Source organism: Furipterus horrens, unplaced genomic scaffold (genome assembly GCF_987537825.1).
Source record: "Furipterus horrens unplaced genomic scaffold, mFurHor1.1.pri manual_scaffold_1, whole genome shotgun sequence".
Classification (NCBI taxonomy): Eukaryota; Metazoa; Chordata; class Mammalia; order Chiroptera; family Furipteridae; genus Furipterus; species Furipterus horrens.
Window position 1 is genome coordinate 206,417,506 of NW_028327171.1, and position 144,179 is coordinate 206,561,684.

Sequence of the window (144,179 nt, forward strand, 5' to 3'; positions counted from 1 at the left end):
CTCCAGAAAACACTGGGCACTGGTGTAAGTTCACGCAGCGGTACAACAATTCATTACATTTAGGTATTTCTTGCTTGATTATAAAGCATCATTTTTAAAACATTTTAATTGATGATATATATAAAAGAGGATATAAATGAATAGCTGGGTGAATTATTAAAAATTGGAGGCATTCTTGCAATAACCACCCATGTCTAAATATGAGACATTACCAACTTTCTAGGAAGACCCCTTATACACTATCACTTGTTTATTTTCTCCAATTTTGTTTACTTGAAAAACTTCAAACCTTCAAAAATAAATTGATACAATACACACCCGCACAACTTTTAGCTAGATTCATTCATTGTTAATATTTAGCCACGTTTGTTTGCTCTTGAGCCCCAACCCTACCCTCTCTACTGTTTAACCAGTTGAGAACCACTCTTAAAAATTTCATGTGTGTTCTAAAAGCAGGACATTCTCTTATGTAACCAACCTACCATTATTACAATAAATTAAATGTTGATTCAGTGGCATCATCTAATATCGAGGCCATATGTAACCTTCCCCATTATCCCCCAAATTCCCTTCGTAGTTTTCTATCCATTCCGGATTTAGAGTTTCTGTATTACTGAATTATTCTGTATTACTGTATTAGTCAGCAGTCTCTTAGTGTTCTCTATTCTGTAACTGTCTCAGCACCATTTCTGCCTTCAGCACATTGAAAACAAAACATAATGTCTTACAGAATGTCCCAGAACTGAGTTTGGAAACTTGGTCTCCTGACTTTGTTCCTTTCTATTTGTGTTTATTTCTAGTCCTGAGGGTGGCTATTTCAGATGCCACAGGCAAAACCAGCTACATAATTTGGGGGACCCATGCACATGAAAATTCAGGACCTCTTTTTTGAAAAACAGGGGGAAAGTACTGTCTAAGACACTAAAATCCAACACTTGTATTTTTGAGAAAATTTTATTACGATGAAACACTAGAGGGACAGCAGTAATTCATGATTAATGACATAAGCTTACAAACTGCAAAAAAAGTCACATTTTATAAAATTAATAACAATACTAATAAAGTTGATACTTTATTAATAATAATACTAATATGATATGTTGATTGATTATAAAATTGTTTTGACTCTTTTCTGCTTATTAATTTACTAAATCCATCAAATTTTTACTTTTAGCAACTTTATTTTTAAGCAATATAATTGAAAGCAACCATTCTTGGTGAATGAAAGCAAATTATATTTGACCATTTCTAACTCTGAGTAGGATCTTTATTTATACTAAAGCAACTGTTCCTGTAGACATTAAGAGAATCTTCTAGGTTGTGACAATATTGGGATACATTTTTGATGTTATTTTGAAATATACCTTAGTACATTTAAAGCTGATGATTCTTAAGAAACAATTTTCCAAGAAGGTTTAATTCCATACAAATCAGTTTTGTGTCTGAATTTAATTTTAAGAGTAAATTTATACAGTGGAATCTTAATGTTTTTTCTGACATTTTCCGTACCTTGTGGAGGTCATAGAGGAGACCGAAAGCAGCTTCACGGTGGTTTGTATATAATTCCAGTGCCTGTTTACGCATTATGTCACCCTGTCTTCAACAACAAAGAAACATTGGTCTTCAAACTGCTTTCCTGTTCATAGTTGGCTAATCCAACACTTCATATAAAAGTAGTATTCTTTTCTATCAAGTGTAATTGTTTTTTCATTTAAATCCTTGTTTTTAAACCTGCGGATTTTTGCTTTGCAATGGTGCAGCAGTTTTTAAACCCAAAGATTCAAAGGCTGAAGAATTCTGATCTCCCCTTGCTGTCCTTTATTGCAATATCCATGGGCACACTATTGTTTAGTCATAATTTACTGACAAAGTATACTGCCCGGGCACCCATAGTCCCTGCCCTCATTGCATGTAATCAAAATGGCTGTCTGTGTATTCTGTCACTCGCTTGGGGACCTTTGGTGCCCTGGTCCACCCCAGGCATGGGCACGGGGCAGCCAGGCCAACTGCACAGTGTATAGGCTGCTTTCCACCCTCTGTTCCCGTTCATCTGAGCCCTAGCATGCTGCTCACAGGTGTGTCTCCTCTTCTCACATACATGCTCCACGTGTCCCATCACACTTCACTTACAGAACACACACTCAAAGGTAAAATGATTGGAAATTCCAAGACTGAACAGCAGAGCATGAAACCCAACCGGGCTTCTTGTGAGGGAGGAGCCCTGTGACTGCCCAGGTCACATACCCGTGAAGCTGGCTGGCCCGAGGGACCGTTCAGAAACTGTCCTTAGCAGATCAGGGCAAGTGAATATGTGCACACACTCATGTCTACACCAGGGTCCATGGCAACCTGGAGCATTAGCAGCTCGTGGGAAGATACCCGCATCTGAGGAGCCCCTGCAGATCGCCACCTAAGGCAGGGGTTCCCACACGCAGTGTGCACCAGAATCACTGCAGGGGGTTAAAGTCCAGGTGGCTGGCCCTAACCCGAGAGCTTCTGGCCTATTGGGTCTGGGAGGGTACATGAATTTGCATTTCCATCACTTCCTAGGTGATGTTAATGCTGCTGATACAGTAACTGCACTTTGAGAACCTCGGTCACGGGACACAGTGGCAACATTGGTTGACAGCCCATTTTTGGCAGGAATGGGCAAAACAAATCTATATTTTATGTGAAATTATCTTTTTCTCAGAAAAAATATTTACTTGAAAGTTTTCAAACACCAAATAAAATGTATTGTAGGTAGAATTTGACCTATGGGGGTTCTTAGTTTATAACTCTCTCACCAAGAAATTATGTTAAAGTAGATGGAGGTAACACTCAAGGCCTCAATGTTTAAAAGTCTAGTAGGAAATTGGTCAGGAGTATGATTTTTAAAAAGCCATAACCAATGGAAGTAGACTGCCTTATTCTTTTAGATAAAACTATTATTTTTCTCTGGACTCTAAAAAGAAGCAAAAATGATAAGAAAATGAATGGATATCTTTAGACTCACATTATTAATTAAAACAAAAACACAGCTCACAAACCAGGTAATGAACACTGTGGGTAAGAGCTAGGAGGCAAAATAGAAATATTATGTCTTGTTCACATGATGCCATGTCTCTCCAACACCTTCATTTTCTTTCCTTCCAACCCCTCAAACTTCCCCTTTTCACAAATACTGTACAATTGGCAGTGGAAATTCAATATTCAACAGTTACAATTAGGATAGGGAAAAAGAAATGAAGTCATCTTTTTTATAAAGTGAAAAACTACAGCTGATTTCATTTTACTTAGCAGCAATTAAAACACATTTGTGAATTTATAAATATTTTGCAGCGTGGTTCTGCAAGTGTTTCTAATTTGAGCAATGACAGGTGTTTGTTGTTTAAAATAAATAGCAATCCTGGGGTCTTTTACTTAGGATTCAAAATATGTCACTGTGGAAGAACGAAATTGAATGCCAGCTAAATTTTTATCGGAAACAGGTAGCAACGTGCTGTGCTGAGTTAGCGCCGACATGTCAGAGCAGCACGTGAAGAAGCACCTACTACGGGCCAGGGGATCTTTAATATACCTGGGTTTAACCTTCAGAATAAAGCTGAGATCTAGGGCACAGTAGCCCTGTGTTATGGATGAGGAACCTGAGCTCAGAAAGGCTACATGACTTACCCAAGGTCACAATGCCAGGGAACAGCAGAGAAGGAATTGGAACACAAACCTTACCCATCAGGGTGGTTGCTGGTGATAATAGTGGTCTTGGCCAACCACAGCCCAATGGACTATAATGGCAAGAGCCGTCATGGAAGAGCCAGGTCAGTCTTCCATACAGCCTAGGGGCAGGGGGAGCTGCAGCTTCAAGTGAACAATCATTGAAATGTCTTCCTGTGTTTGTGCTTAGGGGACAATGGCAAGATTAAATCCTAGACTCTGAAGTCAGACTATTTGTATTCAAATCCTATCTGTGTCACTTAGCAGTTTGAACTCTGGCAAGTTGCTTGGCTGTTCAATGCCTCAGTCCTCACCCCCACCCCCACCCCCGCCACCTTGTCCCTTGGTGAGGATGGGAATGGCACCGGTGCCATAGGACTGCACTGAGATTAAATTAAATGATAAAGATAATTCACTGCGCGCCCTGCGTGGCACATTGGAAATGCTCAACCTTTGGTACCATCATCTTGTTTAATTTTAGGGGATCTTTGGAAGCACCCTCACCCCTAGATATCTACACAAGACCCACATCTGAAGCCACAAGCAAAAAGTAATCTTGAAGATCACTGTCTTCTGCTCTTCTTTTCAGTGTCGGTTCAGTCATTTCTCCCAGGAAACTTTCCCAAACACCTCATACACATTTGCCTACTTTCTGGTTATTGGATTGTACGCCACGTTCAAGTAGATTATATTATACTATGTAACAATGTTTATTTATCTGATTTTTGCCGTACTTAGTCTGTGTGCTCTCTGAAGGCAGACTTCTTTCTGTCTCCCCACCTTTGGGTGTATCTAGGAGTGCTGGCTCTTGCCCTAACATGCTGGCCCAGGGTCCTGCCCTGCAAAGCAACACCTCTACCTGCAAAGCATTTCTGGGAATTTCCAACAGTGTCGCTACATCTGGCAGTCACCGTGGCTCTGGGAGGTCTTATGGATACACCTGCCCTTGGCTATGGGTGTCAATTTCCCAGTCCACTATGGTTATCATCTGCCAGCTACTGTTGAAACACATAAGTAGCAAAATTGAGCAGTGTTTTGTGAATACATGGGGAAGAATCTTTCTCTTTCTGTCTGCATTTTTATTTGTTCTGGGATTCCCCAAAGTAGTAGAAGAGCAGGAATGATGGGAAATAAGAGTGGCCCACCTTAGGTGAAGGCAATACAGGGTGTATTGTCTGCAGAGAATTAAAAATAATAATAATACCGACTAAACATTGACATGCTTGTTACTATCACTATGCACTGGTAATTCTAACAATGATAAACTGCTCCCAGAAAAATTATCTTTAGTTGGTCTAAGTTCTAAGTACCTGTGGTAGTGATGAATGAGTTCTAATAAGAACAAAACATTAGTAATAATAATACAGGCTTCATGTTAGCAAGTGTTAATAAAAATAGTATTCTACAAGTTCATTCAGAGAACTCCCAGTTATAGAGTCAGTTTCAAAACACACAAACTCAGCTACATAATTTCATTTAAAGAATAAAAAATTGTTTGGAATCAGTAAAGCTCACTTTGGGTGCAGTTTTTGTCTTCAATTCCCCAAATACTACATATTCCTGCCTTTAAACAGTAGGTTCAAAATAATGACAGCATAATGACTGTAAACACGAAAAGATAGAACTTGGGTTCCATGCGGTCACTTGGACTTTTCATGTTTGAAATTTTTAAAAAATGAAATAGAGTGCACATGGTGAGTTTTGTTTGGTAGGTGCAAATTTCAGTCCATATACTCATTTTCTATATTTTAATTAAAGAACAAATCAAGAAAAGAATAACTATAATAGAAATTATTATTTTTACCTGATTATTACTGAAAATAATTTGGGTGAGTGGTGGAGTATTAAAAAGAGATCTGTGGCAGGTGTCAAATATATTAGGTACTCCATGACAACTCATGCTCCCCGGCCATGATACCTTACAAAGGGTGACCTTTCAGATATTACTGAAAACCAGAAGTCCATTTAACAGAATATATACAGAAATCCATCTCACTAAAAATAAAAATACAAAATATATGATATTACTAAAATCTAGACCAGAGGCAACAAAGTCCAAGCTGGAGACAGAAGTCAAAACCCTTGTTTTTAGGTCAATCTTATCCCACTCCCCGCCCTTTTCCATTCCCAAGATTTCTCAAAGGCTCTAAGGAGCCTGCCCCGCAGGTTCTCCCACTTGCTCAGATTTGTAGGCACACTGCCATTCGCCTCTTCATGCAGCGTGGACTCAAGCTGGGACCCTCCACCTTGGTAGCCAGGTCAAGCACGGAGCTCAGACAGAGCAGATAGACAATAAATGTGTTAAATGGATTCTTGAAAGAATGGAATGTATGAAATTAAGTCACACCAGTGTGAGGGCATCTAATCAGATCTAGTTTCCTCCTTGCTGGACCAGGAAAGGGAAAGGAGAATGGGTGGGTGTCAGAGAGGTAGAGGCAGGGACAAGGCTGGGCTAGTCCCGTTGCCCAGTTCAGTTCCCTTCTCAGCCTAACCTGCCTGATGCCTGTGTGAGGTCGTGTTTCAAGAGCTGCTGCTCTGCCAAGTACTGAAGTTGAGCAACCAACAAGGAGAGTCCCTTTATTGCTGTTTTTCTGTTTCCATAGCACTTTGGGTTTCATGCTTTGTAACCATTAATTATTTATTCCGTCAGGCACTCTGGAGAGATTTAGCAGACTAGGAAACACGCGGAGCAAGATTGAGTGCCTTGCGGGGTCTACAGAGCACTTCAGTGAGAGGGAGGATGGCTGACTGGCTCAGTGCCTTCCACTCCTGCCTCCGGTCCCCACGGCCCTTCCCTCAGCCCGTTCTGCTAGAGATGAAGAAGCACCGCCTGGCTTCCAAAAATTGAATTCTCTCACTGCGCTTAATCATCATTGAAGATGTTCAGGAACAAGGATTTTAGCCTTTCGAGACTAATTTAGGAGAAGATAAGGAAAAAGAAGCAGCTAAGTATAAAATGTTCAGTCTTGACTCAGTCTTTGCTTTCTGATCAAGTGGTGACCAGGATTAAAGCAAGATTTCATTGGCCTCACTATTCTGAGCCCTAAGGATGTTTGACACTTTGATCGAGTAATAGGGCGGGCGGTGAGTACTCAGCCAACAAGAATTTGAGTAAGACTTCCAGAGCTCCGTGGAGACTGCCAGCAGTCTTTGTTAGGACTGTGACACCACCCACTGCCTCCAGGGTGTCTCCTGCCACCCTCTCACCACCCTCGGGGGGACTCCGGGAGACCAACAAGCTCCTGATAAGATCCCCTCTCCTACAGCCTTGTCCCCACCCACCTGACCCCTACAAACTCACAAAGAACAATTCTAAGTAAAGGCTATGAGCAGAGATTATTATGGTCCTTCATCTGAAAGGCCTCCCTGGCTACTCCAATGAGGCTTTACATTCTCTGCGTACCTCAGCCACTTCCAGAAGATGGTGACTAGTCCTGGGGCCACAACAACTTGTGAGGAACTCGTGACACGTAGTCCAGCTGTGTCTTAAGGAAGAAAGGCATATGGTTTTGGTAAGAAGTTAACAGTCTCTGCCACACTCAAATCCCATGCTCGTTCTGATAGCCACTATAACGTGACAATGTCCCTGTGCCTGTGTTAGCAAGGAAAGGGTGGCAGATGGAGGAGCAAGTATGATTATGAGTTGGTTCCATAAATAGATGTTTTGTAGCTTTTTAAGGTAAAATGGCAAAACCACATTGTCTACTTCCAAATGGTTTTCATGGGATTTGTTTGTTTGTTTGTTTGTTTGCTTGTTTAATTGTTTATTGGCTGACACAACCACTGGGTACACATATTCATTCCATCATATGTCTAAAAATAAATTTTGTAGGTCGTTCTGTACGTAAACATGCAGTCGCAGGCCAAATATGTTCTTTCCATCTTTAAAACCTGGATGGATAGAAGGCTCACTTGGGCTTTATTTGGGAAGTATCTAGAAAAGGAATCCAATCTTCCCCTTCATTTATGAAACAACAATGTCCAAAGACAGCAAACACAAGTTAATCTCCACCAATCATCCTGCACATTCAGGAGTTGAGCACCCTGAAAGTCTCACGCAGATATTTCTTATACTTCCTGGGCTAGTAGAATCTGATGTGTGCTCAGTACACCCCTGCTCCACTGTTCCAACATTTTACCGAGGTACCTGGCCATTGACTATTGGCAAGAGGCCCATGTTGCTTCATTGTGCTCAGTTCTCCACCAGTGACTGCTCTAAACCCCAGGAATGTCAAAGCTGCACTACGGTCTATAGCATCTATTTTCAATCTCTTTCATCTCATGGCACCCATAAACTAATTACTAAAATCCTGTGGCACACCAAAAAATATGGCTTTTGCCAAGCTCATAAAAAGAATAGATATAATTTTGATTCATTCACACTAGATGGCTCTTATTGTATTGGCTGTTGTCATTTGTTTTTTTATTTAATAATTTAATGGAAAAGAGGATAGTGTTCCTAACTAAATAGTCAGGTGATACTTGTTTTAAAAATTCTTGTGGCATACCAGTTGACAATCACTGGTCTATAGCACTGTTTGGACCCTGACTCATGAATGTTTCACAAACACATATTCTTTACTTTCTGGCTAGTCCACTTGTGATAGATTATAATATTGTTCAGGGAGCATTTACTTACTCCCTCATATGTCATGACAGGAGAATATGTCCCCAACCACTGATGTTGTTCTTAGCCATGTGACTTGCTTTGATTTGACCTCATGGTTGGTGGAATGTACTCCCCTAGTCTTGCCCTGGAGCTTAACCACATAACTTATTTTTGCCTAAAGGATATTAATGTATATGATCTATGCTGAGGTCTGAAATGTGTGTAGCATTTTAAGGTGGTTTGTATATGAATTTTATGTGGCAATATCCAACTTACATTCTCCTCTCTGGCCTCAAAGCCAGTCCCTCAGGCTAAGCCACTGGGGTAGACACTATTCTATCCTTTTTAATGTTTATCCACCCCCTCTGTCCCCTTCTGACACTTCAAGACCAAACCAATCAAAATGAAACAAGGACCTGAATATACCTTGGGAACTCAACTTGGATATCTAGGTACATTTGACTAATAGTGACCTACCCATGTTCTTCATGAGTCAGCCTATAGAATTTCTTTGAAAAATATGGTGTTTGGAAATAAAACTTCAAAATAAGTTTTACTACCACTTTAAAGATGCAGCCTTAACATTTTTTCTTAGGGAGACGTTTAGTAAAGTTTTCTCTGTGTAATTAAGCTCTCATGAATCATAGGTCTTTCACATAAATGAACTTACCCCACAGGGTTAGTGTTATCTTTGCTGACAAATATTTTACAAAGGAGGCATTTGTTTCAAAAATAAACATTTAATTTGGATGAATTTTAATAGCCACAGTGCTTGGTTCTGATGAAAATGTTTACCAGCAGCATTTCAGCTTTGGAACCATTTGTTCCTATTATTTTGACAGAAACAAAATTTGGTTCGTTGTTGTTTGGGATGCAAAATGGTTTTATAAGCATTTCAGCTTTATGTTCAGGCAGGCGGTCACAATAATTCTCCAAATAAATGGGAGCCACCATGTTTTTATTCATTACTTCAATATGTAAAGTTTAACCGGTGAAAGGATTAGCAAAGCATGCATCATAAAAACTTTCAAGTAAATTGCAACAAGTTAGTAAACTGTAAATATCTGAGCAATCTTTTCTTCCTTTAAAAATTTGTACAGTAAAGGAATGCAAAATCAAAAGAGAAAAGTGTGTTGTCTTATTTATAATGTGCAACAGTAACTATTATTGAATTCAGCAGACCTATATTGTGCCTTATGAGTTATACATGAGGTGGAAAAGTGGAGTAAATTTCATGCCAACATATTAAGCAAGATGAAGGAGACTTCTATCATTACATCAGTTTTTAATCATCAAAATTGAAAATAAGAGAAAACAACTTCTGAAGGAGCCCATGGTCAATCAGCTGGATAAACTAAAGTCATTCTGTCAACTAACATTGATTGGAATTTAGCAGGATGAAATTGACTTTGCTCCAACTCCACCCACTTCACAAACTAATTAAAAAAGCACATCAGCAACATCTTCAATCAGCTCAGAAAGATAAGTGGGCTTCAAAGCAATCAACTACAGAACTTTCAAGAATGGCAATGAATCCTCACAGAAAGTTACTCAGATCAATCTGAAGAACAAAAACATCAAAGCCAGGTCCTTGATTTGGGGATACCTTGTTGAAGAATGTGACTGACTTCTAAGAAGAAAAACCACCCACCAGCGGGTCATATGGAAGCATCCAAGGTCTCACTCATCTTCAGTCAACCTAAACTCCCATCATGCAAGAGCAACAACAATGCTTGGATCTGAAGGGCTTGAAGGGTCACTGGGCAAATCATTTAAAATGTCCAGAAATGTACAAGCTCTATAAGCCTTAAATGGAATAGAAGATTATTAGATTACCGTTTGCATGAACACTGGCTGGGAGTCAGTAAAAGACCTGGCATTGTGAGTGCATCCTTCTCTTTACCATCCATCATTTTTGAATAGAGAAATGAATAAAAGAAGCATGGATGAGACAAGATTTTTTTCTTCTTCTTCCTATGTGTTTCCATTCTCAAAGGAGTGGAATTCTAATTTCTTAAGAAAAGATATTTAACTATTCCAAGCTCTGTCCTATTCACAATCTTAGGTAAAAGATCCAGGATGAATCTGAACATATAAATGTCTTTTCTTTAACTCTTGGACAAAAAAAAAAAATTTAAGAAGAAGGAAGAAAAAAAGAAAGAAAAGACACAGGATGACATAGGAGACTACGCATGCCTAATACAGTGTTAAATTTTCAGCTTGACGTTATTGATCTTTAGTGATAGCCATTGTTTCTCTGTCACCCTCTCTCTTGCCCTCCCTCCCTCCCTCCCGATATCTCTATTTCTATCTCTCTTTTTCTATCCTCAGTGTCTTTTTTACGGTCCAAGTCTTTATTCAGAATTATTGTTATTTTTATACACATGAAAATATGTTTAAATCCGTAAACAATAATAGACTTCCATAAAATACCTTGACTCGGTGATTATGGGGTGACATAGGGGAATAATTGGGATGGATTAGGTAATAAGAACCAGTCTGAGTGCTTTGGAACAGAAGCCATGTATCAACTAGCAAGAAAGTACTTCAATATTGTAATGATGGTTACTGCCATACCAGGGCATTTCTGCTAAATATCAGTAATGATTCTCTTTTCTGTATTTGTGTATAAACATTCTTACAATGACATTTATACCTAGGAACCAAGAGATTTAAAGCATACATTGTATTTTCGAGCTGAAAGATATCAGAGATTAGGAAGCCCAAGTCCTCGTTTTAGAATAAAGAGTCAGGAGCGACATCCTGATGCTCACAAAGCTCTTTGTGGCAGAGCGCAGGCTAGATCTAACATCTTCTAAACTGTACAATATTCTTTTCCAACAGCACCAAGGATAGAGTGCCTATTACACTAAGTAGATTCTCTATCACATTGGTCTACAGATAGGAGAAAATCAATTTCAGGCTATTGACCAGAGAATTAAAAGTCTTACTTAAGATGTGAAATGTTACTAGTTCTCATGAAGACATGAATTTCCCTTCCATCCCATTTCTCCATCAAAGCAGTTGGAGAGATAACATAATAATGGGTTTTCTATACTAAAAATAAAAATAAAAAGAGAAGAAGAAGAATTGTTGAAATGAATGGAAAGCAATCTTTTCACAGGTCTGCTTTGTAGGGTTGCACAGGAAATTAACCAATGAGACACAAGCCCCTCTCTAGTTCAATTTCCCTCCTTCAGGAGGCCTGATGTTATTATAGGACGAACTTCATCTGTGGTGGCAGCCGGATGTGGCACAAATCTCAGCACAGCCATCTTACAAGCCGTTAAAACTTGAGCAAGTGCTTAATCTATTTAATTCTCAGCTTTATAGCTATAGCAGTAAAATTGGGGTAGTAATACGTGCAACCTGGTTGTGGTGGAAATTAAGTAAGATAAGTCACCAACTTCACCTGCCTGTGGCTACAACATAACGCTGCATTTTCTTTTCACGTCCAGACTATTGTGATCTGAATTCTTCCCAGCTAACTCCTGGCAAATTGCCTCCTCAAAGTTTTCTGGACATTTCCCAGCATCCTGCTGCCCATGTAGTCCTCGGATCTTCTGTGCTGCTGACAAGTTTCATGATAGCACTCCTCTTTTGGGTAGTTATTTTTAACTATGGGGTCCTACTGTCTCCTTCCTGGTCTTATGATGAGCTTATTGCTCAACCCCATTTCCCACATCACACCTGGGAAAGGATGCAGGAGAATGTGGTTTACCTCAGCTTAACTGAAGTTAAGGGTTGTAGGGAACAACTCACAACTGCTACCATCCCACATGCCCAGATTCTGCCTTAGATCTCCTGGGTAGATCAACACCCATCCTATCTACCTTCCAGCCTGCCTCCTTATGCAAGGGTTGGCTGGTTTTGACCACTCCCATGCCTAGAGTCAGGACCACCTTCACTTCTCCACCTGGAACCCCATAAAACAAAAATGGCCTCTCCACCAATCCTATGGTCAGCTCCTGTCCAGCCCTAGAACTTCCCTCTCTCAGGATGATTGACAGGGATTAACCTTTCACCCAAGACAAAATCACCACCTATTGCAAATAGTGTGACCCAGTGGCTCTAACATGACATTGACAAGAGTGATCAGGATATTTCCCAAAACCTGAGCCTGTCATGATTAATCTTAACACCATATGTAATACAACAGTAACTTAGTTTAATTTACTAAGATGGACATTTTTATTTTTGTTTCTTAATTTCCAAAGTACTTTTTTCATAATGGAATACAGAAACATGACAAAGTATACATTATTCCAGTCACGGTTTGTTCTTATATTCTGATTTCCTGTGAGCAAGGCTCAATCACATACACACACACACATATACACACAAACAGAGGATCTAATTTTTTTTTAATGGGAGAGATATAATAACTTGACATTAAAAAAGAAGTGTCTTGCAAACCCATAAGTGATAGGGTTTCAGCTTAAAAAAAAAAAAACTTTAGCCTCCAATCTACCATAGTACATAGTAGTGTTTGTGTCTATTGTTGCTTATAATTGGGATTAGTAAGATTCAGCACTAATTTGTAGTATCCAAACATCATCAATGGAGATCAGATACTAAATCTTAGGTGATAGTTCTCAGGAAAAAGAAAAGCAAAATATGGCTAAGGTTGTAGGACATGAAGATAAATGATTCCCATTCCTTAAGTGTCTATTCCCGTGCACCTGGTCATTTATGCCAAATATTTACTTTCACACAACACCCTTAAATATTAGACATCATCCTCATTTTACTTATGAGGGGAGCATGAAATATGCCTAAGATGACCAAGACAAAAAAATGGCAAAACTGGAATTCATGATACCAAAATCAATGATTTTTCTTATATTCCTAAACATGTTCTTTTGTCTAATACCTGGTAATGAGGATGGTGACACTGAAAATGAGAAAAATGAAAAAAAAGATGACAACGAGTTTTATAATGGTTCATATATTTAGTATGAGACTATGTGCTAAGGGTAATGACAGAGTATTTCTGCTTTCCTTGAATTTCAATGCAGTAAGAACAAATTACAGAAATTCATTCATTCATTCATTCAAGTAATTTAACAAGCATTGTTTGGGCAGTTACCATGTGGCAGATGTGGTATGAGACATAAAGGTATACACAATAAAACATTTTTTAAAATTCTAACATCTCTAAGATTCTATCGATCTTTGAATTTATTGTGAGGGGGATCCAACAAAAAAATCAGTACATAGTTTGTGCTACTAAAAGCACTCTAAGCAAGGTAGGCAGAGCGTGATGTGAGGAGTCACCAGCTCAGACTAGGAAAATGAAGAAGATCTCCATGAGACACTGATTCAGGATCTTGAATCATTAACTAGGTGAACACAGTCTATAGAAAGAAGAAAGAGAATAGGGAAAGCACTGACTCATGAAAAGGCTTGGTGCATTTGGAAAACTGGAAGTAGGTCTTTTTGAAACTTGGACAAGTAACCTTTGTACTATCTGGTTTAGTTTCTTCATGTGTGAATGAGATATAATAAAACTACCTCTTTATAGAGATGAATGATTTAAAATTTGGTGAATTTAAACTTAGCATAGTTCTTAGACATTGGTAAAGGTTCAGTAAGCGTTAGCTCTTGCTATCATGGACAACATTGCAGGCCATGTTAAATATGCTTTTAGTTAATAGTAATAGAATGTCATCTGGGTTAACTGACTTAACAATAAAGGAGACTTTTGGACTTATGATACACAAAGTCAGGAGATAGACCTCACACGCAGTTCAACTGGAGGACTGTCAACAGAAAACCAGTAAGTTTCTAATAACCAACTCTGTGGGTAGGAGGAGGAGAAAGAAGAAAAAAATAAGAAAAAGGAGAAAAAGAAGAAGAAAAAGATATGTTTGCAAATTTCTATGGTTATAAATACTACCACCATGGCCAGGTTCTAGCTACCAACATGATGTTGTTAATCAGCTCACAAGATTCCTGAAAATGTAAGTCTGCTCTCATGAGCTGGTTGATACGGGCTGCCTCCAGTACTTCCTTTGAGATTCTCTTTACCTACGTGTGTCACTTTCACCTTAAGGATGACTTTTCTCATTATCCCAGGATGGCTACCAGAGGAAATGATGCTTTTTGTTCATGTGGAAATAAGGTAGAGTTGCTTTATGTTCATGTGGAAATACGGTAGTGTAAGATCGATATCTACAGTATGGAAAAGATGCCTCAAGTTTCTTACTGGACCTCCTATGAACCAGCCGTTGTGTGTCAAGGGTTTACTCTCATTCAGACCCATCAGGGTAACTGCAGTTGGGCATGGGTCAGTCTCACTCAAATGGCATAAAGAGAGAACATGGGTCCTCAATTAAAATCTATTAGTGCTATTAGGAAGAGAACCAAGGGAGGCAGAATGCTGGGTGAGCTACCAACAAAAACTCAAGACACAGCCTGGAGAGTTTATAATTTATTGGGAGGATGATGCAAAGATACTGGGGAGGCAAATCATTGTAAAATTAGTTTTCTGATATCAAATACCACAAATCCTTATTTTAAAAGCAAGCACTGTGTCTAGCATCATGGCAATTACATCAGGGAAAAGTATATATTATGTTAGCTCAGGTTTTAACTTCAGATATTTAACAAATAACTAGGACCTAAATTATAAAGAGGAAATTCATGAGGGTTTTCTCATTTTACAAATGATCATTTGTTTTGATTCCTAAGTTCTTGGTCATTTTGAGGGAGGAAATAAAGATGAACTCAATTAAACCTTAACTGAATGGTAAATGGGGTGATGATTCTATTATGTCATTGACTAGATAATGCATAAGCAAGAAGAAACTACAGGGCAATTAACCCCCTGAGAGATCCTAATATTTCAATAACTCATAGAAATAAATTCTGAGCAATTTAAGAGAATAAGGACTCTATTAATTGTAATGTTCTCTTGCCTACATAAAAAAAAAATGAGCACATGTGTCTTCTTGCCTTTTTCTATCAAGTATTTCTTGAACTCTTTTGCAACTTTTCAGCCCCTCATGTTTGCTTCTGGCTGATTTTAAATTATGCTAATTGGAAGAGGGAAAAATGCTGGTAATGGAATAAAATGGAATGCTATTTCTTATAGCATCTGGTGCAATCTGAGCCATTTAAAAGTGCATCTTATGGAATAGAGATCTGAATAAGCAATGCCAGTCTGATTACAAACAACATGGGTCTCATTAGAAAACGTCAATCTGATTGCTAGGCAGTGATACACTGCAGATTACTAGGCCATAATTGCCTCTTACATATTATGTGTATAATACATAGTTTCTCTGGGTGTATGTTAAAGCTACTTTCTCTCATGACTGTATTTTCCAGCTCTACACAAGGCAATGTCTATGTTCTCCTAAGTTGATTTTAACTAGGTCCTTAGGTCCTAATTCTAGTTTCTACTAAGTATTCATCAAGCTTTCTACAGCAATGTTGTAAACAAAGAATTATGTCTACAGAGATTGCCAGAAACAAGATATGCCAGGGGTCTATTACCCATTCAACTGTGAGCAGTAGATGGCTCAAGGCACTTCCTCCAAAGGGGAAGGGTAAAATAACTGAGGCCAAAGCCCACAATATTGCTGCAAGTCTTAATTAGGTTGTTGATGGAAGTGTGCTGTGCATGGTTTTTATTGTCAAAATCCATTTCATTCTTTACTAGGAGCGGAGGAATTCAGACATCTTAGCCCAGGTCATGACTTTGACTCATACATTTCAGTCCATGATTTAAACCTCCTGTCAGGGCTCTGATATCAGGACTTGATATTCATACTCCCAGTAGTATAATCTCTCCAACCCATTCTCCCCACCTCCGTGTTCAATCCTTAACCAGTACTAAAGCCACTAGAGCACCAGGGAGAAAATGAAAATCTCCAAGCAACTGCACACCTAGAAAAGTGGAGTAAGCCCTCACTTAACATCATCGATTGGTTTTTGGACACTGTGATTTTGAGTGAAATGGCATATAAAAAAACCAATGTCATCGTAGGCTAACTGATATAAACCAGAGTTAAGTTCCTGCGGCATAGTTCTGGTTACAAAAACATCACCAAACTTCTAAATAAAGACCCAAAGCACTTCTAATATTAAACATTGAAATAAATATGAACTATACATACATTACAGAAAGATGAGACTAGGACTTCCAGCCAAGATGGAGGCATAGACAGACATGCTGCATCTCCCTTCACAACTGAGAAGGAATGCAGCTACCTCAAAACTAGAAACAATCAGAAATTCCAGCAAATCAAGCTGTATGGGAGTTCAACAAAGATATAAAGAAGAAATACTCATCTAGACAGGTAGGTGGGGTGGAGCCCAGGTGGAGTGGACATGGTGTGGCGGGGGCAGCAGCGGCGGCAGGGGCAGGCTGGCGAAAAGTGTAGTCACATGTTTTAAAAAGTCAGGAGGGACACCTGGGGAGTATTCCCAGCTCCTCACCAGACTTCGCAGCTCATGGTCCCAGCACTGGGAAAAATCAAGCCTCATTGCTTTTGACTGTTCAGACCAGTGGGGGCTGAGGTGGAGGCAGAAACTGCCAGTCTCTCAGCAGAGTCCACTTGTTTAAAGTGTCCCCACAGTCCTAGAACATCCGCAGACCCATCCACTCTGGGAATGATAGCCAGGACAACAACTAGAGAGGCACCAGTCCAGTGTGGAAGTGGGAGAGGTGCCTGGAAAAGGGGCGAGTGCCGGGCAAGTGACAGTGTTCCTTCTCAGACCCCTCCCCCACATACAGAGCCAATATGTGGTGAAACAGGTCACCCTATACTGACAAATCCCTAAGGCTCCACCCCTTACAACATAAAAGGAGTGACAGCTCTACTTAAGACACAGAGGCAAACACACACAGGAGACTTCCAGTCAAGATGGAGGCCTAGACTGACATGTTCTGTCTCCCTCCATGGCTGGAAATGAGTACAACTACCACAAAACCAGAAATAACCAGAACTTCCAGAAAATAAATGGAAGTCCAGTATATCAAGTTACAAACAAGTGGTGCTCATCTGGATGAGTAGGAGGGAAGAAGCCAGGGCAGAGAGGTCAAGCTGTGCTGGCAGCAGCAGCAGCGGTGACAGCAGCAGGACGGTGATAAGCACAGACACTCGTATTTAAGGGGAGGTGAGAAGCACCTGGAGAGCACCCCCAGTTGCAGACCAGACCTGTCAGCTTGCGATTCCAATGCCAGGGAAAGCAGACCCCCATTGTCTTGGACTGTGAGGCCTGGAGGGGGTGGGGACAGAGGAGGAGGCTCTTGGTCTCTCAGCAGAGAGTGAGTGGCAGGAATCCATCTTGGACCCCCACCCCCACAGAAAATGTTATAGCGTTCTGAGAAAGGTCTTCCGGTAGTGACGAGTGCACAGGGCTCCGCCCCCTATAGCATAGGAGGTATGACAGCCCCACCCAGGAAGCAAAGATAAACACAAAACTATTAGAATGGAACAGATCACATTAGAGATCCCGGTGATGTAGCTGACCAGACAGCTAATATCTAATCTAATGGAGTAAAAGATAGGAAATCTTTCTGAGGCATAGTTCAGAGCTTTGGTTATAAAAATGCTCACAGACCTAATAGCAGATCTTAAACAAGACAGGGAAGGAAGGAAGGCTAGTCCTGTTGAAATGAACAAAAATGCATATGAAACTAGTGGTGAGGGCAAAAATACCAGGGATCAGATCAACAAATTGGAACATAGGAAAACAACGAACAGTCAACCAGTGCAGAAAGAGGAAACGAGAAAACGAGGAGAGACTCAGAAACCTATGGAATAGCTATAAGCAGGCCAACATCCAAATCATAGGGTTGCCAGAAGGTGAAGAAGAAGAACAAGAAACTGAAAAATTATGTGAAAAAATAATGAAGCAGAACTTTCCTAACTTGGGGAAGAAAATAGACTTATAGGTCTAGGAAGCACAGAGAGTTCCAAAAACACTGGACCCAGGGAGAACCACATCAAGACACATTATAATCAAAATGTAAAAAATGAAGGATAAAGAGGTAATCTTAAAAGCAGCAAGAGAGAAGAGGAGAATTACTTACAAAGAGGTGCCTATAACACTATCAGCTGATTTCTCAAAAGAAACTCTGCGGGCAAGAAGGGACTGGCAAGAAATATTCAAAGTAATGAAAATCAAAAACCTACAGCCATGAATACTCTATCCAGTGAAGCTGTCATTCAGAATAGAAGGACAGAGAAAGTGCTTCCAGGACAAAGTAAAACTGAAGGAGTTCATCAGATACAAACCACTGTTAAATGAAATGTTAAAGGGACTTGTTGAGGAGAAAGAGGATCAAAACTAGGAACATTAAAATGAAAACTGTATCACAACAACCAACAACAGAAGCTAGGGAATCAAAACAAAGACAAACTAAGTAGGCAACAAGAGTGGGAAAAGAACTATAGGTATGGGGAACATTATGCGGGGAGGTCAGGAGGGAGGGGGAAGAGGGAGAGGGAGTGAGATGGTACAGGAATTAAGAAGCATAGTAGGAGGGAGTGGAGTAGACAGGAAGATGTTGAGAATAACTATATGCACAACCAATGGGCATGGACTAAGGGGGGAGGGGACAACTGGTGGGAGGGGAACAAAGGGAAAAGAAATTGGGATAACTGTAACAGCATAATTAATAAAGCATTTTTTAAAAAAGAAAGATATGTTAAAAAAAAAAAAAAAAGTAAAATAATGACATTTCAATCTGCTTATTCCAGTTCAGGGTCTAAGGTGGCCAGATCCTATCCTGGAAGCTCAGGGCTCAAGACAGGCCCAAAGAGGACACCCTTCTATCTCAGGGCTACTTACACACACACACACACACACACACACACACACACTCACTGAGACTGGGACAATTTAGACTCACAATTCACCTCAGGGGCACATTTTTGGGATGTAGTAGGAAACCTGAGTCCCCAGAGAAAATCCATGCAGACCTGGGAAGATCGTGCAAACTCCTTACAGTCCAGAATCAATTTTCTTTCTTATCAATGCTATGATAAAATGACATCAAACAAGGACCTGCTGTACTTAAAATATGCTTTGGGGTGTGGAGGTAGGTACATTGTGGCTGGGATTCAGGAACTTCAGCTAAAAGTTGTGCAACATAGGATTCATCTGTTTGCCTCTGTCTCCTTCCGTTTTCTCATTTGAAATGCCAAAAATAGATGTCCAAAATGTGTTTCAGAGAACTTTCATTCCATGGATACATTAAAAGAATTCTATCTTCTAGCGTATTTGGAAAATGCTAGGTTAGACTGGTGAAATTGGTTTCTTTACTACAGGGCTTCTCAAGAGCCTTTAAGGTACCAATGTGCTGTAGTGGAATGCATCATTGTTCTCCAGTCTTATGTGGCCAGGGGACCCACCTGACCACAACCTACCATCCACTGACTAACACTCATTAACATCTTATCAACCTAATGTTTTACCTAATACCTACTCTATGGTGTTGCATTTGGACAGTATTCCTCATTCACATGGCCTAAGTGGCCCATGTAAACATCTGTGTTTGCAACTCCTGCTTTCCATAGATTTGACTGCATTGTATTCTCAGAAGACCCTGACAAAGTAGGGAATCCTTACTCTCATTTTAAAGATGAGTAGACTGTTTCAGAGGGGTTAAGTGATTTGCCCGGGGACACACAGGTAGTGAGTATTTGAGGCAGGGTTCACATTAAGTCTGCACATTGTTACATCATATTCAACCTCTACTTCAGTTCATTTTCCTCTTGTCTTGGGATCCATCTTTTGTTTCATTTCGTTGACTAGCCTTTTTGTCACAGGCTGTGTTCAATATGAGGAATGGCATTTGAGAAGTGCTGTCTGTCCATGGCTTTTCTGCTTAGAACACAAAAATGATAATAAAAGAAAATCACTATTTCTGCACTCTGTGTTGATATCAGATGGTGATATCTTAGAAATAATACATTACACTCTGTTTTTAGAGAAAAATAGACTTTGGAAATCACATCTCACAAAGCACAATGTGTAAGATGAATATTGTACTTACGTTATAGTTTGTATCACTAGGGCTTAACATAAATAATCAACCAGACAAATCGGTCAAAAGTAAGCCATCTGGAAACCAAATATGCACGTGGTGCTTAGGGAAGAATGGACTGGCATATCTATCTGCTGACCATAGCTTGTAGCATTGTCATCAAACTGGAACAGTGACCTCAGGAGACTGGATTGCCCTCCCCACTGTGGCAGGCATCATTCAGTGCGTTGAGGCCCTGAATAGAGCAATAGGAGAAGAAGGAGTAATTATCTCATTTTTAGCTTCTGTAATGAATTACTCCATATTGTTTTTAACATGGTAAAGGTTTATTTCTAGCTCACATCACAGCCCGATAAAAGGCCAGAGTATCTTCTGGCATCTTTCCAAACAGTGACTCAGGGATCCAGGGTCCTTCCGTCCTGTGAGGCTTCCATGTTGAGCATGTGGCCTCTAAGTCCAACACATGAAAGGAAGAGAAAGCAGATGATTATATTCTTTATGGCCAGTGTAGGAAAGAGCTTGCATTTCTACCTCCTTTATTGCATTGGCCAGAGCCTGATCACATGTGCCTAACCTAAAGGTTTGGAGGCTGGGAAATGTAGTCTTGTGTGCACAGGAAGAGAACTAAAAGTGTTGAACAGCTAGCCTGTCTCTACCACAAATACAGGAGAACCATGCACCTAGGAGAGGTCAGGGATAGCTTTCTATAGAAGCTGAATGCAGCCCCAGGCTTTGTTTCCTGCATCACTGCTGAGCTGGGACAGCTCATCTTCTACTGCACTGGGACTGCAGATTATGCCATTGGCTCAGTTAGTTCTCAGATTTTTGGACTTGGACTGATTTACACCACTGGGTTTCCTGGGTCTCCAGCTTGCACATTGTGATACTTCTCAGCTCCGGAATTGCATAACTGCCTAAGTCAATTTCTCATAAAAAGTCTCTCTCTATATATATCTGTGTATATAGATATATATATATATATATATATCTATATACACACACAGAGGTATAGATAAATTTCCTATTAGTTTTATTTTTCAGGAGAATCCTAATACAGTTGATTCTATCCTTCCTAAACAAGTAGGGGAAAACATGCCAAGTATGGTCTTTTTCAAATCATGAATACGGTCTCAATTACTCTATATATTAAAATAGTTGATTCTAGAGAAATGTTTAAGGAATAACCAGACATATCCAGATTCTTTTAATTTCAAGGCCCTCTTGGTAACACTGAACAGCATGTCCCCACCCTCTAAATCTAAATGCTCTTAAGGGCTTAAGTTAATACATTATTATAAGTCTTGAACCACATTTTCAATTAATAGGGGGTTAGTCAATTGCTAGTTTATTTAATGAGGAGAGCATTCATCACAAGAACATTCATCCTTCAGACTGTGGCCCTTAATATTTTTGTATAGCAGACCAATTTGGAACTTAATGACATTTCTGATCTGATCTTTCTCCCCATCAAAACACACACATATAATTATTAGCATTTGTACCACGTTTTGGGGACTCTTGGATCCCTTGGAGTTCCAAATGTACCCTCAAGAATCCAAGGGTCTAAGGATCCAGATTAAAAGAGGTAGTTGGTCACCTAGATCAATAGCAGATGTTTGAGAGGTGTAGACCTGGGGATATCAGAGAAGACAGCTTATATCATCAAAAAGGCTCCTGAGAATAACTACCTTTTGTTGATTTCTGGTTACATGTTAGACACTGTACTAATATTTTAACATAATCTTTTATTATTGTTTATGCAATTAGAGCTGTCACAATTTTTCCCCCTTTGCCCCATCCACCCTACCCTACAATCAATCCTGACACCATTGTTCGTGTCCACGGGTCATTCATATACATTCTTTATCTAATCCCTTCACCTTCTTTCAAACAGTCCCCGTCTCCTCACTCTCCTCTTACATCTGTCAGTCTGTTCCATGTTTCTGGGCCTCTGATTCTATTTTGCTCATTAGTTATTTTTGTTTATTAGATTCCAGTTACAAGTGAGGTCATATGGTATTTGTCTTTATAAAAGCTCTTGGCATTATAGTCACCACTATACAAACAGGGAAAGGGGCACAGGAAAGTTAAGAAACTTGCCCAGGCCACATGATCAGTGAGAAGTGGAGCCTGAATTCCATCCAAAGTTCAGTCCTATTACAAGGGGACATGGGAGCTCACAGAATCTAAGTCAGGTTTGCTACTGTGTTCTTCTCAAGGGCGAGGACCATTTAGAAGTCAATGACGTTTCTCCTTTAAATAAGTATCTTTAGTCAGATTAAGATTTTGTGTTTTCACCAAATGAAAAGCAAGAACTAATTAATTTAGAACCACCACATCTATGGCAGAAATTATTGAAGAGACTAGATTCCAGGTTTGAATATGGCAACTACTTTATTGTTTTCAAATGCAAACTCTTTGCATTTAGTTTGCTATTTTACAATTTTACAAACTAGGTATAAAAGCCATAAATAAATGACATAAGTTATGTGTACCTAAGTTTTATGAAGGGAAGAAAAATACCTTGACAAATTAAAACAAAATAGAAAATCTATGTCTAACTAAAGAGATTGCTCAAATTTTGGAACATGTATGAACGAATCTATGTTCAGTTAATTTCTTTTGAAGTATGAACTAAATTATAATATGCCTTATACATTCTAATTTTAACCACAGTCCTTGCATATTCCAACATACTTGGAGTGATAAAAAATAATAAATACACTCTTCAGTGTGTATCAATGCTTGGTGTTGTTTGGAGAATGTTAAATAAGTGAAAATATTGCTTCTAGAACTTTTTTTTACTGGTCAGAATTTAAGTGTCTTCAGACAAATATTGAGGCTATAAGCATGTATGGATTAATACACATATCCTTCACAGATTGAATACAAGAGGTCTCAAAACACACACCCCAGCCCTGTAGTGAGCACAGCCTTTCTTTAAGGTAACCTTTTAAAACACACCAGAACATTTTATTCATAGTACTCTTAAAAATAATTTGGGGCCAGTGGACACATGGTGAAGCTACTTGATTTGGCGTGGGGAATCAGTTTAATGCTTGCTAATGGTAGATCTGAGCTCACTAGGCCTGCACTCACTCGTGGGGCTAGACCCAGGCCCTGAATCTGGCCTCCCACCCTTACCTGTATAGGCAAGGTGACCTGCTCAGAGATTCAACCTCATTTCTTTAAACATATTTTTCAGGCATCAATGCATAGGCACATCCCATTAAAAATATATTAAAGTCCCCAAAAAGGGGTGACTTAACTTTGTCACTCTGGCATAGTTATGAGAATACAATGCCATACACCCTGACAGAATGCAATAAATATTTATTGATGATTTTTTTTTTACTTATTCAACAACATAGGGTTCAGAATCTTTTGTTTCCCATTTTTCCCTGATTTGATGTTATAGCTTATTTAAATGGCCACAGTTTCTGTAACCATAGCTTAGAATAAGCAAGGCAGCCACTCAGATTATGAAACATGGCAGTATGTTGGCTGGAGTTTGGTATATAAATTATATCAAAACAGAATCTTCACACAGTGGACCTCAGATTCTAGAAGGCTGATGTACTTTTGTGGGCCATTGGAGTTAGCTCTATATTAATAACTGTAGAACTTTCCACGTCACTGGGAACCTGATATTGCTTGTGGCCGTTTAATCCCAACTATGCTAACCTGACATGTATTTTTCTGTGACATTGGGAAACAAAGTATTAATCCAGGACACATCCTCTCAAAGCTGACACACGTCTACGTTCATCTCCGAAAGTATATGAATTGCATATATTTGTTTGCATTCATCAAGTCCATTTATGCAGGAAAACAAAGGCTACTTGTATTCCATTTGGGGTTACTAGACAAATGCCATCCCCTTGTCTCTCTCTCCATCCAGGAACTGGTGATTCAGATGAGGCGTTCAATCAGAATTTGTGACTTTGATGATGGATTGTCACTTAAATGGGTTTATATTCTAAAGTTACTCCACCACTAAGGTGAACACGCTTCTGCCCAAAGCTGTATTATTACTTATTAAAGTTAGTGTGGCAGCTACAAAATACAATATAAATACAGGACATTTAACATTTCCAGGTTGTCTGTCTAAGGGGATGGACATGGTCTCCAGGCCCACTATCTCGTGTGGCTCTTCAGCTCAGAACTGGTGGAAAACCAGAACTCTCCAGGTGTAGCATTCTACAACATTCACAGGCAGTTCTAAGCATGAGGTTACACATGCGCACACACATACACACATACACACACTCACACCTATGTACACACATCAAAACAGATAGTCAGCTCATATTTAGTCTAGGAAAAAAATATATTTATATCACTGCAATGGCACACCCTGGGTAAAATGTTACTTCAGCAAATGCATATCATAGGCAGCTCGTAAGAACTGGCTTCATTTTGCCTGGTGGCACCTGACCTGGTGTCCATAGTAAAACGTGTAGCCTTTGGTCACTTGCTGCCACACCAATGCAGCAGTGACGTACAGCAATGAGATATGGAAATACATATAAATAAAACCACAAAGAGTCCAGGAACAAGGGTTCCGCAGAGCTGGCACTGTGAGGAGACAGTACATTCCTCAGTGCGGCCGGAGAACAGGTGCTGAGCCTTGAAGGGTTGCTGTTTCTTTCACTGGAAAGGAGATTTGAAAGTCATGCATTTATTCTCTGCAGGCGTTGGGTGCTGTTTCATCTGTGTCTTTGCTCCAGAACTGGCACAGGAGAAGCAGAAGAAACACATTTAGAAGAAAGCAAGGAGGGTGTGTTCTGTTTTCTTCTGTGGGCTTTGTAATGAACAGGAAGGGCTGTGAGGCCAAGATAGCAGAGTCCACTCCCTGTAGAGAAAAGAACAAGGCATTAGGCAAAACATCAGCTGATACTGCCAGCCAGTTATCAACCAATACTGCAAGGAATTATATAGGTCATAGAAGTTGGTAGGGCTCAATAAGAAGCAGTCCAGAAGGAGATCGTGAATTCTTATTTCCTCTTCTGAAAAATGACAGCTATAACCATCAGAAAATGATGTATATTCACAGCTTAATTATAACCACTCCGACGAGATATGATTATAATTCCCATGACACGGATGAAGACATTGAAGCATAGATAGGCTAAGCTACCTGCTTGCGGTCATAAATGCTCTAGTGGCAAAACTGGGATAAGGACCCCACATAGACTGAGTCTATAGCTATGTGCAAACAGCCTCACTTTGAAGGGAAAATTCTGACTGGTTATGGTTCAGTTGTGCAAGATGAGAAGGACTCGGAATGGATGGAAGGCAAACGGTACGGCTGTAAAAGCCGGGATACTAGCATCCAGTCGGTCCAAGATGGGAAAACGTATATCTTGGGAACATACAGGATGGATCAAAAGTAGGTTTATAGTTGTGGGTATGCAAAACAGAGTCTATTCTCATATTATTTATTAATTATTGTATTATTTTCCATATGAACAACTGTACACTTGCTTTTGCCCTGCCCCATATTTGGAAACATACCAATCCTCTAATAGTCAATAATATGATTGAAAAAATGCAAACTAAGAAGCTAAAAGTATTGGGTGTTTCTCTTAAAAAGAAAGTTACTTCTAATGAATGACATTATCTAATTAATAGAAGAGCCATGCAATCTGCATGGGACAGGCAGAGAGCGGGAACCTGGGGTCATGAGCATAGCAAGGGTTTTGGCACCACATTGAGAGTGGTCTTGGGGGTTCAAGCCCACCAAGAACGAATCTGCCACAGATGCCCCATCCGTCTAGAGTTGAACAAGGCTGGCACAATGCTCTTCATTCATCAAGTAATCAACTCAAGCCAAAAGAAACAATTTCTCTTCTTTTGTGAATATTGCTTCTTGGACTATATCTCCCACCCCCGTGACCATGCTTGGCAGTTGATGGCCTCAAGTATAGAGAAGGATTGTCTGTGTCTTCACAGACCATTTTATTAAACCATCTATTTATTTGCTTGTATATGTATGTGTTTATTGTGTAAGAAAGATAAATAAAATTTAGTTTCTTTAAGGTAGATGAGCATTATTTAAACTTCTAGAAATTACGGTAGTCTATTTGGAAAGAGAAATAAAGCTGTTTCATAAAACACTATAGAAATTATAGAAATCAGATAGAAATTACTTCATAAGCAATTAAAAATTATAAATCGGGGTAAGGGTGTAACTACGAAGGTCTTTAAGAAGCCACTTGTCAACATCATTCATTTTGACAGTCAAGCAAAAAAGAAAAAAAGGGATCAGATCTGTATATTCCCACTGTTTCTTCTTGGAAATCAGTAAGTCTATCAAATGTAGTTTTGAAACCTGAACGTGCAAAGATTTCATCAGGCAGGCATGTATTTACATGAAAGAAAAGTAGAACATGAATGTGACCTTAAGACTCTGATGCAGTACAACCAACACCATATGGATACGCAGACATTTTGAAGGTGGTGATCTTTTGCTACTAGAAATTCCATTCTTAGAACAGAAAGAGTAGTTTCAAAAACAAATGTGCTAACAAGAAAAATAGAACCAGAGACATGGAAACATGGAACAGATTGATAGCTGTAGGAGGGGAGGTGGCGGGGGAGGGGGGAAGGTAGGAGAAGGGACTAGTCAAAGAACCATATGAATGTTGCATGAACATGGACAACGGAGAAGGAATTGACTATGGGCTAGAGGGGTGGGCTGGGCGAAGAGGGGCAAAAGGGAAAACATTGGGATAGCTATAATAGAATAAACAATAAAAATATTTAAAATGAAAATAAAAAAACAAAAAAGTAAAAAAATATTTTCTTATAAAACAAACAAAAATAAAAAACAAATGTGTCTACTTTCAGTTTTCCAAACTCTTCCTCCCAACACCTAGATGCCAATATGTATTATATACATATGTTTGTAATATTTGGGGACTAAGAGTATGTGAACGGGATTGGATGTTTGAAGTGAGAAGTGTGGGAACGCAAAAGTTTATGTCTACTTAATGCCAGAATAAGAGTGGAGAAAAATAAACCTTCTTTCTCTTTTGAATTCAGGCCATTCCTTTGTCGTGGGGAAATGCTGGAACAGAGACCAGACAAAGCATGTGGTCTATGTGGGATCGCTGGTAAACAATGTGACTTTCATTGTGACTAAATAAACAAAGCATTGCTCCTTTGAGTCCGTCATGAAGACATCAAAGTGTCATTAGTATCCTGTTCCTTTCATTGCAATGGAGTCTTCCTTGTGCACTTCACTCACTCAATTATAAAAATAACAAACTTCATGAATTTCAAGGCTGAATAATACAGGAGTAATTTGATAGGTCTACCACTTATTGTACAGATACACATTTACCCGTAAACACTCATAAATCCATATAAAGTGAAGAAGCTTCACCTGCATGGTCCCCTACCACTGACCTTCATTTCACCTCACTCTGGCGTGTTGCAATAAAACATTTGGATTCACAAGGGAAAGACAGATGACAACTCTTGGGACACCGTGGAGGAAGAGTCCACGCTTATGTAAAGCTCAGTATGTCCTACATAAGAGTATTTCCTATAGACTCACAAGTCCATGTGTTAGGAAAGGAGTCATTATTAAAGTATCATTATCTCTAGTTTATAGGTGAAGGAGCTGAGTTGGAAAGAAACATGGAGAGCATTCCCCAATGTCAACATCTCAGTTGGCTTCATAATCCATAGCTGTCTAGATGCCAGAGTCTGGCTCCACGCCCTGGGTAATACTGCAACATGGCTATTGTCTTCACATTGCTCTTCTAAAATATGTTACCTCACGGAAGTCATGACATTAACACGCTTACTGCTACTGGATGTTATTTTAGACACTCAGAAAAGCCTTCACTGGCTTTCGCATTGGCGTGCACTCTAACTCCTGCATGTGCTAAAATGAAGATTCAGAAGGCAACCTCTAAATGAAAACTTCATATTCCACCTTTCTTTCAATTCCCACCTGATTATTTCATTTAAAGAGATACCTATTGAGAAGTAACAAAATGACATGAGCATAGGATATTTTAGAATCAACCCTCTCTTGTTTAAAATGTTCTATTTTGAATACGTTCAATGTTTAGAAAAATACTTCAAGTCTTAAGTTGTTGAATTTGTGAAAGCAAAACTTCTAATTATTCAACATAAGCAAGGTAACATTTTCTTTCTACTTATAGGATAATGCCACAATGTCATCTTATTTGAATTAGTCTGTGAAGATTGAATATAAAATAATCCACAGCTTTTCTTAAAGAAAAAATAAAATTATAAACATTTTTTAAAAAGCAAAAACAAACAAACAAACAAAAAGAACACCCGATATACATTTGCCAACTTTTATTGTGAATACCCAGAACCCTCAGACCTCAGCAAAAGTGGTGATGAAACAGAAATTGTTGAAGCAATTTAAAAAATAAATGTCACACGCCTTCTAAACAGAAAAGCTTTTATAACTCATGTTGCAAAGGTTTTTACTAAACTGTCATGATTTGAGAGCTTCAAATTTAATATTCTTTGCTCTATAAGAAATAGCTTTCATGATAAAGCCAAGGGGGGGAAAGGTCATTAAAATCAGCCAAGTTGTTGCTTAAAAATGATAAAAGTGGAAGTTAAAACCAGTTTAAATCAGTCGAGTCAAAAAAGTTAGGCATGAACAAAGCCATTTACTTTACATATTCCAAGAAGAAAATTTCAGGATTAAAATAGAAGCATCTTAAGAGTAAAGGGCTTTCTGGATGAAATACATGTGTTTTAGTGGGTCACTTTCTGATAATGAGGAAATTGAGGTGAGTTCCAGGTCTCACCACTGACATGTCGGTAAATCCTCCCTGGCTCACCCTGTTTGGTAGGAGGGCTACTAAAGCAGGACATAAAATGAGTCTAACAGAAAGGATTCTCACCTAAAGCAAACTCTCTAAAGAATGGGTCATGTGCCTGACCCAACAGGTTCAAGGTTACTACCTGATACCCAGAAGATGCTTAATAAATATTTGTGTCATGCAGGGTACCAAAGGGCCAGAAGAACCTTGATTAAGAGAAAGCACGGTCAATAGGGTCCATCCTCTGGAACCTGATTGAGTTTGGCTCTTAGTTTACTTGTCCTGTAAGAATAATAGGGAATCCATACAGGTTTTGGTCTCCTCTCCCATTGTTGAGAGAACTGAAATATTGCAAGAATCCCAAACTACCAGATAGACATGGAAAAAAAAAGAAAAAATCACTGCTCAGTGTTTCAAATAAGATCAACTTTCAAAAACCGATAAACAGTGTTTCCATTGGAAAAAGATCCATTGCTGGTTCTTTTTAACTTACCTTGGAGATTTGGGTCTGCTTCTTTAAAGAAGGGAAGTGTGAAAGTTCCCTATTCAAGATTGTCCCAGTCCACTATCTGTAAGATAGTTACAGTAAGCTGGTAGAGTCCCCCAAATAAGACTTTGTACGGCACAGCCTCCGGCCCAAAGAAAAAGACCTCATTTGTCCAGTTACAGGGGGGTGTATGGTGCTTGGGAATTTTTATTGTTTTGAAATCCACTGTCCTTTACTTTTCATCCCTCATGTGATCACCATCCACCCGGTGGCCTGAGTATCGAAGGAGCAACACTGATGAGCCACATGGTTTTCACCTAGGTTTCTCCCCCTAGTGTGAACCAAGCCTTAAAGGCTACAAGTGAGTCCTTCAAAAATGTTCCTGGGCACGGTCTTCATTCCAGTGAAAGAAGGAGGACTGTAATTGATGCCACAAACAAAATACTACGGTTGTAATTCCCAGTGGAGAGAGGACCAGGATGTCTCAGAGAAGCTCAGTGTCTGGCAGCAAACATGGCACCACAGCTCAGAGGCGGCGTCCTATTTGTACAGGTACATGTATTTTACAAACTGGTGATGGATGAAGTACTTCTGAGAAACGATTTGTTCCAGGTCGAGTTCAAATGCCGGTGGTCATTTCGGTAAGCCCCAGTTTCCAGCAGTCTGTACACCAAGCAACACTGCAGATAGTTTTGTTTTATTGTTTTATTTTTATTTTTATCTCAGAGGGCAAAGACGAAGTAAAAAAAGTGCAGTTCTTCAATTAAAGTGCATGGATGAGGTAAACTAATTTCAAGAGTTCTGAGTTTATTCAGTACTGGCTCAGACAGGAACCATCCTGCCGTGTATCTGCTGCATTTGGGTTCTCATCGCCTGGACGCTGCTCAAAATCTTATTCTGGTGTGTGACAGCTGTGATCCCGATCCGTGCCAGGTCACTATACGGAAAGGGAGGAAAAGGAGGGGGGGTAATGTTATGAGGGCTGAGGATCTCTTTTCTGGGTTTCATGCAGACACACATGAATCAGCCACAATTCATACAGCACAACAAGACAGGTTTATTAAAATGCTTAATTAAGCAATTTAATGCAACAATGTAGGTGCTTTATAAAGGCTGTGTAAAATTATACTCAATCAAAATGAAAGGCATTCCAGTTTTTTTTTGTTTTTTTTTTTTATAATGGGTAAGATGAGTATGCAGCTCAAAGCAAAAAAAAAAAAAAAAAAAAAAAAAAAGGGAAAATACTATTAAATCTAGATTTACCCTTTCGTGTTACATCGCTGAGTACTTACTCCTGGTTCATGTGCACTACAGCCTCTAGTGTGGTATAACCAGCAGCCGTGAAATTGTCCTTATATCGGTCCATTTTAATGGCCTGGAGCCAATCACCCACTGATACCACTGCAGAGAATTCAGGGGAGCTTGGATCCAACAAGGCAGTATTAGGTCTGGAAATGAGGAAGTGTAGACAGAGCCATCAGTGAGACAGCAGGACTTAGATGTCAGGTTGCCTGAGACAGACAAGGGGAACTGAAACACCAAGGAAAGCTTCTAAAGCATATATCAATCACCCTATTCTTAATTTCATCTGTTGCATGTGAATCTCATAGTATGTTAATGATCGTAGCAGGTCTTTTAACATCCTAGCTTGGGGTAAAGATTGGGGGTGCCCTTGTGGCTAAAGTTGATTCAGTCTTTGCGGAAAAAGTCCGGTCCCTGCCAGGCATTGAATATTACAGACTTTGGTTCAGCAGCTATGGAAACCCTAGCGAAGTATGAGTAAGGAAAACTGTGAGCTTCAACCCACCAGACTTGACGGAGGGAGAAAGCAGCAAGAGTTTGAGTCCAGCGTGTTTCCAGCCAAGTTTGCAGGCAGTCTCAGTGCATTCGAACAAACCTGAGACAGCAGGGAGTTAATCCCCTTTAATCAACCCATGCCTGACCAGCACGCGTGCCAAGACTGGAAGGAAGAATGGCCACTTTGATCACTGTTTAGACTGTAGAATGTGCTTCTGTATTCCTTTGCTGGGGCTCCTAACTAATCATTTCAGCTAAATCTGAGCACATTTTATTAACTTATTTATTAGTTTATGCATTTCTCAGGACAGGTGTTATATATTAGGTCATTGTTAGGAGCGACTATAGTTCAAGGTAGGAATTCTGCCATTCTTTATAATATTGATATATAATAAATCATTTATTAATGAAAAGTAGTTAGTAACAGACTCATAAGTCATCGTCATGAAAATATCTAATATCACAGGGTAGAGCTTTACAATGTATTCTATACTACCCTTATTATAATTACCTATACAACCACACTGCTGCTTAAATTATATTTTCCTAATGTTCTGTTTTCTCTAGAAATTATGAAATGAAGTTTATCTTGACATTTTGATATGACTTTCACCCTGATACTATGTTGCTTGAACACAAATGATTAAATCAGAAGTATATTAATACTGAATTTTCAAATAAAAAAAGTTATTTTCTTTTAAAAGCAAAATTAAGTCAATATAATGCTTTGATTTTTTTTTCTACATAACAGGATTAATCCAATTCCATTTTTGTTTTAGTTTTTATTTAAGTTATTTTCATTTGCATTACTTTTTATGTAAATATTTTAACAGACTTGTTTTATCAATTAGTTTTGCACCCACATAACAGCTTGCCTTTGTGACCTTTCTTTTATGTCCGTTATTTCAATTATACCCAATTTTCTAAGTAAAATTCTGCAGGTTTTTATGGCAAGAATAGCCAAGATTTAATTCCTCCCCCACTTTAGAGTCAATGGCAAATATTACCACATGGAATTTAAGACATTAATGTTGACTATTTACCAATTCAAATATTCACTATTAAACAAGGAACAACAGTTTGCATTTACTTCTAACTTTAAACCAAGGACATTAATAGGCAACATGTAAACTCTAGGTATCTGAGAAAGCCAAGATGACCTTAGTATGAAACTATTCTCAACTCCATATCAATTAACTCTAAGGAATAAGCTCAAGCTTGTTCTGGAAGTCTTTGGGCTCTTTGTAGGAACCCCGTGACACTGGCCCTGGGACCCTCAGATACAACACATGGGATCTTGAGCTGGAGATGAAGAAGGTGGAGGTTTACGCTGGGCAAGAAGAAGCCAGCTGCATGGAAACCTGGCTTGAGAGCCCTCAGTTTTCACCCTTTCAGTGAATGGAATAACAGAAACCAACCCAGAAACACGAGATGTTTTCTTTGTAGGTTACATAGCTACCAAGCGGCAGGAGTAACATGTGAATTCAGCCCGATGTTATCTGCAGATGCGCTGGACTATTAAGCCCTTTGTATAGTGGCCAAGGAATCTGAAAGCCTAAAAGGGAACAGAAGGTACTTCTGCTGTTTGCTCCAAATTCTTTTTATCATGCATTATAATAAGTGTGATCCTTTTGTGTGCAATCTTGAGTCTAGACTTTGAGGAGAAAGTCTAGAGGAGAACATCTCAGTTCCGGCCAAGACGGGAAGGGTTTGCGTAGATGGGAAAAACATCCTCCTATTTTTAACACAAGGCTATGATGAAAGAGATGCCTTTGAGAACTGCGGATTTGGAGATGAGTCGATGCTTCACCTCAAGCAGGTCTAAATGGCCTGGCCTTACTGTGCCTGTCCCCTTAAATCATTTGACTGATAAGGGTGGTCTACACCTTTTTCAAAGCCGCTGGAATCTAGGTCTTCTGAACCTTAAACCAGTAAAGCTCAGCTTCGCTGAAGAAAACTTCCTGCTGCACTATAGATCTTGAAGTATCTTTATCTTCTTTCTGGACTGATACACTTCATTCTGCTCTTCCCAACAAAGTAACGACAACTTCCGCAGGGGGTTCAACCACTTTAGTTTTTAAAACCCTTCCTGAACACTCATCTGCGTGCTTTACAACTTCATCCGTTTCTGTCTTGATCCAGTTTTCTGCTACTCTTGAATGACTCAGAAAAGAGAAACTTTAAGAACTGAAGCCTAATGTATCTCTTGAGACAATCGATACTTCCTAAGTCAACTTAAAATTGCAGTGCATAAAAAACCATCCTCTAATCCTTACATTTTTACAAACCCAACGTCTTTTCCCTTTCAAAATATAGCATCCAGTAACCTGAATATCTTTCAAAAGTACATTTTATCCCTCTTCCAGGTCCAGCATCATGAAATAAGCACTTTAGTAATTTCATTGCTATTTTTTTTTTTTCAAAAGAATTTTTTGTTTTTCTTACTATTCCTTGAGGCCTGACAGGTATTTGGCTCTTCAAAATGGTGAAAAGAGCTTCCATAATTAAATACTCCAATAACTAAGAAACCACCCAGGCTGCAGCGAGCTGCGAAGTGACCTCGGACTAAAAGGCAGGAATTAACACGAGTCGCCTTGGCCTGCCATCTCTGAGGCGCTCTGTCATCCATCACCATTAAGTAAGCATGGCTCACCTGGAGCTCTCGGTCCCTGTCCTCTTCAAGCTGCTGGGGTTGCGAATGAGTTTGTCCAGCATGTTGACAATCTGCCCGAATTTAGGCCTGTCGCTCCTCTCCTTCTGCCAGCAGTCTAGCATCAGCTGGTGGAGTGCAATGGGGCAGTCCATTGGAGGGGGGAGCCGATAGCCTTCCTCAATGGCTTTAATCACCTATTGAAGAAAGCAGAGTATGTTAAGCTGCCAGGCAAGCTGTTGTCAGTGGTTCATCATCCTGATCAGCAAGTTCCCTGCACATTAAGCTGCCAGTAAGCGTGAACATGGGAACTTCTCCAATTTCTTCACAGAAGCCAAGCTGGGCCTGCGTTATCACTGGCAATAGGGTAGGGAAACCAGCTGTTGCTATGAGGTGTTCTCAGATGGCAAGCCATGCCAACCTGAGGCTCTCAAAGTGAAGATGCATCCGTGGTCCAGTGATTAGAACCCAATCAGATCAACAACATGGTGTTGGCCTGACCCTCAGAAATCACAAGGCAACAACCTTCCCCATTCTGCTACTCACGATCTGCTCGGTCTCTTAGTAAAAGAAGACCATGATCCTGTTAATGGCCTTCTTTAGGAAGCATTAATAGTTGACTCCAAAATGGACATCCCTTTACATCATTTTCCACCTCTGTCTTCTTGCTCAGACAACTAATGGGTCAATACTGAGACCACCTTCCAAACCTCTCAATCCAGAAGACACTGCCAACCTCTGAAATGCACACTCCTCGGTCTTTCTAGATGCCCAGCCATTCCTACTTTTGGGAGACCAAAATACACCAATATGCCAATTCTGTATCTCTTTCTTTGTCTCAGTTGGCTGTCATTTGACTTCATTAAGGATGTTACGTTACTAAGTAGATTTAAAAAAGTAATAGCAAAAACATCTTAAATGTTCTTTTAAGGCATTTATATTTTAAACGGGACTGCGACACATCTAAGGGACAAAGTTCAAATGGTAGGTGACAATTATCTTACTACCCAGAGTGGTCTCCCTGCCTAAGAAGACAAAAATAAATCATTCAACAATCTTTCTTCTAATTCTGGTTTTTCTAATCTGTCTTCACAGGTATTACAATATGTTTCTTATTGACTTTTCTCTACCCCCCCACCCCCCTTTCTTCATGGCATAAATCCCAGTAATGCAATACGGCATGACTCATGCCAAATTTAAAGAGGGGAATTACTTCATAATTTCTTAGCTACTCATAAACTTTGTTTATGGGTATCCTATGAGATTCTGGAGGTGCTTTTGCTTGTTCGGGGATTTTTTAAAGTTTTATTTGTTTTCAATCAGTCTATTCCCACCCCCATGAAAACTGTAGTTGCTGGCAAAACAACCAGCATTGGATTCACCTATTTACTGCTGAACAATTGGCCTTCAACACAAAATGGTCAGTACAGTTGGGTCCCGTTTCTGTGTGCCATTATGACTTCTTGGCTTTTTAACCAGCACACTGTTTAAGCTGAACATCTATCTTGTGATTTATTAAGCTCTCTGGCCCTTTTTGTCCCTTGTATTTTTGCCAACATCCTGTTGTATCGGTATTAATTTACTTTTCCTTCTAAAGTGACTTCTATATGCTACCTTACTGAGCATGATTCTAATTATTTCTGGTAATCACATTAGGTCAGCTTGATCCCCTCACTTTCTTTTATCTTTCCAGGTGCAGGGTGTTGCCTCCAAACTTGATGAAAACATTTTATATTGAATTGATGACAATGCAAGCCACATTGGGCTAATGCCGGAATAACACAATTTGTTATAAACCCTCAGACTGCTTGATTCTCTTTCATTAGCTCCCTACCCACTGCCAGCCTGGAAGATGGCTATGGGTTCACAAAACATATTTTCTCAGTTTTCTGTTGAATGGTATTTTTTGGGGGGGGGGTGGGGGCGCAGAGGATTAAAACCAACAAAAATCTTGATAAGTTTGACATATTTTCAACAGTGACTTTGACTTATTCACTGTATGCCAAATGAACTCTATTCATGAAAGTAATTCTCCAGTTACATTTCCTATTGATTCCTGTTCTACACAGAATCCAACACCAAGACAGATATGCATGAATACTAGATCAATATTATTTGTGGGAGAGAAATGTTTCAGAGGTTTTTTTAATGGATAAAGGCAGACAACTGAAAATTTAAGACAACCAAAATGATTTTAATATGATATAGAAACTATCAAAACTACAGGTCTGAAAATATCTAGGTCAGGGAAACTAGCAAAATCTTTAGATACTCTGCTATTATAAGCATTTGACCATGACTTTCACCTAAAACAAAGGAAAGTTTAAACTTAAAGTAATTAAATAAGTGAATACACACATTACTTGCTCATTCAGGTTATTGTCCTTGTCCCTTGGAAAGTCTCTAACCCAAAATCAAATGTTGCTACAAAAAGGTACTTGAAGGTGTCTGCTTAGCACAAGAAATGCTAGATTGCACACCATTCATGTCTATAGTCTTTTCCAGCTTGTAATTATCTATCAGCCACGCTAGCTGCTATCTTCATTCCCATCTGCTATGAACCTTACTTTACAATTTACAAAAAATCCAGTGTCAACATGACCATTCCTTTTAATCTGGTTAGAAAATTCTTTTTGCCCCACTAGACATGGAGTTCAAATTAGCTTCTCTATGGCTCTGACCGTTCTTTTATTGATAACGATACAAGCATGTTGTTTCTTAAGTACACCTGGTTCTTCACTGAATTGTCAAGGCTTCGCAAGTCCTTGTGTTTCAGGACATGGCAGATGGTCAAGAAATGTTCCACATCTCAGAGAATTTTTTAAAAGATGATATTTTCCTGAAATATAATATAAACTGAATATACCTGCATTTGCAGACATTCCATGCTAATAATCTACCATATATATATATATATATATATATATATATATATATATATAAAATTTTTAAAAGTTCAAAGACTGTACATTTCATTGTGATCTGATTTCTAACTCTTCCAGAACTAAAACCTTTCCAGAATTAGCTAATAAATGTTCTAGGAAGACCCTCCAGTCTAGGGTCCCCTCACCACCTTCTTACTGGAGATGTTTGTAATTAAATTCTATTACTCTGGAATCTTATTAGTGTCATTATTGAATGCTTTTCTGAAATTGCAGGCATTGTGGATACTCCCTTACGAAGTAGTCCAGATGGTACATTTAGAGGGATGTGCATAATTTACAAAGGGTCATTTAGTGAAGCTTTATTTTAGAGTCCTCCAGGGGCAAGCTCTAATTACAACTCTGTCAGCTTTAAAATATTCACTAGTTTTCTTCCAATAAACATTTCATGTCAATTTTATCACATGTGAAATGTGTGTTTTTCATATAACCTTGCATTTTCTGAAAAGTCACAGTTTAATTTTATTTCAGGATGAATTTGAAAGTTATCCAAGTTAAAATATTGTTCCATGTCACTAATCTATGTGTGTACCTAAACCTACCTGCCTATTGAATCTACCTTCCACGCTAAAACGTTCAGGCTACATCATTCTGGTCCCTGAAATCCACCACCATCAGGTTTAACTATATTAGTAGACACATTTGTATTAAGAATCCTGAGTTTAATGTATCATTTCAAGCTCAGCACACTCTCCATCATACACTAATGTGAAACTTCCTGAACCTCAATCCAAAAGCATATATTGCAGAACACAGTGACTCACATCTTGATTGGACATATCCCAATAGGGTCTCTCTCCATACGACATCACTTCCCACATAACGATTCCGTAGCTCCATACATCACTTGCTGATGTGAATTTACGATAGGCAATTGCTTCTGGCGCAGTCCACCGGATAGGAATCTTGCCACCCTATGAACATCCGAGCCATAAGTTATTCCCTAAAGCGATGTGCCACTTTAGTTTCTGACTATTGTTACTGTTTGCCAAGCAGGACAAAAGCACTCCTGAGACAGCTCTCCAAAGAATAACAGGAGACCTGTTTATTTTAACTAAAGTCTTTCAGGGAGAAACAGTTCTCCTTAGATGTTTTCTTTTTGTCATAGGGAAGTGAACAAGCAATCTGCTTAATTATTTTTTAAAAGCCTACCTATTATCTAAGCTCTTAAGGCATTATTGTGAAAGAGCAGAATTCTCCAGTTTTACAAGATAGATGTGTTTGCCATGGTCTATCAATGGAGGTGCAGCTGATATTCATTTTGACTTCTGGTTAAATTGTGTTACCCAGCAGCACAAAGGTATGAGAAACACGCCCAACATAACTAGAAGATAACACACTAAAATAGACTCTTGGAGGAAGCCAAGTAATGGCAGATGCTAGAGACATTATTGATTTTAATAAAGTGAAAAAAAAAAAAAAAAACACTTATGAACACACACACACACCCCTGAAGAATTGGTAAAGCAACTGGCTACTACCCAGGAAAAGTTTATAATGCTTTCCCCCCTCAAATGTCTTTTGTTTCATTGAGTTTCAATTTTTTTTACGGTTCCATGTGAGGAAATTAATTCAACTTGAATTCGGACCCTAAAGCTGTTCAAGAGGAGATCATTTAAAAGTTTGCTTTGTTAGGGCTACTACACAGGGTAATATATTGTACTGGAAATTGCACTGGTTCACTGTAATTTACTCCAAAAACCCAGTGTATCACATTTATGCATGTTACATACAGGACACTTGTGCTGCCTCTGCCTTTTTTAAGTATGTGGCTAAGGTTTTATCTACATAAATGTATCATTCAAGAAGGTTCCTTTAACTTTTCTCTTTCTAATTATCAGGACAAAATAAAAAGATCTTCAGCATTCATAAAGATGTATTCTTTCCTAAATAGAAGCACTGGAAGTTCAAGAGGATATGTGTATGAATTAAAACTAGAGCCAAAGAAACTGAACACTACAAGACAAACAGACAAACAAATATCCAGTGCTTAGGATTGCAGATGCAAAATGGTAAGCATTAACTGACTAGAACTGTCTGTTTCATGTTGATTTTAACACTGTCAGCCCTAATGGCCAATAACTTTTATGATCCTGTGTTTATTCCATTAGTATCTTATATTCTGATGGTCCAGCTAAGATAGCATAGCCATTAACTGGATACTGATAACTCTTAACTGTGCCCTAATCCTGGCTTATCTACCAGCAGTAAAATGAAGGCCATTAGATACTGGAAAACCTAGCATAGAGTAAATGTTTTATAAATCTTGTATACATACTCTCATGAGTCGGAAGCCAACCAACTAGAAACATTGCTTTGTCTTGTTTAAAATAAGATCACTTTTAATAATAAAAGAGAACCAAATAGAAAATCTAAAACAAATAGAAAAGAAGGAAGGAAAGAAAGGAGGGAGGGAGGGATGGGGAGATAGAGGGAGGCAGGGAGGGAAAGGAAGAAAAATTAACTATTAAAAAAATACAGTAAGTGGAGCTCCACTTTGTGGCTTTGTAAAGTGATCACACACACACAAGCTGTTTCAAAATCCCTCTCTAGAAGACATGGTTCACAAATGGGTGCATGGATATGAAGAGATTCTGAAGGGTGAGGAAACTTGTAAAATCACCAAGAGCGTAAGCAACAAAAATAAGAGAGGAAGAGTTTCAGAGTGAAAGCCCAGAGGTTGCAAATCCTCCTTACCCTTGTGGTGTAAGCTGCTTCTGGATCATCCTCAAGCACTCGGGACATGCCAAAATCAGACACTTTGCAGACCAAGTTGCTATTTACCAGAATGTTCCGTGCAGCCAGATCTCGATGCACATAGCTCATATCAGATAAATATTTCATCCCAGACCCAATGCCACGAAGCATGCCCACCAGCTGAATGACTGTAAATCTGCCATCATTCTTCTGCATGCAAAAGGAAGGAGGAACAATCTCATTAGCATTAGGCCAAATTAATTTTCACCAGGCTTTTGTATTACTTGGATCTTTTTTGATATCTGTCTCTGGTATGCAACCAAACTCAACACTATTTCCGGGACTTTTTGACCAAAGTCAATAATTCACTAATAAAATGACTATATCCAAGAAGCTGGGTTTGCTTCCGGTGATAGCTGGAGATTATCCAACTGTAATGAATCTATGGTTCAAACAGTCCCATGATACAAGAATAAGTCAAATACTACCCTCATTGAACATGGATTATTTAATAGTCTTTTAAAATCACATCATTCTCTATTTCTCCTTTTCTTCCTTTGCCCCATTAAAAAATAGCATCAAATAGAATGGATGCAAAGAGTCTATTGAGAGTTTTCTAAATACCAACATTCTTAGGTTTAATATAAGATAGTCACATACCCTGAGGAATGCGTCCAGAGAACCATTCTCCATGTACTCTGTTATGATCATCACTGGTTTACCTAGAGTTTTCAGAAAGAAAAACACAAACCCTTGATGAGCATTGCAGTTAATGAGATCAAAATGGGCCGTGCACAATTTTACTGCCAAGACACCTGTCTGGTGCGATCTAATTTAATTAAAACAAGCCAAGCTTATGCCTCAGCTGTGGGAAGCTAGGAATGAAATATTAAAAAGATGAGTAGGTTTAACTTCCATCTGGAAGGTTAACCCTTTGCGTGGCTCGTTGACAAGGTCTTTAACCAAAGTGGCCTGTGGTATCTAGGGAGCACATGAATGAATAATTGCTCTCTCAAGTAAAAGGGGAAGAAGATAAATGGCAGGCCTGTTTAAAGGTGGAAAAAAAAAAAGTCTTTAGGATAATTAATTTATTTTGTCCCCAGAAGAACCACTTGCGTGATGCTCAAGCAATCAATGGACGCAGAAAGTTTTTAACCTATTTGGAGAAACCCAAGTTCAGGAAGTGGTGCTTATGATGGGTACCTCATTGCTCAGACCCGTCTTAAAGCTCAAGCATGCAAAACATTAACTTCTCTCCTTATCTTGCTCAGAGATAAGGGGCTGTATCCTTTCTTTTCCCCTTTCCTTTCAATAAACAAATGTATCCTATCTGTTTCCTTAAGCCATCCTCAGCAGCAGCAATAAAGTCACAGGAAAGGTTCATTAAATTATTCCCTCCTAGACGACAATTTTAATTCAGTGCTAGAACATTCTTGTTCCTCACTCCACCTTATTTATTTTTTGGCAAAAAAATCAAAATGATTTTAAGGTTTGGGGAAAGAGGGGGAAACACCACTTTTATTTCACTTCAGTTTTCTTTCTGAGGACCTTAGGAAATAAGAACCATTCTTTAGTTTCTTAATCGCTGGCAGTGGACTCAAGGTCTGAAATTCCTTTTTTCTAAAGGGGATTTGGGCGGTGGGGGGAGGGGGGCACGCGTGAGGGGGAGGGTGGGGTGTAAATTCTCAATATTTTACTAAGGGAAGGTTTAGAGCACAGAGAACATAAAAGATTCCCTGGGAGGAAAATAAAATGTCCGCTTGATAATAAATCAAAAAGAGTCACACTTTCATTGCTGTTAATTGTGGACTCTTTGGACTTAGGGAAAACCGGCTGGGATATGTCACTGCTAAGCCCCACCCACTAGAATTATTCTAAACTCATCCGTTTCCCACCAAGAACCTCTATCAAAATAGACTCTCCTGTGGTGTGGGGGGACGCATGTCTTTGTTTCAGAGGCAAACGTTTAAAATTCAACAAAGTACAATTTACCGATTTGGTTTTCGATGGTGTTTTTGGTGTCCTGTCTAAGAAATCCTTCCAAAGCAACAGTTTTGGATAAGAAACCAACACCATGGAGACTTTATTTTTGAGCGAGGAATGAAAGCTGGCAGAATAAGCAGCAACCTCGGTGTAGACCACAGGAGGCGCGAGACCGCCTCCCGTCTCCGCCCCTGGCCGCGGAGAGTGGTCCCTGTACACCCTCCATCCACGCAACCAGGAAGGAGCTCTTGGTTCTTAGATTCGTTCGCCCTCCACATCTGGGACCACAGTCTTCCAGACAGAGAACAAACGCATCTAAATGAGTCTTAATTAACCTGCCTCCATCAAAAGATACTTTGTCAACTCCTGAGGAAGGGTGGCTTTCTTGGCGGTGCATTAACACCTACTTCCATTTCACCAGCCCCTCTGGAGAAGAGAGTAGAGGATCCAAAAGACGGGCGGGGGTTGTGGGGGGAGTGGAGAGAATTTATAGTCTCCTTGTCCATTTAAAAAGTTACTCAAGTAACTGCTGGTAATGAATTCACACTCTTCCAGTCCACCTTTGCACCCTCACACCTCCCGAGCCCGAGTGTTGGCACCATCTTCACAATTTTTCTGCATTCCTTTTTCTCCTTATTAACAGTACCCATTTGTCAGACTCTTTATGAGCTCTACAAGAGAAATAAAGATGAATGTCTCCAGAAGCGAAGGGGCTTATAAAATGGGCCTAAGCTGGGCTCGCGGAGGGAGGCGGTTCCTCTTCTGGAACAGGTTGGGGACACAGTGGGCAGCGAAGAGAGAGGGGGAGGGGACAGTTCCTCCGGTGGAAATTTTAAATCTTTGTAATTCAGTGACATCTGCATTATGCAAATGCACCCAGTCGTTTATAATAGTCACAGCTGTAATAGCTGTAGGTTTTAGAGGCGCGGTGGGACTTTCGCACAAAGATCCCCTTTTTCCTCTCTCTTCTACAGAGGTGCTGTGAAAATCACTGTCTGTGGCAGGAAAAATACCCCAAGCTGAACAGAGCCTCCTTTTGAGAAACTGGACCTGCAGAAGTATTTAAACAGAATGTTATCTTTTAATTAAAGTAGTGAAGGACTCAGGGCAGCCCCCAAAGCCACAGGCAACAGAAAAATATCCTGTCTGTAAAACTAATCTTAAAAAGCAAATAGAGCTATTCTATGCTAATTATAGCCTTCACCTTAGGTGGGAAAATTATATATCCTTCACACTCAAGGTCCCTTTCTGAAGGATTCTGAAGATGGGGCAAGATGTACTTCTTACGAAATAGTAACACCAGTTAACACTTAGATTTCTTTTTTAACATGCCAACCATTATGCTAAGTATGCTAAATAATTCACCCAAAATAACCCTGGAAGGCAGGTTCTATTTTTACTCCCTTTTACAGATGAGGAAACTGAAATATGTGAGCAACTAGTCAAGGACACATGCTTAACTAGCAGTCTAGTTGGTGTGTCTGTCTTTGGCCTCGAGGCCCAATGAAGGTTCGCAGTGTGGTCACGGGAACTGCCCGTACCTCTGGCTTACCTTAGAGCCTGAAATTTGAACGCACGGACCTTACCCCACCTGCTGAATCGAGCCTCTGTGGATGAGGTTCAGGAAACTGTTTTGACACTTTTCCAGGATTCTGATGTATGTTTTAGTTTGGGGACCTCCAAACTCGTGTATACTGTACTTTCATTTTAGTGACCTCGTTTTCTCTTCTTAAAGGCTTTACATCTTGTGCTCTATCTACTTCCCCCTCTGCCCCAGGTCTGATGTCCAGAGTTAACCTACACTCCCTTCTTCCCTTCACCTACTGGAGCAACCCCTCCCTACCGCTGTCTGAAGATGCATTTCACAGGCACCTCAAATCAAATAAGAGGCACCTTAGCTTCCTGGAGACATAGCCCCGGGCTTACAAGATCCTTGACTTGTAGGAACTGTAGGAGGTACTAAGGCTCCTGGAACAGAGCCACCTTCAGTAATAAGCATTTCAGGGGCATTGTCCACATGGCATTTTGTACGTTGGTCTTAGCCAGCCTTCCCAATGCATTCAGGGTTTGCTTTGTAAAACACATCTGTTGAGCTGTGTTGTATTTTAACTGAAGCGTGGTTCACAGGCTCAGGGAACACTAATGGACTAAAAAAAGGAAAGTTCAACCAGGTGTTACTGGACCTGGGCGCTGAACTGCAGCCGCCATAAATCAGGTAGAGCAGACAAGCAAATCCCCCGATCTAATAAAGATTCCCAAGATCCCCTCCCTGCATCTGGAACAGAAGCCTCCAGCGCAAGGTGTGGTGAGATTTTGTTATGTTTTATGTAAAAAGTACTTAAAATTTATTTTGCTTACCATCTGCTTGCGCCTACCCTGTGACAATCAGTTGGGTCTAGCAAAGATTTGAAAGATGGCGAGGCATATCAAAAACCTGCAATATTAATTTCCCTAAAACCTCACACAAGCTGCCTTGGAAAGAGTGGTATCAGCCTAAGCCATAGACCCCATTTAGAGCTGACTACAAGATTAATGACATGTCCTGAACTGATTTCCTCCTATTAGCAATCAGTGGGTCTGCTCCATCTGTCATTTCCCTGGAAAGAAAATGTGTGTTTAATTTGCCAGTAACTTCTAACTTGGCTTTGTAAAGGGAGTGACCCGCATACATTTGGTGACAACGCCTTCCAAGTGAATTATATTCGGGTGGTCAAACTGTCCCATGATGCTGGCCTCACTCAGGAAGTCTCTCCTCTGTTTGTCTGTATAACCAGCTTTCAGCGTCTTAATGGCCACACAGATCTCTCTCTTGCCAGGCACTTTGAGACGCCCACTGCAAACTTCACCGAATTCACCTTTGGGAGAGAAAAAGAATTGACTATGGACCAGAAACACATTCAAGATGAAAGAGTAATAGCAAACATTTGTTGACTGCTTATTACATGCCAAACACCATGATGGCGTTTTACATAGAGCAAGGAAATCTCATGTACTGTACAGATATTTACATATATACATGTACACACAATACACTCATACACATTTATGTAATCATATATGGAGATTTAATATCCACAAATAAAGTGGGTTTATTAGACAGATGCTCAGACACTTACCAACTCCTATGACTTTCTCAATCTTAATGCAGGATGCGTCGATTTCTTTGGCAAATTCTCGAACTGCTTGGTTGGGATCTTCGTATGTAAAGGGATCCACATAAGTTCTAACACCTGAGTAATAAACACACGCTAGGATGACCAAACACTTCTCAGGAACCACTAATAAACTGAAGTTGTCTCAGTCTAAAAATACTTGTCACAGGAAATTTTTCTTAAGAATGAGAAAATACTTAGCGGAGACAGGCCAAAATGTTTAAATTCTTGCTCTGGTTTTCCTTAGTGGGTAAACAAAGGACTGTGAGCTATTGAAGAGGTTGCAGATCTACTGACTTCATGGCATATCTTCATACTTCAAGGACAATTCATGGAAAAACAACTCATCCAAGGGAAAAAATGAAGAAGGAAATCTGTAATGTGTTAGCTGAATATTGCTCTCCTGATCAGTTGTTCATGAACTACCCACCTCCCTCAGCTTTCCTCCTTTATGGAAGAAAATAAAAGCTCTCTTTTTCAACTGCCTTGTCTACATGGTGCCACCTTTTGCTCAATATCTGGACCAATTAACATGTGGCCAACAATTACAAAACTGAGATTAAACTTAGATTAACCCTTTGAGTGCCACGCATAATTTGAAATTTGGATCAACATGAGAAAAATTTATATCAATATATAACCTGAAGTACAAAAAGAGAACAAACATAAAATACAAATTATTCCATTGTTATTTACATTTATAGCCATCGAAAAAAGAGTTGCTGGGAGCGACGCTGGCACTCAAGGGGTTAAAATGGACAAGAAGAATAAAATCTGCCTATTGACTTGCGAACATAGCCTCTGTATTGGATCTCTACCTCTATTCTGTTTGGGGAGAAAGTAAAGACATTGAAATTCGCCTGGAAGCTTTAGTAGACAGAAATGTAGCCTAAGGGTGGATGGTGTGAAGACCAGGAAGCGTGATCCAGCCATACCCCATAATCACTTGCAAACTAATTTCCGAATGTGACTCCTGAGCAGCCCAGAGATGCACCAGTCATTACTAGGAACTTTCTGCTGGTATTCACACCTCTCCTTTCCCTGCCTGAGCTCCTGGGGTGTTGGGGCATGGCTCAACCCCTTGGATGTTTCAGGCCTGTCAGTCTTGTCCTCATCACACCCCCCCACACAAAAAAATTACAGCGTTTTTGTCTTTAAAAATACATACGCCATGCAAATTCAAAAGAATGGTTTCAGAAAGGAAGCAAGGTGAACAAATAAAGATTAGTCAGGCACTCCATGACCTTTATCTCTTTAGATGCTCTACCCAAGAAAATCTTTCTCATCTTTCTCAAGATTATTCTTCCTACCCCTAGCTTCTCTCTTCCTTTTACCTCCCTGTGCTGTCTACCAGGCTACCTACTAGCCACGTGTTGCTATTTAAATGTAAATTAGCTAAACTTCAATAAAATTTGAAATTTACCCCCTTCCTCACACTAGCTGCCTTCCAGTAGTACAGGCAGCTGCTGGCTCATGTATTGGGCAGTGCAGAGGTAGACCCCTGGGCCATCAGCTCAGCAATGTCTGTTGAACAGTGTTCCTGGGGAGTTATCAACCTCTGTCCACTGAGGCTTCTCTCTTACTCAAGTCATCCTAGAGCCGATGCTTCACATTTATTCTTTGACCTCATTTAGACCCAGAGAACCAGAGTCCATTAAGGAAATATTGAAGATCCTAAATTCTACTTATTTTGGTAGGCATAGCAATTAAATTTCAATTTCTTATTTCTTCTCTCCAGAAATTTTACCTTTTAATATGAAAAAAACAAAATTGTTATCTGTTAAATCTTGCCCCCCAGTTACAAAAAGAAGCCAGCTAGACTAATACCTTCTCAGGATGGAAGAAGAAAGAAAGAAAGGAAGGAAGGAAGGAAGGAAGGAAGGAAGGAAGGAAGGAAGGAAGGAAGGAAGGAAGGAAGGAAGGAAGGGAGAAAGAGAGAAAGAGAGAGAGAGAAAGAGAGAGAGAGAGAGAGAGAAAGAGAGAGAGAGAGAGAGAGAAAGAAAGAAAGAGAGAAAGAGAGAAAGAAAGAGAGAAAGAGAGAAAGAAAGAAGGAAAGAAAGAAAGAGAGAAAGAAAGAAAGAGAGAGAGAAGAAAAGAAGGAAAGAAGGAAAAAAAGAATCTAAAGGAATTCCCCAATCCCCATCTTTAATCTCATTTTCAAAAGTCCCCAATCACCTATTTCAGTTTGATAACTGGAAGTACATTATTTGGATAATTCCATAAAAGGAATATAATACGAATAGCCACATGAATAGTATTTAGACATTTCTAATCTGAAAACAGAAGACATGCTCTAAAACTGAAATTACTTTTAATCTAGTTTTTTGTACCTTGATTCAAATGTTTTTCTTCATCTGCTTCTTGCTTGGCTTTACTGTATTTACTCCGTCTATGAAAAAATTTTTAAAAAGAAAATTATTTTTAAAATCTGAAAACCATCAGATAAGTTTCTGCTACCATAATATAAGTCTGCCAGAAACACTAGTGCAATTTCACAGATGAGAAAACTGTGGTTTACGGGAGGTGAACTAACAAGCCAAGTGACTTGTCACCTTGGCAGTGAAGAACGGTTCCAAGCACATGCAGTCAGAGTCCCTGCTCTTAACTCCTGTATTAAATGGAGGTAATAAAGCAAATATTTTATAATATAATTATAATTTCACATCCCCAAAAGAAATGTATATTATTGAAAATAGATCATAAATTTATCGGCTAATTTTCCCACATATATTCTAGATTAAAATCAGTTTCCACGAGTGAATGCTGCATAAATCAAGTGGCAATAATGTTGAGTATTTGATAGGTACCTCATTATTATATTATATGATATTCTTAAGACAATGGTTTTATGGTTACTGGTTTCAGCTGCTGCATACAAAATCCTCAATTATTAATGGAAATGTCAAGGGTAAATATTTGCTTTGTACTGGATTACATTCCTCAAGAGTTTGTAGAAAACTTGAAAAAAATGAAAATAAGTTTTCATTTGTAGTCTAATTCTTTTTCAAAAAAATGGTATATGGTCTTGCAGTTGGCACTCATTCTGCTCCCAGTATCCTCTAGGAGTGAGATCTGGCTTTGCCATAGTCTTAGGAATTAGAAATCTTGACTTTATATAAATATTGAACCAGTAATCTTAATACATTATATATGTATGTATGTATATATATGTATATGCATGTATGTGTGTATAAAATATCAGGTGAGTGAATCAGAAAAGCAGCCCTGGCTGGTGTGGCTCAGTGGACTGAGCACCAGCCTGAAGACTGAAAGGTCACCAGTTCAAATACCGGTTAGGGACATGTCCGGGTTGTGCGCCAGGTCTGCACTTGGGGGCACGTGAGAGGTTACTTCTCTATGTTTCTCTCACGTAAGTTTCTCTCCCTCTCTTTCTTCCTCCTTTCCCCTCTCTCTAAAAAAAAAAAAATCATAAAATCTTTGTAAAAAATCAGCTCAGTTGGTATTACATCTCTCTAAACTTTGGCAAGATGAAACCAAATTAGTGGATACGATGTGTACATTTGTTTCTGTCAAAAATGTCAAGTTGACATTGGAGTTTATAATCATCTTGTATTTTCTCAGGGATTTACAGAGGAGAACAGTCGAGAGAACGGAGGTTCTGAGATGACAGACTATTCCTTGAAGGTCAGTGTGGTACTGTCGGAATGTGGTGACTGAATGCCGACAGCGGACAAGTAGAGAAAGGTCGCTGATCACGTAAGGAGAGAAAACAGCGAACGTGAAGGAGCCACGCAGAGCAGCGAGGAGAGAGCCCCCCCCCCCCCGCCCCCCAGCCCCGTGTTCCAAGCTCCTCCCCCACATTCCTCGCTCCCTTCATTGTCAGCGAGGCAGGAGCCTGCCCCACACAGATGTTCCTCTGTGTCTGTAATTCCCTGGCAAATAATAACACCTTGCACTTTTACACTGCGTTTAACTTTTCAAAGTGCTCTCCTCACATGTATTATCTCCTCCCCTAACTGTTTGCAAAGCAGGAAGCAGCTTAGTAAACAGAGATCCAGTTACTGGAGTTAACTGGTGTAATTCAGTCCCAAATAACTGCTTGCCTTTTTCCTTTGCGTTTAACTTTTTGAACAACCTCCGCGTCTATTATTTCATTGCATACTTCACAACAACCTTATGAAAGCCATCGGGCAGACAGACACACACGCAGTCCTCACTGTACAGAAGAGGGAACGGGGGCAGCCAGAGAGTGATTCACTCACGTCCCTCTCGGCAAGTCCCAGAGCGTGTCTGTCCTGATCCAGACACACGCCACACACCTCTCACTGGGGACATGAAGTTATATGATGGAAGGAGAGTTAATTATCAGTGATTTTACATTTGGTATCAGTTACTCCAGGTATATTGTATTCTACTGTGCTCTCAAAATCCACTGCTTCATCAAAGGACATTAACAAGTTTAAATACCCTGCAACCACACTTTCCTAAGAAGGATGTGGTCCCCTCCAAACCTCCCCCACCCTTTCCCTTTTAAAGGAAATGTAAGTGTTAAGTCGGGGACTATGAAAACAACATTTTACATCAGGGAAACTCCTGGCAAGTCCCAAGGGTGTGATAGGGCCCTGCCAGCCTGAGAGATTGTATCTTATCAGAGCTCCTAAAAGCATTATCTAAAATTACAAGTGTATCTTTTAAACCACTTTAGATCTCCAATACTGATTTGAATTTCTTTCCTTTAAAAAGGGGGATAAAGCAGGAGAGGTTTGATACCAACTTTAAATTGTCACTGAGTTCATAACGACTCTGGTATGCACCAAGAGAAACAAGCGGCTTCAAGCTGCCCAGGGGTGGAATTATCTGTTTTATATCAAGCACATTCATTAAATATGTGCAAAGCCCGAGGAAATGCAAAATGGCAGGGATCATTAATTATAAGGCTGACGTGTCCATCCCTTCCTCAGACTTCTAAACATAGAGGAGGAATTAAATTAGAGGCAAAGGTATATCTTTAAGGAAACTTCTTACTTTGGAGTGTGGCTTGGAGGAGAGGACCCTTCGAGAGTACAGGGAATGCTGAGAAAGGAACACTAGAATTATTGTTCAAAGGCTAATTGTAGCCTATTAGCTTTTTAATAATACCTTGAAAACTAAAATGCCTCAGTCCTACTCTACCTTTGTCACCTGATGACCCTTTCTCCTTGTCTCAGGGCAGGACAAAGTGGCCTTTATAGTCCCAAGAAAGAAAGCCCAGTGAAGCGTCTCATTGGGTCACCCAGCCTGGAGGAAAGCACACAGCCTAAAGATGTGCTAACTCAGTATTGACATCCAAGGCAGATCACCTGAATGGCAGAAGGAAACCTTTGTTGAAGATTTTCTAATTACTGAGATGTGGGCAAGCTGATTGAAAAAGGGCAGGGGGGGGGGCGTGGGGGGGGGCGTAGTGAATGCTCCAGAAGGAAACATGGAATCTTTCATCTGCAGGTGAAACTTTGAAAGCCTATGAGCTAAGCCCTCTCTCTGTCAAAGGGAGGCATAATAAGGGTTTTAAGGGACATTGTTGGGGAACAGTGGGAGCCCCAGCCATGTCCTCCCAAACAATGTGCTGTTCTGGCTACCTTGAGGATCCTCAAGACAACAAACCAAATAGCAGAGGGGAAGGGGACAGGGGCCCAGCAGAACCCTGCTTTTATTAAAATACTAACTTCCCTGACCAAGTGGATGGGAAGCAATTTATTCAGCTAAAGTGAAGATGAAAGAAGATAAAGCAAGGTAATACGTAGCTCAGCTCCAGGAGGACCCTTTCCAGCATTCAATGGCATCACCCGTGAGAAGTCATAGAAGTCATCCTTTTCCCCCACTGCCTTAAGCTACCATTGTTCTTGCACCAAATGATGGCTAAATGTTCTTCATGAGCAACATTTTAAAATGGTTGAAATTGTGCCATTTGATTGCACAAAGTTTGTTTAGAAATGTTCCGGCAGTACCATCTGCCCCCTCATGTACATGGCTTCATCAGAGCTAATTTAGGCTGCCATTTAAGTGTACTCGTTCTTATGTGATCATAATATTCCAATGAGGACACTAGAGAAAGGCAGATACAGACTGAATGGTAACATTTTAGCATTACGTGAACAGTTATCTTCCAAGTGGAAAATCTTCACCTTCCTAAGAAGAAAAAACCAACTTGCAATATCTAACTTTATAGTATGCATTGGACTTGCACATGAATTCACAGGTTGCAAATATTACCAACATCACTGAGCAGACTCTTAAAATTTTGGTCCGATGGAACTGTTGACATTAACTTTTGATGTAGGTCAAAATTTTCAGTTACGAAGACATTAAAATAATTTATCTGTGCCAGGATTGGAAATCAGATGAGATGAACCCCTGTCTTGATCAGGCAACTAACTAGCTGTGCTGTGTGCCTTTGGCTTAGTTCATTATTTAACCTCCTTTCTAGTCCTCAAGTTTCTAATATACAAGAAGCCAGTGTTAGAGATTCTGCAGTTTTTTAAACCGGAAACAGTGGTGAAGCTCCTTCACAAATTTTGTCATACACTTCATTTTTCTCTTAAAGTCAATTTGTTTCTTCTTCTTAATTCAGGCAAAAGGAGTACTTTATAACCCTAACATAAATGGAAAGCCAGTATCACTAACAATCATCAAAGGCGAGTATCAAAGCAGCCTATGCCTGGTTATCAACCAATACTTGTCTCTGATTACCAACTGTCCCTTAGAAAGGAGAGAGTCATCTTGTGTTCTAGTCATTTCTTAGAATGGTTTTACATACTTAAACAATAAAGTACAATTTGAGGAAGACACACTAGCCTAAAGCAACCTGAATTAATACTATTTGAAATCATTAATATAAAGGGGGGAGTGTCAGAGAAAGTTAATATATTTGATCATTAGTCCTGGACGTTATGACCTTATCATTGAATTGTATTATGCTAGTATGAATAGTTTTTTCAAATGTCACTTCAAAAGGCAATAACGTTGTTCCATGGTAGAGCGTACAAATATGCACCTGTAGGAAAATGGGGAAATGATGCTGCCTGCTAAGAGAATGTGCATATGTGGTTTGCAATACAATTTCCAAGGACAGCATCCATGGGTACAAGAGTTCCACCTTGAACAGCCCACTTAGCAAGTATAATTGTCTTCTCCAAAAAGCTGACAGAATCTTAAAATATCACTTGAGCGATGAGGATGACACTGATCAAAGATGCCTATATAAAATGTCAGTTAATTTGCTTGACACAATGTGGGTGGTAAAAACATACAGTATATCAAGGTCCATGAGCTATGTATAACACATCATTTTAAATATATAAAGTTTATAAATTTAGTAGTTTGATCCTGTCACTGAGATCCTTGAATGTTTACACATCTAAGTTAGCCAAAAGAAAAACATGGATCTTATTGAAAAAAAGTGAAGATTACTCTGGCTTGCCTAACGCTCGAGCTTCTTAGTGTAAAGAAAATGTGATGACATAAATGACACAATTACTATAAAAAAAAAAAAATCTAGTTAGACACCAGCTGTGAGCCTGAGGCCGTTTCCTCTTTCTTAAAGGACAAATCAGCACCAAACAGACTTTCTCTTTGAGGTAATCAAAGGGACTGAAACTTTCTCACCCTGTGGGTCCCTGCCCAACTATCTCTTTAAAATCTCACATGCCATCAGTAGTACTGCATTCATGTATAGGGGATTCACCCTCTGAGGGGTCTGGCTCCAGCATCCACCCCGCCATCAACATTCTGTGTCGCTAAGAAGCCAGAAGGAGCCCCATCACTTTCCAGGCAGGGGTGTCTCTTCTGTCGCTGTCCCAGACTGCTGGCCACAGTGCGATGAGATGATTTGGGGTACCATTTGCCACCTTTCACTTGCACTCTCTCTAAAAGCATGGGCTAGACTTTTATCCGCACTAACCGTCTCCTCTCTCTTCACCTGTTCTTATCCCATTTTAACATTTGCCGTTGAACATGACAGAGCACAGACATGCATGTGAGAAAGAAGCAGCTGAGTGTGCATCAGGCCCCGGCAAAGCCTGTCAGCTACCTGGCTCCAGGCAGCCTTCCCATGACAGCTTTATGGCCAACACTAAAGCAGAATCAATAGGAGGGCAAGGGGTTGACATTTCATTTTCTAAAAAGTGATCCATTGAAGACCAATCACCAAGCAGTGTTTATCAGCCTTGGGTAGTGACATTTCTTTTTTAAATGGGGAAGAAGGGACAGGAATCATCTCTGGGTAACTCGACAGGCTCAATTCTCTAAGGTGGGGACTCATAATTGGAAATCCGATGCATCCTGCTATCAATCCTGCCTTAAATAATAAAGTGATCAATAAAAGCAGAGAGGAAATTAAGTCATCAGGCTTGTGATGCTATTTTCTAGAGCTTTGGCTTTTAATAAGCTCGTCTTCCTGCGTTACATTTTCATTCTTTTCATTCAAGCAGAACATCCTAGAGAAACTCGTAACGAGGTGACTTTTTTCTGCTATTCAAGGCAACATAATTTTTTTTAAGGTGCATTCAAGGGAAGCTGGACAACACCTAGAAAATGCTTCCAACCAACAATTGGAGAGAAGCTTGAAACACAAGAAGAGACCCACCTTCTGCAAGCAAGTTTTGTCTCAAAAGGTTCTAAGCATCACATAGTGCTGGATTACAGCCAACTATTTTTGGAGGTGAAGGTAATTAATAATGTTTTTCTATTTTTAGACATTTAAACATCTATATGTTCTGATAAAAAAAAGTTATTTATATACACTGAAAATTTTTCCAAATGCAGGAATAGATAATAATGAAAGCAAAACCCCATGTAATTGCTATTCTTTGTTTTTAAAGTATCAAGTCAGATTGTACAGTTATAAAGGACAAGCAATCTCCCCTTTCAGATTTCTTTCCAAGAGCAACGCTATGCTCCCAATGTGCTCAATAGATATTGTCTGGAAATGCTGAAGCCCTTACCATCTGCCGTATTATCTCCTTTACCTATCAAAATTCTCCCATCAATAACTCTTTTAAGAAGATATTATTACCCCCCCTTTTATAAAAGGAAAATAAAGACTCAAAGAGGTTATAGTAATTTAGCGGACAAATGGCAGAGCAGAGATTTTGGTCCCCGGTTTTATATGGCTTTTCCTTTTTCTGCCTTTGGCCGTAAGTCCAAGCTTAAGAGACATATAAATGTAACACCTTACAGCTTAGAGTATCGAGAAATCTCCCACTGGCTTGCTTTTCAGCCTGGTTTCCTGGAATTAGCTGGGTCTTTCCAGGCTCTCAGCTCTGAGAGCCACCACCAGGGTACAGTCGGCAGCTCCAGGAGGGGTGTGGGGAGATCAAAGCCAAGAGAAGAGGACTTGAGATGCAAATGTTGTGTTTGTAATGCTAATCAAAGCCTCCACTTTGCGTGCCGGGGACACAAAGCTCCCTTATAAATACTGCGAAGGGAGGGGGCGTCCAGTGAGTGGCTTCAGTGCTTACCTCCTGCTGATGACAAAAGCGGCGATGAGAATGACCAGGAGCACCACGCTGCCAGACACGGAGACCAGAAGGACGGTGGAGTTGGCCCCGTCTCCGATGATCCGGGAAGGCACTGGCAAAGACAGTCACACAGGGATCACCTTTGGGACGGTCCTAAGAGGTAGCACTTCTGACTGGGTCACAATTTCAAATTTCTGAAGCCACTCGGAATGCTCACAGCTTCTTTGCTCTTCCCTAAGTATTCATGCAACCGCATTTTCTAAGGCAGCCTTAATGAGTCAAGGGCGTTCTTTTTATAATTATACGAAGAAGTTCAACCGGAAGATTCGTATTAAATCCTATGGTAAATATAACCCGTCAGTTTTTTTTTTCTTCTTCTTTTCCTTTCTACTCACAGCCCTAAAAACACTTACATAAAAATATGGTGCATTCCTTAGTGGGAAATTTCAGAAAGGACGCGCAACTTTGAATGTTCCTCTCCCTCCCACCCCTCCCAAATCTATCGAAAACCTGCCTATTATTGTCCAGCTCAAAGGCCACTTCCTCCTTGAAGGCTTTGAGGATAATTCTGAGGAATATCACACCCCTTCAGAGTCAATTATGGAGTACTTTTTCTTCTGCTTAAAAAAAAAAAAATCTTATTTAATAATTTGTGAATAAAATTACTTCCTAGAACTGGTGTCGAAAATCCTGCTCCACCACCTCCTTATCATGTAGTCAAGTAGTCAATTTTGTTTAATCATGGAGGTGGAGATGTCTTATGTAACCTGCTTATTGGTGGCTTTACCCTCTGTTAACATTTTTTATTCAGTTGACCAATTGGTGCAACTCCCAATGTTGAAAGAGAAAGAGAGTTTGATATATTTATCCAAAAGAGCTCTGATGATTTTAAAAGATTCCTAGAAATAAATAGAAAAAAAAAAAAAGGGGGGGGGTCCCTTCTCCAGTCTCCTCAAAGTAATGCAACTCTCAGCGGGTTTAGCAATCCCATTTCTCACGGTCTATAGCATGCTGAAAACAAGTGAAAAACAGACAACATTTTCTCAATCACATGAAAAACGTGGTCAGATATTATTATCTTAAAAATGGTCTTCTCTAAATAGCATGAGGTTTTCTAAGTTACAGGCATTGTTCACTGAAACAAAATGTTTGCCTAATCAAAAATTACGTATAACTCCTTGATGTCACTGCAATAGGACTTGTCCCAAAAGGTGAAAAGAACCTCAGAACATGTTACCTGTGTTGGTTGTGACTTCCAGGGGCTCACTGAAGTCTCCATAGCCAGCTGCTGTTCTGGCCCGAACATGGAAAACATAGGAAGTCAGAGGATTCAGACCTTTGATATCTGTGTTCCTGGCAGCTGTCCGGACAATCCGATAGCTTCGATCATTCTGATCCTACAGTATGAAGGAAGATAGCAAAATAAATCCTCCACTTATTGTAGGGACAAAGTTAAAGGTACCAAGCCACTCTACTCCAAAGGTGAAAGAAAATAGAGATTGATAAATTCTCTAACCCCTACATTCTCTTCAATGTTAGCAGTACTATTGTTACTTCTTTGATGTTCAAAGAAATGTAGAGTTCTTGTGTGATCATTGTTGACACTGGGCATATTCAGCTCTTTATTCATAATCTTTTTTGAAAGGAACATTAGATGAGAGTTGGTGGTTTTTCTCACTCCACATCCATTAATTTAAAAGAAATAACTAAGAAATTCCCTTGTCTTCCTCTACTTTCTATCTAGAAAATCTTGTAATCTGGTTTCAATGAAAACAATCTTGTTGTCCCTTTCTGCTTTTAATAAGGAAGCCAATAAATGATTGTCTTTAAAAAGAAAGAGAAGGCAATTGCTTTGCTAAACAACCTTGAATGCAAATAGTTTTCTTCAGAATTTTTCCTTTAAGAGACAAGTTATTTGTAAAAAAAAAGTCTTTCTATAACCTTAAGAGGCAGAAAAGTATAATTTCATTTCTCTGATTTTTCTATTAAAAGTCATCAAAAGCCACACCTTGATTCTGAATAGCAGTGATCTGTTTAAGCAGATCATTATTTTGCCTTTTAAAAATCCTCATCTGAAGACATTTTTTTTTTCATTGCTTTTAAAGAGAGAGGGAGAAAGAGGGAGAGAAACATTGATTGGTTGCCTTCTCATATAGGCCCTGACCAGGGATCGAACCCACAACCTGCATATGTGCCCTGACCAGGAATCAAACCCATGATCTTTTGGTCCATAAGACAATGCTTCAACCAACTGAATCACACCAGCCAGGGATATTTTGACTTTTATAAGTCACTCTATTGATAGAAGGTTTATAAATTAGGACTAGCTATCTTTATTTCCATTGCTAGAAAAAAATATGGATGGTTATTAGAATGCAATATATCTTTTCCTGTTTTTTGAAGATAACCAACTTAATATAAAAAAATCATAATTGGACTTGACTAGGAAGCAAAATGCATTTGGTTTTGAGATTCACTGGTACTCCAGGATTTATAATTGGCCAAAAACTACACATGAAAGAAAAAAGAGAGAAAGGGAGGGAGAGAGGGAGGAAAGGAGAGAGGGAAGGAGGAAAGGAGGGAAGATGAAGGGGGAAAAGGAAAAGAAAAAAAAAGGAAAGGAGGGAGGAACATTGTCCATTCAAGTAATACCTTCTCATAATACTTGACTTCATACTCCAGGATGACCCCATTGGGGCGATCTGGTTCCAGCCAAGCCAGAGCAACACTGTATCTGGTAACTTCTTTAGCCTGGACCAAAGCAATGGATGATGGTGCTATTGGGAAAAACAAACAAACAAAAAAATTTTTTTAAGTTTACTTCAGGGGAAAAATTAGTGGCATCAGTCAATAATCTCACTTTACTTGAGAAAAGTGTGAAGCGTTGATTGCCTTGTCTTCCTCCCGATTCCCATTTTGCTCTTTTCCCAAACAAAAGAATATCATACACTATTTTTATGATGCCCTCCAGTACCATTTTGTGCATTGTCCGTCTTAGAAAAATAATCTCTGAAGTCAAAGTCTGGTAGGTCCACAGGCCTTGGCATGACTCAAGTCCACAGCACGTGCAACCATTCCTCACGAACGGCTATAACTGTAGAGAATGCTATTTGCTTTCAATTTTTGCAGTGAAAGCTTTGGGAAGATTTCCTTTTAAACTCAATGAAATTGCCTCTCATCTTACTGCAGTGTCACCTTACTGGTCTTTAATTTTATGCAAGCAAGAGGGTTCACAACTTTTCCAAGGGTTCTGGAGGGAATGCCATAGGCAAAGAATTGACATACTTTCCAATATAAACAAAAGTACTACTTAATTACAGTGAAAGTTTCCAGTTTGAACACAACCATGCCAATAATGAAGAACACAAATAAAGCACTGATGGTCTCTCTGGACAGATAGGGCATTTTGCAATGATTTTACAAGAGCTGAAATATTGCTTTTGCCTGCTGAGTAGCAGAACTTCTTTCCACTGAGAAAGATAAAAAGGCAGTCCTCCCCTGGGTGTGTTATCAGGGGTGGGGGAGGAACACATCTGAGATGCACATAAGCAGGCTGACCAATGCCTGCTTTGCCACCGTGGTGGTCACATGGGAGCCAGCTGTCATTAAGCTCCAGTGTGACTGACGATGGTACGCACGTGCCATCTCCAGGGAGAGAGAAGGAAGCAATTGTGAAACCTGTAATCTTATCTAATGAAGCTGCTCTGTAGAACCAGATTAGGGATCTTCCTATATTAAATGTATATTGCTTTCTGTTCTCAAATTGTGAAATTACATGCAAACATCAAAAAATGGCCACCGAGGAATGACGATGTAGTGTGGGGTTTTCTTGCTGCTCTTCTCCAACAGGTATACCCCCGCACACCAACACCTGCCAAACCCCCACTTGAGGAAAAAATAAAATAAATCGTCACTGAAAATGGAATGGGGTTAGCTTCAAACCACTTGACCATATCTGACAGGTATAACTGATGGCAAGGAAAACAGACACAGCATCGCTGCAGAGACTCCTCCAGCTGAAGCCAGCCCAGCAGGGAGCACCTCTTGGAGGTGGTCCTTTGATGCCCAGCATCTCTGTTAAGGGTACCTCGAGACACTCACATATACACACACAGTTCTCTCTCCCTCCCCCAAAGCAATTCCAGAGAGACTCTCAGGCATAAACACGAGTGAAAGATAGAGTGGATACACATGTCTTCCATCAAAGGCAACCCCAAGGTTACTAAAGCCAAACTGGATGAACAGAGCTGCACGCAGCAGACATATGGAAGCCACTGAACATCTGAAGAAAATGAAAAATGGAAATGTGCTCATTAGCTGTATTAAAGATCAGCTCCCCTAACACACACACACACACACACACACATGCCTTTTCTCTTTCTTTACTGGTTGACACAGAGCCATTGTCCAGCAAAACTCAAGGGGTGACTTTCTTAAATACAGAGTTAGCAAGGAAGCTAAGAAGGCTTCCTGGCTGTGAAAATCCATTTCACTCCAGGTAATAAATATATTGCCTAACAGAGCACTTTAGCATGCACTCCATAAAAACGGGCTCTTTAATCTCTGATGTTCAGGATTGGGAAATGAAGTAGAAAAGGGAGGCCATTAGAAAGAAAGCAGAAGGGAAGAAAATCATAAAGTTATAAAATGAACTTTCTCTCAGCAATGGTTTGGGTCAGATCCTGAAAATCAATAGATTTCTCGGAAAAGAATTGCCCGGCAGCTCGTGAAGGGCACTGGTTAACTGAGGTGGTCTCGCTCTAGCTGGGTTATCACTTGGCTGCTGCACGTGGAAAATGAATCCTATTTCCATTTCAGAAGTTGGAGCAAGGGTGCCCATGCCCAGTCACATGCAATACGAGCTCAACCGGAGTGCTCCCCACATTTCAGGTGGGGAGACCGCAATATGATTGTGTTAACTAACAGAGTAGCCCTAATGCAGTCCTACTTGGTAAACGCCTATGCACAAATGTGAAAATAAACCAACAGTGTGTACGCTGACTCGGCTGTTGTAAAAATGAAGGAAAATGGGGTTAAAGAGGAAAGTAGAATAAATAGTTGTAATTCACTAAAAGATGATGCTGCGTGGCTGTAAGTCTGAGCTCTTCCTGAAGAGATGTTTTATCAGGAGAGCATTTTTATCAGGCCACGGTGACAAAAGCAATCCCTGATCAAGGGAGACTGAGAAACATACTTAAAACAAGCTACTGCCCTATAGTATAACCTGGCAGTCACACTCTAGTAAAATATGGCAGTCATTCCTCCCTGTGGAAGAGAACCTCTCACCTCGGGTAAGAACTCCAGCTCGGGAAAAGCTGGACTCTGCCACACTGCCACGTGGGAAAGAAGAGGCAGTGGGTATGTGCTCCACATTATAAGCCACGTAAGGGTTCTTCCTTCAGTGTTGCTACTAGGCTTCCAACACAGCCCCCAGCTCAACATCTGGAAGCCATCATCCTACTGTGTATGATGCCCATGGCCTGCTCCCCCAGATGAGACATTTCTCTATGGCATTTTCCTGTCCCAATTGTTCCCAAGAATTAGTTTTCTCACGTCACCCAGATTATGAATTGCTGCCACAGCCCCCTGCATCTTGTACTGTGATTTAAGTAATATATTTTCTTAAATTGAGACACTATGTTACTTTGAAAGAAAATATGTTGAAAGGAAGTGTCCCATTATTGTTATCACTTGCAATGATGGCTTGTAACCATAAAAATGAAAATAGCATCTAAGTAAAACAATACTATCTATGTTTGCAGGACATTCTTGACTCTCCATGCTTTGCCAAAAACACAGAGAAGCCAGAGTTTGAGAGATTTAAAAAGGACCTAACTTTCACACAGGGCAATTCAATATTAGGTAGCATCTCATCTGGGTCTTCCCTAAAATCATCTCTGATGCCACCAATCGTATGTTTCCACACCTTGGTAAACACTGCCAACTTGACTCAATTTAGAGATGTCCTGGAGACTGAGTCCCAAAACCCCAAGGCTCTGCCCTTGGCTAACAGAATTAGAAGAAGAAATAATAGACTAATACAATGACAGATTGAACACTTGTCTCAAATATGTGGTTTAATGGGAGCTTTCACAAATCAATGTCTTAATTCAAAAGAAAGCCTCTATTTCATAGTGGGAACTTTGGTCAACATGAAAAGACCAAGCAGAGAAAACAGCCTGCTTGCTTCTCACTTCTCAGATTTATATTCTGAAATCTTATAGAGACATGGAAGGGTTTAGAATAAGGTTGGGGGGTCTGGTTAAGATTTTCAGGGGCGAAGAGGAGGCAGAGGAGGAAAGTGGAAGGCTGGACAGAGCTACTGCAAATATGACTGAAATTTTCAGGAAATCACAAGCACCCTAGCTGTGTGAGGGCTGAGTGCTCATGTAGGACACAGGAAATAAGGTAAAGATGAAAGTAATATTTGATCCACATACTTAAAGTATTTTTTTTTTTTTTACTAATTGGTGGGAAACAAGAGATAACTTTTAAAAGGATTTTGAATACCATTTCACATTTGAAATTTACCAGTTGTCATCTTGGCCAACTTCCTCTTATTTCCTCACCTCAGTTCTTCCATTTGTAAACCACGTTCCCTTCCAGATAGAAGCATGTGAGCAATGAGAATGTACCTTCCATAAGGGGAGGGTTTTGCCTTGTTCATCTTCCTCACCCCACTAAGGTCATGGCTGCCACATAGTGGGTGCTCTATAAATTGGTCAAGTGAATAAAAGTGAGCTAATTGTTAAAATAGAACTGAACTATACTTTGTAGATAGGAAAAAAAAAAAAAGACTTTCTAAATATAAAGTACCAGAAGTAAGGCATCCCTAAAACAATTATTTATCTGCACCTGTTTCAGATGACCTTTTGTGGGTTTGGTTTTGCTATTTAGGCTAACTAAGATATTGACAATTAGGAGAGAAGCAAAGGACAATTCTAATTATAAACGGAGTCTGTTTTCTGTGGGATATGTGATGCCACTGAACTTTTTCCGAACACACAGCCTGTAAAATGTCATTCAAATGTAAGTTTACATGAAAACTAGTTGCAGTGCACCTGTTACAGACGGCATTTTGAGACACCGCTCTTTTTGGTTGACTAAGGTGTTGACAATCTGCTCAGTATTTCATCTCTGTATCGGGGGGACATATGCAAATAGTTCTCCTGATGTCCTCATCATGAAGGTGGAGTGGTATTGAGATCCCCCACCCCTAAATCATAATCCTAAATCCAGAAGGAACCATGAGCATCCCCCCTTGTCTCATAATTCTGGGGCACCCAGAGTTGCTCCAAAGATGTACTAGTAGAAGCTGAGTCAGTCACTGTCAGGAGAAGCCATTAGCTACTATAGCTATTACACAGATCCTTGAAATCCCCCCAAAAGAGCATCATAGTTGAAGTGTCAGGGTAATAGAGTAAAGAGCTCTCAGCAGACAGGGGAAGGGCAGTGAGATTGAGCATGTAGAACAGATTGTCTTCACACACCTATTGGAAACAAATAAAATGGGAGTAAAATATCATTTTGTAAAGTTGGAGCAAAAAGGAAAGAGAGTAAAAGGAAAAATTCACCAAAGCTTGGCAGTCGAATGATCTGAGCTTTCCACAAAAAGCCAAGATAAACTCCCTTACCCCCAAATAATTCTGCATCCACCAGTCTACATTTCCCTCACAAATGGAGGGAGCTTTCTAAATCAAATCCCCATTTGCTGTGTGCTTGTGGTTCCATTTGGTTTGAGAGCAGACCACAATGCCTCCACAAGGCACATGTGGGTTTTATCTCTGTGTGGGCTTTTGATAAACAGAAACAGCACAGATTAGGGGTTGGATTATGACTTTCTAACAGTGGTAGATTTCACAGCGAAGAATTACAGGAGATGCTTTGATGTCAAACAGAGGTGGCTCCTTTTAAGAAAATAGTAAATTTAACTTCCTTTGGTTCAAAGCTCAGCAGTTCTCCTTGCTCCCCACTGGCGTGAATGCTGTAATTTTCCTTTATTCACTTCCTCAATGACTTGCCATTAAACACCTACACGTCATTTTACTGCGGCAGTTTGGTACTTGTGACACCCAAATTGAATGGGGAGGAGAGAGAGAGAGAGAGAGAGAGAGAGAGAGAGAGAGAGAGAGAGAGAGAGAGAGAGAGAGAGAGAGAGAGAGAGAGAGAGAGAGAGAGAGAGAGAGACCCGGAGAAAAGAAAGGGAGGACAGAGTCACTACAAACCCTCACTTGTGGGCTATGAAACTATTTTCTGGGGTCCAGCATCACAGGCAGTGAATTAAAAACAGTTTGGGGGAACTTGAGCGGCAGTGAATTAGCTGAAACAGATCGACTGCATCTCACTACTGGCTCAGATTAGTTGGGCGGAGGGAATAAGAAGGAAAGAAAAAAAGAAAAGATGCAAAGGAAGATCTCCAGCTTGTAGGCAAGAAAGAGTGAAAATAGCCCTCTGTGAAAGTGAAGAAACCTACAGTGTGAATGTCAGCGGCACACGAGGCCCAGTGTTTGGAGGGAAGGTGACTTTTTAACCACAGCAGGGTTACTGTCCCCGCCTGGGACCTGAATGTAAAGAGATGATGTTTATTCAAGGGGGTCTTTCACTGATAGAAAAAATAACCCCCTAGTTTATACATCTCTTGGCTTAATTCAAATAGCATATTTAAATTTAATTACTCGGAGCTCATGGTGGTTTCTGCTCCCCCTTTCTTTCTTATTTCGACGCCGCAGTTCTGATTTGCTCTTTATCAAAGGTTTGTGCATTTTAAAATGCTGTCAAGCATCAAACTTAAATGCTTCAGAGCACTAATGATATCCTCGTGATTAAGGGTTTTGCTGTTGCAGAGATGCTAAGAACTCTGGTGCTAATATTTATTGCTTTCTTCCATATCCCACCAAAGGGAGGGAGGATCCTCTGAGCTCTGCAATACCTATGGCATCAAAGAACACCGAATGTTTTCTGTTTGTTTTTTTCACACTTATCACTGCAGTATTTTATACCACTCAACAGTACACAGAGGGCTTTCCTATACACAAACACAGGATCTCATCTGCACTACATTCAATGAGCAGGCTTAGCTAGCCCTCTTCCATTTTTTACATACAAATCATTAAAAGACTCAATCCCCAACCACCCTCCGTGGATACGTCACTGATGTAAAAACTCAGCTGTGCACCCCACACTTCCAGCGGCTGTATCATTTATAAACACCTAACTAAGCACATTTTCTCATTGTCAACAAGTGGAATTGTTTTTAAAACAAACTAACCAGCCAGCCAACAAAAGGTACAGAAAAACTTGACTGTTCCAAAATTGATATGGAATTATTTTCCATCAACAAAAGGTCTAGAACCAAATTTTTAATGAAAACCTTTAGAAGACTGAATTAAATGAAGTTCATTTATATTTAACCATGGGAATATTAATATTAATTAGGCTTATACCTAATGTATGAGGAGTGCATTTTGCACCATACAGTGATGTTCAAGGTCAAACGCATACAGAGTCCACTTTAAACAAATCCTATAATATAAAGCAGGACACAGTAACACCAAAAAATACAACAGATAATGTTCCCAAAGACTTTCAGAATCTGAGGTTGGGACACTAAGGAAGCTTTAATTAGGTGATTCAAGAGTAAGATTTTACAAATCATTTAACTGAGACACTTTATTTGTCTTTCCCGAGAAATGGGTGGCAGATTGTGTCAGACAAATCCTTTATAGAGGGCTATCAACCACATTTTTAATAATGTTCTTCTTAGCCTTTATGTAAAGTGTTTGCATAAGGAAGTTGGAGGTGTTGGGGCTGGTCTCTGTAGTTAACTGTCCAAAGATGTGAGCTCCCTGCCCGTAAAGACTGTTCCTTGGGATGGAGCTGCTCAGACAAGGACTGCACTTCCCAGACTCCTTTGCATGTAGTGCAGTTCCTGTGACTGAGTTCTGGGCCCTGGAATGCGGGTAGAAGCAATTACTCTTCTTCTAGTCTTGATGCATAAAAATAGCTCCCTTGGGATTCTCCAGCATCTCTGTCCCACAATCTGTCAGCTGGTGCCCAGGCCCATCATTGAAGCCCCTCACCGAGGCTCCCTCAGCACCACTAACTGGATGCAAGTTGATCAAGAAATAATTTTTTATTACATTTGCCTACTCATGACATTTGAGGTTACACCAAGTACCCGTTCAGGTAAAGTAAAACTCATTCTGCAAAATAGAGGCATGTTCATATAATAACGTTTTCATATAATTAACTAAAATACCGTGTAGTAGTATTGTGGCCTACAGAAGAAGATTGAGCTTTGGTTTAAAGATGCCTGAATGGAGTTTCCCCCTTAGAAACTCTGCTCTGGGCATTCACAGTGAGCAGGTATCTGTTCACTTGTGCCATAGCAGTGAATGCTGCCCTGAGGTCAGCGATGCAGGGACCACCTGGCAGCTTTGCGGGGACATGATCACTGCCACAGGTCTTCTAGCATGAAAGAGTTTTGCAGAATCCCACAATACTGGGCTAAACCATTCAGTTGGGCTTGTCTTAATGTGAAACAGGAAAGGACGGTGGGGTTCTTAAAACGGCTTGGTTGAGTTTTCCTTTTACCAAAGAGTTTGCCTAGTCTTCCTTGCACAGTTAACAGCTTACACAGTTGGTATGAATCAGAGCTCAACAGAGAAGAATGAGCAAAAAGACGCAGTTGGCCTCCTCTGCAAGTCACTTTCACATATTTAAAATCATTTAATCCTTACAACTCCCTGAAGTAGTTATAATTATCATGTTTGATTTCATATTTGGAAACTCATGCAGCACAAAGAAATTAAATGATTTAACTGCAGCTATAGAATTTTAATTATAAAATCAAGCCTGCCTGACTCAAATGTATGTGATCCTCCCTCCGTATAGCACGTGTCTATAACAACACATACATCGAACTAGCATTCAGTGAGTGACTGCTGTGTTTTTACAGCATTGCTATAAGTGTCTTGCATGGATTAATTTAGATAATCCTTACAAAAACCCTATGAGGCAGATACTATTGTTATTTCCATCTTATAGATTAGGGAAACAAGGGACAGAGGGTTTGCATACCTTGCCCCAAGTTACAGCTCATGAGTGGGAAATTCAAAAATCAGGTTCTAGAGCCCACAGTATCAACCACTGATCTATAGAAAGTCAGTGATAAGAAATTAGAGACTCAAAGGTTCAATGGCTTGTTCTCCCACAGCATCAACAGCAGCACCAGTAACAGAGGAATCTTAGGACTGTGATGTATTAGGAACAGGGCTATCTGTGTATATTCTTGGTTGCCAGAAACCTAGAGGTAAATTAGACATGATTGCTGTTCTCAGACAACCCTTCAAACTTTTGATAATGAATCGCCTCATACTAGAGCTACCTAAAGAGCTAAAAAGAAAATCCTCTAAAACTGAAAAGTTCAATCACAAAACAAAATAGTATTTAGAGTGAAAGAAGAAGCAGGGGGCACAAAGAAGTTTCTGGAAAGTGGGCAATGTTATATTCCTTGACCTGGCATTTGCCCTGAAATAATTTATCGACTGTACACATGAACCTTGCCCACTTTTCTGATACGTACATATTTCACAATAAAAGTATCAAAAACAAAAACATTAACTATTAAAGGTGAAGTATTAAAGTTATTTTAGAAAGACTCATCCAAAATCTTTAATTAGTCCCCTGGGTATAGATCTAAAGATATTATGAAGGATCTAATTTTTTGCAAATCAGGGCTTTTTGGGGTAACTATTTAATCATCATGCTTAATACCCGAGCCATACAGCAAGCCCTGCTCTCTATAGTAAATAAAATTTATTATTTTAAGCCCTGTTTTATGTTTTCAAAGAGCTACTATATTGAATCAACGTTACTGCATGTATAGCTACACCGATAGTGGTAGAATTAGGAATGAGTGGCCGTTCAACTGAAAAGCAAGACCCATGTCCCCCGGAATGAACCGGGAATGACTTAAGAAGCACCCAAGTGACTCTGAAGTAGTTCAAGTACGTCTTCTGTTTTGCCTGAGAGCTGCTTGTTTTACTTCCTATCTGCTTGCTAAGAACTCCGTTGCCAGGTTCTGACAAGGAAAGCCTGGCTCCTGTCAACAGAAACATGGCAGGATCCAGTGTGTATTTCCCGCTAAGTAAGCAAGCCAGTTCCAAGCAAACAGGAAAACAAGTTTCCACTGGAAGGCAATTTATAAGAATTATCCTGAGCAAGACAACGGTTTTAAGATAAGAGAACGGGGCAAAGCCAGCGATAAGAAAAAACATGAAATAAGTATTTTTCTCTGAATGCCTCTGGGACGATGAATCTTCTCACTGTGCCTCAGTCTGTGGAAAAGTATCTAAGATAAATTAATTGAAGTTATTTGATATGTGTCTTGGTTAGACAGGACAAAGAGGTCTGGGCAAAGTGAGCCTCTCCTTGATCAACAATGCCCCCCCAAATTAATCTAGGCCACGGGGGCCAGTGAAAAGGAAAGGTTCTCCCCTGTTGAGCAGACATACAGCGCAGTGGCGAGAGATGAGTGGCTGTGAATCAAGGCTTCTGTGCCTTTAGCCATCACCTCCACTGGAGCTTCAGTTATTCCAAATCTGGAAACTAAAGGCTGTGCTGTGAGCTTCGGGTTCTCTTTGTTACTCAGACAGCTGCTAATCGTCCTGCTGTGTGAGGAACCACGAGACAATGCTGTAACATTTAGCTTTCTGACATCCAAAGTGTCTAGATCAGTCCCCAATTAAAGATGTATTAATCACGAGGACTCTAAAAGCCAGGATGATAGATGCACCTAGTAAATCTCTGCTCTTGCCTTTTACTTTCCACTCTCAGGTGGCCACATTTGCAGGCAGAAATGCTTAAAAGCCTGCTCCAGAAATGGACCAATAAAAACCCATGTTCATTACTTTTTTGTGAGATGCCTGACAATTTCCTAGCCCTGAAAAGCCTTTCAAAAAGGGGTAAGACATTGATCATTCCACTAAAAGAGCCTGTCTGCTTCAATAAATAGATGTAATGTGGCTGTTGCCATCTTTACTTTTTAGTGTGATAAGTAATTCAAGAGTGTGGTTTCGCCACTTGCTACAGGGACACCCAAATCATTTACGTAGTTTTAAAAAGTCAATTAAATAAACCTAGGAAATGTCAAGGGACAAAATATTAATAATCGTCGTCGTCGTCGTCGGCAGCCGTCCGTCTCAAGAGACGATGGTGTAGCTTCTTAAGAGTCTATCTGCACCGCCGAGAATGGTTGTGCAGTCCGACTCGGGAGTGACACGGTATCTGTCTCCTCCCGTGTTGAATCGACATCTTGCGATGACGCTGGAGTGTCCTCTCCAGTGGAGCTGAAGCTACAGAGCCTGGGCAGGGTGATATGGAGGGTCTGCTGTTGCCCATGCAGCAGACCCCCCCTCTCTTCGCAGCTGAAGGGTCCAAGGGAAAGACAGAGTCAATACAGCTTGGCTTCAGGTGCGCCACAGGAGTTGCCGGTGTTGACTACAATGTCAAACCGCCTTAGGGACTCTGGCTCCGGATTTTCTGTCGGGGTTTACTCCCTTAGCCTTTCCCCTGAAGAGGTATGCCGCAAGGCAGCGGAGGTTTTTTGGAGTCAGAGTTTTCCTTCTCTGATATTAATAATGCTAATGTACTATTGTACCAATAATCTCCTCCAAGTCAAGCAAATCACCTTCAGATCATGTCTTCATGTTAACTATTCTGGATTCATTCACATACATGGAACAACGAAAAGGTGTATGATTGGATGAAGTTGCTTGAATTCCATGCTTTGAAATTTATGTTAATAAAAGAGCCTCAAAGTTAGTGTTTCACATTGGTCTCCATTTTACAAGGGCATTGAAAATAGCCTAATTAAATTCTCCATCAAAGAGTAGCACTCATAACTTATTCATAGCAATGACCTGGTAATCAACCCCAAAACAAACAAAGAGAAAATTAAAGAAACAAAAGCAGATAGCCTGAGCGATATTATTATAGAAGCCCAGAGTCCAATTTTCTTTTGTTTCCCTTTATATGTAATTTTCAGAGAAGGCATCTAATCGCTAGGACACAAAATGAAGAGAAAAACCCCAACCTAGGATGCTAATGTCACCTCACTAGAGCAGCGTTAGCCATTCCGAGTTATTGAAAACCTCCTGAAATTAGATTTATATTTTTCTATTCTTTCAGGCTAATGGAACCCATAAGAGATAAGTACAATATTTGCAAGGTGCCAGATTGGTGCCAGCTCAAGGCGCTGAGTTCCTTGGCTTTCAGTGGAGTCTGAATATATCATGAATGACTCCTTCCCCATCATCATCACAGTGATGGTCCACCATCTTCCAAGTTGAAAGACTAGAAAGTCAATTAGTGTCACTTATGATGTGAACACCTGTCGACTAAGACCTGGACCGAGACCAATTCCATTACCATAGCCACTCAATGGCTGCCAGATGGTCGGGCCTTGGACTACTTATGATGGTGTCCAGATTCAAGGAAGTGACCTGAAGACAGAAAGGTCCAGAGTCCCATTAGTCATCTCCTGAGCCATCTAATTCCCCATCAAATATACAGTTGGAACAGGATACCTATATTTCCTAATGGTCGTTTTAAAAGACCATGTGAGTGGCTCAAAAAAGTCATGGTATCCATAAATTAAGGATATAAGCTCCTTAACTTGCAAGCATTTTCACCAGCCATTGTCATTTTTATCTTTGAAACTACTTTTTGAGTGATTTATCTTTGCTTTTCTTCTTTCATTTTGAAACAGATAGGAAGTATAGAGGGAAAAACAGAAATAAAAACAATGTCTCACAAAGAATAAACTGGAGCATGAAATTACAGGCCACAGGTGATCACTGACAGGGAGAGACAGGCAGAGGGGAAACTTCAGTGTAACGTCTGTTGCAAATCTACGTGTTCTGTGCGACTCAGAATTTTCCCCAGCCCAAATATTGCTTGGCTTAAAGAACAAGGACGAAATGCTGAGACCTGATGGACTTGGATGATAAAGGAGAATGGTACACGTGGGAAGAGATAGAGATGGAGAGAGAGAGAAGGAGAGAGGTCACTTGGGTGAAGCACTCAAACCCTCCATTTTAATCCCAATGTGATTTCACTGCAGAGAATCCTGGGAAAGTTCTGAATACAAGGTACCAAAATATTTAGAGGACAATATGCATGAACCCCAGAATGCTGAGAAGCTGGTTTTCGGTACTACCTAAGGAAGCCTTTGTTGTATTCGTAGCCAAGTATTTCCTGTCCAGTTTCTTGCTTGCTATGTAGACAAGCACAAAGAAGTGACTGGTAAGTAGAGAGAAGAGATACAGAGACCTTTGGGTTAAATTACAGCCAGCACATTTTGAAAATGCCGCATGTACAACTGGTCACCACATGCTATGCTCTCAAAAATGTGGCCATGAAATGATACTCTTGCAGGCCTCCTATTTGAAACTCTATCTTTTTGGCAATTCTCTTAAAAGCTATGATAGAGGTTAGGAGAAGGAGCATAATTTATGAGAAGGGATTTTAAGCTTGGGAATTTGCAACCATAGGATTATTATTTTTTTTTTTTTATTTTGGGGTATCAGCCAGATACATAAATTGCATGTGCCAGATAGTTTAAACTCCTACAGGCATTATAAGACTGGGGCTGAAACAACGGAGCTATTAAATTTTAAAATATTATTAAGGCCAATAGATGTCTCCAACTGGATCTGTGCTTGAGAATTCAAGATGAATTTTACAGTCATAAAAAAAATAACAAAGAATGTTAGGAAAGCAATAATTTTTAGGACTTGATTTTTTTTTTTTTTTTTAAACTCAAAGGTTCACAGCATCTCGTTGGAGCCTCCCTTTAACACAATTTGCTGAAGTGTGAAATTCAGTATTACTGGCTCCACCCAAGAGTCAATCTGTAAATACTGGAAAGACTTATCTCACGTAGAAATAGTCCCCCAGCATGGTCTCCAAGAAAGACATTGGAGCAGGGCTTTAATTTTAGTATTTCGTGTGTGTTCTGAAAGAGGAAGGAAGGATGAGGTAGAATGGGAAAAAAGCCACCATCTAAAGAACATGTAGAGTTAAAGGCATACCCTTGAAGACTTACCATTGAGATTTAAAGGTTTCACATCTAGCATTTTCCCCAACCAATACACTTTATATGATATAAAGATTCCTTAACTATATTATCAGCCTCTTAGAGCCATACCTGAATTAGCTGATTACTCAGTATTGGTGTCTACAAAAAGGTCTGTGAAGATGAGGTGTGATTTTTTTAAATTCTATGGCCACTGTTCCTGATTAGAGAAAAAGTATTCTTAATTTTCACAAGGAAGAGATTTGGTTATATTTGTACTCCTCGATGAAAAACAAGGCAACAAGAATTTCAATTATGTACTGTAATGACAATTCTGCTCCTATTTCAAATGGGGAGAAATGAGATGATGTTGGCTTCAAGAATTTCCAAGCCTCCAAAAACAGCCTCCTAGAGCTCTGTAGGACCGGGATCCGAGTCAGGAGAATTCCACACAGGCAAGGACTCTACTAGCAACACTCAGGATAATCTGCAATTTTCAGAAACAAAAAATCCTTGATTATTTTGGAGAGTGGGAGGAACACTCCCCTGGCTGGTTTGGCTCCCCTGGCTGGTTTGGCTCAGTGGACTGAGCGTCGGCCTGAGAGCTAAGTGTCGCTGGTTCGATCTTCCAGTCAGGGCACATCAGAGAAGGAAAAGTCTGACTCCAAAAAACCTCCGCTGCCTTGCGGCATACCTCTTCAGGGGAAAGGCTAAGGGAGTAAACCCCGACAGAAAATCCGGAGCCGGAGTCCCTAAGGCGGTTTGACGTAGTAGTCAACACCGGCAACTCCTGCGGCGCACCTGAAGCCAAGCTGTATCGACTCTGTCTTTCCCTTGGACCCTTCAGCTGCGAAGAGAGGGGGGGTCTGCTGCATGGGCAACAGCAGACCCTCCATATCACCCTGCCCAGGCTCTGTAGCTTCAGCTTCACTGGAGAGGACACTCCAGCGTCATCGCAAGATGTCGATTCAACACGGGAGGAGACAGATACCGTGTCACTCCCGAGTCGGACTGCACAGCCATTCTCGGCGGTGCAGATAGACTCTTAAGAAGCTACACCATCGTCTCTCGAGACGGACGGCTGCCGACGACGACGGGAGGAACACTTGATTAAGTTCTCTGCCTGTTGCATATTCAAAACCACTGTCTGTTTGCATGTTGTGACCCTGGCTTTGATAAAGGAACATGTAGAAAGCTTTGCTCTCACCTACCATCACACTTATTATGCTCAAAATACACACTTATTATGCTAAAAAATAGAGTTGATTCAGGAGGCAGATTTACAGCTTGCAGTATGTTATCTAGACAACACCAACTCTCCAGGGAGTCATTGTGAGCTTGCCCCTTTCAGTGTTTATTCTAATGGATGGATCTTGTCCAAGCTTGTTACACACAATGAACCTGTTGGTGGTAGGTCCGTATTTAGCTGAGAAGTTGAAGCTATGTGTTGAAGTCGTATTTGCATGCACTGATCACCAACAAAAGGTTCTTAGATAAGATTTTTTTAAAAAAATCTACCCAGAGCCTTCATTAAAGAGGCTTTTTGACGGTGAGGACCAAACTGCCTGAGAAATTCATGTATATAGATTACATTCGGAAGATGCCAGGCAGAAGGAAGTGGTCCAACCTTCCTCTTCTCCTGCCCCTCTCTCCTTCCAAGAGTAATAGCAAAATAGAACAAATATTTCATATCACTGCCACTTCACTCATAAGATTGTTTATATAGATTATGTTTTAGACAGGAGTCCTTGTGCTTTGTCATAACAAAAAACAAACGCTCTATCAGGAATGCCCCAATAAAGTTTTGTTAGGGTGGACTGTCCAATTTATCAGAACAGAGAAAGAAGGAATCAAATATAGATTTGTTTCTTCAGCCATGTGTCTATGTCAGCAGCCATTGTTGATTGTTCAGCCAGATTCCCATAGCACTCTGGGTACTGATTTGCATGTGTGGGATCAAATTATTAGTGACATTTCCCAACAAAGACACCATGTTCACTAGGCATGAGACCACACTGAAGTCTGGCATCATTTGTCTTTTTCTGTTATGTAGGTTTTGGGGCAGCCTATGACAACTCATTTTTCCAGCATAGGCAAAAATGGAAAAAGTATGCCATGGCATGTACATGTGTGTGTGCATTGGGGCAAAAGGTAGACACTGGGGGAAGACTCACTAAAAAAATGATATCTTCAATACTAACAGATAAGAGCGAAGCCTTGTTTATCTTGACAGATTAGAATATCAAACCTAGAAAAGCAATCACAAGTCCTTACCTGAAGACCACACATGGAATGTTCTCTTATTGTATACCCCCATGAAATAGTTCACAGACTCTGAAATTTAGGGAAAGCTCTGTATATTGGGGTGACAGGGACAAGCATTGGCATTAGTTCCTGTAGAGTTAAGGTCTCTCAATGCAGGAGTAGTCCTGCAGCATGCCTCTTGGTTTTCCTGGTGTTTCAAGGAAAAAACTCTTTAAAGATATCAGTAGGGGGATAATGGTAGCTTTGATAAAGCTTCTCTGGATCTTTTTATTGATGCTCAATTACAAACTAGAGCCTAGAGCCTCTTTTGGCTCCTCTGAGAAGACAGTAATTAATTTAGCCAGTTGGAGGGACAGCTAGACAATTCCAAAGCCCATCGAAAACCTCTGCTCGCCCTGCTTGTTCATTCCTCATCTCAGTCAGGCACTTATTTTTCAAATCCTTTGATGATTTTCCCAGAGAGTGCAAAAGTTGGCAGTAGTATTCAAAGTAAGAAGCACAACCCGGAAAAATAAAAAAAAAACTAAATCAGAATTAGACTGTCAAGTGTTTAGAGTGAATGTTGCTGAATGGATTTCTTTTCTCACAAATGAACATGTGTGCATATATATGTAGGAGAGAAGGAGAGGGAATAAGGAAAAATAGTGTTCTCAGTCCTGGATGTATAAATAAAACTTTCATTTTTCTAGAGTGAAATATTCTCATCTTTAAAAGAAATGCAACCCATTTTTTATTTATATGCAATAATTACCACTAGGCTCTATAGACATTTGTCTATGCTGTTCAGTCAACCTTGAAGCTGGATAATTTAGTAGGTTCTTTTGAAAGGCTTTTATTTCTCTCTCCTCACTAGGACGTGTGGCACCCACCCTGCATACAAATTCACGAACCCTAGTGCCACACACCAGAAACTGTATCACTGTATATGAACAGGTTTATATTATCCTTAATTATGATCATAATTAATGAGTATGCATAATAATTATAGGGGTGGCAACAATGTCCTATAAACATAAAATTATTTTATGCATAAAATTAGAATTAAGAGACCATTCCCTTTAAAAAAATTGTCTGTGTTTCTTAAATGGACATTTCCTAGGCATTGTGAACAAGGCCGGGAGCCCTTGGCCAGCCCAGAGCTGACAACGAGAAGAACCACAGCCTGGCTTCTTGGAAGCCCATGGTGTGTTTATTCAGGCACAGAAAAGACTTTCCCACCGGCTTCTACTTTAGAGAATCGTCCCAACAATTCCATACCAAATGCAGTTGCCCCTTGAACAATGTGGGGGAAGTAGGGGCATTGACTCTACCCCCTGCAATCAAAAATCCACTTGTAACTTTTGACTACCCCCAACTTCACAGCCTACTGTTCACTGGAAGTCTTATTGATAACATAAACTGTCACAGTTGATGAACATTTTTTGTATGTTATTTGTATTATCTACTGCATTCTTACACTAAAGCAAGCTAGAGAGAAAATGTTATTAAGAAAAATCACAAAAAAGAGAAAATATCCTTACAGTATTTATTTTCAAAAATCCTGATATAAGTTAGCCTGCGCAGTTCAAACCTGTGTTGTTAGAGAGTCAACTGTTCTCAGGATGTGCACACGACTTTTCAACCAGAATCTCTCAATGGAATTGCTTTACGATTTGTTTGAAAGACTTTTAAATGTCTTTAGAAAGATTCCTGACTTGCAGAGTTCACTAGTTTCATCAAGTGTTTTTCCTTTACATTTCTTAGAAGAAAAAAATAACAAGATTTATTTAAGATCAAAGGCAAACGAGAAATCATCCCAGTGAGGAGACATGGGAAAGGGCAGCACATATTATTATTTAAAAAGAAAATCGCTGGAAACATCCAGGGACCATAGGACAGTGAGTGCTAAGGATGCCAATTTTCAAGAGAACCAGAACGCTGCCTTGTCAGAAGAGGTGAGCACGTTCCACAGCGCGCACTTAACCAAGGGTCACTGAGTGAGCACGTGAGGTAAAAAGAAAGCAAAGGCATGTTTGAAATCCTAACTATTTTTGTGAAATCTTGTTTACATACTCAAAATGTTTGGGGAAAAAATGGGGGTCTTTCCAAATATCGAAATCGTTTCAACTGTGTGGTTAACCTAAATGTTGGCCCACGGTGTCGTCCTTTGCTGAGCCCTTTCCAACAAATGACACCAACATTTCAGCATCTTTTCAACCTCTCTTCTGACTGGTACTCTTTCTTGATTTAATATTCCAGAGCAGGGGTCAGAAAACTTTTTATCCAAAGAGCAGGTGGTTCATACAGGGTGCGGCAAAAGTAGGTTTACAGTTGTGAGTAGCTGAAACACAGTTTATTCTCGTATAATTATTTATTAATTATTGCATTATTCTCTATATGAACAAATGTAAGCCGACTTTTGCCCCCGTCCTCTGGTATGTTCATTATGCAGGCCACTCACTCCGTTGAAGCTACTCAAGTCTGCTATTGTCCAGTAAAAGCATCCTTAGGCAATATAAAATGTGTGGGTCTCGTTCCAATACAACCTCTTATGGACACTGAAATTGAATTGTATATAACATCCAAATGTCACAAAATGTTATTCTTCTTTTGATTATTTTCAATCCATTAGAAATGGAAAAACTATTCTTAGTAAGTTGTAGAACACCAGGTGGAGAATCAAAATTTGACCTCTGGGTCATAATCTGCCAACCCAGCTCTAGGGCACTAACAGAAGCCAGAGATTTGTGCCTCAAAAATACCAACGTTTTTCCCCCTTTCTTTTCAAGTTTACCAGTCACAAAGGAAGTTGAAAAGACAAAAGTCTTGGTCTTGGTCACATCTCACTTGGGTTTAATATTCCATTTCTATTCTCAAAATCATCAGGAGTGTCTTCTGTTTCTTATTTTTGTCTCAGATCCCACTTCAGGTCCACAAAAGCACTGTCCCTCACACCAGAACAACAAAAACATGTATGGTTGGATGAAGTTGCTTGAATGCCATGCTTTGAAATTTAGGTTAATAAAAGAGCCTCAAAGTTAGTTTTTCACATTGGTCTCCCATTTGACCTTGTGCTTCAATACCTCTCAAATCAGGCCAGACTGGACTTCCTGATATCTTTATTTCCTTCTTGTTCCCTTCTACTCTTAGGTATAATTACACAAGAGTCCCCTTACCTGATAAGGACATTCATTTCAATCTAGGCAGAGGCAGAATTGTAGACATTAAAATTAAAGACATTTGCTCTGTTCTTCATTTGATAGCTGTAATTTTGTAGTTTTTCTTTAAATCACTCCAGTATTGTCTAAGTTGCAGACCTCACAAAACTTGGGGTCACCATGCATAGAGCATATTACCTAACTCGTTGCTCTAAGATGCTCCCCTCTCTCCTACCATCTCCTTGAAGCTTTTCTTTTACTTTCTGGAAGACAGGTAGCAATTTTACCCGGTAGGGATGAGAATTCCCACTGTTCTCCATTATCTCACTCAAATAACATAATAGGTCTAATTAAAAGATGGCAAAGAAGGAAAGAATGAACAATCTTACCAGTTGAGCAATAAAAGACAGTACGCCTCTTGTACTTAGTTATTTTCTTTTCTTTACTCATTTTGGTTATATTAAATTTATCACTACTTGACAGAGTTCACTGATTGTTTTCACGCTAAATAAACGTGTTAATCAGAAAACAGGTATTGTATGTCTACTATGTACAGTGACAGCATGACGAGGTGTCTTGACACCCCATTATCGATGGGGTATTTCTCAGAAGTTTTTAAAAATTGTCTGTCCTAGAGAACAAGGCCAGTTTAACCAGCAGCACCAGTTCATCCAATGGCAAAGCAACTGGGATTCTTTACAAGAGTTCCCAAAGGGCCTTTAATAACCGCCTGTCCACTGAGAGCCTTAGGTTCCCAGCACAGAGCCATGGACCCAAGCTAAGGCAAGCTGATGACAGAACCTTTACAAGGTGGGCATTACTGCAAAGTCACAAGTTCTGTTTTCCAAACATATCACTAGAGCAGAGTTTCCCAATCTTGACACTACAGGAATTTCAAACCAGATAATTACTTAATGTTGGGGGCTGTCTTGTGCATGATGGGATGTTTATCAGCACCCCTGGCCTTCACCCAGTAGATGCAATAGCACCTGCCCTCCTCTCAAGGGGACAACCAGAAGTGTTTCCAGACACTTCCTGGAATAACTATACTAGAAGTTCAGCTAGCTTACAGCTTTGCCCTTCAGAGTAAATCCACTGTTTGGCAGGGTGGGGTTGGAAGGGGTGATGGGAAGGCAGGATTCAGATGCGTTCTGATAACTCTGCGGAAGCATTTTTGGAATTTTTCCCACTCTTGGAGGTGTCATGAGAGCTGGTGTCTGAACATCCGAGGGAAATAAGCCCCACTTCTTCATGCTCATAGCGCATGTCTATACTCTTGGAATCACAGAATTTTAGGATAGGAAATGATTCTTAGAGATCAGCTAGGTTCAAATAATGATGTCGTCCATCAAATATCTGAACTCCTGCAAACTCAGACTTTTCAAGCTCTCTGTCACTAGGACACCACACCTGGTCCCAAAAAGAGATGAGAAGATGCAGTTCACTGTAAAGTCTCGGGAACAGAGTCACATGCATGACAAAAACCAGCAATCACTGCCCTGGGGTTCAGTGGTGCGTTAGTATAGAATACCAGCCATACAAGCTCATAATGATTTGAAGTAACACGACCTAGAGAATGGTCTAGCTCCATAGCTGGAAGATAAATGTGGGGGGGGGGGGGGCTGGGGGTGCATAGTTAAAATGAGCTCAGTGATAACTGAGATCCGTTGGCAGCCATCAGAGCATTTTTAGCAAAAATATTCACAGTTCTGCTGCTTGGCCAGGAAAACCTTATTTCACTTATACAGCATTTCTCTCTCCCAGTGACACAGGCCTGTATTTATTTACCTGAGATGGTCTACTTAAGTGAGAGAAAACTGAAGGCAAGCCATCTAGAAAACAAATCACCCAGCAGTCTGCTTATTCATTTGACATAAACATCAGAACCATCTCTTCCTAAACAAAAGGCAGAGCAATTGCTAGAGGATAGAAAATGGAGGAAGGGAAATAAAACTTTTCAAGGGGAAATCTCCCTCTGTTCCTTTTGGGCTGTAATGTCGGGTAGTAATTCTAAGCACTTCCATTATCCTATATATAAAGTTTATTTTAATTTTTTTTTCCCATTACCATTGATCACCCTTACACCCCCTTCCACCTCCGACCCCCTCTTCCTCCTCTTGTCCCACCCTAATCACCACACTGTTGTCGATGTCCTGCCCACCCCTAACCCAGAGCTGTCCTCTTCTGATGTTTTCTTACAGGACAACATCAGGTGGAGGTCCCACCCACCACCTTTTGGCCACGGATATAAAGCTGACATCCTTCAATCAGTTGATCAGCAACAAAGCTGACACTCTTGAGTTCCCTTTGTCTTATCTTCTGGGTCAATAGGTTTTGAACTCAGGAGGCCAGGGGAAAGGTGTCAAGAGTCCCTAAGACACCACAGTAAGATTTAGGTTAGAATGGTTTAAAATTACCATGTGAAAAGACCAGCTCACGCACACCATATTCTACAACTAAAAGACCAAAGCCCAGTTAAAGCTACACTTCAATGCTCAGAGTCTGCTCTCCCAAGTAAGGAGAAGGCCACGCTGGATACATGAGTGAGATTTATTAGCTAATAACTTTAAAAGAAGGAAGAAGGGCTCTCTCCTTGGTTTCAAGGGGTACTGGCCCTGACATTAGCTTGGGGGAGTCATTTCATCTTCATGAAGCTGTTCACACCTGTGGTCTCAGAGGTGGTGACAATAAAACCAGGAATTCTGGAAAGTTGTGTATTTGTTCGCTTTTAAATATGTTCTTGATGAGAGAAGAACGAAAAGTGTTAAAAAAAAGTGCCAAAATAAGGAGCCACAAAATTTTGTGGCTCCCAAGTTGTAAATGCTGACATTCATTTATTCTGTGTATTCCTTCTAGAGTGAGACATCATTGCCTATAAAGGTCCCTAAGGAATTTAATTTAATGAAATGATAGGAACAACTACAACTAGAATATAATTGTGTATATGTAAATAGGCTTAGGGGAGCTTTGATAGTTTATGGTTGCTATATTCACCCAGAATTCGGGTTTACATTATTAATTTGCCCTACTAGGAAGAAAGGGTTTGTTAAACAAAGATAAACTACCCCGATGATTTTGAATTAGTGAACTCCAAATTATGGTAGGATAATGAGGCAGTGTTCTGCACATATACAACTCCACTAAGCAAAAGCTGGCTGGCCACATAGGAGGTCTCCTTATTGAAAGATTTATTTTTAATTTTGAACAGCTTCCCAGCATTATCCTTCATGAAAATTAAATGGAGGAGCTGGAATTTTGTCCCATTCAGCAAACCTCCTGGCAGGACTGCTCGCCATGGCAGAGAAGACAACCTCATTGTGTCACCAGAATTCCCTGCCCACCTTTCTCCTAGACCTGAAACAGTTATGGCCACATTTTTAATAAAACTTTGATTTTCCTCTTTCATCTTGGTCGGGGGAGGATCTTGAGCCTACTTTGCGCTCCCTGCACCTTCTGGTCTGGTGGGAGGTGACATAATCCTTTGGCTTGAGTCCTGAGGCATACAGAGTTCTAGAAGTCTCCCCACAAAATCTGTGGGAGCCAAGCCTGTCCTCAGCACCTCTCCCAGAGGCTGTTTTCTGCCAAAGAGAATGACTTCACCTGGACACTAAAGCCTCAAAACGCCCATTCCTAGTTCTAATTCAGTTAAGAACACGAAGCAGTGATGTGTTTGGAGACAACCTGAAAAAGTACTTCAGGGCTGAACATAAGAATATTGATTGGATCACCAACCAGATTCTCTAGGGAGTGCAAAGATCACTCTGCACCTTGTTGCTCCTTCTAACTCAGAGAGGCCAGCGGCACAATGCGTTTGCCAGGATCAATGCACGGCATTCCCGTTGCATTCTTCCAGAAGAGAACTAATGAAAAGCTGGCATCCAGAGTACTTGTGATGCTATCAGAACCTCCTAAATCATGCTAGTCTTTATAGAAAAAGAAAACCGATGACCACTAACAGTGTTCACAACCTGACAGTGCAGAAACAAAAGCCAAAAGCATAACCAGATGATCTGTTTGTACCACGTGTTTTAAAAGATTGACCACATTTGTATCACTAAAGCTTCCTTCTGGGATGTTCTGCCATTCTAGCTCCATTTCAAAATCTTTCCCAAGTCTTCTTATTTATTCTAAAGAGTTCAAGGGAAAGTGGAAAAATAATGGCTTTGGATTGGGACACCAGAATACTTCTCACTATGGATCAATTAGTACAGACATATTTTACCTAACTATTCAGAGCACTTAACGAAAACATGCTTTTAAGAGAAAAAGTGCAGGGAGAGGTGATAGAATTGTGGGCCATTTATAATCCTTTTCCAGCAAAGTTTTTTGTGCTTCAGAGCCTCACGATAGGATAAACCAGAGTCCTTCTTGCTCCCTTTAACTCTCCAGAAATGAGGAACAGGGAGCCAGCAATGGGAAACAGGTGGCAGAAATCCAGAATGGAAAATTATCATGAGAAGGCATGGAAACTTCTTTAAGGGAGAAATGAGGATGAGCAGGTCATGGGCTGGAGCCTAGAAATCTAGATTCTACTCTGCACTTTGAAATATCTGATAGTCAAGATTCTGTAATAGTTCTGCAATTAACTCAGTAGAAACACTTCATGAACAAAAATGTCTTCTAGCCATCTTGGTTACAATAGAAAAGCGATGCAGGAAATTGGGTAAATTAACTCTCCTCCCACCCCACATATCAATTGTGGATTCTACTATGAAAGTGTCTTCTAAAGTAGTATGTGTTTTAAGGAAAATTTTGTCAACTACGCAGATAAAGGTGACCATTAAGCCATTCATTGTTCAGAGATTTACATGATGATTCTGATATAGGTGCATGTCGATTATTTTTTTTTTTAATTTTGAAATAAAAAACAAGATAAAAACTATAGTTGTGAATGCTTCTGCCGGGAAATACAGCAAATATAAATATAGCAATACAGACTGGTAAAAATCAACTTTATAATCCTAAATAATCTGTAAATGCTCTAATGTCCAACCACAGACTTTGTGACTAAAGTGGCCAGTATAGATCCCTTACAAAAGTCCAGAATGGAGTGAACTAGCTCACTGGACTGCCATCTAGTTTCAAGCACTGTTTTGGTCTCAATTTAATCTCCACCTCCTAATACAGGCCATGGTATGCAGTTGATGTCCAAAAAATATTACTGAATGAATAGATGTCCTTCTAAGTGTCTTCTGTATTATAACATAGCTTACGGGTTTATAAATAGATCCACATAGTTACTTTAATTGTAAAACTTTAATATCATTCACAGATATCGACACAAACCCTTTATCTACTTTTAGATCATACAATAAAGAGGATCTGATTCCTACCTGCTTGGTTGGTTGTCACGGTGACGGACACTGACTGGTCTGGGCTAGGGTTATACTTGGACACTCCATTCACTGCCCAGATTTCAAATGTATAATTGGTATGAGCCAGGAGGTCGGTTATGGAGACTTTAGTGGTCTTCAGGCTGTTCTGCTGTGGGGTGTAGTGGACCCCACTTCCACAGGGTCGGCACTTGGTGGAATCACCAGCTCCGCATTTCTTGCACACTACATTGTAGGAGATGTCCTGGCGGCCACCTGTGTTCTGAGGACTGCTCCATTCCAAGTTCACCGATGTCTCATTGACATTTGAAATCAAGTTTAGGGGAGCAGACGGTGGGCCTGGAGAAAGAAAAAAAAAACATACTGTCACACCAAGGACCAAAGCGATCCTTTTGGCATCTCTCAGTTTACATTATTCTCTGTAGTTAAAAGAAATGAGATAGGCCTTTTTGGCAAAGAAAGCAAAAATCAAATCAAGCTAGCAGAAAAGATCTTTTAAAAGAACAACAAGACAGAAGACTGTGGGTGTGTTGTTTTCATTTGTGTGCAAACGGACGTAGCAATGCCTGCCACCTGGAGATGTACAGCCTCTCAACGTCAAATTAGCTCCAAGTCCAGGCTTCCTCTTGAGTGGCAGGAACATATGCTAGCTTATCTGGTCTCAGTTTCACCTTCTGAAAAATGGGCATGCACATGTGACTCTAACTCCCAGAGCTGTTGTGGGACTCTGGGAAATTAAGAGTTATATACTACTTTGGAAAATAAATGATGATTCCTAAGTAGGGCAAGTCATCAATATGGAATAAAACTGACTGAACTATACAGATACGTTTCTTCAATTCAAAATGGCAGGCAGGGATGAAATTGTTTGTGGATAATTAGAAGGAGCTGGTTTAACCTGGTTGCAAAGATGTTGAAGGAAGAAGGTACTGGTGTGGAAAGATCTCAACTCGAGGCAGATACAGACAAAGGCACCCAGCCCCATGCTCGACCCTCCACCTGACCAGGGCTGCACAGCCTCTTTTCCAGCGTACAGGAAGGCCCCCCCTTTTTGAAAGTCTGCTTTTACGAAAGACCTACACTGCTACCTGGTTTCCCGAACTGAAAGAAATCCAAAGAGGGTTTGCACTTATTAAAAACTGGTGAAAAGGGAAAACAGCGTTGTGAAACCTTAGGGGAAAAACAGTGTTGTGAAATTTGTGTTAAAGGTAAGATAGCCCCACAGAAATCCCCAGAAAGAAAACACAAATGTCCTTGTTTAAGATTTCAAATTTCTATCTAGGGTCTTTAGTACAGCGACTGGAAAACAACAGGGTAAAATAAATACTTTTTGTATAAATGAGCAAAGCTCTTTAAAATCACAGACTCCTAGAGCCAGATAGGATGGTAAAGATCATTTGGTCAAATAGCCTCATTTTAAAGATGAGGAAATTGAGATCCAGGAAGTGTACCTGATAATATGGAAAGTTTCTGCAATCTAATTAGTGACAGAATCTAAAAATCCTTAAGAACTAACTCCCACTCTGGGGTTGTTTCCACTCCACCATATGGCCCCCATTAAAGGTATAAGAACAACAAAAGCAGCAGTTTCAACCAAAGTTTGAGACGTAAAGATAGGAAGAGGGAGTGTGTCTCTTCAATCCTGTTCAGATTCTGCAGGATGCTGGCCACCGTGGTAAAATCTATTACTGGTTTGCATCTGAAGCTGACCACAGCTTGGTTTACAAAAAAGGGTCAGCCACTGCTTTTCATTTTGCTGCAACTTTCATGGTTAAATAAGAGTGGCTCTCAAATCCATTAACCTTCTTGCCAAGGTTCCTGGTCCACTTTCACATGGGAAAATGTGACATAATGAATCAAGCACCAGAGAAGCAACAAGTCAGTAATTAGTATGTAGGACGGGGCATGGCAGTGTCTAAACAAAGAAGAAATGGAGCAGAAAACTAAATGGTCACAGGACTCAGAGATATAACACAGACATGTGAAAAAAAAATGCTGCAGGATTTTAAATCGGAGGGCTGGCAGGAGTGGGAGCCAGCCCGGAACAACCTTCTTCCTTTGGGAAGAAGACTCAGGTAGATGCTCAAGGAAAGAAAGAAAACTAGACAAATTCAAGTTCAGTGTTGCCTCAGTGAATGATGTGTGGAATTATACTGAATATGTTTTATGTTTTGCTGCCATAGGGCATGAGGTCTACATGAGTATAGCTACGGCTTAGAACTTAGACTCTGACAGAAAACTGAGGTGGGGAGAAGGAAATATAGAAATGTCCACCCAGTGTGATTATAATATTGGCCTGCACAGGCCTGGGAAAGGACACATGCTTTATAAATTAAAATCATAATGCTTGTTGTATTGTTTATGGGATTGTGTTTTTACTTTCTTTTTCTTTTTAAAGAATTTGTTTTGCCAGTTAAAGGATAATAAACATATGAAGTGTGTTTCCATTTAAAGGAGGGGTCATCTCTTCCTCAGAAGGGGAAGAATTCTGTTCTCAAGACATAAGAAAAAAGTAGGGATTTTAATACAGCCGAAAGTCAGTCTGAGCCCAACAGTCAAACTCAGCAGCACTTTAAAGCAATTGCTTGTAGAGACAGCCAAACTGAAAACAGGCATTCTGAGTAACATGATTTCTCTCCATAAATACAAAACAGCCAAAAAATAAAATAAAATAAACTTTTAGATTATCTTCTCTTTCGTTCACATAAAGATTGTATCTGCACATTTAGGAACAACTACATTTCTGAAAGGTGATTGACTTTCTCATCAGAAATACGTCCACCTGCAAATAAGTTTCCAATGACAAATACGAGATGTATCACAAAGAGGACTAAAGGTAACATTTGTTTTAATGTGCGAGTCTTTCTCTGGCATCTACTGAGCAGACACCAGCATCAGGTAGCTTGTGGGTCATTGTGAATAATAGGGCTTTCTGCTTTCTGAAGCTACCCAGTGCTGCTGGCCTGACCGTAAGAATGACTCCAGTGCTGCTAATGGTATTGTTCCATAGTTCAGGTCTTTATCTCTACTTCCTAGTTTGTCTGGTCTTGCTAGTCAGACGCATCTCTCTCTTATCTGTTTCTATCTGCAGCCTGTATGCTCCTCCAGAGAAGAACTGATGTCTTCGTTTCCCGGTGTCTACCATGATTCATAGTTAAGAGCAAGCTCAATACATAACTGACAAGTCGATGAATGAGTGAATACTGCATAGAAAACTAAGTCCTCTAATGCATTTATGCCTCACTCCTACGGTGTTGTTGTTTTTATTTTTTAATGCGTGAATTAATGCAGGTTTCTCTGAGCTAAAGCAGTAACAGTCAGTTTTTCATACAGATTCATGAACATGAAGCCCTGGAAAGGAGTGTCTCAATAGAACTAGTTTAATTTAATTTCTTCTAGAAAAGCACTTTGGAAAATGTAGGAAGGGCTATATATACTGTTGGTTACTTCTTTGGGGATGGACTGGGAGGGTAGGGTCTTCCATTTTTTTCAATGAAAATTAATACTGAGTGTCCAGTATTTGTCTCCTGCTCTAGAAGAGAGAGGAAAAAATTGATTCATGTCGATATTTTTCTGGATAGTTGAAAGAAGGCAAGCTGGGGGGAAAAGAAGAGACTAAAAGAAGCTAAATGTGGATTATGTGAGTGTCAGGAGGACGTCAGGGCAAGCACTCTATCCTGTCTTGTTTCCGGAGCTCCCTAACTAACCAGTATGACTGGGGATGTAAAATGTGAACTTCAGCAATTAAAGTTTTATGATTTTGGGATTGGCTATTATGACTTTTCTTTCCCTATCTTGACTATCAGTGATGATATATTCAGGCATGAATTTATAAAAAAACAATCTCTGAAGTCAGTAAATTTTAACATTTTCCAAGATAGGCTGGCATTTTCCTTATTAGCCTCTAGAGAGCTGCAGTTCTTCTTTTAATTTTATTTTTATCATTAACTTCAAGACACTTTAAAATACAAATCAATCAAATACTGAAGTGTATTGAAAGGAAAAATAAATGTCTTTCCTTTACATTTTTTATTTTATTTGTAAAACCCCCTTGGAATTCACATACAAGCCAAAGATTCTCTCCCTGCACCCGGGAGTGGGGGTAGCATGTTAAACTACTTTAAACTTTTCACGTTTAAAGAGCCCTTCACACTTTAAATATAATTTAGTGGCACAGATAATAGCTGCACCACCAGAACCAAAAGTGAAATGTAATAGTCCTTAACTTGCAAATCCTTTAGAGCAGTATTCCATCTTCTCTGTAAGGATCCAGGTAGTCAATATTGCAGGTTTTATGGACCACAGGGTCTCTGTAGCAACTACTCAGCCCTCCCACTGTACTCCAAAAGCACCCATAGACAATACCAGACAAACAGGAGTGGCCGTGTACCAAAAAAAATTTATTTCCAAAAACAAGGGGAAGTTAAATTTTGCCTGTGGGCCATATTTTGCCAACCCCTGGCTTTAGAGGATTTGATGGAAGCAATGCACCTTCTTCCCAGGAAGATACTCACAGGAATCCATACCTTGCACATAATTCTACGGACTTGAAGCATACCCTGAAGCTCAGTCCAAGAATCCCTGGTTTGCACATGAGTACAGTCCAGATGACAACTCTGGCTTCTCAATGCCAAGTGCCACCTACTTTCATTGACTAAAGAAGGAATAAAATATGTGTAATATCATGGCCTATTTCTTGACCTTATCATTGCTCTGAAGGAAATGGGCATTGAATTTCTTGCCACTGTGGATAAATTTAATGAACATCCATCTGCTTCGCTGGTGTGAAGTACCTTCTGTATCACACAGCAGGTACTGGTGAAGGGAGCTACAATGGGAAACTATTATGTTCTAGTGGGATGTCAACTTGCATTTAGTTGACAGTGTGAAGTCCCAAATAAACTACAGCCAAATTACAGCACAAGAAAAAGACTATCATATCATATCATATCATATCATAAAATATCATATTATGTCATGTTACATCATAAAAGGAGTCTTGATCTTCCTTAACCTATCATGTGCTCTCCTCTGGGAAAAGACAAGCATCCAGAAATGAACCACACACTATCTAAATGAATTAAGTGAATGTGACATTTAAGGAAGGCAGTATTCCAAATATAAAAGAAAATTCTGGTAATTCTACAAATCTTAGTTTTTCCTTCCCACATACTAGGCTAAGGTGTAATTTCTAAGTAGTTTTTAGAACACACATGCTGGCTTATATAGGATGTAAAGTAGCTTCATTTAGGACCACCGAATGTTTATATGCTCACATGAAATTGGTATGAACACTAAATTCAAAAATAATTGGCCAACACTGAACCTAAAGTCATAAATGCCTCTGATGTGAACTTGGAGTTTGGTATGAACCATTCCATGGGAAGACTAGGTCAGGGTAATGTACCTTATATACTCCACCCCAAACCCATCAGTCAGGTAAAAGATATTTTTTCATTTTTAGAGGAAGTACCTAGAACTTAGGGAATAGTAAGAGTCTTTTATGATAAATGCATTTAGCAGTAGGTTCTGTCAAAGGGTTCAAATCTATATAGACACATGGGGTAATGTGACATATGAACCTGAAATTTCTTTCTTATAATAACTGGAATTAAAGTACTAACAGACTCCGGGACCAAGGGAAGAATAAGTAAAATTTAAAACTCACGTTGTTAGAAAACTTTAAACATGCAACTCAAGTACTTTAGACTTGGTAGCTCTGCCTGGAATTCTCTCCCTTGGGTCTTCCCATAACTGCCTCCTTAACCCTCTGGTTTCAGCTCAAAACTCACCTTCCTCATTTCTGCCTACTCTATGTGCAGTAAAATTCTCCCCTTTCTTTCATTTTACCCTATCACATCACCTGTTGTTTTTACCTTCTTGTGAGAATTTTAAATTACCTTGTTCATTATTTATATTCCCATTACAATAGAAGCTCTACAAGAATAGAAAACATTTTCTCTTCTGATTTATGAGAGTATCCCCAGTCTTTCCAAAGATGCCAAGCATATAATAGATGCTCATTAAGTATCTGCTGAATAAATAAACAAGTAAATGATGCTTCATCTCCACAGGCGATGCATCACTTCCAGAGCACTTGTGTATGTCACAAATGCTGATCAAATAAACAGATAATTGCATGCTGAAAGGTTGAAAAAAATCAAGACTGTAACCAAGGCTAGGAGACAACTAATAGGAAACTAACGTAGCTGGGCTCACGTAGAGTGGTTTCCAGAGCGATCGGTGACTTCTAATACTTAACTGATTTTTAATCACATTCCCCAAGAGCATGGGCAGAAACATAACTCTTACCTGACCAATTTCTTTAAGCCCTACTGTCACCCTACTGAAATGCTGAGGCGACCAAGGCACATCTCCTGAGGAAGAGGCACCCTGGGTCTTGAGTTCCATTTTATAAGGCTTCGCTAACCATGTGCAACTTTGGTTACGTATCACACTTCAGTGCCTTAGCTGTAAAACTCCCCAACCCTTCCGATGAGCCTCTGTTCATCTCTCCCCAGCTGAAGGATGGGTTGTAAGGCAGAGTAAACGGGGTGGACACATTTTGACTGAAATAAAGCCCATGCTTGCCCCGTTGACAGTTGTATACGTTGCCCCCGCTAATTGCTTTCTGTCAGCCCTTGCTGCCGTGGGTTGGTTTACATTAAGATTGCTGTTCCGGGACACCTCTTCTGAGATATAGGAACAGCGTGTACCCTTTTATCACTGCAGTTTGTGTTTAACAGTGTGCCAAAGCAGCCCTGCCTATGACTAAAACAGAGAACCATTTGGACCCATCAATCATCGATTGCTGTCACAAAAAAAAAAAAAAAAAAAAAACCTCTTGGCTTCCTATGACGGTAACTCCTTGCTGAAATTTTGCCACCATGTATTTTTCTCGTTTATCTATTTGCCCATCCTCCTCTGCAAGAACTTTCTGTCTTTTCTTTACTGAGTTAATTGGCAAAGTAAGTTTGCTTTCTTTTTTTTTTTTTTTAAGATGACTGGTTTATGGCTGAAGGGAGTTACAAAGTAAATTTCCAGTTATCCCTGAGGAAGCTACAATATGAAAGATGAAGAAAAGTAATCTAAAGTAAGATATATATTTTAAAATCATGAGTGTTTTGATTTAGAATTAGCTAGACTGTGAGCTAATTTGCATTCCTTGTGAAGGACTTTTTCATCCTTTATTTTATTTTATCTCCATAATAAAATGTGACAGAAAATTATTTATTAGCCACAGCAATCAGAAACTAAGTTAAGCAACTTGCCCAAATTAACACAGCCAATAGCGCCAAGCTATGATCAGAAACAATAATTCCAGGGCTAAAACGACCCATCACAGAGCCATAGACAATGCAGGAGAAAGGGAATCACAGCTAAGAATTCTTCGTAGGACAAGCTGGATCATTCCCAACTTTCTCGCGTCACCTCAAGTCACTTTTCTCCCCGCTTTCTTGACGCGGATGCTGGCAATTACTTCCTGGATGGTCCTGTTGATGTCTTAGCTCAGCAGCGTTAACTGAGCTGCCCTCTCTACTTGGTTCCTAACTTCCACACAGGAGTATAATTGGGAGATTCTAATAAAGTTCTTTCCCTGGGTAGAGGGTCACAGGAGGGTGGGGGTGGGGGCCATGGTATCTATGCAACAGGAGTCTTCTCTCAGTTCATCTTCTGCTGAGTTGTAAATAGTATGTGAAATAAGAGTCAACTATGAAAGGAAAATCAAAATGCTGATAGCAAAGAAGGTACCTAGCTCTCACCCCGGAGGAGCTCAGGAAAATGTATAATTGACCCTGCTTCATAGAAGCATGCTGTGCACAACCACTGTGTGACTTCTGCGAATAGTGTCAAAAATGTTGTCTAGAAATGACAGGGCTTGGTTGACAACAAGCCATTCTTAATTATTCATGGTGGTAGAAAAACTGTAATAACTTGGCTAAATGGCATTGGCAGGTTATTCAAGTCTTTCACTTGGACATATATTAGTGATCTTCAAACCTATGTACTTTCCAGCTGAATCCACATTGCATTATTAATCTTTATAAAATGAGAAGTAGGTTGGGTGGGTAAAGAGGATGCTAAAATAGTATGCCTTTAAAACAGATAATAAGATGATACCTAACCTTTATTAAAAATCCCAAAGCTTTTTAAAAAAATTGCAAACAACCAAATAGTCAGTGATCAGCTTTGGGTCAATCTAGTTCCTTTCATTTAGTGCACCTGGTAATCTTTTCATGTGTATTCTAAATTGTCATTGGACAAGAATCATGTACTGGGTTCTCTAGATGTAACCTCCCATTCATATTCGAAATGCTGAAAGGTAACTCATAAAGAAGAGAGAAGGATGTGACTCACTCACTAGCTGCTGTCAGACCTTCAGCTACTGAGGTCTCACTAAAGGACTGGTGCCAAAATGGAGTGGGTCAACAAAGGCTGCTTCTAAATCATCAAAATATCTCTGGATGCTCTGATCAGTCTGTAAGGTCCAGGCACGTTGTCTGCTGATCAACTCACTAATAGGCAGCACAACCACACGTTCGGAACCTGACGCCATGTCTCATAATCTGGCAGTAAGAGAGTCGGGGTCTCAACTGGCATTTTGGACCTATGACAAATATAATGTAGTATGAAACTCTACTCTTATATTGCCCATTGGATAAACATGAAATAACAAATTCTCCTGAAAATCGTCGGCTCAAGAATTTTTATAGAAATGTGTTCACAAAAGTGATTGACTGCATGGATTATAAAACCTGAAATGATTGGAGATCGAGCGATGGATCTTCTGAAACACTTTCATTACCAGAACTTTGGGAATTGTTGGCCTTTACTCTCAGCCGTTTACGGACTTGTCTTTCTCTGGAGCTATAACTGCACTCTCATTCATCAATGTCAGAGAATGTTCTTCCCCCTTTCATTACTAGTTACTTGTAGCTTTAATGCAAAAAGAAATACGTTTTGGGGTAGAAAAAAATGGGAGTTTACTTGAAACTGAAGACTACCTTTTATCCTATGGTTTTAAACATCAAAGCCTCACATTAGACATCCCTCCCAGAATCCTTCAGCCAGACAGTGAAACAAGGAAATCTTTGGGGTAGAGCATTGAACTGAACGTCATACCTTCAAGGACTTGTTTCAAAGTGGCTGTGAGGTTTCCAAAATTAAAGCATTAAAAAAAGTCTCTCTCTCTTCTCCTGACCTTGGAAACAAGTAAGGACGATGTTATTTTAATTTGCATTCAAATTTTAACAACACAGTCACACAGCACCACTGGGATCCACATTGGGTTTCCACTGAAGATTGCTCATCATTTCATTATGGTTCATTATGTTGATAACTGTCAGAAAGCATTTGAAGTGAAGGCTTTGAGTAATAGAACTGAAATGGTAATTTTAAAACAATACACTTTTTGAAGGAAATACAGTGGCATGCTAAATTCAATTAGAAAAGGCAAATCTAGAGTCAAAGTAAGTGATGTTTGCTGTTTGGAGGTAGGTTATTTCAATTTCTTGATAACCTAAACCTGCAAAAAGCTTTTTTAAATCAGGACCTTTCGACATAGATCTTGGTAAATTTGCCCTCATTAGCTCTAAGCAACTCCAGTATAAATTCTCTTAAAAGCTGCAATTTTGGAATATTTTAGGCCACGTCTAAGTATCAATCATTCACTCTTTGTTTGGCACCGCTGACTGAATTATTCAAGGCCGTTTACTGGGAGACAGATTTGTGAAGGTCCTGCAAGTTGGCAGTCTAAAATAATAATCTCTTATTTCCAGAGTGTCCCAATCACAAGGCTCAAATAAGTTTCATCAAACATGTTAAGTAAAGAGTACCCAGAAGCACAAAGACAGATTTCCAATTGAAAAATACGTAAAACCACTCTGGTAATGGTGCTCAGAAGTAACGTTGCCCAAATAACAAATTAGCTATTTCTTTCTAGATATACAAAACCAATTTACTTCTTCCATAAGGCATTCTTTTTTTTTTTTTTTTTTTTTTTGCTAATACGTTTTGAAACACAGTAAAGGATTGGAAAGCTACCTGAAATGCAATATTGGTTCAGCTTCCCAGTGTGGGGAAAGAAGACCTTTCTCACTGTAATCACTGAATAGGCAACTGAATGACAAAGGCAATCAAAGTCCTCCAGCGCAGGCATGCAGTTGACGTCCCCAAAACTGTGACTGCCAGACAGCATTCCCGATGCCGGGGAAAGGGGAAAGGGAAGGTGAATGAGAGCTGAAGGGAAGCGTTGGTTATCTGCATAGTTGAAGGATATTAACTTCCTTAATTAAAACCACATTGAAATTTCTTCTAAAAATGTATTTATGTAATCAAAATTCCTTCATCAATCTAAATGGCAACTTGTGTGTATTGAGGCCTGGTTGTCTGCCTTGCTAGCAACGACCTAAAAATCTCATCACCTTTCTTGACTGGTCCACGTGACCATTTTCATTTCCACTCCCTGGCAGTCACAGTTCCTAGTGGGGACTAGGGAAGAAGAAAATACAAACAAAGCTCCAGAGTGAGTGTACTGGATTATGCCACTCCAAAGCAGATGGGTTTTTTTTCATCTGGGAGACAAATGAAGTATTCAATTTCCATTAGAGAATAATGTTCAGAACCCTGGAAGTATCTTCCAGTCACCACTGAGCAGAAAGGGATCCCTGAAATTGACAGGCATGGAAGAGAGGGTCTCCTGTCTCCAGCCACCCATCAGGGAGGATCTAGGTCTTTGTTATGGAAAAGTGGTCCACAGACCAGAAGCATGAGCAGCATCTGGGAACTTGTTAGAAAAGCAGAATGTCAGGCCTGACTTATACTGATCACAAGGTGCTTTCCATGCTCATCAGCATTTAAGAGGCATTGTTCCAACTCTGTAGTCTAACAGGTACGGATTATCTTCTTGAAAGTATTCAGATGATGCCTCCACTGAAACATTGTCTTATCTCACAGGCAGACATTGATCTTAACCTAACCAGAGGCTCCATCAAAAGTCTTCCCAAAGGTAAAGTTTATTTACCATGAAATTCACCTTCTCTAGCAATGTAGATGGTGTGAAGAACTTCTTAGGTGTTTCCTTCTAAACTAGCCACTGCTGCTTGTATTCACCTGGTCCAGTTGTTCTCCAAGAGAACAAAAACCTGATTTTACAAGCCAGTGGAGCAGAGTCTCTCTTTGGCTAGAAGAATGAGTCTCAGCCAGTGTGTTTTATTTCTTCATTAGTGTGCCGTCACAGTGAGCGATCACTAAACGCAGGGCTGCATGAGAATGCTGGGGTTAAAGACAGCATAATGAACAAAGAAGGTGCCTGATTACCATGGCTGTCAGCACAAGGGAATTGGGTTTGTCACCTGGCTTAACCAACTGGTAAGAACTGATTAGAGGCTGGAATCAGTCTGAAAGGATCCCTGATGTTTACGTTCCTTCCCATCCCCACATCTTGTCAAAAGAATCTGATAAAGCTGGAGGTAGGGTGAGGGGCGATGGCTTCACCCTGTGGTTGAACAAGAAATTCTCTAAGAAACCCCCACTGTCTTCTGAATTGAAATGTCTCTGGAAGCATTCACTGTCCCACAGAACTTTCTGAGATGATAGAAATGTTCTACAGCACTGATGTCCCGTACGGTGGCCACTGGCCACATAGCGCTATTGATCTCCTGAAACGTGGCTAACATAAATTAAAAACTGAATTTTAAACTGAATGCTAATTACTTTAAGTTTAATTAGCCAAGTGCACCTAGGAGCTATGGTACAGGACAGTACAAGTTCACTATATTCATCAGGAAGAGAATAGATTCTAATTCTGCTGCTTAACTTACTAGCATACATACCTGGTAGCAAAATATGGTTGCCTCCCAGCTTCCCTCTATCTCAGAGGAGGTCTTAGGAGTCTTAGCCATTAATGCTCATTAAATTTGATTTTTTAAAAAGAACTGAAAATTTAACTCTGTAGAGAAGTCATTTCAACCTTGTTTGTATGGTAGAATGATGGGGGGAACTTTTGAAAGTAGTGATGTCTGAATCCTGCCCCCAGAGATTCCGGAGTGCTGGGCAGCCATGGGGTAATTTAACTGTGCAGTCAGTGAGAATATCACCGCAGAGGCAGAGACATGCACTGGCAATCGGCTGTGCAGGGAGACTGGGGAAGGACGCGGCCAGCTAGCATAAGAGGAGAGGACAAACATTTGTTAGATCCCTACCAGGTGCCAGAACCTTTCAAATATTTTCTTATTTAATTTTTAACACCACTCCACTGGTAGAGAGTAAGAATCCCATTTTACAGGTGAGTGAACTGGGGCTTGGAGAGGTTAAACAAACTCACGGGTTGGTGGTGTTAAAATGAGCGCTGTGTTTCTTCTTAATTTGGCTCAGGGAGATGCACTAAACATTACAATAATGCTAAGGGTCTGAGTTAGTGAAGGGTGGGAGGGGGTACAAGAGAATAGACTAGGAGAAAAGGATCACATGCAGCTTTGATGTTTTTATGGACCTTTTTGTCAATGACACAAAAAGTCACCAGTCTTCCTCTCTTACTTTACTGAAAACAATCTCAGAAAAATGCAAGCGTTACTTTAGTTTTTAAAGTTTTGTGATTCACTCATATGCTAAAAATCAACATTTGCTTTCTCTCATTCACAATTTCAATATAAAGCTAACAATTTATTCCAAAAGACACATAAAACTCCAAGTCAGCTACCACACTTACACTTTTGGCAAACATTCTAGTAACTCAGGCATGTGGCAATCTTTGGGGTATCCCTGGATTTCCACATAGCAAGCTATAGTACTTAAGTGATCGGTCCATGGTCCCCTAGAATGCAAGATAACAGATCAGTATCATGAGACTAAAAACACCTGGGAGAAAGAGCCAGGCCATCTTGCCATCGAAGATGAATTTTGTGAGGTCCATAACAATCACGCTCCAACCTAGAGACGGTATCATCTATGTGAGAGGTGGGTGGTGGACTGCTTGATGCAAGTAAGGGCAAGTATCACACGTCAGCCCACAACATCTCCCTGAGTTTGCTATCACGCCCTCTAATCCCACAACTGGGCAACTGCTGGTAGTGGGTGTGGACAGAGGAGGAAGAGTCATTATTAAACTAATCATGCACAAAGAAACATAAGAATATTTAGAATGAAAAAAATAAAAAGTCTAGGACTTGAGCATGTCAAATGTACGTGGCCATCCAGAGAAAGCATTTAGTTTATCAAAGGAATGGAACAAGAAGACGACAAAGACATCTTTGTCCCTAGTGTATTCCCTCCCTGTGGACATTTGTGCTTGACCTCAGGTAGCTGGCAAGAGAGCCTCCCAGTAAAGGGGAAAGATGGGAGTCTTCTGACTGTCCAGCCCTACAGCCAAGCTGGGATGGAGTCTTAGGCACGTTCCTTACCACCGCCGAGCTGGTGGTTACCTCCTCCATAAAATGAAAATAATCCCTATCTTATGGATTTATTATAAATGATCTCTGTGATAAGGTTTGTTGAAAGTGCCTAACACATTACTTAGGCATAATTATAAAAGGTGGTGCTTGTTGTTACTGTGGAGATTGCTCTCTCTGCCTTTAAAAAGTGGTACCTGACTGGGCTGGCCAATGGCTGAACAAGTTGACCCTTCTGCCTCTAACCCAGAAAGTACTTTTATTTGAGTGATGTTGGCTCCAGCCAGCCAATATAAAATTTATAGTAGTTAAGGAACAAAATAATTCATAATGGCAGTGAAGTCTAAATGATATAAAATAACATCATTTTGTGTATTTTACAGAGTAAGTAAACAACAGAAGGGTGTTAAGCAGCAACAACCATGAGGGAGGTACCATTTATTATCAGCTCTATTCCACAGAGGATGAGACTGAGACTTAAGTCACTCAGATACTAAATGGCAGACTGGGAAACAAAGCCAAAGCCTGTGGAAAGCCTGTGTGCCTGGCCACCAAGTTCTATCTTTCCATACATGGACTCACCCAGTGAAATCACACAGGTGGAATACCTGGGAACACCACTGCTTGTTCTGGTCAAGGTCATTGCCAATGCAGGCTCTGTAACATCCAGGGTGTACACGAAAGGAATGCCAACACCTAGGAACACTGTCCATATAAAGTGTGAGAAAAGATTTCTCTCTTCCCCAGCATACCAAGGTGCCAATCCCATCCATTCATTAACCCGGCATTTAAACAAGCATTAAACAAGCATTTGTTAGGATCCAAGCCTAACTGTTATGAATACAAAACTATGAGGAAAGAAGGAAGAAGAGTAATGACAATGCAAGCTATGACATCAGTATCACACAGAACTGAAATCTCTTGTCCACACGCGATCTCATCCTTAGAACGCTGCCCTATACCTGTTCCCCCACCGCTGTCAAGATTCCCCCCGAGTCCTCGATGAAACAGTAAAGCCATTTATAAATTCCAATCTCAGCTCTAATTACACCCACAGACAACCCCTGAATGCTCAGTCTCTGCTCAGTAAGGTAGTCAGTTGGCAGCTGTGCATTTTGAAGGCAACCAGAACATGGAGAAACATCCTTTCTTTTCATAATTGTTTTCCCTGCTACGATTGAGAGAAGACGCTTGTTTGATGTAATTTGCCCCCTGCACAGTTATCCTGAAAGAAGACCTGGCAGTGCCTCACTAGGTGGAAGTGAAAGCTGTTGGCATTGTAGAAACGAGAGACAAACACACAACTTACGGGTGCAGGGCATTGAGGCAGCGTCATTGTCAGCTCGGAAGAAACCTCGGTCACAGGTGCAGGATGTGGCTCCTTCCCAGACAGAGTAGCTGTGGGGCGGGCACTTGGCACAGGTGGCATCCGTGGAGAGGGCTTTGTAATATCCAATTTTGCAGGCTAAAGGGAAGAAGAGGAAACAAACCCATATAAACCACTGTTAATATAGCAAAGCATAGCATCTCTTTCTTGAGTCAGAAGAAGGGAGACAGTTTTGCTAATCAAAAATGGCTTAAGATGCAGGCAAAGCAACCAAAAACATTCATGGGTTACAGTTGTTCCTTAAGGGACATTAACATTTCTGATCAGAGGACGAAGGTGCTCAGTGGAAAAAAATTGTCTTAAAACTTATGGTATTAAGAAAAAACATCACAGGTAAAGTTTCCCAAGTGTTTCCTATGTGCCGGGACCCTGCTTATATGCATGACGTTTAGTCTCTACAGTATCCCTTTTCCATAGGCACTACTACTAGCCTTACCTTAGAAATGAGGAATACCAGCTTTGAGCAGTAAACTGCCAGTACCTACCATACATCTGGTAAATGTCAGGGACCAGCTTCGACCCCAACTGTTCTGCCCCCAAAGCCTGTACTCTTTGCCACATGCTATGGAATCTGAGAACATGGTCTTGAACCAACCAGTTGGAAGTGTATCCAAGTGCTAACAAAAAAATTGGTTGCGGATTATTTTCTAATTACAGCTACAGAGAGGACCAAAAAGAAAGACCAACAAAAACAACTATGCATAAAAGAAGAGTTGTTAAGGCATGAGTCACAATTTCAGGGGAAAGTTCTAGAAACTACCAATAGTAGGTTCTGGAACATAATATGCTAAATTTTTTAAAAAATCAGCAGATAGTTTGTGTTTATTTTCCAGTTAATAAAACCCTCCTGTTTTTCCCTCTCTCCAGGTTTTCAACAGCGCCCCTCCATGGTCCGCACCCCCTCTCCCAGTGGCTGGTGCAGAGAACATGGGCCATATATTTCCTTATGCAACTGACACAGTTTCCATGACTTCATCTTTATAAAAATCATCACACTGACACCAAGACGGCTTTTACTAATGTGGAAAAACCCACTAATTCTGGCAAACCTCACAATAAAAAATAATTAATAGAGGCTTGCTCCCCCTTTTTTCTGCCCCTGCCCTTCACAATCACCTCCCAAATCTGTCTCAATCTCAAATAAAAATTGACCAACACCATCAATATTAAGCCCCTCATGACAAGGCCATTAAACATAAAGTCATTTCATAAGACCAAAGGTAAAACATAACTTGACAGTTAACCACAATCTTTGTAGTATGATTCACTCTCAATTCTTTCCATTTATCACATCCTTGGGATGTCTCTATACTATCAAAAATACCAGCTGGGAGAAGGACCCATCAAGCGCTTTTCCATCGGCCTGACCCACCGAACAAGACCAACCATGCCAGCAAGCCAGTAGATTTTATTCAAATGCATAGAGAGAAAGAGATCCACAGACCTGCTTGATTATCTGGGCAGATATGGCCACATTCCCCTGTCTCATTACTCATGCATCAGCCATCCGTATGGCTTCCAGTGGAAGTCTGTTCCTCCCCCTTGCACATCCTGTTGGCATTTCCTTAATCATGCTCTTGTAATCACACACGGAAAGGGAGTTTAGCAGAAGCTCCAGAAAGGCACACAGTTCCTTCACCACTACTAACTAAAGTTGTTTATGGAATTTTCTTTAACGAGCCTGAAGTTTATGACGTGTAGCGTACCGACAATAAAAGCACTCAGAGATCAATCTCTCCCTTATTTGCTTTCATCTCTCACTGGACCGGAGCATCTTAGAAAAACAAGTTGCTCTGATGACTGAGATTTATGTATCTCGAATTTTTGCACTTCGCACAATTAGATAGGGTTCAACATGCAAGGTGCTTTTTGGTCATGCTTATGATGGCCTTAGGGTTTGGATTAAAATCAGAAATGCCGGCTTCTGCAGAAAGGATTACTGAGGGTCAGGCTTTCCCATCCCACATCAAACACCACGATTCCGTCAGCTAGGAGCAAACCTACTGGGTCCTCTCTGTGACTTACTCAGTCACAGCCTACAAAGGCAACCTGTCACTCAGTGCTAGGATGGCCAGGAAGACAAACACAGATTTTATTTTTTCACAACTGGATGTTGAAGGGAAAGTCACCATGTTCCTGACTGATCCTTGTGCACCCCCATTTTATCAGACATCAAAATCTAAAAACTCACAATGGCAGCAAAAGATTGACTACACAGCTCATTCAAAATGCCTAAAGAAAAAAAAGGGGTGGGGGGGACATTGCTAATTTTTCAATTTCCATTCCAGTAGGTCTACTTCCAGTTCAAGAATTAAATTCAGGGTTCACGAAAATCAAATCGGAGGACGTCTTGAATTTTTTCTTAAAGTTCAAAAATTAGTTGTATATGTATGTTAATTTAAGAAAAAAATGAGTTTGGAACTTTATATTTTTTATCTATATATCCTTGAAGCTCATATTAGTTTGTTATCAGACAAAGAACATGTATGAATGACCCACAGACATGAACAACAGTGTGGGAATTGACTGTGGGAATGAGGGATTGGATGGGCAGAAGAGGGCAAAGGGGGAAAAACTGAAACAACTGTAATAGAATAAATTCTTTTTTAAGTTTTAATAAAAAAAAAAACATGTATACATGAATTCATTTGGAGAATATGGTTTTACACTTATTTGTAAAATTGAATGCTGCTATTCTTTAAACATACCAACTATTTTTATTTTCTTTTCCTCTTGCTTTTACAAGCACAATCTGAAAATACAAACTTGGCATTATGCTATTCTGGGCAAATCTTGCTGCTCTTAACACATTGTTTTTGTCTTCAACTACATTAAGACCATGTTATTAATATTTCAGGATTCTTAGAAAGGATCTCTGAAAATATAGTACTAGTTTTTCATGCACACAGTCATTTTGCTGCCTACATTCAAAATGACCTATTAAATTGATGGTTCAGTACATTTCTTTGCTCTGCATGTGTGGTTCACAGCCTTCCAGCATTTGGTGCAAGAATGTGTAAGTACATCCCATATTTATTCACCCCTTCTTTGCATCTTAAAATTTTTATTACACTACATCGTCCATTTTAAAGACAATCCCAGTGAAAGGTGTTTTTGGTAGAGCAAGCATTGACATGTGTTATGATTCTCTGTCATTCTCCTGTGGGTGAGAACAGTCACACCGTACTTTTGAATGATAATGCGTCAGTAAGTAAGCTTGTAGAAAGCCAGACTCCACATCCAAACGATACCTTCCTTCTGCCCCCCTGCTGGTGACGGGTTCACTAGAGAAGGGATAGTATAAAAGAGTGTTTCCCATGGCCTTTCAGATAGGCCATTGTGGGAAGATTCCTCTACATATGCGAGGCACACTTTGAATTCATTTCCTTTCGCTTTGTCTTAGTTAGTTCTTTCTGCTGACTTGAAATAATAGAAAAAAATGAGTGAGGATGAGGAAGGAAAAAGCCCTCTTTTCCTTCACTGGCTCACCCTAACCCTAGGGTGAAGCAAACGTAGGTTTACAGTTGTGAGTAGACAAAACATAGAGTTTATTCTTGTATTATCATTTATTAATTATTGCATTATTTTCCATACAGGCAACTGTAAACATAATTTTGCCCCACTTTATACTTTAGGATAGTCTTCTGTAGAAGTGTATTTGTGGAATACTGAAATGCAATGACTTTTGGTTAAAAAAAAAATGTTTGAAGGTTATGTAGTACCCTCAGGATTTCTTGTTGCAAATATGACTTACATGAGGTGTGAGCTCCAATTTAGGGAACTAGTTAAACCTACTCTTAAAATACATCCAATATAGATGTTATGGTCATTTTCCTTCTTTTTAAAGAAATACAGAAACATTGATAGTATGTGTCTTTATAGTTTATGTTTAGACCAACTTAGTTTGTATTTTGGACACTAGAGCGAGTTAAATAAAATATTATTAAATTTAATTTCGCCTTTTTCATACTACATTTTAAATGTGGCTGCTAAAAAACTTAAAATTATCAATGTGGGGTGCATTATATTTCTATAGGGCAATTGTCTGGACTATTAAATCTCTGGTGGGCCTGTGGATGTAGGTGTACACATGCGCTCAGGCACTCCTGGCAAATGCTGGTGTTGACAGTGGGGGGGTGGTATGTGTGTGCCACCCCCACGCAAGGACCTGTATTCACCACTCTCCCTGAGCTCACCTCAGAGACTGACTCACTTTTATTCAAGACTCTGCTCTCAGCCAGCCAGCTAGCTAATTTGAAGAAAACCTAATTTGAGCTAAACTGCTAAGAAATAGGTATTAATGGCTTAAAAATTACCTTCCTAGGTAACAGATTTGCATTTTAATATGGATTCTCCAGAAGGTCAAAGCTGAAATTCCAACAGTGGCTCTCCCAGGGAAATTTGAGCCTTTTATACAAATGTCCTCAGGACATATTTGGCTCTGGGAGGCCTCTGAACCCCCCAACCTCAAGTAAGCATGCCCGATACTATGATGAGTCTTGCCTTTGGTGTACTAGTTATATAGTATTTTCAGTATGCTTACAAATCCATGTTAGAAATATCAAAGTCATGGGCCATTATTGAAGTAGTTGTGATTAATTGTTCACTGGCTAGACTATTTTATGAATAATGTAAGAGTAAATGATGGGAAAGGAAAACAATCTGTCGAAGAAGGTTTCTCCTTTGAGGTTTTTTTTATTAGAATGTCCAATCCTCAGCCACCTTGGAAGAAGCTATATGGACATTAACAGGTGCCCCACAGGACAGATGGGAAACCTGAGGCAGCGAGGTTAAGGATCTGTCCCAGGGAAGGTTGGTTTAGTAGCTCAGGCCGGGTAGCTTGAACTACTAACTATGCTTATAGACCTCTTTTCTTGCTTTTGAAATTTACAGGGTGAAAATGGACAATTGTTACAAGGAAATGAGGCTCATCTGATTCTATTCCATTCACACAGAGCAAAACAGAGCCAAGCACTGGGAAAACCACATCGTCCCAGTTATTCACATTCCATAACTGGTTGCATTGATGTCTTGAGAAAAAATAGAAATTGGGTTTTTAAGGGAACTTAAAGATCATCTAATCCAGGGGCCACAAACATTGCTATAGAGAGCCAGAGAATAAATAATTTAAGCTTTGCAGGCCAAGAGGAAGAGCAAGGATATTACGCAGGTGTTTGCGTAACAAGATAATCTAACTAATTTCTACAAAAAGATTTACCGATGAAATTCAAAATATAATAGTAATTAAGTACTTTTTAAAAAATAACATAGATTTACTAATGCGAAGAATGGAATTCTGATTTGGAGAGATAACATTTCACTTAATTGGGGTGGAAAAAGTATTTCCTATTATCAAATTGATTGCAAATGTCATCTATAAAAAAACCCTTAGCTCTCAGACCATACACAAAACAGGTGGCAAGCCTGGGGGGCCATACTTGCCGACATCTGATCTAGTCCAACATATTCATTTTCAAGCTGAATGACTTGCCCACCCCCTTTCTTCTAGAGCATGCCAAGATCAAGTCTGGAATCCAAGGTTCCTTGATCTCTGTTACCCTACAGTGCTCCCCTGAGTTTTTAATGACAATGTTTAACAAAGAGCACTTTCTTACCATTGCTGCAAAAGAGTAAACTTTCCATAAACCATCTTATTGGAAAACTGATTTGAGTAAATCAGTTGGATAAAAAAATTAATCCACCTTGAAGTTAATTTTCTTGATTAAATGATATATCCTGATTTGAGGGATATTCCTCTTCCATTTGGAGAGTAATTTCTCTTAGGCACTTCAAATTTTGCAATTACACATTATGATTAATTCTAACATTACATTCTATTAGGGTTTTTCTTTCCTGGGAATCCTGAATTTTAATTGTTTTTATCAGTGAAATAAATAACATTGAATTTTGGTTTCAGAGCCACTAAAACTATGAAACTAAAATAGTAGTTGAAATGTTTTCACGTATGACTCATGTGGACAAATGTTGCCTTAACCTTTGCCAGTGGATGTGGCTTTACTCCCTACCCCGACTCGGAGATATGGATAGACACAGCAGTGTTCAAGTACTCTGAAAGACATAACTGGTCTCTTAAGTCATTCTTAGTATGTCCGAAGCTCTAGTTGGAGACAGCAGTTGACTAAAAATGAGCCATTGGAATGATGATGACCTGGATCCAAATTCAGCTAGGATGTTAAGCTCTTATTTTCAGTAACAGTCATTCTCAGAATTTAGTTCGTATCAGAATGACTCGGAGGCCCCACCAGACAAACATAAGCTTGAATCAGGGCCCAGCAATGGATCCTTTAATGCGTCCTCCAAGGACCCTAGACAGGTTAGGTACAAGTAAAAATTTATTTCTATTTTTGAAACATGGAAACAGATTTTTAAATTAAAAATTATTGAGTTGAGTTTTTAAGGTTTCTTCTTTCCACCGATAGTTTAGGATCTAAACCATCTCCATGAGCAAGCCACGGTCCCATCCTATCCTCTACACTTCATGTCTTCCCACTGTGTCCATTCTTACCCTGGAGCTAGCTTTCACAAAAATAGGCAAAGAAGAAAAGCGACAAGAAGAAATCTATGCTGAAAATTGACTTGCTCTTTCAAGAACAGAATGCAGTATAATCCCATAAATAGGCGGGCAATTCTAAAATGTCAGATCCAGACAGTTTTCACCTAAGATGTAGAAAATCTTCCAGAAGAAAGTTCACATAAAGTCTGCTAAATTTACATTAGCTCCCTAAAAATTACTGAACACAAACAAAAAGAATGCAATGGAGAAATAACTTATTATTTTTCCTGCTTGCCTTGAAAATAGACAACCTGATTATCTGAGGAGCTAGTTCTCTTTTGTGAATCTGGAGAGAGTCAACTTAAACCACAGTATTTCCGAAGTAGACGCGATTCAAGAAAACATGGAAGAGAAACAAAGTGAGTGGTAGACTCATCATATTAATAAGGCCTAATTCCTATGTCAGACACTGTGCTGAGAAACAGCCATCTTCCCTATAGGCGTAAAGGTACCAGTGGGAATTGATTTTGCTAGCTCTAATCTTCATACTTCCAATTTTTGGCTGGTAAGCCTGGGATTCTCTCTCATGGGGGAATTTTTAAGGCAATTATGCTTCCAAATTCAGATGTAAGTAGCCTGACTGAGAGGACAAGTGAAGGGCTTCAGTATCTTTAAAAAAGACATAATCTGCTCTGATCTAAAGCCCCGAGGTTGCTACCAGGTTTGACCACATTGTTGTCAGAAACTTTTATTTAGTGTTTTGTCAAATGGAAGTTAATATGAATTTGTAATGAATCACAATAGAGCATTGCTAGAAAAAAATAAGTTATTTCAATTTGATAAGTTATTTCAATTTTAAAATTGATAGAAGGCAGCAAAACAAGCTATAATCACAATATATTTTTAATAATGTATAGTTTGTTAAAGATTTCTGATTTCTACTCTGATCCTTGTTCTTATTCTCTCACATAGAATATTGAAAATTTACTCCAAAAAATAATAATAAATTACTGAATTCAAAAATGCCTTGAAAAACAGCTAACTCAGGGAAACAATCTCATCCCCAGAGTGCTACAAATTTTGTGAGTACTTTTTGTCCTTTATCTCATATCTAAACCTCACATATCAATGATCATGATTTTATCTGAGAAACCTTGATATTAAAAAAATATTGGTTTGATGTTTTTCAGTTTATTAATCCTCTTGAAGGTATAAATTTGAGTAGATTGAGCAGAATTTAATTGAATGACTTATAATAATGTTTTTAAGCTTATGACAAAATTTGCTCATCTGCCTTTTGATTATGTTAAAGTTTACTGTAGGAAAAGAAACATATGGAAGGTAAAAAGGAAAAATTACAAATATCCATAATGAAAAGAAAAAGCAAATGCTTTTAAATGAGCTAAATGCAGAAAGTATTTAATCATGTTTTGAAAAACACCTAATCCCTGCCTTGAATTTGAATATACAATTAGTGCAAATATATGAGAACACTTGGAAAGATTTGAGTACCTGCTGCCATAGGAGTCCTCAGCCCTGACAGAACCTCGACCAGACATGGCATGAAATCTGAACCATTCACACCAAACTTGATTGCCCCTGACATTTCAGAGAGGCACAAGCTTTTTGATGAGTCGCTATTGTCTTCTTCACCCTTTGATATTTGGGGTACAAAAAGACTATTGGTTCATTACACATCCACTGATTGCAAATAACAGGTCAGAGCACTGAACAAAGGAAGCAGCTGCTCATCTCTTTCACTCCTCACACGACCCCGTTTGAATTTAACACTAGCGTATAGACGATTAGCATCATTATGTAAAAAGTTTGTCCATTAGGCAGTATATATATTCATGCATGCATTCATTCAGCCATTCATATTTTAGCAAACGTATTAAGCTTTTACACAGTAATAGTAATAGCAATAGTCATAATAATGATAATAGTATGTGTTGAGCACATACTAAGCATTGAGAGGCCGGGGAGTAGGAAGCTGTCGCCCTCAGGGAGGGAGCGGACTGCTGTTCACCATCGTATCTTAAGGAGTTCTCTCTGACAGATGCGCCTGCGGACAATTATGGGGACCTGTCCTATGCCCTTAACCCAGACTGTCTGAATGTAGAAGGAACTAACTAGAAACATAGCATCTGAAAGACTAGGTGACCTCTGAGTGGGAAACTCCTGAAGAAAAAGAGTTTAGCCAAGAAGCTGGTTCCACGCAGAGTTAAAATGACAGTGAAGAGCAGCCACTCGAGGTATTTTTACCAAGCTGATTTTAGAGAAAGGCCCTCCTTTTATTGAGATCACAGCTCAATTGGAGTTTCTCTCCTTAACTCTATACTTTCTTAGTTTCTCTATTAAATATTAAAGGTTGTAAGAAAGACTGGGACAGAATGAAATATGTTCTGAAGCCAGGGCCAGACCAAGAGAGACATGTGTTAAATAATTATTTGATTAACTCCACTGCCTCGCTAGTCATTGTCATTCCAATGACTTTATAGCAGGAGTTGTCACAAATCGTGATTTATGCAGCTGAAAAGACTGCAGTAATAACTGCTCCATGCCCCCTCTTCTTTTTTGTTATGTTGATGTGGCCTGAACATCTTTTTAAAAAATCGTTAAAAGACTGACTTCTCCAATGTTACAGTTATTATTAGCAGTGCATTACTAGTCTCTGCTGAGGTTTGTGATCAGGGGTCCCTTCACTGTTTACTTTTTGAATATTATTCATTGAGAATTTTTAAAAAGAGTTTAAAAATTCTGAATTCTCATAATGAAAAATTAACTTATTTTCATGGATATAATCAGGTTAAACATCTGTTTTTGGCATTTCATGTAGTGGATTAATGATTTTAGATCACTATCTGCCAGCATTTAATATTATATATGTTTGACTATTCTAACACTGCTTATGTCTGAGAGAACAAAATAAAAAATTCCCAAGGAGCTCCCCGAAGAGTCTTAGTCTAGACCGAATGAAATTTATGGGGAACTTGCACCATCTGTTTTTGGTGAGGTAGAGGCAATCTGAGAGATCAGAGCAACAACCAAACCAAACACTGAGATGACATTGAGAAATTCCCTATTTTATACACTGGTGCTAGGACCAACCCACCTTCTCCTGCTGACTCAGTTACACCTCTAAAGTGGGGTGCATTTGATAGCCTTTTTAATGCATTCTGAACACAGCTGGTTGATAAGTCACTGTCCCAAGAAAGCAACTTTACTTGCTAGCCGGGATATGCATGTGAATGGGAAGCTCACGCACACCCATACTGACAAGGATGACCCAGCAACTTGTCAGGGCCTGCCTATGAGCTTTCTACAGGAGCACCTGGCCCCGCGGGAAGTGAGGAGAGCTGTGCATTCACAGACCCAAACTCCACAGCACTGGGACATTCTGCTTGTTTCCATTTGAGCTCTTATAAATCACCAAGGGCCGGTCTCTAGATCCTCCTCGTAGTGTGGCAGGTTAGGCTGGTTCCACCCGCAGGGGCTCTGGGATGTGCTCTCAAGCCTCAGCTTTCTCTGACATCAGTTTGAATTCATGGGAAAGGGCAAGGTGCCAAAAGTGCTTGCAGGTGAATTCCTTGTCCCTTTCAAGTGCATCTGATTTCGCACGGATGACTTATAAGCGCGTTTATCTTTTGTGGGGAAGGATTATCAGTTAGGTCAGTAAATCTTTTCCAGGTATAAATTATAAATCACAAACAGGGATACCAGGGGAAATATCAAGTCATAATCTGCTCGTTTGTCTATAGCTCAGCCCAAGTATCAAACATAAGCAAGCGTGTTGAAAGTTGATATTTATAAAAACAAAACCAGGAGCATGATGCTGACATGGCACTGCAGTGTTGGGTCACAAAGGGATAAACAGTGGAACGACTCCCCTTTGTAAAGTAGGGATGGGATGGCAGTCAGAGCTGAGCTAAAGAAAGCAGGACAAACCAGGCAGTTTCATTTTGAAAAAGACTTGGATTTGAAGTGGGGGGAAGGGGATGAAGTCATAAATATTTCCCTGGGGTGGGGGAGCATAAAAAAATTTTGATAGGTGGATGATCATTTCCATGAACAAAATGAAGCTTTTTTCCTCAAGGCTAAGTCAAGGTTACACTAGGTATGTCAAAACCACGACCAGGAATCCACAGCACACATATGCAGTTCCAGGAAGTGGATCCAGAGAGCAGGCATGTCCAGACGCCAGGCTCTGTGGGGAGCGGACCTGGATTCCCATCCCAGCCTGTCCCAATTTAAGGTCTCTGGACCTCAGTTTCTCCTAAATAATTTATAAAATCTCTTTTAAATGCTCTAAAATCCTAAGGCTATACCCTTCCCAGGTTCTGAGAGATTCAATGATTCTGAAATAACCAAAGGTGTTTTAGTAAGCACTAAAGTCATCTCCAGTTGGGTTCATATGGTATTCAGTGGGTTAGTCTAGTACGTTTACCTCCCCTTCCAGGGCTGGTGTGGGCGCATCAGGGGACTTAGGTTCTGAGCTCCGCTGCCAACCAGCCGTGGGACCGTGAGCAAGGAATGACTTACGGGCTTCCCTAAAGAACCTTTTTCCTCCAATAAATTCATAAATGCAAACTCTTCATTAAACTTTCTCTTATCTCTCTTAGCAGAGATTTCTGGGTGCTCCTATGATCTTTTTGCCACTTACTGAAATCAGGAAAAAGAACAAAAAAAATATCTTTTCTCATTCCTTGTGTCCTGTTAAGCAGCGACATAGGTCCGAATAGGGAGGGCATGACTGACAAGGCCTCTGCTTTGGAAGAGCACACACTTTAGCGGCAGGGATACCATTTAATAGGGGAACGAAACCAATGGTGTGAAAGGGACTGAGTGACAGTGGGGAAGGGAAAAGGCTCAGAGCAGGGGCTTCAGAAAGGCCTTTCACAGGTGACACATGAATTGGGCCCTGAGCTAAGAGAGGGATGGCAAATGTAAAGATTGACACAGAAAAAGCATTCTAGGAAAAAGAGAAAGTTGTCAGGGCCCCGTGGTACACCTATACTAGAGGGACAGGAGGAACAGTGCTGCCTCTGGGGAATATTTGAAGATCAATGCCAAGGATGAGCTCAAAGAGGCCAACAAGGGCCACATTATAGACATAAATGTTTATGGCCAACATGGCAATGTCATTTGCTAGAGATTTTTCAAAAGATCATTTTGGCTGCTGGTCAAGCATGGATGTCAGGAAGCACTAATGGAAGCAGGGTGACCAGGCAGGTGGCTGTTGAGGGAGCCCAGGGAGAGATGATGGTCACCTGGACCACAGTAGAGGCGTGGAGCTGAGATCAATGGTTGGATTCCAGGTGGGTTACATAAGGGTCTCACTTTGCTTTTCCCCATGGTCTCAAGATGATCCTTTCAGTGGACTTATGATAGCAAACAAGTGACAGAAGGAGCAAATTTTGATTTTCCCTGTGACTCTGCCCTTCCCCATGAGTCATGTCTGGATCTACCTGAGCAGACGGGGCCATCGCTTCCACCGCTAATTACGGAATGCCTCCCACCTTTGGGAACACAACAGCCTTCGCCAGGCTGGTGACTGAGCCCCGAGTTCTGACCACTTACAGCGGAGCCCCACCTCGCTAGCAGCTGCATGATTGTACCCACTGGCTCAAGGAAGCTGGCTGAGGGGCCAGATTCCTGAGCATGATTCAAACCGGAACTCAGAGCACAGCTGACAAGAATGTGTCAACAGCGACGTCAGTAAATGAAGAGTTATTAGGTTTCAAGTTGACACGAGGTAGCTGTTGGTGTGGGCAGCACTCTGTTGCTATTTGAGTGAGGCCTTTACTTTCCTGTTCCCTTACACAGCCATTGGGACCTAACTGGGAGACGGCACATAGCTAACTGGTTTCCAGGGACAATGAACAATAAATCGATTTTTCAGGTCTGGTGCCATTCATGCTATTTTCTTTGCCTCTGATTGCCCCCTGTGGTCTCAGAGCTCAGTCCTTGGCCTCCAGTGCAAAATGATCCTCATCTGCAGCTTGTAAGAAATGAAGAAACTCCTCGAAGCCTGTACCAGCCCTTAGGAAAGAGTGTCTCTTGCAGAGCCTGTTTTGTCCCTTCCTTCTGCACAATTGTAACTCAGTAACTCAGTCGGCCATCTCCCCTGCAGAACACATTCCTGGCTCAAGAGCAGCAGCAAAGGTGCCTATCCTGTCTACCATGGGATCTCTAGCGCTGAGTACAGTGTCTTGTAATGGTAGCCTCTCATTACATATGTGTAGACTAAATAAATAGATGAATAAATCATGACACAGTTGCCTCTAGCCTCTAAACTTTGATGACCATCTCTAGAAGTCTGGACACTGGAGGCAACTCAGACCACCCTTGGCTGCGATCCACGCTTAACAAAGATCATTTCCGGTTCACTTTCCTGCTCCTATGTTTTTTTTTTTTTTTTTTTTTGTCATTGGGACTTAGATTTCAACTTCAAACAACCTGGAAACATTACAGTCTTTGCTGAAAGCTGCCAGAAGGGAAACAGGACAATCTTAACACAGGCAGGCAAGGAGGCGTGCTGATATGACTTAAGGGGTGGGAGGAGCGGGGAGGCAGAATTTTAATGCTCTCACATTTGAGTACCTGTCACTTAGAAGAGTCGGAAACCAGTGGTTCAGAGCACCTAAGAGAAAATGAATCCAGAGAGATTAGGTTTGAAAAGTTAAAATATTTAGATATGAATAATTTGGGGAGGAAAGACAGCAGAAGGTTGGAGTGGGCAGGGCTGGAGGGGAAAGAAATAAGTCATATCAAAGGCAGCCTTGAGAGCTCAAGCAGATAGGATAAGAGATAAGTCCCTTTGCTGAGTTAGTCACACCCTCCCACATACAATTCTTTTGGCACAGGTTCTTTTTACTAACAAAGCAGGCATGTTTTAGTGTTTTAAACAAAACATAGTGCAATGTAATAGCTAGAATGCCTTTAAATATGGTTTAAAATTTTTTTAAAGCCATCCAAGGGGAGCAAAGTATAACAAAACATGATCCATGATTTAAGAATATTAGAATAATAAGATGACTAGGGTCTTATGGCCACTAAGGAAACCCAGGTTTCCTCATCATACATGAAATGATACACAGTTTCTGAAAAGGTGTATTTGGACCCTGAGTCACAAACAACAGGGCTGGCAGTAATCCCAAGCCATTGTGAGGGAAAGAAGAGAAAGGGAGAGTTGACATTGAGAAAACACATTTCCTTTTCTTCAGTTCTTCAGGCTGACCCAACAGAACCTAGCTCCAGCTGTAGAGACATCCCACCTAGAAGAGTCTGGTCCTGGATGGTACTAACGCTGTTGGCATTGCTACTCCAATTGAATCCTATCACTAACTGTCCCCTTGGAAGGGAGCCTTTCTGGGTTTAACAGTCAAGGAACATTAAAAGACCTGTGCATGGAGGTAGAACAGCTACATTAACCTTTCAAATGCTAGGCAAAGCTAACATTCCAAACCCAGCCTAAACAGACAAAAGCAGGTCACCTCCATCATAACCTGGAGTCCTAGCCACACCCTTTTTAGCTCTTGGACCAAGATCTTTTTTTCTTCCTGTGCAGTTTCTGTTCCTAGTCCTTTACTGTCCACTACATAGATTTAAGATTAATTTTTAAATACCCATTTTGTGTCACAAGGAAAATATGATGTTCATGCTAATTGTGTCAGGTCTATATTTAAAAATCTTTGAGAACTCCCACTGTGTACAGCATAAAATTCAAACCAAAAAATAGAGAAACTAAAGAGCCCCATGTCTAGCCTCAATTTGTTCCTCAAATGCCCAAGACTTCAATCAAACCAGACTGAAGACCATCTGTTTTCACTTGGATCATTCATACATGCTCAATCACTTCAGAATAATAAAATCTTAATGTCTCTTCAAAGCCTAAAATCAGTCACCATGTCTTCTAGTAAGCATTACTACACTCAGGAATCAGAACTCATTTTATTTTTGTGTACATAGCACTCCTATCTTTATATTTCTTCATGCATATATTTATTTTCCTTATTATCCAGCAAGAAACTGGTAAACCCAGAGGACAATAGTTATCCTAGACCTGCACACAGGCACACACATATTCAGAGGCCATTATCTTACCTTGAATATAATAGATTTGTCTTTAGAGAGTGAGAGTACTAAACTTACTAGTCAAGGGTTTTGATAATTTTAGTTCCAGTTTCTTTCTCCAAAAATCTCATTTTTGAAAGCTCAATTTTGTCATCTCTTATTTTTTCCCTATGCATTAGTGACTCTGGACAAATGAAAGTCAATTGTTCTTGAAATCCATGTTTCATAATATAGTATCATAACATGTTAGATGAAACCCCCTTGACACTTGCACTTTTAGTATACAATAGTTGGAAGATTATACAATGACCAAAGGCTAATACAAATCAATAACTCTTTAAACCATATTTGCATTTTATTAACCATAGTAGTATTTGAAAAATAGAGATTGTGAAAGACTGGCAAGGTTTGACCTGGTCCATACAGTGCTAATCTAGGGACATCTTGCAATAATTCCCTTCCTATTTTCAACCACTCACATTCTGTGACCTACTATTGTGAATGTGAATGTCAATCAAGTACCTATTGTTTGGTCTAACTACAAGCAGCCAAGTTCACTTCCAAACTTTCCGTTATGAGAAAAAGAAGAAAGCGCTATCCAAGACCAAACCAACAGGTCTGATTAGATGTTGCAGGATACAGAAAAAGTAGAATTGAAACTGGCCTTAAGGTTTCTAGACCAAATGCCTGAGAGAGTAAATATACTACATCAAAAATAGGAACTAGAGGAAGAAGAGCTGGTTAGGGAAAACAGGGGTAAGGTCAGTCATTGAACCAGTGATATACAAATCGAGGTGTTCAGAAAGCAATGGGAAATACAGGTCTGGAGTTCAATATGAGCAGAGACAGAAGTTTGGAAAACATTTGTTAAAGAGCTCAAGAATTACATAAGTAGATGAGCGGTAGCTTCAGAAAAAGGACAGCAAAACATCTTGGAAACACCATATTTCAAAGGCAGTTGAAGAAAAAGAAATTAGCCCTGACTGGTGTGGCTCAGTGGGCTGGACATCACCCTGCAAACCAAAAGGTCACTGGTTCAATTCCCGGTGAGGACATGCCTAGGCTGTGGGCCAGGTCCTCAGCGGGAGGCATGTGAGAGAGAGACAACCTATCCATAGTTCTCTTGTGCATCCATGTTTCTCTCCCTTTCTTCCCCCACTCCCCTCTCTCTAAAAATAAATAAATAAAATCTTTTGTAAGAAAAGAAAAAATTTAAAAAGACAGGATAGACAAGAGAACACAGAGTAAATATAAATAGGGAACTAGCACTTACTGACCACCACCAGGGACTTGGCCAGGTACTTTAAAAAAGCGATCTCATTTAACCCTCATCATTTGCTCTTGACAGAAGTATTGCCAGTTATGCCCACTGTGCAGGTGAAGCACCTGAGAATTTCAGTGACCAACGGCATAGATCAAAAGCTATATTCATCATGAAAGAACCAGGAATGAGCAGAAAGAACACCAAAGAAGATTGGAATTTCAAACTGTCAAGGAGAATCTCAAGGAGAATAAAACTCAGGAAGGCACTTGGATAGTCAACGTCAAAGACATTTCCGGCCTTTGAGAACATTACCAGGGGAGTGAGGTAGGTAATAGCTAAATTGTAGGTTTGGTCCAACTGATAAATCACAATGAATCAAAAAGTTAGCTAATAATAGCTACACAATAACCAATCCAGAAATTATATAGACAACAAATTGCTGCAACGACAAAGCTTGTAATTACAGGGATTTAAACCCAATAAACATACCCATTTAACATCCGCTCCAGAACATGGCTGTAACACAGGCTCCCACATTTCATCAACAGGTGTTCCATAGCCCTGTGTTTTACCTTCCAAGAGTTCAATCATGTTCTTAATATCTTAACTCACAAGCCAATACCTCTTGCCATAAATTGAAGATAATAAAAATTAAATCCTAATTATTAAAACTTTAACTGTCCATCACCACCTAGAACTTGAGAACCCTAGTATCACCACATGCCTCCCACACTTTTGGAAACACTGACTGATAGCTTGGGTAATAGGAATAGCAAGTAGTTATTGGAAGTCTCTATGTACATCTTTATTACTTCATAAGATTCTCCCAACAATTCTAAGGAGTACAGGATATTATTAATTGACTAATTTATTCAACAAATATTTTTTGAGCACCTAGTATGTGTCAGTCAGTGTTCTAGGTACTAAGGATAAACCAAAAACCCCTTGTTAAATTGGTGTGGACAAAAAAAAGGGAATGAAGAGAAAGGCAAAACTAAATATATATAAAATTCCAAGTACTTAAAAGTGTTCTGAAGGGGGAGAGGAAGAATAATATATATTTCAATCAAGAAAACTGAGGCACCAAAGCAATGCTTGACTTGCAAAGAGGTCAAGGAAATGTTTATGAAGTGATAGGCTGAAGGTCAGATGCAGGGAGGATCTGGAGCAAAGACTCTGGCCACTGCTGTGTGCTGCCTTCTGTCAGATGCTAACCCTGCTCCTAGTACCAGTACTCCACAGCAGATATGTGTTACAACTGTTAGGCTCAACCTGAGCTGCATGCTAATGCCAGGCTTCTGCATGAAAGAAAGAAAAATGAAACTTGGGAAAGCATCATCACTTATATACAATCAATAAAACAAGTGGTAAGTTAAATGTTAAATATCATTTCTCCAATGTTTGCCTGTCTTTTCAGGTCTTTTGTTAAAATGCGAGTAAGAATAAAAATGTAGGACAATGATTAATCCATGTTAAATCTTGATACACCAATTAAGTCATTATGACCCACCAAGTCAGCCTCATTACCAGTCTTACGTGAGAAGGAACATCACTTGTGAAGAACAGTTGTCATTCCTAATGAACCCTACGCTGAATGAAAAGGCAGCCTAGAAAAGACAAAGAAGTATAGTCCTACAAAGACCTTTCAGGACTTCCCAATGCTTAACCAACTACATACATTTTAAACATATCCTAATGGCTTTACTTAAGCTGAGAAAATACATCATATTAGAAACATGAACTTGAATTTCCCATTATTTTCAACATCCCAAGTGTCAATTCAGATTACTAAACACAACCTGATTGGTTGCCACAAAAGTGACCTTTACCTAAAACCTAAAACCCAAATTTGATCTGATCACGTTTCAGTGGCTACCACCAAGGGGTTAAAATGAACATGCTCATGTTTAAAAGTATGCCTTCCCCCAATCTGGAAACATAAAATTAAGTTTTCCAAATAATAACCACATTTTTACAGCTGTCTAAGTTCCCCAAAATGTCCCTCTATTGTCTCAGTTACCTAGGATAAGTGGTTGGATAGGAAAAAAAAGAAAAGGAAATTCCCCAAGTCTATAAATATGCAGTTTTACAGCCTTCTGAAAGAGCTTACTGTTTTCCATACACACATCAAATTACATGCCCGTGATAGAAATTTCTGTTTCATAAAAGAATATGATAAAAATTGATGGTGTAAACCAGACCAATCTGTCAAGTAACTCGGCATTCACAATGGCCTTGGGCAAAGTAGCTTCAAGCCACCGTTCCCTGCAATGTGCGTGCAGAGAGAACATCCATTATGCTGTGTGAAACTTCCCATTTGGATGGATGAAAACTAGCACTCGACTCAATGTACAACATGTATATTAACTTAAAAGGTGAATATTCTCGATGTTAGAGCCGCGGAGGAAAACATCGCGTACTCCCTAAACTACCCTTCGGTGACACATGGTAAGGCAGGTGAGAAAGGGATATGTTCTTTATTTAGTTTCACCTGCCCCAGCAGTGGGGATCCTCATGGTCACGTCCTTCCCATGTGCCATCGGTGGAGGCAGAATTGCCAAGTGCTTAGGCAGAAGTCAGATTTAAAGCGAGTGATAGGGCTGCCTCTTCACAGTGACATGTGACACTAAACTCTCAGCTGTGCCTTCTTCACAAAAATGGAGATGAAGTTATATGAGGAATAATGAGAAAGTGCCCAAAAGTAGTCAAAACACACTACTACAAGGCTGACCTGAGGTCCTCGCCAGAAAACAGAAGCTTGGAGCCTGCATCCTCTATTTAGAAGGGTTTTTTCTTGCTATTCAGACTCCCCGAAAACATGTTGCTAGGAGTGATCAAGGAAGAAAAAATCCTATTGAGTACTTCTATTTTTTATTTCTTTTTGTTTAATTTTTTGTCACCTAAAGTGTCTATTTTATTTATTTGGGGAGTTATTTTTACATCAATCTTTTCTCCAATTATAGATGATGTACAATCCTATATTAGTTTCAAGTGCACAACATAGTGATTAGACATTTATATAGCTTATGAAGCAATCACCCCAATAAGTTTGGTACCCACCTGGTACCTTATATGGTTATTACACTATTACTGACTATAGTCCCTTTATGTGCTCATGACTGTTTTTATAACTAGCAATTTGTACTTCTTAATCCCTTCCACCTTTTTCATCGCCCTCCTCAATCTTCTCCCATCTGGTGACCATCAATTTGTTCTCTGTATCTACAAGTTTGCTTTTGTTCCATTTGCTCATTTGTTTTTGTTCTTTAGATTCCACAGAGAAGTGAAATCACATGGTATCTGCCTCTGCCTGACTTACTGCACTTGGCATAAAGCCCTCGGGCCACCCGCGTTGTTGCCTCTATTGAGTACTTTCAGGTACCGTGTCCCCATAGCGCTAGACAGCGTATGCGATCCTCTTTACTACTCCGTGAGACACCACTTTCCCCGCTTTGTTTTTGAAATGATAAAACAGAGGTGCAGCAAAGCTTCCAGCTAGGTAAGTGGCCAAAATGAGAGTCAAATTGAGGTTTACCACATTCTAAAAATAATCACAGCTAATATTTGTTAAATGAGTATGGCCCTGCAGTGTATATACATAATCTTAATGAATATGTAAAAAAAAAAAAAAACCTTATGAATAAGGAAACACATTATCTCTATTTTAAACTAAGGAAACTGAGGCAAGTAGGATTAACTGATTGGTGAGAATACATGGTTAGTAAGTTTCAGAGTCAGTACTTAAACGAAGGTACTGTAAGAACCACAGGCATAACACATCTAGTCCTCAAAAGCTTCTCTCTTTCCCCTGTGTGCCGAGGAAATAACAGGGTCCAGGGTCAGGGAAAATACACACACACACACACACACACACACACACACACACACAAACATACACATTTAAAATAAGGAGTATTAAAATCCCAGTGTACTAATTTGTCTTAGAACAACATAAGAGAATAAACTAGAATGATGATGCAATGGAGTAAATTCAACATCCCCATCTTCTCATGGTTCACAGGATTCTTATTAATAAACACGTTCTACTCTTCAGTGGTATCCCCTTGCGGCATACCTCTTCAGGGGAAAGGCTAAGGGAGTAAACCCCGACAGAAAATCCGGAGCCGGAGTCCCTAAGGCGGTTTGACGTTGTAGTCAACACCGGCAACTCCTGCGGCGCACCTGAAGCCAAGCTGTATTGACTCCGTCTTTCCCTTGGACCCTTCAGCTGCGAAGAGAGGGGGGGTCTGCTGCATGGGCAACAGCAGACCCTCCATATCACCCTGCCCAGGCTCTGTAGCTTCAGCTTCACTGGAGAGGACACTCCAGCGTCATCGCAAGATGTCGATTCAACACAGGAGGAGATAGATACCGTGTCACTCCCGAGTCGGACTGCACAGCCATTCTCGGCGGTGCAGATAGACTCTTAAGAAGCTACACCATCGTCTCTCGAGACGGACGGCTGCCGACGACGACGACTCTTCAGTGATAACAGTTTCTGGTTAACATCCATGTGCACATGCACAGCTGCCCAGTCTCTCCTAGGAAACCATGAAGAGGAGGGAACGGAAAAGGAGAAATACAAAACCATGTCCCCGGGAAGAGGTAGCCAAAATGAACAGACATAGTCCTCAAAAGAAACCTTGGATAGACCTTCACAGTCTCCAGACATAGGCCAATGGCTCAGCCCCACAAAACCAAAGGGTCATAGTCTGCCCTGAGACTCTACTGTTATTCTCACTTAGACATTTACAGCCAGTATCGTGGCCCCCACTCCCAAACAGAAGAGGTCCATGTGGGACATGGATCTGTTCAACCCTCAGGTGTGTTTGGAGTGGTAGAACCTGGAAGCCCATGCTTTTATAGGACCACCTTCTCAGATCCCCCACAAGGATTCAACACCAAGATGATAGAGATCAGTACTGAAAATATTAGTGGCTCATTATTTATCCCATAACAACCTTACAGTGTCGTCGTCGTCGGCAGCCGTCCGTCTCGAGAGACGATGGTGTAGCTTCTTAAGAGTCTATCTGCACCGCCGAGAATGGCTGTGCAGTCCGACTCGGGAGTGACGCGGTATCTGTCTCCTCCCGTGTTGAATCGACATCTTGCGATGACGCTGGAGTGTCCTCTCCAGTGAAGCTGAAGCTACAGAGCCTGGGCAGGGTGATATGGAGGGTCTGCTGTTGCCCATGCAGCAGACCCCCCTCTCTTCGCAGCTGAAGGGTCCAAGGGAAAGACGGAGTCAATACAGCTTGGCTTCAGGTGCGCCGCAGGAGTTGCCGGTGTTGACTACAACGTCGAACCGCCTTAGGGACTCCGGCTCCGGATTTTCTGTCGGGGTTTACTCCCTTAGCCTTTCCCCTGAAGAGGTATGCCGCAAGGCAGCGGAGGTTTTTTGGAGTCAGAGTTAGATATTGTTATTATTACCATGCCTCAGAAGAAAAAGTCGAAGCTCAAAAACAGTGAAAGAACTTGCCTGTGACATTGCTAAGTAACTCGTCGGGTAGGGTTCAGACAGAGGCAATAGGTGTCAGAGCTCACCACGCTGTCCTGCAAACCCCTTCTTTTAACGTTCCCTCAATTTCAGAGGCTCATGAGCAGAGACAAAGGAATTCTTTCACATATTAAAAGTGTTCATACATCTTTCCCAGGCCCCACCCCCACCCATTTATTCCCTATTTCCCCTACTCTCTCCTCACCACACACACACACACACACACACACACACACACACACGACACAAATCTTATCTGTTGTTTAAAACACAGAGCTGTGCCTGTCCCGGGCACTCCTGTGTAAATGCAGCAAGATTCCTGATGCAGAGGCCCGCAATTCCTAGTAAAAGTCTGATAACAGTCTCTTAGGTGAGAGAGCAAACATATTAGCTTTACAGGAGGATGTCCTCATTGACTTAAAAATACAGACCAAAGAAAATAGTGCAACTGGCACAAAATAACAAATAAAATAACCCTAATTCCAGGCTGCATAACCACCTTAACAGAAAGGGCACATTCACCACTGAATTTGTTAACCACGACAACAAAATCACAGAGCCAACTGAACATTTTTACCTGCTCTCCCACCTACAACTTCCAGCCACCTTTGCCCACTTTACCCCTCTTTCCTTTGAATCACCACCATCAAAGATTACAATCATCTTTTCTGACTCTTGCAGGGCATGTGGCAAATGAGTTCATAAACAGCAACTCATTTATGAACTGAATCACCAATACAACCTGGAAAAGTATTTCTCCCATTTCCCAAATTAGGAAGCAGATCTTCTGGGAGGTTACCCAGCCAGCATAGCGGGAACCTGATCTGAGGCTAAAGCCTGTGCTGCCTCGTGTCCCACTAACCTCAGGCCTTCTGAGGACCAACACACACCCTACCTCTTCTGTCCTAGCCACCTGGTCCTATGCTCTTCTGCACCGTCACCAAATCGGTGACATCCCAGAACTTAAAATAATCCTCAAATGCTCATACAACTAAAGGCACGTGCATGCTTAGCCTACCAGGCCTTCCTGATACAACCACAGAAAGAATCAAATTAGCATCTGCCGTCTCAAATCAATTAAAAGCAGAGAGGATTAAAAAAAATATTTGTATGGCCGAAAAAAGTGAAGAGACAGAGGCAGAGAAAATGAAAACAAAAAAACACAAAACCGACTCTCAACGATATGCACAATGGAGTAATAGTGGTTCTCTGAGAGATGATTGGGGATGCCGTAGGGCATACGTTCTGAATTCTCTATGATCACCATGTATTACATTGTGTGACATAGGGAAAAATGATTTCTCAAATGTTAAGCAATGAACCCACCAAAATGTGGAGTCTCTTAAGGAATAAAGGAAAGAGACAGCAGCCACTGGGGACTTGTTTGGCCCAGTCCCGTGTGCAGAAGGTGCCCCACCCATCACAGAGCTCAGGGCAGAAACCGAGTCAATGGCTCTGTCTTTCCACCAGGAACTATGACTTCTGGGAAACAACCACCCTCCCTAAGGGCTGCCAACCCTTTGCCCACCGAAACACGCTGGACTTGTACCAACAGAGAATGCCTAGCCTCTCACACAAGTTTCACAGGTGGTTTGGATTTGGGCAGAGAGGGTGCTGATTATTCTGCACGCCAAGCTAATTATTTTGACCTAAGGCTTTGAGATTCTCTCTGGTGTCAAATCTCTGACTCAAAAGCATCTCAAAGGTCATCACACAGTCTTTAAAAGCAAAATCTGCGACGGAACAGAGAACATACTCAAACTTTTCATAACTCTTCAGTAATGTCACTAAAGGTGAGAGAGGAAAGTCAGGTCAGCAACAGGAAAGGTTTCTAGGCACAATACACGGAGCTTGCAGACCCAAATCAAACAACCTTTTTGTTCCTTCACTGGGGCAAGCGTACTGGTATATTTTCCTCAACACAGAGACAGGACGCTGGAAACAGAAAAGGCGTTTGAATGTGAGTGCTGTTTTCACATGAGGAAATCCGACCTACCACAAACCCACTCATGAAAAGGGAGAAAAACGGAGTCAGAAAGTGAAATGATTTCAAGTGTTATGTTAACTGAATATCAAAATAATAAACATCCAAAGCAAACAGGCCAGTGGGAGCAGGTAATAAATCAAAATACTTGTGGGAATCAGACCTCATTAGATTGGAAAAAAGGAACACTGTTGCACAAACTGGTTATTAGCACCAGGTTCTCCCTCCCTCCCTCATTTTTTTTTTTTTTCCTCTTAAAAAAATGGGACAAAGCCCAAATCTTTCAATACGGAAGTTCTTTCCTTATTGTGCATGTCTCAGCAGGTCGCCATCAGCTGTTATTTGTTATGAAGGATCTGTGTCAACATTAAGGCGAGGAGACTGACTCCTGCATCAGAACGGGAAGAGGAGGGCTGTGATCACTTTCAACTGCCTTTCTGTTCAGCGTTAGGCAGTAGAGAGATGGCAGTTACCATTCTCTAACGCGAAACACTTGAGCACAGTTGGAAGCAAATTCTAGATTGGAGCAACACACACCAACGGATGGGCTGACGAACATAGGGATGGGTGAATACCTGTGCCCAGCATGCCACTAGAGGTGGCTCTGTCACATAGCAGAACCCTAGTTGGGGGGTACTGGGGACAGGGGTAAGGGGGGGGAGGGATCCTGGACTCCTGACATCCTTCTCAAGAACAGAGCGACCACTAGCAAACATTGCTAGGTGAGCAATCCTTAAATCTGTGGAGTGAGGGCTCGGTGAGTATGATTTGGGCATGAAGGACAGCGGGAATTCTGTTCTCCAGCTCCACTGGGTGTAGGTAGCCACAGCCAGGAAGGGAAGGAGGACAGCAGGATAGTGCCATCTGCAAGGAGACACTTCTCTTTGTTGCCCCAAAGCAGCACATTCAACACTCAGCCCCAGCTCCACTACTCCCTCATGTTGACAAAGGTGATTCTTTGAGCACCCACCCACGCCCACGTTCCCTGGAAGTCCTTCAAACACCAGCTCTGTAAGTGGCCGAAGACAGAAATGACACCTCAAAAACCTAGGAATGAATGTATAAAGGCTAATTTAGAGACACACAACCAGCCCCATGTATCCAGCAACAATCAAGTCAAGAAACTGATGTTAACTGGATTTACTGCATTGAACACTTTGCAATACATATAAATATCAAATCATTATGTTGTACATCTAATACTAATGTAATGTTATGTCAATTATATCTCATTAAATTTTTTTTTTTTAAGTTAGGGTACACTGCTTCAGTTGCTTCAAATATGTTCCAAGACCGCTCAGGAAAATCAAGTCAAGTCAAGCAAGAATTATTACTAAAAAAGTCCAACAAGGGCTTCTAACCATGCTTAGCACTGAAGCTAGAAAATTCAACAAGTAATGTTAAACTTTCTCTCTGAGATAAGCTTATAACAGCACAATCTAGTTAGAAAATGTTTATACTCGGCATTTTTTACTCTAGTATAGATTAATAGATTAACCATTCCGATGCCTCTGAAGTGCTGATCATTTCTTACATTCTTCAGAGCATTAGACCTGTTTCTGCTTGCAAAAGCCATGTGTACTTTCTGAGCTTAAGGAGCTAGTATGCCTGGAACTCAAAACCCACTTTCAAAGAACTTCTGTGCTGTATAATTTTAACAAAATTCCTGGCAATCCTTGGGCAAGAATTTCAGAGTAGTCATAAATGGCTTAAGTAAAACAAAAGATATTCTAATTCCAGACTGAACCATGATATAAAGAAAAGATATGCAAATACATTTCCTATGCAAAAAGGCACACTTGCCTTCTAACTCCTGACTTATTCTGGATGACATCCTTTTTATTCACTGATGTACAAAAAGAAAAGCAATATCAGTGGCATAACAGTTTTATCTATCTAACTGTAGCATACCTATATCTGGTCCAAGCAATACCTATGTATCTAGATATAGCCAAAATTATTTTATCTAGCTGTCAGTTTTATTTTTATTTTTATTTTTTACATTACAGCCATTGAAACCCAAACAGAATCTTGTATTTGTGAGAAACCCACAGCTTGGTTTTTCTCTAGGGGAAGCAGAGGCTTTGAAGACAAGTGTTTGCTGAATTAGTGAGGAGATACCATGTGCAGAATTTCCCAATGAAAATGTGTCACCAGCTGCATTATTGATTTTTTTCCTTTATGAAGGGAGTTGCCAGGGCTCTTCCCAAAGGCTCAACTAAGACAAACCAAACACATTAGGATGTTTGTAAGGGCAATTTCATACATGGGATCAACTCTCACAGAGATATTTAAATGTATTCTATTAAAAGTTGAGAAAAACTGATCAGTTAAGATGTAACAATATCTGATTGTCGGCTGCTTTGATATGCTAAGTAGTTACATAAATCAACCAAAGTCCTGATCATTTATTAGAAAGGCCGTTTATTAACTTCCAGCTCCTGCTCAAGGAGACAGCATTTCTGAGCGATTTTACAAGCTTCCAGAAGACCAGAGAGAAAGTCAAAGCTGTCCTGTCAGTTGCCTATCGCATTTCACATGAGCCACACAAATGGCCTTGGCACGTAAACTAGGAGAAAGTTGCATTTCACATGTACATGCATCCTAATCAAGCCACTACATACCCTGTCAGGTCAGTTCTACCTCTCCAAACACTGTTCAAAATATTACAACAAACCCTAAGTCTGGTCTATCTACTTTTGATTTGGTTTCTTTATATCTCTTAGCGACCCTTGGCTAATCCTTGAAAGAGGTAATGGAGGAAGTGGTAGTGACCACTCTCTCTGCTCCAACCGGTATCAATGCAGGATACAAAGTGCTCATGACTCAGGGGGTTGAAGGCTCTGAGGGAGAAGGAAAGCTGAAGTGTATGTCCCTGAAGAAAAAATGCTGAAATCCTGGTCTAGAGCCATGTTTGACTCCTGAAGTCAACACAGCTTCTGACACACAGATTAAAACACACTGAACAAGTTCCAGTTTCTGGAATTTCAAAAAGTATCTGACAATGATGGTACCTGGGATCGTGACTCTTCTAAAGAAATCAGTATGATTCCCGGCACTCTGAGATTTACTTTTGTGATTACTCTATGTCTGTGAGGTAGGACTGGGGTTGTAAAGACTGGATTGATAATCTGTCCCTTATGAAGATCAGAACAGCCTCTTCTTTCTCTTTTCTTTTCTTTCTTTCTTTCTTTCTTTCTTTCTTTCTTTCTTTCTTTCTTTCTTTCTTTCTTTCTTTCTTTCTTTCTTTCTTTCTTTCTTTTCTTCCTTTCTTCCTTCCTTTCTCTCCCTCTCTCTCTCTCCCCCTTCCTTTTTTTGTGTGGGGGAGGTACTCCTGCTATTTATTTACTTATTTATTTATTTATTTATTTATTTATATTTTTTAAGTACCTTATATTGATTATGTTGTTACAGTAGTCCCAATTTTCCCCCTTTGCCCCCTTCTGCTCAGTAGCTCCCTTCCCTCCTGCAATTTCCCCCTCCCTTAGTTCATGTCCATTGGTCATGCATAGAAGTTCTTCAACTTCTCCATTTCCTATACTATTCTTAATATCCCCCTGTCTATTTTGTACCTACCAATTATGATTCTTGATCCCTGCACCTTTTCCCCCATTACCCCCCTTCCCCCCCTCCACTGACAACCTTCCATATCTATGGTTCTGTTTCCATTCCAGTTGTTTGCTTTTGTTTTTTTAAAGATTCATTTGTTGATAGTTATGAGTTTGCTTTCATTTTACTGCTCATAGTATTGATCTTCTTTTTCTTAAATCCCTTTAACGTTTCATAAAATAAGGGCTTGGTGATGATGAACTCCTTTAGCTTTACCTTGTCTGAGAATAATTTTATCTGAGCTTCCATTCTAAGTGATAGCTTTGCTGGATAGAGTAATCTTGGTTGTAGGCCCTTGTGTTTCATCACTTTGAATACTTCTTGCCAGTCCCTTCTTGCCTGCAAAGTTTCTTTTGAAAAATCAGCTAACAGTCTTATGGGAACCCCTTTGTAGGTAACTCTTTGCTGTTCTCTTGCTGCTTTTAAGATTATCTCTTTATCTTTAACCTTTGGCGTTTTAATTATGATGTGTCTTGGTGTGGTCCTCTTTGAGTCTAGCCTGTTTGGGACTCTGTGCTTCCTGAACTTGTATGTCTATTTCCTTCACCAAATTAGGGAAGTTTTCCTTCATTATTTTTTCACATAAGTTTTCGATTTCTTGCTCTTCCTCTTCTCCTTCTGGCACCCCATGATTTGGATGTTGGTGTGTTCAAAGTTGTCCCAGAGGTTCCTAAGCCTCTCCTCATTTTTTTCCAATTCTTCTTTCTTAATTCTGTACTGGTTGACTGTTTTTTTTCTTCCTTATGTTCCAAATCATTGATTTGAACCCTGGCTTCCTTCCCTTCACCATTGGTTTCATGTGGATTTTATCACCAGTGTTTTAAACTCTGCATCTGTTAGGTTGGCCATCTTCTTGCTGCTTATTTCTCCCACTGAAACCTTGATCTGCTCCCTCTTTTGGGCCATACTTGTCTGTCTCCTCAACTTTACAGCCTCCTGTGTTTGCTTCTGTGTCTTACGTAGAGCTGTTGCACCTGTTACATTGTAAGGGGTGGAACCTTAGGTATTCATCAGTGCGGGGTGACCTGTTTCTTCACATTGTGATGCTGTATGTGGGGGAAGGGCCTGAGAGGGAACAATGTCATTGCTCAGCACTTGACCCTTTTCCCATTACTTCACCTGCTTCTGTATGGGGCTTGTGCCACTCTAGCTGTTGCCCTGGTGATGGTTCCCGCAGTGGGTGGGTTTGCAGATGTTCTAGGACTGGGGGGCCTCTAAACGGACTCTCATGAAAGATGCGCAGTTTCTTCTGCCACCTCAGCCCCCACTGGATTTCACAGCCAGAAGCAATGTAGCTTTACTTTTCTGAACTGGAACTATGAGCTGCACAGTCTGACCTGGGACTGGGATTGCTCCCCAGGTGTCCTTCCCAGCTTTTCTAATGTGTGACTGCTCTTTCTGAAGACCGGCCACAGCCACATCCTTGCTGACACAGCTTCAACACCTCGTCCTCTCCACCCTTCTTACCTGTCTGGATGAGTATTACTTCTTTATATCTTTGTTTGTTAGACTTCCATGTAGTTTGATTTTCTGGTAGTTCTGGTTATTTTTTGTTTTGAGGTAGATGTAATCCTTCTTATGGTTGTGGAAGGATGCAAAACATGTCTCCCTAAACCTCCATCTTGGCTGGAAGTCCCAGAACAGCCTTTTCTACAGACCTATTTCACAATAACTTCCAACTTCGTCAACTTGAAGCCATATTTTGAGAGAAGTAGGGGCAAGACTCTCTTGAAATGGCCTTCTTCACAGGTCTGGCTGCAGTGGGCAGGGTCATGTGAATTTCCCTACCCTTTAGAAGGAAGAGAACAAACAACGTCCAGGCTGTCTTTGATTATTCCTGGAACACAAAATCAATTTGTGGCTCCTTCTAACAATCTCAATAGTTGATATTTTTTTAATTGGTCCTTCTTTGTTCTACTAAGTCTGTCACATTTAGTTGATAGTTTTATTTTTGTACCCAAACTGAATAGCCTTTTACTTCTGTGTAGCTGTATTTCAAGTATTTCTCTTCCCAAAACACAATTTCAGTAGAAAAGAGATAAATTACTCACAGCTTTTCAGTAGACAGAATTGCTCTTCACTTGATTATCTGCATGATCTAATTTTTTACAGAGCAGTAAACTAGTCACAGCGTCCAACTAAAGCAATGTGATATTAGCTAAATTCTGTCCATCTGGGATAGACCTCATTGGCCCACATGGACACAGACACTGTGCTTTCCAGATCCACAGGACTTTCTGGTCAAACCAGGTTAAAAAGTAACAAGCAGCACTATTTTTTCCCTTTGATCTTATATGCAGCAAGGGGACCAGTTCTGTGTCAACCAGAGTCAGTCTTAGTGTTATGGGCAGCAGGCAATTCTCGTGTGGTGTCCAAATGCTTAAGTTAACCAGAACCATCTCGAGGCTTGTCAAAAATTCAGATCACAAACTCAAAACTCAAATACTTGGGATGTGACCTTGAAGACTGTATGTGTATCCAGCTCCCCAAAGGATTCTAATATAGAAAGCTCATTACTTGGAACCTTTTGGTTCAGCATCGCAGAGAAAAGTCTAGAAGGCAATCATCTTCCACCAACTTATGTGATGCCATTCTTACACATTAAAAACAAACAAAACATTGTGCTGAACTTCTAGAACAGTTCCAAATTCCAAATATAAATAAACACCATATCACTTATTTACTATTCTAAATCATCCATCAATAAAGCATCAATCATGACAAATCCAGGGAACTAGTTTTTTGTTGTTGTTGTTGTTGTTTTCTTTGTTATTTTCTCCTTTGTTTAAATAAATCTAGTCATCCTTTAAATAGAACCCTCAAGTCAACTTCACTCTGAGGCTTTCCTTATCTTTCTCCTTCATGCCTAAAGTGACAGAACAAAGATTTGAGTAAACAATACAAACCTTCATATCAATGAAACATTCCCTTTGGTTGAATGACATACCTAGAATTGTCCAAGATCAAAGGCTGTCAAGGGCCAGAAAGTAAGCAGGCAATCAGTGACTATCTGAGGAATCAGTCACCAAGATACCAACTCTCCTCTGCCCTTCAAAGTCCTCCAAACATCCAGTCTCCTCAGCCCCAGGGCAAGACAGCTAACTCCCTGTTCCTGGCTCAGAAAGTGTTCTTTCTTATCCTGCCACCTTTATTTATCTACACTTTATCTAGTTTCTCTTCTCCTTAGAAGCTTTTCCAGATAACTCCAGTCAAACATAGACTTCTTTTTTTTACCTGATCTACAGGTAAGTAGTACTTATCATCATCCTATCACACATTTTAACACTTATGAGCTAAAAAGCATCCTGTAGGTAACCAACTCCAGCTAATTCTTTTCTTGATGAGGAGATCTATGAAAGAAAGCTAAGGAACTTATCCCTAATCAGATCGTTGGATACCTTTCAAAATAGAGGTTAGAAGTTCAGTATTACCACCCTGTAGCCTTCCTTCTGTAGGCCTTTGGGGAGCTTGGGCTTTAGATGACAAATTATTTTTTTCATCTGTGTACTAGTGTTTACTCTTTCAAGGAGGGCTGCCCTTCAGATTACTTGCCTTGGGATGTTCTGCAGTAGACTCTTGTATTTTTAAGAGATATTTTCCCAATTCTCCATTAATTCCCAAACCAGAAAATTCTTCTCTAGGGTACAATTTTGCCAACTCCCTTATCTTTGAAAAGGGGTTATAATATCCCTAGTTAAGAATTATTGAGAGCAAAATGTGAGAACATATATCAAATAAGAAAAACAAAGGTGCACTGGAAGGAAGCACAGAAGCTTGGTGATGGGTGTTAGGCTTTTCAGGTTGAATCCAGACTCCTCATTTACTAGCTGTGTGACTTCAGGCAAATTGCTTCACTTCTCTGGGACTTAGTTCCCTCATCTATGAAAATGGGATAGTGATAGTCACTATTTCACCAAGTTACTGTGATGGTACAATGAAATACCGAAAGTAAAGTGCTTGGCACAGAGCCAAATTGTCACCAAATACATGGATGGTGACCTTCACATAAATGATTTAAATGAATGCCAGAAAGAAAACTAAATAAATAAGCCACAACATCACAGGGGTCTTTGAATATATTTGTGAACCGCTGTGACTATTCATTCACGCATGCATTCATTCACGCATGCATTCATTTCAATAGCAACTAAGGGTCAGGCTCAGTTAGAGGCTCTGAGGATTTGGCAGAGAACAAAGCAGGCCCACCTTCATATGGAGGTTGACAGCTGAATCCAAGAGTGTTGGAGACCTACCATGTCCTTATTCCCAAATGTCACCAATGCCCCAAATAGTTCTTTTGAAGCTGCTTTCAAAGCAAGTTAAACGTTACTCATGAAAAGAGTCTCTTGCTTTACAGTATCTCATTGTTCTTGACTAAAACAATATTTCATGGGATGATTGATCTTACTTATCTACAGCCTTGTCTATGATTTATTTGACTTCCAAAAATTAAATCCACCTTAATAGATAAAATTGTCCAAAACTAAACAGAGTTGAAAAGAAACTGTCATACATTTTGAAGAAGCCAGTTCCCCAAAGTTTCTCTATTATAGTAATCCTATAAAACAATCAAAGTGCTTACTTTCAAGGGTCATTTGCATGGAAGTCTCTGTAATTGTTCTTTGAAAGAAATCATGTTGCATTTTAGGTTCACACAGACTTTTGTGTAAGTACTTACTGCTCAGTAAAACCGAGGGCTAGGCATGTAGCAAGCTCAAGATGAGTAATTTATTGAATTGAACTAAAAGCCTAAAACATACTGGACTGAAGTAGACACAGACATGTGAGTAGTGTGATAAGTCTTCTAATCTAAGACACAAATGAAAATGTCTTGAGGGATACAGGTCTACCTGTAATTTATTTCGACATTATTCTTGTGTGTAATATTATTTTTGGCATGTTCATGTATTGTCAAAGAATTCCAATCTAGTGACATGACAAAAGCTGTATTTCATTATGGAATGTAGAAAGTGTGAGAATCAATTGAATTATATATCAATGACATGCAATAAGAATAACTAATATATTCTGTGTAATGTCACTTTTCTAGACTGATTAGCAGCCTAGAGCTATTAGATTAATTAACAGAGTTTTATTCTTACTATTATCATCAGCTGGTTTTGCTGAAGGGAGATAAGGACTTAAAGTTATTTTTATTTCCCCTAAAAGAAAGAGTGATTTGCCAAAATCCACGTAATTCAGATGATTAACTTCTTCTCTTGGCACTTGACGAAACCCAAGAGTTTCTGCTGGCAAATAAAATAAGTGCTAAAAGTTGAAGTCATTTTCTGATCTAGTAAATAAGCCCACAGAAAAATTCAGCCTCAATTACACTCTTTAAATTTATGACATATGCAGTATTATAAAAGATGGTGACGAATACTGGTTTCTTACTGACAATACATGATACAGTCGGAGTGTGCCTCAAAAATCAATGGAGCTCTTACCAATATATAAAGCCATACTGACATTTTCCTCTTTCAGTCTGTTTATTCAGTCATTTCTATGATCATATATGGAGTGCCAGGACAAAATAAAACTATGTCCTATATTGTTTCAGGCACTGTAAAGGATACAGACATAAATAGAATATAGACTTATCTCTGGAAAAGCTTAGCTTCTGGAACTAATCTGTCATATACAATGGCATAGGTTGTTCATTGAACAAGGGTATTTAGCTAAAGGGGGAAGTGGAGTCTAAAGTACAGCTTAACCTGCTCTCACCAAGCTCAAGGTCCTGACACAGGGCTGCAGCCCAGTATTAATAGTAGCAACAGGAGTAAGAGCTAATATTTTTTACTGAGTAAGTTAATATTTTCCGAGTGATCACTATATTCCAACCATGGTTCATTTATAAGTATATACATGTTTAATCCACACAACAGCCTGATGGACTTATTATTATCATCTACATTTTATATACAAATAAACAAAGCACAGAGAAATTAATTGACTTGGCTGAAGTCAAACTGTTAACAAGTTGTGAGGAGTATATACTCCCTAATTAATAATCTAAAAGTAAGAATATGTTAATAGAAAGTTTAAGTGACTGTGGGGAGTACTATCAAAATACTTGTGAAAATTCCAAGGGAGGAGAAAATATGACTTGAGCAGGGCCTTGAAGAATGTGTACAGTTGTGACGGGCAGGAAGGCTTGTGGGGCAGGTGAACCTGTGCATCCAAGCCCAGCCGCTGGATGCTTGGAGCAGTGAAGGGGGCATTGCAGAAAGAAAGAACCTGGGCCACCTCTCCCAGCAGGGCCATCTGGGAGAGCAGGGATTGGTTTCAGAGCAGGAGTGCCACATGATTGATGCTCAAGTTCATGAAGATGTATAATCCCAGCCTATATATATGGGTGGGCATAAGTAAATTGACGGTTATTTGCATGGGAAAAAAATACAATAATTAATAGATCATAATACAAAAAGAAACTCCTGTGTGTCACATGCTTACAACAATAAACCTACTTTTGCCCTGCCCTGTACAGAGCCTATCCTAATGATGTAATCCAACCTACGCAATGAAGGCTAAGTAGGTTTTGAGGAGGGCTGCAGATAGAGGAGGGCATCTGTCATTATGCCCAAATACTACTTCATTTACTAACACTCTATTTTTACAAGACAATTTTCTTAATTAGTTCAATAAATTTCTCCATTCAAAGTAAAATATCCAGCTGCTGCTCTTGTGATTACTCAAGTCTCCACGTGCAAAACAAAACAAGTACACACACAACTAGAAAGGCACTGCAGGCAGTGGACCAAGTCATCTTCCTCAGTTGTCCTGACATCACACAGAAGTAAACAGGATCAGTTTTAATAATTTGACAAATGTCATTTAAGTCACCAAACAGACCATTTTTGATCAACTTACTATTTTTCCTCTTTTGGTATTGATATGATCTCTATTAAGTGGGATTTTACATTTGATGGGCACACCATAAAGTGTTCTGTATCCAACAAATATTGTCTCAGTAGAGGGCTGGGGAACTAGGGAGAGAGTTTCTATTGAATTTGTGAGTAGGAAGGGGCCATTACTGTTGAATTATAATAACCTGAAAATTATAAGGGGCCAGAGCAGTTATTCCAGTCTTTCTTTCCAGTGAGGGATATTGCTGAAGCTTCTTTTACTAAAAACTCCATCTAGTTTCTGATTAAAAACTTTTCAAGGCACAGAGCTTACTGCTTATCTTGGATGGATGGGTGGCCAGGCCTGTGGGAACCTCGCTGACTTAGAAAATAGAGGGACATGGGAAATAACTGGAATCTGGAGGACTGATGTAGAGCCAAATTAGTATCCAAAATGTTGTGGACATAATCAATAAAACATAACAAAAAAGTGAAAAAAAAATGTGGAGAACAAGGTCTCGATTTAGGACATCAGACTCTGTGGGCTTCCAGCTGGAGGGCAGAGAACAGAGCAGCTAGGTGGTCCTAAGAAAGTACCTCACTAGAAGTCAGTTAAGCAACCCACATTCAAGTTCCTGCTGATTCAGAGCAAATTCCACAGGGTTGAGAAATAGTGTGCAGTAGCTATGGGATGGGAAGGGCAAGTTCATTCACAGAGGATGTCGGCGTTACAGCCAAAGGTGCTGGTCTCAATAAGAACTGGAATGTGGAGCTGGAAGAGACAGAAGCAGCTGTAGTGTCTGGGCCAATAACGCGTGTGGGAAGCTGTAATACCACAGGCGTGTAGGTGCCAATGCTCTTCCCAAGCAGAGCAGGAATGCAGTCTACAACAGCAAAACCAACCCTTACCTAGCAAGAAGCTGATTCTGCCTTCCTCACCACGCAAGCAAGCAGAGGAGAACTATTTTGTACTTAGGCATGTAGATCAAGAAGCCAGCGAACAGGTGCCGCAAAGGGCTTCAGGTTCACTTTGTGTGTAAACGTGTTTCTTTCTCTGCATTTTCCCAATGGTCTACAATGAACGGAATTACTTTTATGAATAAAGTGTTAATTCACTTAATAAGAGAAATTTTTTTGAAAAGAATATGGTCTTATTTTCCGTACTGCTGAGAGTGGCAGAAAGACGGAAGAATGTTTTCAGTTCACAGAAAACACATGCATGATTTCACTGTCCTTGGAGACGCTACCCTATTTCCCAAAGACAAGGTCTTCCGGCTTAGAGTCAGGGTATGCAGGATTCTTCTACTGAGAAAGAAGGGGGCAAAAAGAGTAAAGGAAGGTGGGAAAGAAGGGATACTGCATTTTTCCCAATACTGTCTATGCAACTGGGAAAATAATTCACAAGATGTTTAATTTGTTTTAAAAAGGTGGGAAAGTGAACAAACAAACTGGATCATTAATAATTCCATGATGAATAAGTGGTTCTGGGAGATAAAGCTAGTATAGGCACTTGGGTAACCTAGTTTAAAGGTGTTTGAGCTCTGGAGTGTAAGAAGATGAATTTCAAGGTCACAGAAACAATTGATGACACAGCAATCAACGCATTTAATTCATAAAGGAGAATTAGCCAACCCTACAGGGATCTGATCTCCTGGTTTTTGTGTGTGTGAACAGTTTAAAGTTCACACATAGTCTGTGAAGTCATTTTCCCTTCCAGTTGGTGAAACCCTGAGGCATTCTGCAAAACTGTAAGACAACAGTGTCTAAGCAATTATACAAAAACAACCAGCCTCATCACACTCACTTCAACAATGTCTTTTTGAAAGACAGCAGTTCTTGAGGTTTTAAGAGCAATGATGCTCCTTAGATACAGGGAGGGAAAACTTCCAGTAGATTTAGAAGAAATAATTTACATCAGGCGGCTGAACTAAATAACCTTTTATACTAAAGGCTATCCTTTATATTATAGGGTAGCTGTCCACAGCTGTCACAGGCAGACAGAGAATTCTACATTTGTTTAAAACAAGCATAAAAATTAATTGATTTTTAGAATGAAAGTAAAGCCTTTGTTTGCAAAATCCTTAAAAGAAGTTTTCTCACAGGCAAGGGCTAATGAGGAAAACTACCTCCACTTTGGAGTTCACTCCACTAATGAGCGTTGCAAGAAAATTAACGTGTAATGTCACCAGACATGTGCTATTCCTCGTTTTTTCAGGCTTAGGTAAGCATGTATCTCAAAACTGAGTATCAAAGCCATTAAAATTGTGTATCTTTCAACCCAACAATTACTTGAAAATAATGAAGGCTACATTTTAAGATTTTGCTGTGAGAATATTCAGGGCACTATCGTTAACAGGACCAAACTGAAAGCAAGCTAAATATCAAACAGAGGATAGCTGAAAAAAATTGCGGTACATTCAAGCAACAGAAAACTCTTGCCATTAAAAATAATGTTACAAAGTTATGTTTCTTGATCTGGAAAGATTTATGATCCTACTGCATGATCAATACTTTAGTGTTTGAGCGTGTGTGTGTGTGTGTGGACATCAGAAAAAGTCTGGAAGTACAGAAACCAAATGATAAGCGTAGCTCTCATTGTGTGGTGATATTATAGATGATTTTGCTTAATTCTTTACTTGCTTATATCAACACTTTTTTTTTTACAAACAACATAATTTTCTTTTTTTTTTTCTTAACCTGATAACTTCATTATTCATTAATTAGTTCCCTTTGAACATGGCTTAAAACCATACTGGGGTTTCCCATGCTGTACTTAGCAGCTATGATGTAGCCTACTGAAACGTTAAACTGCTGAAACATATTAAACTATTTTCTTTAACCAGAGACATAATAAATGTATTAATAAATGTAACATGTATATGAATCATATGAATTATGCTGCAAGATTCAAAAGTAATAGCATCTCCACTTTGCAGAGGAGAAATACAAAGGATTAGTGATGAGAGGGATTAAGTAATTCGTACAAGAGCCACGCTCCTAGAAGAGCCCTGAAGAGCCCTGCTCCAGTACCCAAGCTCTAGGCCACCAAGCAACACTGTCTTCTTGATAAATCTATATGGGCCAACACACTGGAAGACATGAAGACAGAAACTTTCATGTGAAGGCTAGTCTTAATGATCTGCCAAATGTTCACATGTCTTTTGTAAAACAAAGGGAAAAGCATTTTTCTGTGATGGAATGAATTGTGTCCCCCTGAGAATTCTTATGTTGAAAGCCAAATCCCCAATGTGACTATATTTGGAGACAGGGCCTTTATGGAGGTAACTAAGATTAAATGTGGTTATAGGGGTGGGGCCCTAATCCTACAGAACTGGTGTCCTTATAAAGGAGAGGAAGAGACACAAGAAATCTCTCCTATACCACACACATGCAGAGAAAAGGCCATGAGGACACAGTGTTCAGGTAACTGTCTATACTTAAAACACCAACCCTATGGCACCTTAATCTTAGACTTCTGACTTCCCCGACTGTGAGAAAATGAATTTCTTTTTAAGTCACCCAATCTGTGGTATTCTGTTATGGTTGCCCAAGCAGATTAAAATATTTCCCAGAGTATCATATTAAAGCCTCTCAAAACTTACTTTTCTATCAAGTCAAATTCAGAACTGAATATATATATCCTCCTCCTTTTCTAGATCAGCACTCTCATACATTCATATATTCTACATTGAGCAAATATAAACTAAACTAAACCTTCATCTTGCCATGCCAAACCACCACCCCTTCAAAATTACTTCATCCTCTAGAATTTCCTTAAGCTAAGAGTGGATGGGCCAAGCCTAAAACCTAGAACTTACTCAAAATTTTCCCCTATACCCCACAGCCACTGTGTTCACTGGTGCGGTTTGTGCCAAATGCATATTTGCCTCTGCATTAGCTGGACACAGTAGTAGATGCTTAAAAATTATTTACTGTTGAAATTAACTGTTCTTCAATACTGCTAAATTTTCCAAAAGTCTTCCTTCGTATCTCATCACCAACGGAGCTCAGCATCTCCCTCCTGCAGGTCCTCACCTGAGCTTATTTCACTTGTCACATGTTACTAACATTTTTACAGGACTGTCCACTCCCTTAGGCTACAAACTGTTTCCAAAAGGAAGAGTGCATGTCTTTCTAGACATGAAGACCTCAGGATGTGCTGATGTAGACAGAAGAAGGCACAGTATACTCAGGGATTCAAGTTTCACCACACGAGGGGTGAAACTTTACTGAAGCTCTAAGGATGCAATCAAATGCCAAATTGATCTCATTTCTGAAGCCTTAAGTTAGGGAGTAGGCTTGAGTATATGGGATATGGTTCTCAAGGCCAATGTCAAAGGTATGCAGATGCTACTTTGCCTTGGTATCCACTTCTTTTCTAGGCTTCTTCTCCCTCTAGCATGACCAAGAAGGCAAGACTCTAAAATTCCAGACTTCAGACATCAATCTTTATCAAGTTATGTTGAATTTTATTAATTTGAGCCTCGTTTTCCTAATATGTAAAATGAAAAGCATGGACTATAAATAAAAGATGCTTCCAACTTGAATATTATCCAGCTCTAAGAAGAGAGACGTCCCCCACTTCCCAAAGCCTCGGTATGGGATCTGCGCCTTTGCCTCTGTCAACAAGAGAACCCAAACTAGCACACTCTGCCATCAGGCTGAGAAAGAACAAAGAGCCTCCAAGATGTTCCCACTGTTTCCAGGACTATAAAGAAACCTTTTGGAAGAGTAACTACCCAGCTTGGGCAAACACATTATGTTCCTATAGGCAACATTTGTGTATAGAAAACTAGTTTGCAGGTGAAAGTAATTGTCAAGTTAAAATAATGACCTCCTTTATTAGTCCAAGTTGTGCTGCATTCAACAGAAAACCTCATTCTAAATGGTTTAGACTTGAAAAAGAAAGAGGGACTTTTGTGATTAATATAATTCGACAATGCAGAATGTAACTGGTTGTAGGTGCTGAAAGGTGAGCCATTTCCACTGAAGCTACAACGTAGCAACACAACAAAGAAAGGGTAGGATGGATGGATGGGCCCCAAAGGAATGAACATATCCCACCATTTGCAATTGTTTATCCACAGGTCTTTCCCCCTCCTCTCTCATTACGTGAATGAATTGTCTTCTCAATGATTTCTGTGCAATTTCTTTCTGCTCACATTTGCAATTAAATAGTCTAACTGAATCAGTCTAAAAGCTCGTGCATAACATATAGATTATTAAAGTTAACCATTTTTTAGATTGGTTCTCCTCCTAAATCTTTTTGGATTTACTGCACTGATAAAAAAGTTCTCATTTGGTTAGTCTGTCTTCCTGTTGGGATGAGCTAATGCTTTGTCTTCTTTAAACTTGAGTCTGTGTTTGTAACCTCTCTCTATACTCTGATACAGAGTCAAAATAAGAATAATTTGCTCGGTAACACGCTCTGTGACAAGGTCTTCAGCCTTAATAACTAAGAAAGTCACTTTTTGCTCTTGGCAAGGCCATACAAAATAATATAAAGGCCACCCACTGGCAGATGAGTGCTGGAAAAAATCTTGAAGTAAATATAAGGTACTGTTTTACATAATTCTATAATTCAGGCGTTTTAAATATTCTTCTTACTTAGTAAGAATACACAAATCCCATATTGTTAGTTCACTTGGGGAGAGGATTTTTCTTTCTAACAGTTCTTCCCCGGAGAAAGTGCAGGATAGAGTTAGCAGCTGCGGAGGCTGGAGCCAGTCTACCTGGTTTCAAGTCATCTTAAATAGTCTAAATGGCTTGGAGCACCTTCCTGTGCGTCAGCTTTCGCAACTGTAAAATGGGGATAACAGCACCTGCCTTATAAGGCTGTTTTAGGACTAAAGAATTTAGAGCCAAGAGCCCTTGGTTGATACTGATAATTACAGATACTTTCATAAAACATTAATAATTTCTTCCAAAAGACATTTTCCAGGTCCTTTAATTGGTCCCTCTTGGGGAAACATATGAAACCATTTTTGAGATGCTATGTTATACACTGAGATTTAAGAAAAATAAAAATAGATAGGTTGACAGCTGGTATTGTTTGAAGAGCCTCTCCATCTTTTCTATGCTACAAGATCCTAAACTAGATTACCTACCTACATAAAATATAAAATATTTAAAATAGGGTACCAGATACCCATCATAGAGTTGCAAGTAACCTTGCAGTTTTCTAGTCTAAAAGCTTAAAATTAAGATGAGAATCCATTTCTGAGGCATTTGTAAAAATGAGGGGAGGAGTTTTTCTGTCCCGGGGGCTGGAGGATGCCACAGACATTTATTGCCCAGGGACTAGCCTTTCAATGTGCATGCCCACCATGCCCAGGATAGACCCATAATATTTGGTGAGCACTACTCATGAAGTAACGGTCCTGTCCAAAATGACAAGGGTGCTCCTCTGAGAAGCACAGAGCCTCTGATAGCGTACTGCAGGGATGCTGTTAGATGCCCCGGAGTCATTAGCCGGGGCGAACACTGGGTCCAAAGATGTGGGGCTCATTGTCTCAAAAGACACCGTGCTCCATCATGTCTAGCTCAAAATATTAGACAGTTCTTCCTTATCTCGAGGCAATACCTGTCCTCCGGTCTTCATTCTGTCTGCTATGGCTCACAGAATAACTTAAAACGAAAAATAAAACTTGCCAATCCTCAAAGCCAAGAGAAAAAAAAATTTACAAATTAGTATGTCAAAGTTTCAGCTCTAAGGAGCACCAGATGTTTCTATAAATGTGGATCTGTCATTTCATGTTCTCTCTTTCTCTCTCAATAAAAAGAGAGCAAAGTCCTGCAGTTCTGAGGGCCGGATTTCACTCTGCAGTGCAATGCAGCTTTCCCTAATGGGATATTAAATATTTTCTCAACTGGATTCTCATTAACAGCCAGGCTCATGATTAATGGGTACCATGCCTCTGCACTAACTCCAGGTTTAACGATCCCATTACCTTTAACTTATATGCTTAAGATCTACGCAGGTAACGAGAAATCTCAATAACGTAATTATGGATGAGAGCAATGTGACATTTTTGCTTTTTACCTTAAAGTCAGCAGAGGCTGGGAATAGCCCAAATCAAAGTCAAAGAACATGTCTACTACGCTGGGCTGGAAAAGCCATTTGTGTGACTTGGAAAGCAACCGAACAAGGCTTCGCGGCCAGTTTCCTTTCTGTGGTCATAGCACTTCTTGTGAAGTCTAGCAAATACACAGAAAAGTACCCAAATCATAAGTACACAATCCAGACCCAGTTTTAATGGTGAAATCTTTCAAACGTACAGAGAAAAACTAGTTAGCATGCACATTAACTTTCTACAGTGCTAATTAAAAAATGAAAAACTATCATAATTAACTTTACAAATTGACTATAATACTACCACTTGATAAACACCGGAGAAGGGAAAAAGAGAAAGGAATAGAATTTGAAAGAGAGAGAAAGAGAGACTATGTAAACCAATATCACTTGGCTATTTATAAATGTTTTTAAATAAAATAATAAAAACATTACATTTTACTGAGCACTGAATAGGTGCCACTTTCTAGCTGAGACTTATATATATTGTCTTATTTAATCCTAAGTAGGGCTATGGAGTAGGTATCATATTCCCATGTTACAGAGTAGAAAGCCACAGTACTAAGTTAAGTAACTAGTCCAATCACATTGAAAATAAACAACAACAACAAAAACTGACATTAAAATTCAGTTCTTATTCCAAAGCTCTGGCTGTTATTCACTATTTTCAATTAACAACAAGAACTGAAGAGTCTATTTATCAAAACTCACTACCACCTTATATGGTTCCCCACCCACCCACAAATGCAAAGATAGTTTATGGTTTATTATCAGAGAAAAATCCACTAATATATTCAACATTATAAGGGAAACAAGTCAAAAAGTTCACATCCGTTTTAAGAAATCCCGGAACTAATTTAACAAAATTCAAAATTTATTCTACCTAAGAAATGTTTAAAACTTGGTAATATGATAGTAAGAAAATATATCTCATGGCATACTTAAATTATGCCCACTAAAATTGGACAGAAAGTAAAAGTGTTCACAATGTACACTAGTATTTATTACTAGTCTGAAAATTCCAACCAATGTTGTAAGATAGAAATCAGAAATAGGAGCTTTACTTTTTGGAAAGAAGAAAAACAATAATTGCTTGCAGTCAAATGTATTAGTTCTCTAGAGCACCCTGGAGAATTAACTGAAAACCTATTAGCATTCACAAGCCGGTTCAATAAAGGGATTGGATGCAAGATAAACATACAAAAATCAATAGTTTTCCTGTAGATCAGTGATAACTAGCTAGAAGATATAATGGAAAATAATGGAAAAACTCACTAGCTTTGTGTTTTTCAATCATTATCTATAAAAGGCAACAATCCATTTTTGGGAAAGGGGTTCTTTTGACTACATCTATTTCTTAAAGTTGCAATAATAGTTTTGATGTTTATAAGATCAGACATTACTTTTCTTCAATAAATGACTATTTTTCTCTAGGACAAAAAAGAAAAAACCTAATGATGAACTTTTTTAAAAAAGTTTCAGTATAATTTCTAAAATCACAGTGCTATATCAAGTACCCATTTAAAAATTTGTGAATGAGAATCTCCGAATCCGTCATGAAGGTTAGTATAAATTATGTACTTGAATTTGTTTTAGCTGAGCACAGTCGTTATTTTGCCTTGTGGAGGATAACTTCATTGAAGTAAGACCATTTGAGACCCTCAAATGCTATATTTCAAGCCCCTCCTTTTAATGCTTTTTTTTTATTTTTGCAAAAATAATGTTCTATTTTCCATTGATATGAGCTCCCTTCTTAAAATAACAACCCACTTTTATATCATTTGAAGGTAGCCCTGGATTATTGCTAATTTTGAACTCTGGGACACAGAGAGACAGTTCCTAAACAAAACGCTATAAACGGAAACTTGAATGTTCAAACATTGCTTTCACTTGCACATCTTTGCTAGCACCTCAGTTAGGGACTCAATTTTTCCCTTTAGTTAATTAGCACCTTCACATTTTAAGTACTGGAAGCGTTACACTGTTAATTACCTACAAGTCCGCTCTCAAAAATCAGTAGTTGCTTTTTTTTTTTTCTTCCTTATGCATAGGCTTACACAACCCTTAAAAGAAAAAAGAAAAAAGAGAAAAAAACCTATAAAATAATCTTCTCTATGCGCCGGCTAAATGTTACAAAACGGAGTGCTCTACCACCTAAAGGTGGGTTTAGTCCACTGGTGCCCTAGTATTGATCTCTTACTTCTCCCAGCATTTCTTCTAATCCCCTCCCTAATGACATAAACTGCTAGAGCTGTCCTGAAGCTGTCAGTTCCTCTTGCATCCATTTTCAATTGGCCAGTGGGGAAGCAGTCTGGGCACTAGATCAAATTGTCAATGTTCCCCACTCAGCAATTGACAACCCTCTTGAAGTCTCCTGGCACATCTGTCAAGGGCCTCCTAGGGTTCTTCAAAACGCCTCCCCCTTGGAAGAGAGCAAGAAGGGTAGAGGAGCCAGAAAGGTATTGATCTGTTCCTTTAACATGGTAATTCGCCTGGGGGCTGTTTCAGTCATTGCCAAACAGGACACTTGAAAAGGAAACTGTTTTTCAAAGTGGGGAGGTCTTTTTCAAACACTTAAAACAGAAAACAAATGAATCTAAACCTCAAGTTCACAGTGCAATGTGAAGGAGCCTGGCCAAATAGGAACGGGAGAGCTAATAGAGAGAAAAGTGGCTTCAAATTAATTGGTGATAATAAGAAGTCTTAAACTTTGAAATATATTTTAAACTTTTAAAGGCTATGTGTACATCACAATCAATTAGAAAGTAGCCTATTGAGTTACGTTCATCTTGGGAGAAGAAAATTAAGATTGATGTAATTAAACTGATATAAAACATTGATTACATTGATACTGATGAATGCTTGGACATATCCATAAATGATGAAATGGGAAATAAAATTGATTGTTCCTTTAATTACACCTTTAACTGGCAACACACCGTGAAGGCTAGACTAGACGGGGAAGAAAAGGGAAGGGGAAGTAATAGCACCATTATTAAAGTATCTTTGTCTACTGCTTTTGTTATCAGTTTATTATTTCACCAGTGAAACACAGTACAGATAAGACTACAAGACATAATTAACTACGCAAAGATTGCCAAGTATTACCATCTTAAGTATGTAAAATTAATTCATCTAAAGCAATGATTTGCTCATAATTTTCAGGTCACATGTTTCTCGGGATACATTGTTAGTTGTGAATGAAAAGGCCACATGAAAGGGAACACAGCACTGATAATGAAGGATCCCTTGTGGAAAACAGGAGCTGGGAAAGTTGGCGTCTTAAATCAGGAAAGTTCTTAAGGACAAAAGCCCCTGAGAAAAGCATTCCTCACTGAGCTGTGTCTTAACTGATCATGAGGTTGGCCCATATTTACCTGCCATGGTATTATGGGAGGAAATCAGTATTCTGTTAACCTCTGACCCCTGGGATCTGAAGCAGACAAAGGACCAATCTGGAGCCCTGGGAGAAGACAGCCACATGTCAAACAGCAGGGAAGCAATTGTTAGGGAAACATTGGGCTTGGGCACAGCCAGCCTCATTGGGGCAAACTGCTATTCACAGAAAAGAGACGGGAAGAGATAACGCCAGAAAATATGAACAAAATGGCACTTCTTCTGCCTTGCTTCTAAGTTGTTAGCTTTATGGGCCTTCACACTGAACGGTATGAAAAAAATCCAATTTGTTTTGAAGCGCATTAGTCTATCTCACATCCTAATTATTGTTTACATTGCCATTTGCCTTCTATTAAGAATTGAATAATTACCCAGCACTTCATAGTTTTAAAATACAAGCAAACAGGATTATCTGGGTAGTTAAGAAACTGTACCATAGCTTTGTACTGCTGTGGAAAATATCTGCACACATAGGGGAAATGATAATTATCAATCAACTTACTTCAAATGGTATTTTAAGGATTTGGGGCAATTTGGGATCTGTAACTTATTAAGAAGAGGTTAGTAAGATCACCTTTGAGAAGTGTGGGTCTGTTTAAATCCATCTTCAGAAACAAGAGCCAGATAAGCAGCTGAATTTTCTCATCCACTAATGACACCAGAGAATGTACCAAGTACAGAGCCTTCTGCTGTTCTTTAATCCTAATAATCCATCCCAAATGGACTTTGAACAGTATCATCAAACTCTGTCAGCCCATGTGGAGCTAAACCAAAGCTCTTCCACATTTAAATGTTGTCTTAGCTGACCCTGCCTCCACTCAATTACACTCAAAGTCTGCCTGTGCCCATTTCTGCCCTGTGAAATGAGCTTGAACTCGAAACTAATTGAACTTCAAAAACATTTCATGCGAAGTCCTCTCCTCCTAGTTTATAGACTTCATATGATCACGGTCTTCTGAAGACAGTGCTCTTTTCAAGCAGAGTGAGATGTCTGTTGGGTAAGATGTGCGATGTGCTTGAGTTTCCACTCCAGGGCAATAAAGCAAAGCTTAAGGGACATTTGGGAACACTCAGTGGGATGGGAAGACAGGTACAGAATTATAAAAAATACACCTTTTAAAGAAATTTATCTGGGACATAAGCGAAAATAAAGTAAAATCGTTGTAATTCTAGGCCTAAAGACTGATGTATTCATTCATAGATACAGAAACGAGTGGTGAACACACCAATGATGGTGTAGACTCTACACTTTCAATATCTATTTATTGAAGAAATGTGTGGACAAAGAAAAAAGAGGGGGGCCACATATTAAACCTGACAAGCTAGGGAGAAACCACATAGGTCTGAACACAAAAATTTCTAACTAAAAGTGAGCCATGTTGGGTAGTGATGTTCTAGGCCTGTGGCTTCCTTGACAAAGACCGATCTTTTATTTACCTTAAGGGGGCCATTTTATTGTCTTTTTGCATCTAAAATAACATACCTTTGAAATGTCAGAGAAAGCTTCTCCAGACCCTTCAAGGTACACGCACTGTGTCGGACCCCAGAACCACTCATGCTCTCTTGCTCCCCATACCACCTCTAGCTGCTGCAAATGTTAATTATTTGCTACCCTGTACCCACCAATGCAAAAGAAGTATGTGTTTCTCTGTTTTCCCTTATATCCAATCCCAGAGATTACCCAGATTCGCTTTCTCCCTACTCCTCTTTACCAACCACCGATGCTTTTCATGCATTCCCCCTTATAGCTCCTCCTTCGATTCCACTGTATAAAATAGGTTGCAAAACTGCCATTCTCTGGAGCATTTTCTCAATCCCTTGAGATTTTGATTTCCAGCACTTGTCATCAATGTGGCTCAAAAAAAAACTAAAAAATGCTCTACAGGTTGGAAATGTTCTTCGGTCGACAATTCTTTTTCAAAGAATTTGATCTTTTTACTTTACAATGTATTTAAGTCCTTTATCGGGACACACCTCTAAACATTCCTAGCATAATATGAAGAGTGTCCTCTTCTCCTCCCCTGCCCCCCCCACCTCCGAAAACACAGCAAGATTCCAGCTGAAGCTGTCACTAAACAGACAAGCCAAGGGATTCACCTACTACTAGGTTTCCGTCCAAAGGTCAAAATCAAATGAGCAGCGGGAGCCTGGGTTGTTTTGCATGGGGCAAAAGGCTGGGGAGTGACAACCAGCCACATCAGGGTGGTGGGGGGGTGGGGGTAGGGGCTGCACAAAGAGCCCTGTGCAAATAGTCCACTCTCTGCTTCCCGCCCCCAGTCTCTGGAAGCATTCAAATCAAAACCGAATTAATTTGCATGGCCCCTAAATCATTGGGCTCTGCATAAACAGAAGGAGATTTTGGCTGGAGTTTCCAAAGGAAGCTCTCACTGCCTTTGTGAAAGGGAGATGGAGGTACTGTTTTGCATGAGGGTGAATACAGAATATGCAAATGAAGAATCTGCTGCCTGGAAAAGCAACCCTAGGCAGACAGCTGAGGACAAGCATTCACCCAGAAAAGGCTCGGTGTCTCCAAAGCAAATTGTGAGGGGTACCAACATGATTGTTTCCCAGGGAGCCAAAAAAGACCTGAATATTCATAAAATGTCCATTTAGTCATGGGACTATTAACTACCCTGCATATCATGGAACCCAGTGACCTCACCTGCTCTCCTCTGCAGAACAGCTCTGAGGTACCAGCTGTAGGGGGACGCGAGAAAGGCTTTATGCCCTAAGTGGAAAAGATACAGTCTCTCAGGGTCTTAGGGACAGCTGGGCCTTCTTTAATCATTTCTTCTCAAAAGCACAATAAAACTAAAGAGAGAACTGAGCCATGTTACTGGACACAGATAAACAGTTTTGAAAGCCAAGAGCTATAAATTGCTGTCTAATTTTATAGAAACATCTAAAAGGTTGAATAAATAAAACACCATTCTTCTAAGCTACCTAAATCTCTCAGATTCGGAAACAGTTTTGAGAGCTTTCTTATTTCATTTTAATTTTTAAAGTGTCTGCAGCAAGTCTTTAGCGCACTCTATTACCTCCCAGAGAATCTAACAGGCTGATCATGGACCATTGCAGTGGTTCTCAAACTTTTGGGTCTTGGAACCCCTTTACCCTCTTGAAAATATTGAGGAGCCCAAAGTGCTTTTGTTTATGTAAGGTAAAGCTATCGATATGTACCACTGGAAATTAAAACTGAAAAACCTGTAATTATTTATTAATTCATATTAAAATACCAATAATAAACTCATTACATGTGAACACAAATAATATTTTAATGAAAAGTAATTATATTTCCTAGAACAAAGGAAATTAGTAAGAAGAGTGGATTTACTTATTTATGTATTTACTTATTTGCAGATCTCTTTGATCAAGCCTGGCCTAAGAGAGGACAGCTAAAGTCATACATTTGATTTTGTATTCCTCTGATGAGGTATCACACATCAGGTAGCCTCCGGAAAACTCCAGAGGAAAAAGGCAAATAACATCTTAGTTTTGCTAAGAAAGTTTTCACCTTGTAAATCCCATGAAAGGGTCTTGGGGAATGCAGCCGGAACACACTTTGAGAACCGAGGCTACAGCAATAACTTGGGGAACAAAGAATGAATATAGACAAGATTAGGCATCTCATACCTTACCCTACCCTTGCTTATGTGTTACCACTGCTCCTCCAAGACAAAAAAAAAAAAAAAAAAAAAATCTTTATTCTACACCTAAATGAATTGCTTTCCTTGTTGAACAGACACTGACCAAATAGCCCATATTGTTACCACATTTCTATCTAACAACAATAAAAGTAACTATATCAATTTCCACTTCCTAAACCTTTAATGATTCCAGGTACTGTGCTAAAGCATTTGCTCTACGCATTCATGCTCGTGTGTGTGTGTATTATATATAATCATATACTATTGCCATCAATTTGCTAATGTGAACTTGAGATTGGGTGGGGGGTGTTACCACACATCTGGGTAAGCAGGACAACTCGAAGCTGAACTCAAGTCCTAAACTCCAAAGGCAGAGAGTTTAGTCATTTTGAACTA

At 40.0% G+C, this 144,179-nt stretch overlaps 1 protein-coding gene across 1 annotated transcript; it reads right to left on the reverse strand.

The window, feature by feature from the left end:
* Positions 1-30,318: 30,318 nt before the first annotated feature.
* EPHA4 (EPH receptor A4) lies at positions 30,319-96,440 on the reverse strand. Its single transcript, XM_090288393.1, has 15 exons — positions 96,365-96,440; positions 95,802-95,957; positions 81,105-81,443; positions 56,944-57,068; positions 55,529-55,688; positions 54,292-54,403; positions 47,167-47,225; positions 44,801-44,914; positions 44,354-44,539; positions 40,362-40,423; positions 39,702-39,911; positions 37,769-37,918; positions 34,066-34,259; positions 30,908-31,063; positions 30,319-30,552 (listed from the first exon to the last, which is right to left on the reverse strand). Exons 1-15 carry the CDS (start codon positions 96,438-96,440, stop codon positions 30,438-30,440), a joined length of 2,214 nt encoding a protein of 737 aa, XP_090144519.1. The 3' UTR covers positions 30,319-30,437.
* Between the last annotated feature and the right edge of the window lie 47,739 nt (positions 96,441-144,179).

Coding starts and splice junctions, on each gene's coding strand:
- EPHA4 (XM_090288393.1), bottom strand. CDS start 96,440: ATGTGGCAAAGAGTACAGGCTTTGGGGGCAGAACAGTTGGGGTCGAAG. Junction 81,444..95,801: donor TGCCTCAATGCCCTGCACCC/GTAAGTTGTGTG, acceptor TTCTTTCTCCAG/GCCCACCGTCTGCTCCCCTA. Junction 39,912..40,361: donor CTCTGGACGCATTCCTCAGG/GTATGTGACTAT, acceptor TTTTGCATGCAG/AAGAATGATGGCAGATTTAC.